This window comes from Manihot esculenta, chromosome 2, assembly GCF_001659605.2.
Source record: "Manihot esculenta cultivar AM560-2 chromosome 2, M.esculenta_v8, whole genome shotgun sequence".
NCBI lineage: Eukaryota > Viridiplantae > Streptophyta > Magnoliopsida > Malpighiales > Euphorbiaceae > Manihot > Manihot esculenta.
Genome location: NC_035162.2, coordinates 10,032,201 through 10,174,786, shown reverse-complemented (window position 1 = coordinate 10,174,786; position 142,586 = coordinate 10,032,201). Strand labels below are relative to the sequence as shown.

General features: G+C 36.4%; 12 protein-coding genes, 2 long non-coding RNA genes and 1 other non-coding gene across 43 annotated transcripts; 10 read left to right on the top strand and 5 right to left on the bottom strand.

The window, feature by feature from the left end:
- Positions 1-2,487: 2,487 nt before the first annotated feature.
- On the bottom strand, positions 2,488-11,799 carry LOC110609747 (COP9 signalosome complex subunit 2). The gene is made up of 12 exons (XM_021749527.2): positions 11,608-11,799; positions 11,329-11,421; positions 10,546-10,624; positions 7,873-8,113; positions 5,654-5,728; positions 5,434-5,568; positions 4,441-4,628; positions 3,586-3,654; positions 3,423-3,513; positions 3,200-3,334; positions 2,967-3,079; positions 2,488-2,817 (listed from the first exon to the last, which is right to left on the bottom strand). The coding sequence occupies exons 1-12, from the start codon at positions 11,615-11,617 to the stop codon at positions 2,727-2,729; spliced, it is 1,320 nt and encodes a 439-aa protein (XP_021605219.1). The 5' UTR covers positions 11,618-11,799; the 3' UTR covers positions 2,488-2,726.
- Positions 11,800-12,298: 499 nt separating this feature from the next.
- LOC110609742 (probable serine/threonine-protein kinase PBL18) lies at positions 12,299-16,041 on the bottom strand. Its single transcript, XM_021749523.2, has 6 exons — positions 15,830-16,041; positions 15,130-15,458; positions 14,900-15,035; positions 13,814-13,950; positions 13,584-13,707; positions 12,299-13,024 (listed from the first exon to the last, which is right to left on the bottom strand). Exons 1-6 carry the CDS (start codon positions 15,891-15,893, stop codon positions 12,615-12,617), a joined length of 1,200 nt encoding a protein of 399 aa, XP_021605215.1. The 5' UTR covers positions 15,894-16,041; the 3' UTR covers positions 12,299-12,614.
- Positions 16,042-30,569: 14,528 nt separating this feature from the next.
- On the top strand, positions 30,570-36,599 carry LOC110604229 (proteasome subunit alpha type-3). Its single transcript, XM_021742377.2, has 10 exons — positions 30,570-30,783; positions 30,998-31,037; positions 31,158-31,241; positions 32,554-32,627; positions 32,864-32,950; positions 33,043-33,127; positions 33,290-33,336; positions 33,690-33,755; positions 35,926-36,016; positions 36,279-36,599. The coding sequence occupies exons 1-10, from the start codon at positions 30,680-30,682 to the stop codon at positions 36,348-36,350; spliced, it is 750 nt and encodes a 249-aa protein (XP_021598069.1). The 5' UTR covers positions 30,570-30,679; the 3' UTR covers positions 36,351-36,599.
- A 3,781-nt stretch (positions 36,600-40,380) lies between these two features.
- Positions 40,381-41,215, top strand: LOC110606731 (metallothionein-like protein type 2). The gene is made up of 3 exons (XM_021745692.2): positions 40,381-40,540; positions 40,638-40,712; positions 40,802-41,215. Exons 1-3 carry the CDS (start codon positions 40,476-40,478, stop codon positions 40,896-40,898), a joined length of 237 nt encoding a protein of 78 aa, XP_021601384.1. The 5' UTR covers positions 40,381-40,475; the 3' UTR covers positions 40,899-41,215.
- Positions 41,216-41,389: 174 nt separating this feature from the next.
- On the top strand, positions 41,390-45,073 carry LOC110608736. Its single transcript, XR_002486936.2, has 2 exons — positions 41,390-43,780; positions 43,860-45,073. It is a non-coding gene; the product is annotated as an uncharacterized LOC110608736 (long non-coding RNA).
- A 4,528-nt stretch (positions 45,074-49,601) lies between these two features.
- On the top strand, positions 49,602-52,804 carry LOC122723122 (mitochondrial import inner membrane translocase subunit TIM9-like). 3 transcript variants are annotated; one of them, XM_043954169.1, is made up of 2 exons: positions 49,602-51,127; positions 52,285-52,804. In XM_043954169.1, exons 1-2 carry the CDS (start codon positions 51,033-51,035, stop codon positions 52,478-52,480), a joined length of 291 nt encoding a protein of 96 aa, XP_043810104.1. In that variant the 5' UTR covers positions 49,602-51,032; the 3' UTR covers positions 52,481-52,804. The 3 variants fall into 3 exon arrangements, 1 of the variants encoding a protein (XP_043810104.1); XR_006350022.1 differs by having other exon boundaries at positions 50,990-51,127; positions 51,980-52,357; XR_006350023.1 differs by lacking the exon at positions 49,602-51,127 and adding an exon at positions 51,257-51,648 and having other exon boundaries at positions 51,980-52,357.
- A 596-nt stretch (positions 52,805-53,400) lies between these two features.
- LOC110609701 (CAX-interacting protein 4) lies at positions 53,401-56,292 on the bottom strand. 2 transcript variants are annotated; one of them, XM_043954168.1, is made up of 4 exons: positions 56,181-56,273; positions 56,036-56,091; positions 53,736-54,734; positions 53,401-53,434 (listed from the first exon to the last, which is right to left on the bottom strand). In XM_043954168.1, exons 3-4 carry the CDS (start codon positions 54,711-54,713, stop codon positions 53,420-53,422), a joined length of 993 nt encoding a protein of 330 aa, XP_043810103.1. In that variant the 5' UTR covers positions 54,714-54,734; positions 56,036-56,091; positions 56,181-56,273; the 3' UTR covers positions 53,401-53,419. The 2 variants fall into 2 exon arrangements, with proteins under 2 accessions (XP_043810103.1, XP_021605166.1); XM_021749474.2 differs by having other exon boundaries at positions 56,036-56,292.
- A 27,716-nt stretch (positions 56,293-84,008) lies between these two features.
- LOC110609278 (pentatricopeptide repeat-containing protein At4g11690) lies at positions 84,009-90,329 on the top strand. Of its 11 annotated transcripts, none has more exons than XM_043954407.1 (6): positions 84,009-85,924; positions 86,802-86,910; positions 87,045-87,124; positions 88,452-88,523; positions 88,724-89,579; positions 89,682-90,329. In XM_043954407.1, exon 1 carries the CDS (start codon positions 84,171-84,173, stop codon positions 85,878-85,880), a length of 1,710 nt encoding a protein of 569 aa, XP_043810342.1. In that variant the 5' UTR covers positions 84,009-84,170; the 3' UTR covers positions 85,881-85,924; positions 86,802-86,910; positions 87,045-87,124; positions 88,452-88,523; positions 88,724-89,579; positions 89,682-90,329. The 11 variants fall into 11 exon arrangements, with proteins under 11 accessions (XP_043810342.1, XP_043810343.1, XP_043810339.1 ...); XM_043954408.1 differs by having other exon boundaries at positions 86,796-86,910; XM_043954404.1 differs by having other exon boundaries at positions 84,009-86,910; positions 88,458-88,523; positions 89,430-89,579.
- An 855-nt stretch (positions 90,330-91,184) lies between these two features.
- On the top strand, positions 91,185-95,052 carry LOC110609277 (triosephosphate isomerase, cytosolic). Its single transcript, XM_021748742.2, has 9 exons — positions 91,185-91,344; positions 91,717-91,792; positions 92,500-92,623; positions 93,088-93,172; positions 93,297-93,429; positions 93,725-93,819; positions 94,231-94,309; positions 94,427-94,509; positions 94,596-95,052. The coding sequence occupies exons 1-9, from the start codon at positions 91,306-91,308 to the stop codon at positions 94,641-94,643; spliced, it is 762 nt and encodes a 253-aa protein (XP_021604434.1). The 5' UTR covers positions 91,185-91,305; the 3' UTR covers positions 94,644-95,052.
- Positions 95,053-105,075: 10,023 nt separating this feature from the next.
- On the top strand, positions 105,076-108,589 carry LOC110609078 (probable serine/threonine-protein kinase PBL9). Its single transcript, XM_021748406.2, has 7 exons — positions 105,076-105,385; positions 105,664-105,757; positions 106,435-106,757; positions 107,038-107,173; positions 107,269-107,411; positions 107,524-107,647; positions 107,817-108,589. Exons 2-7 carry the CDS (start codon positions 105,706-105,708, stop codon positions 108,251-108,253), a joined length of 1,215 nt encoding a protein of 404 aa, XP_021604098.1. The 5' UTR covers positions 105,076-105,385; positions 105,664-105,705; the 3' UTR covers positions 108,254-108,589.
- A 1,735-nt stretch (positions 108,590-110,324) lies between these two features.
- On the bottom strand, positions 110,325-113,334 carry LOC110605648 (serine/threonine-protein kinase PCRK1). Of its 2 annotated transcripts, XM_043954167.1 has the most exons (5): positions 112,659-113,334; positions 112,085-112,345; positions 111,712-111,834; positions 110,810-111,210; positions 110,325-110,773 (listed from the first exon to the last, which is right to left on the bottom strand). In XM_043954167.1, exons 1-5 carry the CDS (start codon positions 113,088-113,090, stop codon positions 110,620-110,622), a joined length of 1,371 nt encoding a protein of 456 aa, XP_043810102.1. In that variant the 5' UTR covers positions 113,091-113,334; the 3' UTR covers positions 110,325-110,619. The 2 variants fall into 2 exon arrangements, with proteins under 2 accessions (XP_043810102.1, XP_021599979.1); XM_021744287.2 differs by having other exon boundaries at positions 110,325-111,210; positions 112,659-113,333.
- Positions 113,335-118,718: 5,384 nt separating this feature from the next.
- Positions 118,719-118,791, top strand: TRNAK-UUU. Its single transcript has one exon. It is a non-coding gene; the product is annotated as a tRNA-Lys (tRNA).
- A 1,304-nt stretch (positions 118,792-120,095) lies between these two features.
- Positions 120,096-127,449, top strand: LOC110609902 (factor of DNA methylation 4). 6 transcript variants are annotated; one of them, XM_021749738.2, is made up of 8 exons: positions 120,096-120,301; positions 120,982-122,198; positions 122,342-122,523; positions 123,012-123,080; positions 123,188-123,472; positions 123,672-123,878; positions 124,477-124,708; positions 124,840-124,908. In XM_021749738.2, the coding sequence occupies exons 2-7, from the start codon at positions 121,016-121,018 to the stop codon at positions 124,705-124,707; spliced, it is 2,157 nt and encodes a 718-aa protein (XP_021605430.1). In that variant the 5' UTR covers positions 120,096-120,301; positions 120,982-121,015; the 3' UTR covers position 124,708; positions 124,840-124,908. The 6 variants fall into 6 exon arrangements, with proteins under 6 accessions (XP_021605430.1, XP_021605431.1, XP_021605427.1 ...); XM_021749739.2 differs by lacking the exon at positions 124,840-124,908 and adding an exon at positions 124,776-124,799; XM_021749735.2 differs by lacking the exon at positions 124,840-124,908 and adding an exon at positions 127,148-127,449 and having other exon boundaries at positions 120,097-120,301.
- Positions 127,450-127,619: 170 nt separating this feature from the next.
- Positions 127,620-133,515, bottom strand: LOC110609905. Of its 10 annotated transcripts, XR_002487107.2 has the most exons (7): positions 133,107-133,508; positions 132,627-132,762; positions 131,160-131,257; positions 130,374-130,712; positions 129,591-129,967; positions 127,947-128,009; positions 127,620-127,729 (listed from the first exon to the last, which is right to left on the bottom strand). It is a non-coding gene; the product is annotated as an uncharacterized LOC110609905 (long non-coding RNA). The 10 variants fall into 10 exon arrangements; XR_002487114.2 differs by lacking the exon at positions 127,947-128,009 and having other exon boundaries at positions 133,107-133,507; XR_002487109.2 differs by lacking the exons at positions 127,620-127,729; positions 127,947-128,009 and adding an exon at positions 132,347-132,523 and having other exon boundaries at positions 129,373-129,967; positions 133,107-133,514.
- Positions 133,516-134,456: 941 nt separating this feature from the next.
- LOC110609904 (cytochrome P450 710A1) lies at positions 134,457-136,608 on the top strand. Its single transcript, XM_021749742.2, has one exon. It carries the CDS (start codon positions 134,883-134,885, stop codon positions 136,401-136,403), a length of 1,521 nt encoding a protein of 506 aa, XP_021605434.1. The 5' UTR covers positions 134,457-134,882; the 3' UTR covers positions 136,404-136,608.
- Positions 136,609-142,586: the final 5,978 nt, after the last annotated feature.

Genomic DNA, 142,586 nt, shown 5'->3' with positions numbered 1-142,586 from the left:
CTTTAGGGATCAAATTTGAACTCTCCCCTTGACAAATGAATAGAATCTATAATTATTGGAGAATTTTACTATTAGATTTTTATTAGTAAGATGATTTTTTTTATTCCACGTGTATTTGATTAAATGTACATTGGAATTTAAAAATTTTGCTCCGGAATAAAGTGATTCCAAAGTTTAAATAAATAAAATGTGTATAAAATCATTATTGATTGGATAAGTCTTGGAAAATCGCATATTTGGTTATCTGATTTTGAATTTTTTAAAAATATTTTATCTATTAATTTTAACTCAAATAACAATTAATTTGTTATTAAATTAATGATGTAAAAATAATAATAACTATTTTTTATATTATAAAATTAAATTCAAATTGTAATATCTCACTTCTGATCTTTCATAGATTGTTAACAAAATAAAACAGAGTACTCTTTTAATTCATTAATTTTTTTTAAAAATTCAGTAGTTATAACATAGTAATGTTGAGTTTCTAAAAATTATATTTGACGCTAGTGAATGCTTTATTTTTTCTTAATTTTTTAAATTTTTATGGTTTATCCTTTACTAATTTTTTTAGAATCATTTGAAATTTTATAAAATTTTTAGAGTATCTCTAAAAAACTCATTAAGCTACTGGATTTTAATGAGAAAATTGATCTAAGTATTTTAAAAAATTTTAAGAATTTATTAATAATTTTATAAAAATATTTCAAATTTTCATACCGTCATTATTAGAAATCGATACTAACTGATATATTTTAAAATATATATATTAACAGATATACATGCTTTAAATAAAAATAAAAAAATAAAAATACATTGCCATTAGGTATCTTTCTCTTTCATCAAGTTATAATTTTTTTTTCTCCATAGTCAAGTTAGAATTTTTTTTTTTTCCCCTTCCATAATTTTACATGTTCTAACTTCTAAGCATATTATTTATTTTAATTATATAATTTAGTTAAATTTACTTTTCATGATTGATTTGGAAAAATCATATTTGAGTTAAAATGAAATAACAAGCTTTTTATTATATATTTAATTCAAAAATTCATACTATTAAGTATTAAACATTTATTCCCTTTTGAATTAAAAAATAATCTCATTTAATTTTTAACAAATAAATTTTACTAAATAAATTTTAAATTGTTTATTATTTAAGATGGGGATAATAAAATGAAAGGAAATAATTTATTTATAAGCCTAAATTAAATTTGTGGATCATGATTGAGTAAGAAGTGGACAAATGCAATAATTAGGGTTAGTTGAAAGTAGATAAGACTAATTGGCCTAATTACTTACATTAATTATTATGTGACAAACTTTTTTGCTTTTCCACACACATTAATTAATTTAAGTGAAAATGATTTTTTGTTAGGTTTATTAATAATAACATGACAGCATGGTTTCGTTTGGTTTAATTAACTAACTACTTTATGATTTATTTATGTTAATTATTTATAATTTGTAATAAATCTTATTTTCTTAGTTGAGTGCAATACTTGAATTTTCTTATTTCTTTTGGTCAAGGTTTCTTGGCATATTCCTTTTATAGAATAGAATATATATTATTGTCCAACCTTTTTCTCAATAATTATAGAAAATATTCAAAAATAATTGCTTAATTTATTATTTTTATTTTATTTACTAGTTACTACATCAAGATTCGAGAGATGAGTTTTAAATTAAGATTGGATTTTTACAATAACTTATACTACAATTAGATTGAAAGAGAGAGAAAAAAAAAAACTAAACTAAATTAAAATAGCCAAATTGTTAAAGATTCAATTATGTAGGAACACCGAGAAATTTGACCCCCCACAGAAATCTTCTGTTTGTAATTAATGATATGATGTGGAGCCTCCGTCTTTCGCACAAATGTTATAGATGTTTCGAGAGAAGCCCATAAAAATGGGTCATCGGGGAGAAGCTGTCTACCAAAGGACAATTCTATCAACGCTAATCATACAAAAGGTAGAAAAAAGCCGACAATATTTTTCTCAAATCAACAAACTTCACTCTCAATATGAAATCCAACTTAGTTTCCAGTTCTGTCCTAGTGTTGCTTTGTCTGATTCCCATGATACAGTACACGGATGTAAATGAGTATGATATTTGTGAAAATTATTTTAAATTATTTAAATTTATCAAAAACTCCATTATTATTATTATTTGAATTCAATCTCATTTCATATTAATAATTTATAAAAAAAAAAGTATATTTTTATTAATAATTTTCACTTTAAAAATATTCATATTTCTCAAAAATATTTAAATTTTATTTTTTAAATAAAAAACATAGAAAATTTATAAATATTATTACAGAACATATTTTATATTAAATTAGTTAGTTTTATAAATTGATTTAAAAAATAAAAATTCTATATATAAAACTCAAACACGTCTTAAAATGCGTATCAGGCTAGCAGCAAGGGGAAAGCAATAGCTCAAACCAACAAACAAAAATGTAAATAAAATGCACGAAAGCTGTCAGAATCCACGTCTGGTATTTTCTCAGTATCAAAACTATGAGTATTCTATTATACACTCTACCCTCATTTTCATCAAAATGCATCAGCTATAAAAGCACACAATTTTAATGCTTCAGGAAGTAGCTTCTATGACCCTGTGGTCTCACAAGAGCGAGAAAAGTTCCGTTGTCAATACCACCAAAATAAAAAGTTAAGTACCTTCTCCAGATGGTAGTCACACTACCTATTGACACGATCTCAGTGAACACGGTTGCTGACAGCTTGATAAAGTGATCTAAGTTGTGTGTTCCATTTCTCGATGGCAGTATACTTCTTCATTCCTTTTGACCTGCAAAACGTTTACAAAGACGACAATGTTGATGATGACGAGCATGATAACTACTGCTGCAACAATGGTAAGAAACTATGCACATGAACATTCCAATCAGATCCCAACTAATCTGAGAACTGGAAAAGGTAAGTGAATTAACAAGTTACCTGTCTCCACGCTCTAATAGTCGGTTCACTTGATCAATATGTCCATCAATACGGTTATCCAATATTAGTGAAACCAACAGCTGCTCAACATCTTTTTCTGGCACATTTAGCTCCTGAAAGTCAATCAAGTCACAAAATTTCAGTCTAGGTACTAAGATTCTTGTAAATTACATGAAAATACAATAGCATTGAAAGAACTGGTTAAATGGTGAGAAAGAAACCATGGTCTTCACCTTGGATATGAAAGGAATCCGAATTCTTGTATAAGGTTTAATAAGCTTCAGCAGCACTTGAGTTCTAACATTCTTCAACAGATCTTCAATATAGTTCCGAATGAATGGATCATCCATTATTGTCCTTCTGTTACTCTAAAGGAAGTCCAATACCAACTTAAACCAAAGCAAGGCAACAACCAACAAATTCTAACATAATTCCATCAAAACATTTTAAGCATACCTTCAGGATTTTCTCAAACTCCAATATTTCATTTCGTTGATATGCTGCTATGAGGTTTGTCATTGCCAAAATCTCAGGGTCATTTTTATATCTGAACAGTAATCATCATAAGAAAGGTGCAAATAATAAAAAGAAAATCACGTATCTCAGTAACAGTACTTACGGTTTTGCCTCTTGACCATCAAATGGATTCACCTCAGATTCCATCAGCATATTAGCCAGAACCAGGTATCTGTCAGCCATGATGGTTAACACTGTTAGGTGATCCTAAGACACTATATTGGAAGTTCTCACCAAATAGAAATCATGTTGGAATTGTGCAAGGAATGCAGTGCAAAAGAAGCATACACCATCTTGAATAGCAAGAAACTCTGTAATACCTTCTTTGTGAAGGTATGTATACAAGATAATGTACAAGGCATTACAATTAAATTTCTTCAATCTAAACTCCAATCGCTTCATAGTTTTGTCAAAGGTTATGGATTAACACAAAAAAAATTCAATAAGGTATGTCTGAGGTAGAATTCTGCCAAGTTGTAACTGTGGTCCTTATTCTCAACAATAGTCTTTACATATATTTCATATACAACCCCAAAAAGCAGCCCTGTGGAGGAAGATGTGGGGCAGAAGGCTTATGTAAGTGCACATATAGCTGTATTTCAATAATGAGAGAGAAAGAGACTTCTATTCCTCATAATTTGAGTAAAGTTATTCAATAACCCTGAACAAACTATGAATAATAGGTTGGTTTCCTTCCCCACCAATAAAGTGTGTTCATAAACATCTATGAAGCAGAGAAATAATTCTCTCCACATCTCTCAAACACTTACTTATATATTATTCTGTTGAAACAATCAGTCATGTTAAATTTTTCAATTTTAAATTTGTATTTTACTTTTCTAATTTGTGTAGTACTTGACATTTATCTCTTGCATGCTTCATGCAGCATATCAAAGCCTTGCTTGTGACTCTGAAAATTATAAAAATAAAAGAAGATAAGAAGAGATGGCAAACATACTTTAGGCACTGTATACGTCTTTGGTTCCCAGCTTCATCATAATTCTTAAAAGCTTCAAAAAAATCTGTTGCTGCTTCAGCCCATTGACGTTCTGCCATATGCATCTTCCCACCACATTCTCGAATTATCCCCATTATTCTTGGATGTGGAATTGCTGACTTGATTGCAAGTGCTTTTTGGTATAATTGCTGGTAAGACAACACAGGGAAACATCATTATACATAAATATAGAAAGATGAGAAGAAATGAAAGCCTCCAAACAAATCAATACGACAATACTGGAGCATCCCTCGACTAGAGAAACAGAACTATCACAGAAACAAAAAGAAAATGCATTACGATGTCAACTCCACTTATTATTTTTCATTAAAAATGATCAATGCATTTCAGCAGCGAGTGCTGCTGGAAATCATACAGAACATCAAAATCCAGACACTAAGTAATCAATCCAGGAATAAAGCATGTATGTTAAAGGTCACTGATATCATGTTCTTGTGAAGGATAGCATCTATCCAGCTTCCTATTCTTGGACATACCAGGTTTAACAATTTTTCCAACTAGGCAGTAGGCAGCACGGATTAATCAAATAGCTACCAAATCGTCTGCAAATATAAAATTCTGCCCAAACTGTGTAATAATATGTATTGAAAATTTCTATCCACGTAACTTTTCTAGTTTTCCATAATTCCTCACCCCATTGATGTTTCATTAGGAGGATTATTTGTTAGTTTGATAGAAAAGCATGAGCTTCAGGCTCATTATCCAGTTTCCAGCTGAAAATATAATAAGCTTGTTATTTAAACAGGATATCGTTTCAAAGAGCTAGACTGAAGCATTTGGTGAATAGCTTGACACCCTTAAACGTAGTTCAACCCCAAGGATTTTCTTTTTGTTGGTCCTTTGCTCGAAATAAATTTTACTAAGATGAGGAAAGGTCAACCACAAGTCTCAATATACAATTGGAGCACCAAATGAACAAAGGAAAAACTCTACCTTAAGCTTTTTGTTGTTCTTGGTTTCAGTGTACATTTGAATCTCAATTGCGTATACCTCCAGAAGTTGACTGCCTTTCTTTTGGTCATCTGTACCATCTTCTCGTTGACAAGACTTGTGGAGTTCTTTCAGAATCTGATCATGTAAACAATTAAATCTCATAAATAAATAGCAATACAGGTATAAGAAATAGCAAGCTCAAGTAATTTTGACAAGGTACCTTGCTCATCCGCCCGTATTCACCCATATCAAACCATATCTTGCAGAGCTTAAGATTTGTTTTGAACCAAAGTCTCTGTACATGAGAAACTATATAAACATCTGGACGTAAATGGCACTATAAAATATTTATTAAATATTGTTGAGATACTTTTTGTAAATAGCCTAAATTTATAGTGATTGTGTACATAATTAAGAATATGATTGTGTGATATGATTGGAATATGATTAGACTATAATTAGGGAATTAATTTATTATTATAATTAGTACATAAACCCCAATTGGTTTAAAGGAAATAATCGTCCCAAAATCTCTTTCCTTTTTTCATCACTGTTTCATGGTATCAAAGCCAAGCATCTTGGCCTTGGCCTAGCTGTGAGTGGCAAATCTGCCACCTTCATTTGGAGGTTTTCTAGAAGTTGGTTAATCTCACCACCCAAGCCACCAGTCTCGCCGGTTTCCGATCAGCACCTCCTTGAAGCGCCGTCACCAGAAACACCGCCATGCACCTTCACGCTCCACCACTCTATTTTTGTGTTCGATACACACACCAGCGCGTGACCCTTATTCTGGCAACCTTCTCACTCCGGCATTCCTTCCCCAGACTCGCCTGACGCTGGCAGCAGCCCACTAAGTCCAATCAGCACCTCCTTGAAGCGCTGGTGCACGCACCTTCATGCTCCGCCACTCTATTTCTGTGTCCGATACACGCGACAGCACGTGACCCTTATTCTGGCAACCTTCTCACTCCGGCGTTCCTTCCCCCAGACTCACCTGACGCTGGCACCAACCCACTAAGCCCGGTCACCTGCCCAGCCCTCCTTCACCCATCCTTCATGAACAGTAACTTCGAGACTACTGTTTACATCCTGAAGCAAATTCCTTTCCTCTTTAACATGTCTGAGAAGTAGATAACCCTAAATACAGTTCACATAACCCAAGTCTGAACAAGCTACAAAATCTGGTTCCTAATATCTCTTCCTTGCCTTCTTTAGAATGTGAGTCTTGTCAATTTGGAAAGTAAACTCGAGCTTCTTTTCCTAAGCGGGTAGAGCCACTTCTATATTTGACATTATTCATTCAAATATTTAGGGTCCAAGTCGGGTTAATACAACTTGGAGAAATTAAAGTATTTATTGGGAATTGAAGTGGCACAATCTAAAACAGGTATTGCAATTTCTCAATAAAAATATGTTTTGGATATATTGAAAGAAACAAGTATGTTAGACGGTAGACATATAGACACTCCCATGAATCAAAATGTCAAACTTGTTTCTGAACAGAGAGAGCCACTTAAAGATCTTGCTAGATACAAAAGAAGTTGGGAAGCTCAATTATCTCACTATCACGCGACCAGATATTTCCTTTACTATAAGTGTGGTTAGTTAATTTCTTCAAACTCCCTTAGAGTAGTCACTGGGATGCAGTCATTCGCATTCTTAGATGTATCAAAGAAGTTCCAGGACAAGGTCTATTCTATAAGAACAAGGGTCACTAACAAATTGTTGGCTATTCTAATGCAAATTGGGTAGGTTCTCTTTCAAATAGACGATCTACTTCAGGATATTGTATTACGATTGGAGGAAACCTTATATCCTGAAAAAGTTAAAAACAGGGTGTGGTTGCAAGATGAAGTCCAAAAGCAGAATATCGAGCTATGGCTCTGGTAACATGCGAACTTATTTAGTTTAAACAACTCTTTCAGAAATTGAAATATGGCGATACTGACTAAATGAAGCTGATATGTGATAATCAAGTTACTCTTCATATTGCATTAAATCCAGTCTTTCACGAGATAACGAAGCATATAGAGATGGATTGCCATTTTATTAAACAAAATATTGAGTCGAGATGCATTTCTACTAGTTTTGTCAACTCAAATAACCAACTAGCGGATGTTTTTACAAAATCTCTTTGGAGTTTACGAATCGAATATATTTGTAACAAGATTAGAGCATATGATATGTACGCTCCGGCTTGAGGGGAAGTGCTGAGATACTTTCTGTAAATAGCCTAGATTTGTAGTGATTATTTGTATAATTAGGGATATGATTGTGCGATATGATTGAGATATGATTAGGTTATAATTAGGAAATTAATTTATTCTTGTAAGTAGTATATATACCCCAATTGGTTTAAGGGAAATAATCAAATATCTTTATCTCAAAATCTCTTTCTCTCTCTCTTTCTTTCTTTCATCACTGTTTCAAATATCTTACCTCATTCTTTGCTTCTTCCAGGGCTCTCAAGGTGGTTTGATAAAATTCTTGCAGGAGGCCAAAATTCTGACTAGCTGATCCAGAAACGAAGTCCATGATGTTGTTTATACATTTCTCACTGTAGTTGCGGGTGACTGCTGATCTAATGTATGTAAGCATTTCTCTATAAGAAACCATCATTTCTTTGTACTTCCCCAAACGGTAATAAAGCTTAACAGTTTGTTTCAGTGCTTTGAATCCCCTGGTGAGAAGAACAATAATCTGATTATAACAAATGGCTTGAAACAAATAAGAAGTTGTATGCCAATAGGTTATAAACATGCAACGGTAAAGCAAGAATATCCTATAAGAATGCATAGACAATGACAACGTGAGTGGTGAAATGAAATACACATTACCTGCAACAATGACATTACCCCAATTACATCAGATGTTTCATGCAGCAAATAGCACAGTGAAATATAACCACAAACAAAATACACAATTGCCTGTTCCTTGATCCTTTTGATGCTCTCACTTTCAAGATAACCACTATTCACTCAATCAAAAGTCAATTTTCAAAAGCAGCAAATTACTAAACAAGAATAATAAATTATCATTATGGATGCTCTAACTTCCCAAATGTGAGAATTGCCACCAAGACAACAGCCCACTTCACAAGAGCATCATCAACTTATTATTTCAACAAAAAGTTCAATTTTTTCTTGGACTAAACATATTTGTAATTTTGAGATTTGCTAAAAACTGGAAAAAAGAAGGTTTCCAAATTTGATGGGTTTAAGTATCTTGCAAGTGTCTACTACATGATTTTATTTAATAAGTCTCTGCAAAGTAACAAAAGCTTATAAGCATTAGGAATTTGAGTGCCTTTCTACATATATACAGCTACATAGCGAACAGCAAGGAACAGTTTTTAAAGATTATCAGCCATGCCTTCCCTGGTTATATGAAGCAACATGTGATAACGATTCAAACCTTGTATGCTGGGGGAAAATCTTAGCACGAAAGCTAGAATATATTATGTTCCTTTTAATTCAACAAGTAATTTCATTTAATCTCAATTTGTGTGATTCTCTTAAATCCTAGTTGTATAATTTTAGCCTAATGTCAATGCCAGAAGTTACCACCCTTTGGTAATTTTTGGACGCATGACTTTGATGATTTGGAAAAGGATGAGATAGATACACTTTTTCCTGTTCTTTACTCTTAAAAAGAATACTGTAAATATCAAACATTCACTCACTATGATCTCACTTTTAGTAGGGCGCCTGGGTAAGCATTATGCTTGGGTGAGTCTTTTGAAGATCGCATAGCTTAAGAGTTGCTGGGAACAAAGCTTGGAGCCTCATGCGCAGCGCTTGAGGTGAGCCTTTAACAATATGACTCCGATGTACCATTCATAGTTTGACATGGACATAGTATAGACCTTATATCAATATCTTTTATGGTTAAATGTATCAAGTTATCAGTACTTCCATTGAAGCTAACCATTCGCCAGGAAGAGAATGGAAGGGACTAAGGTTAGTGGTTATCCTAATGAATCCGTCTCCATAGGGAGGCAATGTCAATGCAATAAAAGGATATATATATATATATATATATATATATACATGTAGAAAGCTTCCTGACTCAACAACTTTTGTCCTTGAGCTTTTGACTGTTGAAAAAAAAAAAACAGTATGTCCTAACTGAATAAAATTCATTATTAAACATTAATGGGCAAGGACCAGTATATCAGTAAAAAAAGTCTATTTATTTGCTTTCACCAGCTCAGTGTTCTCTTGTTTCTTTTCTTACAGCTTATAGTGCTTTTAATGTATATTTGGTGTAACACAATCCCCAATACACACCTCCTTCCTGGTTGAACTTGGCTCTATGGTCTAAACATGACTTGGAAGAGAAAACTTGCACTTCTTTGAAAAAAAAAATACCTAAACACGAATCCAGTGACTTAGAGATGGATAAGTACAAAAACTAAGATAAATAGTTAAAGTAACACCACTATAAGAGTGGAACACAAAGTGGAAGAGCCCAAGTAAAAAGTAAAGGGACAAAGAAAAAGAGTAGCAATTTGTTTAGCCTACACAGAACCCAGAAATCAGCATGCAAGGAGGCAAAGTAACAAGTTTTTGACAATAACAAATATATTGATTTACACCTCACTTGCAAGACAAACTAGGCACAAAACAACCAACACAAAGGGTTAATGAGCACAAAGAAGAGGCATAAAAATGAAATCAGCAACCAGAAGATACGCAAAGCTGCTCAGCAGAGACAAAGCAATAATCTTCTATAATAAAATATATATGGAATTACCTCCCAAAGAGAATAAAGGCACAAAAACAAGTAAATACAGGTCAAGCATGCAGTTAGAAAAAGGAATCAGATATTTTGATGATAAATGAGTTTCCAGTCAGGGTATCTGACATTCTGACTGCCTTATTAATCATCATGCCACTATGAAGACTTCTCTAAGGCTACTGCAGATAGGAATTTAAAAAGAAATCACAGAAGATAATGGGATATAAGGAGGTTAGAGAAGTGAAATTTCCACTTTGACTTGTGACTCTTCTAAAAAATTTATTTCAACTTGACATATCAAAACTGGATAATAAATTGCATGAGAGGGGGAGGGGGGGGATAAAATTGAATACCAAGTTCTGTGGCACTCACCATTCTGCCTTCTCTGGCTCCATGCTAACAACTTCAGCAAAACCTGCAAGCGCTCCTTCTGGGTCTGTTTCAACCATACCTTTTTTACAATGAAAAGGGAGGGAAAAAAATGATAGATTAGTAAAACACATAAAGTACAAAGCTGATACAAACATTACAGCTTTGCCTGCATAGAGAGAGCATCATATAACAATTGATTTTTCCACAAGTTTTAAGGAAATTTGTGCTATCTAATGGCTGTTTCACTGAGAACTGTTAATCATAGGATGCAAGTACTGGAACACATATTAGAAAGTTAATGATTACATGGAAGCACTCAAACAAGGATAATACAATTACATATAAAAATAATGAATTCTAACAAATACATAATGAATTCTAACAAATCTTTAACAAAGTGGAATATATGAATCTCCATGCGTAGCAAATATTTCTAATACCTAAAATCAATTAAAAAAAATTCATGGCCTCAAAAAGAAAATGTAATAGGATCACATAAAAAGAATTTCACTCTCTGATACCTAATTCTTTAATAACCTTTATAAGAAACCAAAATGCACATGCAAAAGATTGCCACTGACATAAAGGAAAAGCCCATGAAATTCCCAGCACACTTCTAAGCAATACTACTTATCTCCTTATCAAAAATTTGCAACACCAACTTAACTCTAAAAAAAATCATATTAATTTAGATGCACAGCACAAGTCTCAGGAACTTGTCCAATATCATAAATATCCCTTACTCAATTTGCTTAGAAAAACAGAAAAATGATTAGAAAAAACCTTTGGAGTTGTAATATTGGTTTTCAATGTCGACGTCCTGTTCCTCAGGCTCCTCGTCCGAGTACTCGAACCCATAATCCTCCATATCCGCATCTGCGCATAGCCATTATTGCTATTGTTAGTATTATCACTATCAACACAATCGCAATTTAACATCTAAAAGATTTTAAAAGGAAAAAATAAATTGTGATTCCCTTTTAGCTACTCACTGATCACTGAAGTGATGAATTACAATGATTAGAAGTATTAAACTAGAGAAACAAAGAAAAAAAAAAGCACCTGAACCCATGATTGGAAGCAGAAATCGAGAGTTGAAATTGAATGAAACGCTAAATAACAACAATAGCCGATGATCGTCGAATGCTCCTCCGATTCAAATTCCTTAAGGGACTAGAGCACTCCTCCGTCTATATAATTAACTGCTTTCGATGGTTTGACGGAAACCCTATGCTATCAATGTTATCTTAGCACTCCAGCCTCGTTTTAACTATAAAAATAATAGTGACTGTTAATTATAATTAATATTAAATTAAAATAAATATTTTCTTGTGTTCTTTTGTTTTGTTTTTTTCCTTTCTTTTTCTTTACCACTTGTGGAGGTTTCCTTCGTTCAACAAAATTGTCTGCTTCTCTTCTTCTAATACAGAAACAAATTATAATAATTGATTCCTTCATTGTACGATTCTAACGTATTTCTTTGAAAAAAAATTATCATTTTTCCATTCACACAAATCCAAAAATCAAAACGTTCATGCAATAAATATCCAATACAAGAAGGTCTTGAATCACATCAGCCCCCAAAGCTGAAAAGAAGAGGTAAAATCTATAAATTTTTTATTGAAAATATTAAATTCTGATTCCACTTTTTTATTATATAGAATAGTAATTTTTTAAAAAATATAAAAAGTTTAAAATTTTAAAGCAAATTGTCCTATAAGATTAGAATAGATTAATCCCTATGAAAAAAAAATAAAACAAAATTGTGTAACTTCTACTTTTATTCCAAAAACGGTGAGTACTGAGCCTAAAATAACCATCCAATTATTTTGTTTGACAACATAATCCTCCTAGTCCCTAACAAGCAAAACTTGTAAAAAGAGCCCCCCACAAGATTCATATACATGCCATTTCCAAAATAACATTCTCCCACAACTGGGAGACTATATACAAACATTGATTTTTTTGCTGCAAAATTTGGTTTTTGCATGGTCTGCAAAGCTGAGAAGCTTTACATGTACTAGCTTCAAGAGCACTATGGTTCCCCAGAACACAAGGGAAAATGCAGGTCATGTCAAGTTTGTAATTGCTGTATTGGTCCTGCGAGGACTATTCAGTTGCTTGATCCTGTGATTATCCAGATTAGTTGGAGAGGGTGATGTTGGGACATCCTTTGATATGTTTTTTTCTAATGCCGTTAGGACCTCGGTCATTGATGGCCTATTTTTGGGATCTGTGTGCAGGCATTGTAATGCAAGTGCAGCTGCAGCTTGGGCTCCTTTCTTGGAGTACTGACCACCCAATCTAGTGTCCATGATTCTTAAAACTCGCCTGGGGTCACTCAGGAAAGGTTTCGCCCAATCGACCAGAGTTTCTTCGACGAAGTTAGCCCTCTCATCGTCCATTGCTCTTCTTCCTGATAGTAATTCTAGCAAGACAACACCAAAGCTATACACATCGCTCTTTGGAGTCAAGTGACCTGCTTGATTTAGACCAGCAAAAGGAAAGAAAAGGATGTTAAAGATCTCTTCTTTTTGCTTACGTTCAACTTACACTAAGATGCAAATTGCGGACGAAGACAAACTACGTAATTTAAAATCCCAAAACCAAATGAGCACCAGAATTTAACTTCACACAATTCTTTTTTACATGTCATAAGCATTTAAGCATACTGAGGTTATGATCATCATTCTTGCAAGTTGTTCCCCAATCCATCTTGCATCAATTATTTCGTTTGTTTTATCAAAGGAAGGGGAAAGAAATATAACTGCATATGAGTTTCTGGCACACATTAGAGCAAATGCAGACAATTTCCTTCATTTTGAGCTTCTTACAAATAGTGTTATAAATTTTCATATGATAGGCTTCCCAACCCCAAACATACACAAAAGTTTAAAACATAGTAATTGATAGCTAGAAAACAAAACTGCAATTTTTAATATTTGAAACATGTTTATTTCAAATTGTATCTTGCAAAATTGATTAGTTGTAATCTGTAAGTAGACTTGAAAAACTCGCGTAACATGAAGTTAACTAACCTGTGGCTACATATTCTGGCGCAGCATAACCCCTAGTTCCCACCACTCTCGTTGAAACATGAGTATTATCTCCAGTAGGTCCATCTCTTGCAAGGCCAAAATCTGAAAGCTTCGCATTAAAATCCTGAAACAGAATTTCTCAAGTTCATCAGCCATGCATATACAAGCGTAGCAGAATTGTCAGTCTATGTTTCTCAATGAAATTAAAAAACTTTTAGACTTCAACGTACTGAATCAAGTAGAATATTGGACGCCTTCAAATCACGGTAGATAACATTGGCATTTAACCCATGTAAGAAGGACAATCCCCTTGCTACATCAATGGCAATGCGCATCCGTGTAGCCCACGGAAGAGGTAGATCCCTTTCTACAAAGAAGAAAGGATGTCAATTTACTAGCAACTCCGGTGAAAGCACATTCAAAGTGTAGTCGGCCTCGGCCCCAAAAAGAGAGAGAGAGAGTAGAAATGAAAATGATAACAATCCTTAAAAATGCTTGAATCCATTGTTGAAGCAGTCATTCTCAAGGCCAAAAAGGTGAAAGATAAAAATAGAGAGGTTCTTGGAAAATCATTTCAAAAGCTGTTACTGCATGCATCAAAACAAATTTATTGAAAACAACATTCTGTTAATGGTCTTTATGTTTACTGCAGACTTGCTTTGTAACCATTTCTTAACTGATTTTCGTTGAGCTCCCAATTTCCAGTCTTGTTGGGCAAAAAAAAATCACATTTTAGCTTACCAGAAGAGCAACCATCTATCAAAACCATTAATAATACTATCCCTAATCAAAGTCACCAACATCAGGCTGCATCAGTCTCATTGGTTTAATTCCAACTCCTCAATGAAGCAACTTAATTTATTCAAAAAGTGCAACTCACTAAATATAGGCACAGCCTCATCAAGAAAAGGACCAATTTCTCTTGGTTCTCTCTTATGAACAATTCTCATAAGAAGAGTGGAGAAAATACACATTCAAGAGCAGAGTGAATCTTCAATAACCTCCATCAAGAAATTCAAATTTTGTCCATTTGATCCTAGGGAATCATTGAAAATCACAAGTTCCTCACATACAAGATTCCACCTGGAAGGTTCACCCTGTTCATTTGGAGTTGTAATATTGGTCCACAATGTGCCTAATTCTAGCCCTGTTTGTATCTTATTGACAATTGCATTAACAAATACATGTAAGACATAAGAACACTGCCTTTGCCTATACAAGTAATAACAGAGCAAGATCATGGGAAACAACATTCTACTTGAACATTTAAGAAGAAAATTGGAAAAATTTAGTCCCACGAAGGCAAATTTACTTACTTCTGAATAAATGACACTCCAAGCTTCCCTTGGGCATAAACTCATAAACTAGAAGTCTATTCTCAGATTCTGCACAATATCCAATAAGCTTCACTAGATTTCCATGACGAAGCTGTCCCAGATAGTTCACTTCTGCCTGCAAAGTAGCAAGGAAGAGAACAAAAATAAGTTGAAATAGTCTTGCAAGGCCAAAGGGGCAAAAATGATATAATAGTCCTAAATGAACATACAAGCCACTCCTTATGGCCCTGAAAGCTTTCTGCCTTGAGCCTCTTTACTGCCACAACAATCCCAGTTCCTGGTTTAGTAGGAGCTAAGGTATTCTCATCAAGCCATCCTTTGAAAACGCACCCAAAGCCACCCTCTCCAAGAAATGTTTCTGAACGAAAGTTCTTGGTGGCGTTCTTTAGTTCACTAAAGCTAAATGACTTGAGATTGCTGGGAACAGATGTATCAACCTTGCTTGTTATCAAAGAGTTGTTGAAGCTTCCCCATGATGCTTGCAGGTAAGAAGAGGTAGAATCCTGCTTCAACTCATTATTATGAGACTTTTTTCTTCCTGTAAGGACAATAAAAAGGCATGAGCGATCAATCACTCAGACCCAAAAGAATTTTTCATTCGGGAAAACCAAAAACAGATTTTTTTTTTTTTTAACTTGTTTCATGGGTTGGAAAAAGCAGCGAGAATTAGCATAATTCATGAGCAGGAGACAATATTAAAGCAAAAATACGAGAATTTTATGTTAAACAAGAACTACCCTCCTGAGGAAATTCATGTATGAGGGAGAATTTGAGGTCAAGAACCCGAGAAAGATTCAAACAACAAAAGTAATAATATAGCAGCCGACAACATCATCTCCCGTTGCTTTATTTATAAAGAAAAAGGGCACAGAGTCGTAATAAAAAAAAAGAAAAAGCAAGCAGACCAACCAGAAGAAAAATTAGTAGAAGAAGCATGAGCGCACTTGGCTGGTTTTCTGCAGCAGTTTCCCATGATTGAATAATCTCAAAAAACTTCTTCTCCCATAGAACAAAAAGAGGAGGGAGGAGAAGAAGAATAGTAAAAAAACAAACTTTGAAAGGCAATGAGGCGAAATAGCAGTGAAAATAAAATAAAAAGAGGAAACGTAAAATGGGTAAAAGCTTACATTTGATTTTATTTCATAATTGACAGGAACAAGAAGGAAGGAAGAGCAGAAGAAGGAGAAGGGGATAAGCAGGCAATCTGGTCAATGAAGGAAACCTCCATTAGCGTATCAAATTCAATGCAGCGGCCAGAGAGAAAGGACCCACGAGGCCACGTATTCATATTTGACTCTACACACACCACGCCACTGCAGAAATCATTCGAAAAGGAAAACTTTGAGATACGGTGAATTTAACATAAATACATGCATAAATTAGATGCTTATGTTTAATTTTATATAAAATCATTGATTAGTAAATAATGATATAAAAAACTACAAAAATATCAAATTGTCTCGCTTGTGCACATGATTCATTCAACCAGCAACATAGTTTTTTTTTTTTCTTCTTCTTTTTTCTGAGATGAATTCAAGTGAAAGAACAGGAGATATTAAGTAGGAATGGAACCCAGAACAGAGATAAACTGAGTCAATGAATTGACAATAGAATTTGGATCAGTCTTCACTTTGAAGTTTGAAGGCAAGGGCGTTTCTATTCTTGCACCTACGGGCATAGCTGCTAAAAATATAGTTGTTCACATGGTTGGGTTATAAATTTAATCTCATGGTTGGGCTCAATAATTGATGGCTATAAGATTTAATCACCTAGTTGGTCCATACGGTTGAGTCAAATACATGATTTAGCCATATAGTTTTACCAGATGGTTAGTTAATCTAAATAATTAGTTAGGGCTACATGGTTTACATGACTCGATTATTATAATATTAATTTAAGTACATGGTTCATACATATGACTTAGTAAATGTAATGACCCGGAAACCGGTACCCCTCAGTAACGGTCCGAACCATCACTGGCACTAGGACCCAGATCGGCTTAAGGCCGCCGGGACCCGTAGTCAGCCAACTATACTCTCTGTGTACCTGATAAATCCCATACATGATACAAAACGACTCAACAATCCTGTAAAACTCTGTAGGCTTAACTGCTGCTACTCAGATATGTCAATCTGAAATGGCCCTCAGGGCCTATACCAGGGACTACTATCTGCTGTGGGTCATGGGAATGAAACCCTTTTAATCTGTAACACATTCCACTGGTATCTCATCGAAGCCATACATTAAGCCTAACTCACACATTTCTCATCAAGAAACGTAAAACAGGATTCATGTACAGGGGATTAAGCATACATCACACAACAGTAAAAACACTAGGGAAAGCACAGTATATGCCAATACATATCTATAGAGTACATCACACCTATTCTTTGAATTACAGCATGTCCACTATGCTATTACAACATACATTCATGCATAACTTTCCTCTGTACTCTTGCTGACTTTGATTTCCCATAGCTATCTCAGGACCTGCAAAACTGGGGGTAAGGGAGTGGGATGAGCTCTAGAGCCCAGTGAGGAGGAACAATAAAAACAGTTCATTAATTACATGCTCTCATGAAATGCATCACCTCACAAACATATCATCTCAAGGATGAATGTGTCACCATTAGCCCTTTCCTGTATACATATAGTAATATGTCCAACTTGCCAGGGGCGATTAGGCCTCACCTGGACTTCTCTTACCTGACTCCATCACAAGACCAACTGTGCAGGGGCGATTAGGCCTCACCTGGACTTCTCTATCTGAGTCAGGTCAAACTGTCTAACTCTTAGTACCAGGAGCGACCTGGACTACCCAGGGGCGACCTGGTATGGCTATCTCATGCCATAACTCTGTATCTGTGCTCTATCAAGGGCTAAGGATCATCCAACAGTCATCCACACAAATATCAGCTTATGCAATGCAGCATATTCGTGGAATCTAATGCAATACAACCTAATACATAACATGGCATTTTATGATGCATGGACCATGCTAGATTCGTGTCATTTCTCAAAATAAAATATTCAGTTTAGTTCCACTCACCTCTGCTCTTCTGGCAGATACTGTATTGACTCTGAGATCTCTAACTCTGATGACCTCCTCGAACTCTCGGGTCCAATCCTACACAAATGGACTCGAATGAGGTGTCACACATACTTTGAATAACTCTTAAACAAATCCCCATAATCCCTTCTGACCCTCTAAAAACAATCACACAAAGCATGCAAAAGAAGGCTAGACAGAACACATTCGGCTGCAGGTTCGGCGGCCGAATGTCCTGAACAGAGCCGAAACTCAAGTACCTTCGGCGGCCGAATATCCTCTTTCGGCGGCCGAACCCTTTCGGGGGCTACTTTCGGAGGCCGAATCCCCTAAACAGAGCCGAATCCCCTAAACAGAGCCGAACCTCAAGGCACTCAGGGGTAAGCTGTGGCAGTCTAAGCCACCATGCAAGGGGTTCGGCGGCCGAATCCTTCTTCGGCTGCCGAACCTGAGTTCTTTAAGAACTCAGCGTCTTCCGCAACCTAGCTCCTTCATCTTTTCCTCCTCTCTAACCATGCATAACTCCAAACCTCAACTTACATATACTCAAGTATATGCTCCAAGGGGTCCAAAACTACCTATCAACCCCAACAACACACATAACACATAATCATGCATAAACCATTAAAACATCACAACTAAACCTATAACCATAACTCTACCCTTAACCTCTTAAAAAGCTATTAGAAATCATTAAAACAAGTATAAAGACTTCCCTTACCTCCTGAAATCAGAAGCTGGACAACCTGAACACCAAGCTATGCACCAACACCTCTTTTCCTTCACCAACACACCAAAACTCTCTTCTTTTGTTTCAAACCGTTCTAAACACTTTACCACCCTCAAACCTGTGCATGAGTGATGAAAAGCTTATAGATGAGTCATGGGAGACGTGGCATAACCTCTGGGAAGATTTGGAGGTAACATCTGTCCCAAATCAATGACTAAGGAGTGCCCACACATTGGCTGGCCAACTCAGCTTCGGCTGCCGAAACTGCATGCAAAACCATGCAACGTTCGGGGGCCGAACATAACCTTCGGGGGCCGAACATTGGGCACTTTCGGCGGCCGAACTTAACCTTCGGGGGCCGAACATGACAGAAACTCCTTTGGCCAATTCTCCACAAAACTCAACTCGTTTTCTACCCTAAACCTTTAAACTACTTGAAAATATTTTAGAAAACCTTCACTCTACCCGTCGAGAACTCTCTGACATCCCTGAATTTCACCGGATGGTAGAAATTCCGATGCCGGATTTAGCCGGGTATTACATTCTTCCCCCTTAGAAACATTCGTCCTCGAATGTTCAAAACAAACACAGATGCAAAGAAGCAATTAAGGAAAGCCTACTACTTTCCTCTGCGAAGAGACACAGATGTTACTGGAGTTCAAACTCCCGAGTTATCTACATTTCCTGACTCTGCTGATTCTTAACTGCTGAATCTGTGTCTATACTCTACACTGATTGCTTCTCACTATTTCCAGTACCCAACTGACTTTTCTCTTTCTTTAGTCACACTATACGAGTTACACTCTCTTTACTCAACCCGGTCAGAAGAGCCATACCTCTAAGGAAAACCTAGATGCCTTGCCTATAGCTTCAATGCTCTACTGATTTTACAACAAAAACGTCTTATGACACCTCATAATCATACGGACATGCCCCGAAACTGAACTTATATGTATGCCGTGTTCTCTTAGAATCTACACCAGGTAGTAGATAATGGGCATGCTTCTCTGTTTTTCTGAACTATTCTACACTTTTGCTGAGCACTCTGATCCTTGCCCGCCTTTTTTCTTCTTTACTATACTGGCTTTTGTGTTTGTTTTTTTTTTTTTTTTTTTTTTTTGGACTCTCTCTAACGCATAGATCTATCGTGGAGAATCAGCAGCTCCTACTCGCTGTCTCCACAAACTATTAATCCTTCGTGGGACCACCTGTCCTTGGTAGTGATTTTGTGTAACTGCTCACAGTCGTTACAAAATCCCACGGTGTCATCCTTCGTTTCTCACACTGACACTGGAACATTCCAGGGTGAGGTACTAGGTCGGATAACCGTTCTCTACCAAGCTTCTCTATACTATGCTGACTATGCTCTCTTTACAGGTGCCATGCTGTAGGGTAGAAGGAAAGAAGGAAAGAAATGGTTCCGCGTCCAGACACCACTCCTATTCCAAACTCTGACTCCCTGACAGATGGAAAACCTGACAGCTCATCTGGGATAACCATTTAGAACTCACTAGCACTGGGTGTTGAGGCTGATTCCCTGATCTGACTCCTACACTTGCTCACAAGAGCTAGACCCCTCTGATACCCTTTCCTGTGTACCGTTGAGCCTACTGGGCTGACATCAAACCTCTAGGCACCTATACTCTGTCCCTTTCAAGGACTATCTCTGATCCATCTTAGCCTTTGAACTCTCGTACCTTGTCTCTACAGATACAGACACATATAGTACTATGAGTAAGTAGCCAATCCGCCCTAGAATGACATCAACTGGTCAACTCTAGAACCATAAGGTCAGCTGGATAGTCTCTACTCACTCCAACCGCTAAACTGCTCTGACTAACAGACTCTGCCTCAGATGGATCATACTCGGGTCCACTAACCCAGAGAAAACAAAGCCTAGAAGGCATCCAACCCACGCGATTAACAGCTCACTAAGTCACAAGAAAGTAGAAACACGCGGGGTCAAAACAAACAACATACACATCCGAACATCCACAAGTGAACATACCTGACGTCACTGTGGTCGATGTGATAGTTGCCTACGGAGTTAGAGTGAAGATCCGACCTATAGGTAATGGACCTTCTCTCGGGATTGTACTATTGAAAAAGCTAACCCTTTCCTCTGCCTCAATTTATCACCGAATCCCAGAATAAACTGAAAGCTCCTCCTGACCTTACCCTTAGTCTTACTTTTTTCTTTCTCTATTTCATTCTAGTTTGCGTATTCTTTTTCTTTCTTTTGTTTTGTTACTCTGATCTATGACACTTACTTTTCTCTTACTCTTAGTCTTTTCTTACTCTGTTCTTTGACTTATTTCTTATCTTTGAGGGCTGCACTCGGAGATGAGAGATCACTCTCCCTAGACCTGGATAAAAAGCATCTCATAGCACCACTCTCACATATCTTTCCTGGTTCACTATCTCACTATTACTCATTTGGCTTTTCCTATCTCTCGCACTCTGGTAGTGCACTCTTTACCATTCGTCGTTCTCACTCTCTTCGTTTAGCGGGTGGTACACCTGATGACTTGTCTGGGTCCTATCGACAACTTTTCTCTGGCTGTGGGTACTACAACTGTTCCCCTTCTAATCGGACTAATTACGCTGTTCTCTGACACAAGCAAGAAACCTTTGATAACCTCTCCTAAATAGCGTAAGAGCCTCTAGGGCTGATAGCAAACTTCTAGGCATCTCTACTTTGTCCCCTCACACATTACCTGTGATCCATCCATCCTGGTCTCAAAGTCTGACTACTCTGCCTCTGCTATAGGCAGTACGATGAGTAGCTAGCCCATCCACCCCTAGAATGACATCAACCAGTCACTCTAGAACCACAAGGTCAGCTGGAAGGCACCTACTCAAAACTCGCACTCAACTCTATTGGCAGACTAATTCTACCACTGACGGATCACACTTGAGTCTATTGACCCAAAGAGGACAGTCTAATCCCAGAAGTTATCACACCCATACTCTCGACGGCTCTCACAGCCCTAAGGAAAGCGAAACATCAGAGTCTCTACTAGCAAACACATCAAAACATATGGAAGTGAAACATACCTGTCACTGCCATGTCCGATGTGTCAGCCTCCTGCTGCGTCAAAGCGAAGATCCGTGCTGGCACTGATGAACCTTCACCTGGGGAACCTATGGAAGAAGGAGTAATCCCGCTCCTTCTGCCTCTGTCCTGCGCCATGGCTAGAGCTTCTGGCTGAGCCACTCTGTCTGAGACTGTCTGCTGGGACTGTGGTAGCAAAGTGGCGGTGGAACACTCACGTGCTATGTGCCCCTCTTGTCCACACCTAAAACATGCTGTTGTCCCTACCAGACAGACTCCCTTGTGCGGCCTACCGCACCCCGGACATTTTGCGGTCTTCAAACCAGAACTCGAACGCTCACTTATCTGCTTCCAGAACTTATTCTTCTTTGATCTCCTGAGGCCTCTACCTCCTTTCTTACTCTTGGTATCAGCCTCATGCAGAGAGGAGAGAGTAACATCACTTGTCCCTGCGCGTTGGGTACTAGCTTCCCTTTTCTGTACCATATCTATGATATCATGGAAACTCTCCCTGGACCTATCTAAAACCCCTCCTACAAACTCATGAGCAAACTGCTCCCAGGATAAGCTTTCTACCCTCGAATCCACATACTGGTTGAACCATTCCCTTGCTTTTTCACATTTCAATGTGACCCCTGCCATTTGAATGGCTCTATTCTCACTGACTCCCAACTCCTCAGTTATCATCTTAACCATTCTAAGATACTTAACAGGGTCATCTCCAGTCTCAAATTGGGGAACATCTAACCTCAAATAATCTGTCAGCTGCACCATACTTTCTCCAGGTGAACTCAACTTAGGTGTTTGGATAACTGGGGCTACTGGTTCTACTGGTGGTGGAGGAGGTGCAACTTGCCCTGGGTTAGGGGTTACTGACCTTGGGTAACAAAAGAAGGGTGGAAACATGGTATACTGTGGATATGATGGTGGATATGGCGGATAAAAGGGAGGATAGGGCATAAAGGTGGGATATGGGTGATATCTAGGCAACTCTGATGTACCTCTCATCGGGTACTCTGTCCCCCACTGGTAGGGTGGATACTGAGGTGGAACAAACCTCGAGGCCTGAGTGCCTCCTTGGGACTCACCCATATCTCCTCCTAATCCGCTCATACCAAAGTCGCCCTCTCTACTCTGGTCATCCTTCTCTCTTTCTCTCATAAGCCCTGACATACCACTCTGGACAACTCCCCTTCTACTCTCCTCACCAGACCTTCTAGGGTCCCTTGATGTACCTTCTCTACTTAAACTATCGGATATTGCCCTTTGTAGAATAGGGAGCTGGACATCCATGTCCTCATTCTCCGGCGGAGCTCCAATCAATCTCGCAGATCGACGAGTTCCTCTCATCCTGCCTCTGTAAAGCACAACAGCACACAAAAATATCATCAAATGATCCATGTGAAAACACATGAATCCTCAGCACATATCAAACATAGTCATAGCACATGTAGCTCATCATGGCATTTCACATCATCATGCAAAACAGGACTCCACATCCTATCCTAGTGGACATGCGTTTACCTATTGTGCTTTCCCTCCTATACAAGACTACACCTCTTTCCGATGTGGGAATCTAATCCTTGAGCATCTTCGCTCAACACACCGTAAAACTCTAACCTCTTAACCTCTTTCCGATGTGAGATAGCTGACTCAGCACATCGTACTCTAGAGGCCCTATGCTCTGATACCAATCTGTAATGACCCGGAAACCGGTACCCCTCAGTAACGGTCCGAACCATCACTGGCACTAGGACCCAGATCGGCTTAAGGCCGCCGGGACCCGTAGTCAGCCAACTATACTCTCTGTGTACCTGATAAATCCCATACATGATACAAAACGACTCAACAATCCTGTAAAACTCTGTAGGCTTAACTGCTGCTACTCAGATATGTCAATCTGAAATGGCCCTCAGGGCCTATACCAGGGACTACTATCTGCTGTGGGTCATGGGAATGAAACCCTTTTAATCTGTAACACATTCCACTGGTATCTCATCGAAGCCATACATTAAGCCTAACTCACACATTTCTCATCAAGAAACGTAAAACAGGATTCATGTACAGGGGATTAAGCATACATCACACAACAGTAAAAACACTAGGGAAAGCACAGTATATGCCAATACATATCTATAGAGTACATCACACCTATTCTTTGAATTACAGCATGTCCACTATGCTATTACAACATACATTCATGCATAACTTTCCTCTGTACTCTTGCTGACTTTGATTTCCCATAGCTATCTCAGGACCTGCAAAACTGGGGGTAAGGGAGTGGGATGAGCTCTAGAGCCCAGTGAGGAGGAACAATAAAAACAGTTCATTAATTACATGCTCTCATGAAATGCATCACCTCACAAACATATCATCTCAAGGATGAATGTGTCACCATTAGCCCTTTCCTGTATACATATAGTAATATGTCCAACTTGCCAGGGGCGATTAGGCCTCACCTGGACTTCTCTTACCTGACTCCATCACAAGACCAACTGTGCCAGGGGCGATTAGGCCTCACCTGGACTTCTCTATCTGAGTCAGGTCAAACTGTCTAACTCTTAGTACCAGGAGCGACCTGGACTACCCAGGGGCGACCTGGTATGGCTATCTCATGCCATAACTCTGTATCTGTGCTCTATCAAGGGCTAAGGATCATCCAACAGTCATCCACACAAATATCAGCTTATGCAATGCAGCATATTCGTGGAATCTAATGCAATACAACCTAATACATAACATGGCATTTTATGATGCATGGACCATGCTAGATTCGTGTCATTTCTCAAAATAAAATATTCAGTTTAGTTCCACTCACCTCTGCTCTTCTGGCAGATACTGTATTGACTCTGAGATCTCTAACTCTGATGACCTCCTCGAACTCTCGGGTCCAATCCTACACAAATGGACTCGAATGAGGTGTCACACATACTTTGAATAACTCTTAAACAAATCCCCATAATCCCTTCTGACCCTCTAAAAACAATCACACAAAGCATGCAAAAGAAGGCTAGACAGAACACATTCGGCTGCAGGTTCGGCGGCCGAATGTCCTGAACAGAGCCGAAACTCAAGTACCTTCGGCGGCCGAATATCCTCTTTCGGCGGCCGAACCCTTTCGGGGGCTACTTTCGGAGGCCGAATCCCCTAAACAGAGCCGAATCCCCTAAACAGAGCCGAATCCCCTAAACAGAGCCGAACCTCAAGGCACTCAGGGGTAAGCTGTGGCAGTCTAAGCCACCATGCAAGGGGTTCGGCGGCCGAATCCTTCTTCGGCTGCCGAACCTGAGTTCTTTAAGAACTCAGCGTCTTCCGCAACCTAGCTCCTTCATCTTTTCCTCCTCTCTAACCATGCATAACTCCAAACCTCAACTTACATATACTCAAGTATATGCTCCAAGGGGTCCAAAACTACCTATCAACCCCAACAACACACATAACACATAATCATGCATAAACCATTAAAACATCACAACTAAACCTATAACCATAACTCTACCCTTAACCTCTTAAAAAGCTATTAGAAATCATTAAAACAAGTATAAAGACTTCCCTTACCTCCTGAAATCAGAAGCTGGACAACCTGAACACCAAGCTATGCACCAACACCTCTTTTCCTTCACCAACACACCAAAACTCTCTTCTTTTGTTTCAAACCGTTCTAAACACTTTACCACCCTCAAACCTGTGCATGAGTGATGAAAAGCTTATAGATGAGTCATGGGAGACGTGGCATAACCTCTGGGAAGATTTGGAGGTAACATCTGTCCCAAATCAATGACTAAGGAGTGCCCACACATTGGCTGGCCAACTCAGCTTCGGCTGCCGAAACTGCATGCAAAACCATGCAACGTTCGGGGGCCGAACATAACCTTCGGGGGCCGAACATTGGGCACTTTCGGCGGCCGAACTTAACCTTCGGGGGCCGAACATGACAGAAACTCCTTTGGCCAATTCTCCACAAAACTCAACTCGTTTTCTACCCTAAACCTTTAAACTACTTGAAAATATTTTAGAAAACCTTCACTCTACCCGTCGAGAACTCTCTGACATCCCTGAATTTCACCGGATGGTAGAAATTCCGATGCCGGATTTAGCCGGGTATTACAGTAAATGTGAGATTTATCCGGTAAAACGAAAAAATACATAATAATTTATAATTTTTTAGTAATCATATCATGGCAAAATATATCTTTGTTTATAATTAATTCTGTACATTAATCTCCTCAACCAATTTAATATTCTAAGTTGAAAATATCATTTACTTAATTAGTGAAAGAGATTATTAAATTAACTTATTTGATATTTCTTTTTTATTTTATATATTTTGATGATTATCAGACTTTTTACGCTCTTAGATAATACTGGACTCATTAAAAAAATAAAACCTCAAAATCTATCGAAACCCATTAGAGCAGACCAATTCAGTTTATGAATTTCAATCCGTGATTAAGGTAGGCTGAACTGACCCACGCGCGGGTTCACTAGATGATAGCCTAACTTGATAATGTGATGATAATTTAATCATCTTGTAGACTTATCAGCATGCGCGCTAATAGAATTAAATAACTGTTTAATAGACATACGTACGGAGCTGAATAATATAAATAGATAAGAAGAATAGTGATTATGCGTAACTATAAAATAAAATAAAATTAAATACAGGGAAAAGACGTGTGCTCTCAACTAAATTCATTCTAAACTCTATTTTTTAAATTTCAGAATATTATATTTATACCAAGAAGATTATATTAAATAGTGATGTTTAATTTTATATAAAATTAAATTTGTAATTTAACAATTAATAAATCTATTTTCATATAATAAAACACCATTTTTTAATATATCAAGGTGTAAGTTGTTTTATTGTTTTTTTTTTTTAAAGAAGTGTAACTTATTTTATAAACTTAATCAATTAAAAAAAATTATAATTGGCAATCAGTCTGTACGTGGACATAGATAGCGAGAGTGCTTCGTCAGCAGCCGTTGAAAGTTCAAAGCTAAGAAAAGTATACGGTCATGGCTGCAGCTCAGCTTGAAATATAATAGCCATGTTTTTGTTGGTAATTTAATGTGCATGACGTTCAAATTATACCAGAAAATTTATGTTTAAAAAAATTCCACATTTTTATTATTATATTTTTTTGACCGGATTATTGTTATATTTATTTACAAATGATTCGAAAATGAATATTACTATTAATGGTGAAATTTGATAATTGAATTGATATTATTAAATATTAATTCACGAAATAAAATTTAATTAGTAATTATAATACATTATTATATTATATTAAAAAAATTAATTGAGTTAATTATACATTTAAAACTTTTATATATAGTATTATAATTTTAATATTTTACTATATAATTAATTATAAAATATATATTCTAATTTTTACAATAAAATATAAATATTTAAATATTTTTTTTATAATACACTTAGATTTAATTTGACAATAAATATATTTTTATATTATACTTGTTCAATTCTTAATTTTCGATTTTCATTTTAAAAAAGAAAAAAATATCTTTTATAATATAATTTTATATTATATTATATTTAAAAAGTAATGTAAATAATATAAAAACGTATTAACACACGTCACATAAACTAGTATAGTAAAAACAACAACGAATGTTTCACTTGCAAATAATTTGTAACTTTGAGAAAAAGGAATGAAGTATCATTCTAATTGTTTATTCAGCTTATATTTTAAAATTGGATATAGTCAATTAAAAACATGAAGATTATATAAAATATATGATATGAAATAAAATTTATATTATAAAAATAAAGATTATATAAAATATTGATATAAATAAAATTTATAATAAAATATATAATATAATACTCATAAATTTAATTTAATGGTAAATTTATTTGAATAAATTTGAAAAATTTCAAATTTTAATATCAGATCTTAAAAAAAATAAAATATATATATATATTATTATAATACGAGTAAATATAACATGCATATAAAATATGCAAGACACATTAATAAAATTTAGTGTACGAAATAATTTAAGTATTTTTCATTTTTAATTAATTATATAATTGATTAAAAAAATAGATTTTTATTATTTTAAAATTAAAATTATTTTGTAAAATTAAAAAACAACTATTTAGTTTTCACAACTTTAATTGGAAGAGACTAAATATTTAATGGTATGAAAATATATTAACTTGTTAATAAAATTTGCAACTATGGGGGCGACTAAATATTTAACGGCTTAAAAAATTCTCAGAAATGTATTATTGAAATTAAATGTATTAATTAATTAATTTCAATAAATCATGGAGCTCTAAATAATAAGATTCCATCCACTCTTTGTCGTTAATAACTGTGATTACGATAGAGGCAAAGTCAACTATGTGCAAGGGCATGGTGGTTGAAAATTTTCAAATTATTTGTGGATAATTAAATTAATGTTTTTAGAAAGAAAAAATACCACCTTTATATTTAAAAAATTAATAGTTTATATTTTAAATTATTAAATTAAAATATTTTTCTAATTAATAAAATCAAAATTTTTAATTATTTTATTTGATTATCTTTACTATTTATACTATTTAATTCATATAATTTTAGTTACATATATATAATACTATTAATTCCTTCTCTTTTTAGTATTTATATATTTTTAAATTATTTACTCATTATTTAATTTAATTTAATACATTATTTTTATTATTATGTAATTCTATTTTTTATGTGATCAAAGTTATTTGTTAAATTATTCAAAATTGGAGAAAATAAATTTTAAATTTGTAAAACAAAATATTTTATGAACTATGTTGAATTATTTAATGAATTTTATGAACTATTTAAATTTAAAAAAAAATCTAGAAAATGTAAGTTGTAATAGGTAATAGATTAGGTAATTTAAATTTAAAAAACAATAAATAGCAAATAGTGTATTAAATTATTATATTATTTTAATAATATATTTATGTTGTTGTATGCTATAATCACAGTGGTATTATCTTTTTTTTAAAACAAATATTACTAACCTTTTAGTTAGTGAAAAATAATTTAAATAAATTATTATAAAACTATATATAATATTATTTTATTTTAAAATAAAAATTTTATAAGTTAAAAGAATAAAATGAATTATTCTATTTAAAAAAATTATAGAAAAAAAAATTAATTAAATTATTATAAAATATTTAATTTCAGACAAAAAGTCAAAAGTTTACTCTATGATATCATTGAAAATGAACCATCCAATGATTGATTACTTATATTAAAAAATATATTTATAATATTGACAATTAAGTTATTATAAATATATTTAAATTAATAAAAATAGATGAAAAGAATTGTAACTTAATGTAATAATTTATTAACTTTTTCGGAAAACATTATCTTCTCAATGTATTTATTTTACATATGTTTACTTTCTTTTATCATTAATTTAAATTAAAATATTAAATTTCTAAATCTGTTACTAATTACAATTAGTAAAAAAATTAAAAACAAAAATCAATTTGTTACTGTATTTCAAAACTGATTGAGGTATTTTTTGTTTATCATTCTTAAAACTGAATGAAGTTTACGTTTTATTAAAATAAAAAAAATTAAATAAAGTATAATTCCTGAACTAAGCTTGACATCTGAAATCGGATTCAGCTTAACTAAAAATGAAACTGTGAAATTTTTGTTCGTTTGAAAAATAAATATATCTAAACTAACGTTCCTCAGCAAATAGCCTTTCAAATTTGACCCGCAGATCTGCTTTGTTTTCTTGTGAATTCCTTATTGTCAATGAAGGTAGTCTATCTTGACTGCATCAAATATAATATTGAATATCGATTAGCTTAATTCATCTAACATTTTAAAATTTAGCGTTTGGATTTCAATTAAATTATTATATTTTAATAATTATTCATGTTGTATATTTTCGTCATTGTTGACTTTGCAATCTTAAGTCCCTTTTGAAATGAGTAACAGCGTTGATAATTAGGTTTTATGGTTGAAAATTAAACATTTCTAGATGGACTCAATACTGTATTTTTATTTATATAAAAGATTGATTAATAAAAAATATTTTCACCATAAATAAATTTTTAGAAAAATAATTTTTTTTTTCAAAAGTAAAAATTTTTTCTTGCACTTTGAATATCTTAATAACCTTGTTACATATAAATTTATTTCATTTATTTTTTAAATTATAACCAAATAATATAAAATAAATTTTGTTAACGTGATTATGAGCTTGATCTTCTTTATAAGTTTTTTAATTATAGTTTTTGAATAAAAAATAAATATTGATACTGAAAAAAATAAATTTTAATTACGATTAAAATATGTATTTATTAACGCTCATAAATTTAATTTGATAATAAATATATCTGAATAAATCTTTAAATATGTTAAATGGACCAACCACAAAAAAAAATACTGCTTTGGAAAAAATTTTATATTTAAAAAATATCTTTTGAAATATATAATTTTATTTTTAATTATAATTTAAAATAATCTATATTTTTAAAATGTGAAAATTTATTTTTCCAGACCCAAAGCTCCATAATATATGTAGATATACAACAAATGAAGCTTGGTCCAATAAAATACTCGAGTTGAAATGAAATATAAATCTCTTTTAATTTAATCCAAAATTGTAACGTTTTACATTTAATTTTCATCGTAAAAAATACTAACAAATTATTTTTTCTAATGCAATTAACATAATAAATTAAAAAGAGAAGAAGGAAAGGAAGACGGACTTCTCATCATATGGGCCATGGCCCATGGTTTAAGCCCAGCTCATAATCCACATTGGCTTTACGCCTCCGTCTTCCTTCTTGTCTGTCTTGAGATCGAAGAAAACTCGCCGAGCTCTATTTCTACTACTGTTATTAGGAAGCTAAAGAACCTAACAAAAATCACACAGAGGCAAAGCGAAGGCTAGAAGATGAGCAGCATTGGAACAGGTTACGATCTCTCAGTCACCACTTTCTCTCCCGATGGCCGCGTTTTCCAGATCGAATACGCTGCCAAAGCCGTCGATAACAGCGGGTCCTTCTTTTACTCTCTTTGATGTTTTCTTTATGGTTGTTTCCTGAGAAATTGTGTACTTATCATTAATGTCTCTCCTGTTTTAACTGTTGTGGTTAGTTTTGAAGTGGACTCTTATGTGATCCGTGGCAAATGATGAGCAGCATTAGGGTTTTTAGTTTTTTTTTTTTGTGATTTTTGATGTTTTGAATTGCTTTTGCTTTTGCTATTGCAGTACTGTTATTGGAATCAAGTGCAAGGACGGAGTTGTTATGGTGAATTACCTTTCTTTCTTTGATTTCCCTCTTTTTCCTTCAGTTCACAGTTTAGTGTTCTTTTGGAACATTTGCATGGATTTTTAAATTTGTATTTGTATTTCTTCTTTTGGAATTTAGGCTGTAGAGAAGCTCATTGCATCTAAGATGATGTTGCCGGGTTCCAATAGGAGAATTCACTCTGTTCATCGTCATTCTGGCATGGTACTTACTAACTGTATCTATGCTGTTGGTAGATACTTTTGATTATCTTTGGCAGTATAGGTCGATACTTTGGCGTGTTTACTCTTTCACGATGTATCATATGTGATTTGGCCCTCATTTAATCCTCCAACATATAGAGACATGATTTCAATGTACATCTTGCCTTGTTTTGTGCACACCTGATGATTTGATGAATTTGTGTGGAATGGGTCATCACCTGTGTAGTTGTGGCTAATGCTGATAGGAATTGTGGGATAACGATGGATTGAAATGCTGATCATGGACTGAAAGACATTCTGTTTCTTTTAAAACTACATGGTAAACTTAAACTTGGTATATGTGTTAAGTTGTCAGTTGGCTTGGGATTTGGAAGCAAAAATTCCATGTTAGCTTTCTAACCTAGCAAATATTTTTATATAATTAATGGATATCTTGCATCATCTTTTGATTTTGTTTATTTATATGCCTTTGCAAGTCAAATTTATTGAAGAATGTAATAATTGCTTCAGTGCTAGCTCTTCAGTGATGATTGTTGTGTAAATACTACTTGATGGTTTACTCTGTACTCATTTCGATCTCTGACCATTTGCATTACTTGCTTTGAAAGTTGAATACTGTTCTCAATGTTCATAAAACAATTATGCACTAACAAAATAGTAACTTTTCAGCAATGCTTATTCAGTTGTAGGAATAATAGAAAATCATCTCTTCTTTTAATGATCTCACAAGAATATTTTCTCTGGCTTACACATGCAAGTATAAATGACATATGTATGTATTTTTAATAGTTTTCTCTCAAAATGTGTAAACCACACAACTTGTGTTCTCCCATCCAATTCAGCATAAGGATAAAAGGGTGGAAGTAACTGCATTTTATTAACTTCTAAGCTTAACTGGGAAGTTATGTTTCAGGAAGAGCTAAGGTGCTGTACGTAGTATACAAGAAGAGCTTACCTCATTCTCTTGTAGTTAATTAATTTCTTACATGAGTGTAGAATACTGGAACACAAGTTTTTCCCATGCTCTATGGGATATCTATTCTTGAACTTCTACATGCATATATGGTGTCGTTTTTTCCTTTTCAATTGATGGAATTTGGAAATTATCCTTTTGTCGAGGTGTTTGAGTTTTCTTATGTTTTTCTTTTTGTCGGCCTGCTGGTTAGTTGATCTGTATTTATATTTTCCCACAGGGTTTGGTCTTAAAGTCCAATGATTGGAGCTGTTCTGTTGTAGTACTACTGCTGGTGCATGTTTAAACTTCTAACACTCTTTGTGTCTATCTATCTATATTCTCTATATTCAAATATCAGGCTGTTGCTGGTTTAGCAGCTGATGGGAGACAAATTGTTGCACGAGCAAAGTCTGAGGCAACCAATTATGAAAGGTTTGCTGTTTACTTTAAACCATGCCTTGTTTCTCATGCTAAAGCATACTTGAATATGGAAAACTTTGTTCTGGTTACTCTTCTAGCAATTTACATGGTTATGGGAGGCTGAAACCCTAACTTCTCTGTTCAGTTTGATGGTTATCTGAGCTTGACTATATTTTCATTTTCAGTTTTTCCTTGTGCCTCAAAGGGTTGCTAACATTGGTTTTTTTAAAAATTTTTTTTATTGTTAGTGTTTATGGTGAACCTATTCCTGTGAAGGAACTTGCTGAACGCGTTGCTAGTTATGTGCATTTGTGCACTCTCTACTGGTGGCTTAGGTAAGGGAAGCAGTGATCCATGTTTTTTGCATTTCTGGCACACAGCTGTGGCCCTTTTAGTAAAAGTTACATAAATGTTGTTAATGATACAGGCCATTTGGTTGTGGAGTAATTCTTGGTGGTTATGACAGAGATGGACCCCAATTGTACATGATTGAGCCATCTGGCATATCATATGTGAGTTGAATTGCCTTTATTATAGCTATATCTCACTTGCTTTTTCCCATACCATTTTCTATTGGTTTGTTGATAATTGCCTTGAATTGGTAACTATTTGACGGTTGTATTGTTTGGAGTTGCTTACAATGTATCCTTGTGCTTCTTTAAAAAATGATACAGAAATATTTTGGTGCTGCTATTGGGAAGGGAAAACAAGCAGCTAAAACGTAAGTTATCAATTTTTCACATAATGATGAATTAATTAGCATATAATCATGACTTTCATTATGTGAAAACAATTATTTGTGCTTATAGCCTTCAGACATCTTTTCCTCTAATTTTTTTTCCATCAAATTTCATGAGATAGTGGTGTGACTATGGTTATCAAAGCAAATATATTTGGATGAAATATCTCCTCCAACTTTTTAGTTCAGTACTTGGCCACCTGTTTTCATTTTGGAGTTTAGTGTAGCAAGCAACCTGTTTGTTCAGTCATTATATTAACATTACATATTCTCTTGCTAGCATTTTGCATATGTTTCCTTTTCATTTTTAATGAGTTTATGAATTGCATGGACAGAGAAATTGAAAAGTTGAAGCTTTCTGAAATGACTTGCCGAGAAGGTGTTATTGAAGTAGCTAAAATGTAAGTGTTGCCTCCTCCACCCTGAATAGAAGTTCTCGCTTTTTGAATTATATTGCATTCAGTGAACGTTTCTTTGTTCATTTGTTAATTGTATTCTATTCTTTCTTCCCCTTCCCTTCTATCTCCATCTAATTCCTTTTGATGCCTAGGGTTAGGGGTGTGCATCGGTCGGTTCGGTTCGGTACCGAATCGAATCGGCCAAAACCGATTTAACCGAATTATTTCAAATTGAAAACCGAACCGAACCAAATAAAATAGAAAACCGAATCGAACCGAACCGAACTAGTTCGGTTCGGTTCGGTTCGAAATCGATTTTTGTCTGTATCTCCTTACACTGTCCAACAGATGACGATTCAGGTTTTGCACTAAATTACAGTTCTATTGCACATTACCGTTTTGCTCACCACAATCTTGCAACGACCCATAAATTTCTTATAATAAAGGAGCTCCCACATTCAGAAATATAGTAATAAGAAAACAACAACAGCTTTGAATATGTGGGTTTAACAGTTTTGATATATAACCAAAAGGAACTTACAAAATAATTCTAGAAAAATAAATCATAATTGAAAAAAAAACTTCTGGGTAACAAATTCACCTAGAAAAATACACAGCTTTGAATATGTGGGTTTAACAGCCATATCACTAAAGAAACTCAATTTTAAAATTTTTTATGGGAACTTCTAATCCATTGTTTTCGATTACTAAACAAAGCACAATCCAAAAACGGGTATTTATAGTGAAAGCATAAGGAGTAGTTTTGAAAATAGAAAGGAATTACCTTGGAAGGATCTACCTTCTGAAAATTCTTGACGACGGAGACAACACGATCTGCGACATCGGATTTGTAAGGAAGGAGCCCCTCACGAGAGAGACGCGAGCGATGGCCGTGAGAGAGAGATGCGAAGGATGGAGAGAAGAGACTCTGGCTTTGGCGAGTGGGTGGCAGGGTGGGTGGCCGGTGAGTGGGTGCTGTGGGACTGACGATCGGGTGGGTGGGTGGCCGTGGCTGCGGGACTGAAGCGGCGAAGGATGGAGAGAAGAGACTCTGGCTTTGGCGAGTGGGTGGGTGGCCGCGGCCGGTAGCTGGTGGGTGGCTGTGGGACTGGCGACTGGGGTGGGTGGCCCTGGCTGCGGGAGACGCGAAGGATGGAGAGAAGAGATTTGGTCTGTGAAAGAGATGAAGGTCGGTGGCTGTATACGGGATGGAAACTGGGAAGTGTGCCGAAGTGATATAGCCCTATAATAAAACGGAGCGTTTAACGTTAAATTCGGTCGGTTCGGTTCGACCGAACTATTTTGTCTCCAAAACCGAACCGAACCGACCAACCCGAAATTTTTAAAAATTAAAACCGAACCGAACCGATTTTATTTTAAAACCGAACCAAACTATTAAATTAAATCGGTTCGGTCGGTTATTTCGGTTCAAACCGAACAGTGCTCACCCCTGCCTAGGGTAACTTTCTAATAAAATAAATCAGTCTGGTATATAAAGGAAATGCCAAAAAAAGTGATCTGAATGTAATTTTAAATGCTAAATCATTTAAAAGAATCGTTGAAAGATATTGAGAGGACAGCTTTACTTGAAGCCTTTTGATCCTTGTTTATTTGCTAACCCTTTGGAGGCATTGTATGGTCCTACTACTGTTTTCAAGTTGAGAATATTCTTTTGTTTTTTTTTTTTTTTTTTTTTTTGTTTAAAAAATCTATTTTTGATGGTACACAAAATTACAAATGCTTGTGCCTTGTTTAAATTGAGGAGGAATAAAAATAGAAGTTACGATCTTGTAAAACAAGCAAAAAAAAGAAGGCTTGGCCCAAGCTGAAGACCTTAGGCTTCTCTATTTCTAATCCTTTTACCTCTCCTTAAGTTGGTATGTTAGTTAGTGATGTCATCAGAGGAGGATCCATTCTATAAACAGACTATTTTGAAAGTTCTGTTTAAAATGGTTAACTTTATATTTCAAATGGACCTCCTGCCTTATGATTGCAAGCTCAAAATATTTATCACTGAAATATTTGCATTAGATAAGAGTAAGAATCCGAATAGTTATATAAATAGAAAGAAAGAGGAATGAACTTTAAGAGGGGAGAAGTCTTTATACATGCTTTTGCATGTGCACTTCATAGCTAGTGCTCATGTGATGTTTTTCCCTTCTCCTTTGAGCAGCATTTACAAGGTGCATGATGAAGCAAAGGACAAGGCCTTTGAATTGGAAATGAGTTGGGTTTGTGATGAATCAAATAGACAGCATCAGAAGGTAATTTCTAGTCCTATTCTAAATTGGTGTTCGTGTCTGTGGTAGAGTAGAAGCATTAAAATGGAGAATTCTTTATTTGAGTAAAATTTTCAGTAATAAGAACAACCCCCCGCTCCCCAATTCTCCAAAATAAAGAAACGGTGCAGTTGCTTGGGCAGTTGAAAGCAATTTCTGGCGAGCAATGGAATTTGCAGAATGATTTACATTTTACAGTAATTATGTATTTGTCATGCAATTCTTATCATTACTGTGGGACTTTCAGGTTCCCGATGAACTCTTAGAGGAAGCCAAGTCTGCTGCTAGGACTGCTCTTGAAGAAATGGATGCTGATTAAAGTTAAAAGTAACCTGTTTCCCTGGATTTCCCTTGTCATTATCCGAGTCCGTTGGGTTCGTATTTGGAGAACTCCATGTACAAGTAATGTCTGCAATCCTTTTTTCCCCTTGTTCTTGTATGGTTAACATGTGCTTAATTGGAGCAGGACTATTTTAATATCTCTAGGCAAAATCAATGAAATTATTTTTGATACTAATATTTTTGCTTTATAAATTCAGGGAACATATTTATTACCCCTTTATTATCATCTCTTCCCTTTTATATTACAGTATACCAAATTTCGTCCATCTTAAATTAAAACTAGACATGTACACCCTTTTTATCTTTGTTTCATTACAAAAAATACCGAGTAAATCATGATAAAGCGTTAACAATTGATTTCAGGCTTCAGAAGGAGGGATAAACTTCTGAATCTATCATTATCATGAAATCGAAATGCGTTGCAAGCTAATCCTTTAAAGTCCTTTAAAAATATTTCAAATGAGAAATTTTATAATACAATCGTTAAGGGTTGTTGTGGGTTGTATTTTTTGTTTTTAATCGGAAGGTATGTATATATTGATCAATAAAAAGTATATGGCCCATGGCAGAAAGGGCCTTTAAGTTTAAAAGAAGAAATACAATATAAAGCCTTAGAACCAAGAGGCGCAACCTGAAGGAGAAAGATCCGATGAAAGAAACCTTGCAGTGCCACTCTTCCTCTGAACTGCTCCGGCCACCAGCATCCACCGGTAAAGGCCAACAATCTTCTGTATCAGTAGCCATTTTTTGTCTTAGTTGACATTATAAAGCTCCAAGAATATGGAAAAAAAAAAAACACTGCCAACAATAAGCAATCCGAAGATTTAGACCAAAGCGTAAAAATAAAGCCACTAATATCAACGTAAAGATAAATAGATGATGCTGATGAATCATCCCATACAAGATTTACAGAGTACCATCATCAAGGTCAAGGGTCCAACCAACACTGAACATTGCCAACTAAGGTGAAGGGTACGTTTTTTAGCATTTCAATTACGTGTTTCGAGTTATGCTCTACGACCGACCGGTGCGCCATTCTTCATCAGACTTAAAAGCAAGATGAAGAATAAGATTCCTCAGACTTAAAAAGCAAAATGAAGAATAAGATCTGACAACCACTAACCTACATACAACATTCATAATAAGGAAAGAAAAAGAAAAAGAACACAATAACAACAAAAACCAAAACAAACAAAAATCAAAACAAAAAAAATCTCAAAAATACTATTTGGAGGTGGAGAAAAACTCACTCTTTGGATTGAATGGAAACAACATTTCCCTTGCCCGGATGGGACAAGGGAAAATCAATTGATGGCAGGTAAAGAGATGATCTCTCAGTAAATAGGAGTTTTTGGAAAGAAAATTCTCTCTCTAGATATAATTAGAGAGAGAGTATGAATATAATAAATTACAATTATATTATAGTTATTAATCATTGTGGATTATATGCAAGTCTTATATATAACGAGAAGAGTTCCTTTTTGAGAGGTGCAGAAAAAGCTCTATCGAATAGGAAAGAGGATTAATTTCTTGAAAAGAAAATTATTGTGGATTCACTTAAAGGACTTCATAGATATTCATATGGCTGGAAGTAAAGATGAAAGACCTAACTCTATTGTGGCAGCTTTCTTGACCTATCATGCACTTTTTGTGCGGTATGTGGTCCATAGTGGGATGGGCATCCCAAGTGAATTGCATGCAACAAATGCAATGGAATCATCAATAGTGGGTTTGATAATTAGTGCTTTATCTAAACGGAGCTTTTACCAAGATATGAAGTATCATATCTTCTACCTTCAGACTTCAATACCTCAATTTCTTGAACTTTATATATGTAGAATACATAATTTACTCCTTTATTCTGTTAATTTTTATTATATTTTATTAATTTATTTAATTTTTATACTGTAAAATAATTTAATTTTCATAATTGATTTATCTACAAGCGTGATGTTTATATGGTATCATGTTATAGCAATAAATTATTTTATAATTAAGAGTCTGTTGTTTTATTTTATAAATTAAATTATTTAGAATTTGTTATAAAATTAAATGAGCAAAATAATTATTTTTGTAAAAAGTAAGTTGTAAATTATGTATTCTATCTTAAAATAATGAAGAATTTCAACTCATATATGTAAAGATGAGTGGGAAGAAGCAAATGCTAGCTTATAAATATTATCAAGGCGAAAACATAGAACCCCTTTTGTGATAATCCCTGGTGAGCTTTGTAATGCAAATCTGCAATTAAAAAAAAAAAAAAAAATCTTCTGATAATGAAGAAAAGAAGAGTGGGCAAAATGTCGAAGTTTCAAGAGAATAATTCATAACAAAAGGGAACGCCGCAATCAGAGGACACAAGATGTTCAAGGCCCACCTAAGTGGACTTATGTACTCTCTGTCCATAAAAAGTTTAGACCCTACTCTCTCTCTCATTTTTTGTTTGTTTTCTTTTTTTAAAAAAAAACAAGAAAAAATAAAAATAGGAAATTAAAATGTGAGATTCATATCAAAATTTATCAAGTGATATATTTTTAACTATTAGGTTATAAGCTCTATTGATTTTTTTCTTTAACTTATAGATATTTTGAGAAAAAAAAAAAAAGAAAATCGAACTTTAATCACCAAAAAATTTTCAAACATGATTTGTCAATTGAGTGATATTTGGCTCTACTAATTTAGTTATAACTTTAAGCATGTTGCTTAGACATTAGGACCCATAGCATTCACAAGTCAACAAACAAATTGTAAAGAATAATAATAAAATTGATAAAGCTAATCAGGTAAATGAAAAAGAAAATTAGGATAAAGACAGGTATGTGATTGAAGAAAATGGAGAAGATCACATGCACCGTTCTTTTCACAATTAAAGTGAAGGAATCAGTGGGATTCCAAAACCAAAAGCCTCTTATCAGTTCTCCTCATATTTGCAAGTGGGTTCTGCCCTTTACCCCTATTGTCAAGCCTGCCCCTACCATTTAGTTTTCCTTTCCCAGTGAATGCTTCTACTTTTCTTTTCTTTCTTTTTTTAATATAATAGTTGTATTTTTATTTTTCAAAAGATAAACAATTAAATTTGAACTCTTCAACTTCACTCGTACGTATTTACTATCAAATATGCGGATGTAAACTTTATACTTTTATTTTATTATATTTGTAATTTTAGATTTCATAGTTGCATACGACTAACGATAAGCAGTATTCGGTTCAAATAAAAAAAATCAATTGAATTTAATAAATATCAAATTTTGATTTGATTTTTTATTTATTTCGATTTAATTTTTAATTTTAAAATTTTTTATTATTTTGATTCGATTTTAATGAGAAAAAATAAAAAAAATCGAATCGAACCGATTAGTGATGATAATATATTATTTTTAATAATATAAAGAAATTAAATGATATTAAAGTTAAAATATTTTAATTAAATTTTAAAATATGAAAAATAAAATATAAAAATTAAAAAAAATATTAAAAATTTAAATTGATTAAATTAAATCGAATCCGATTAATTTAATTTAATTTTTAATTAAAATTAATTTAATTTAATTTTTATAAATATTAAAATTTTAAATTTTAATTAATTTAATTTAATTTAATTTTAAATTGATTCGATTAAATAATTAATCCAACATATAACAAATAAACTCGAACATCAAGGAAAAGAAACTACCAGCAAAAAATTGAAAAGTCTTTCACTATGATTGAGGGCAGTTATGAATGTTACACAATTATTGTCTTATCTTTCATCATATATATTTCAAAAATTAATAAATTACCCTATAATTATTATGAGTTGGGAGGTATTTAGATTTAGATATTTTTAGTATCTTTATTATATTTTTTTATATAAATTATTAATTATGAATCATTATTTTGTTAATTTTCAATAAAAAAATATTATTTGTCATTATCTACATAGAGGAGATAAAACCTACCACAAACACCACTGCCCTCAAGATTCATCCACGTGTAGGGTGGATAAGAAAGATTTTTTGTTTCAACTACATTATAAATAGGGGTTTTGGTCAGTCGCTTATCCACCATCTAGGCGCTTAAAATTTTATTTCCTTTGTAAAATCTCCTCTAAATCCTGAAGAAAATGTCTTGCTGCGGAGGAAACTGTGGCTGTGGCTCTGGCTGCAAGTGCGGCAGCGGCTGCAACGGGTAATTCGTTTTCTCGGAAAGTATTTTCTTCCTTACCGAACATCTTTTTAGTGCATCTAACTAATTTTTTCTCTATCATTTTCTTGAATTCTTTCAGATGCGGTATGTACCCTGACATCTCGGAGACCACCAGAACTGAAACCCTCATTGCAGGAGTTGCACCAGCCAAGAAGTAAGCATCACAGATTCAAAAAATATAAATCAAAGTTATTAATTCTGTATAGAGGATGAAATTAATCGAGTATTGCTATGTTTTTGCAGGTTCAACGAGGGATCTGAGATGAATTTGGGTGCTGAGAGTGGACATGGCTGCAAGTGTGGATCAAACTGCAACTGTGATCCGTGTAACTGCAAGTGAGAAACCAGACTGAACATGGACATGGATCCATCAGAGCAATAGTACTTAATCTTGGTGTTCAATAAAACCCTAAAAAAAATAGAAAAACAAAGATGAAAAGGGAAAAAATGAAAAGAGAAAAAGAGAGAGTTGGTTAATAATATGTATAATATATCTATAATACTTGGCTTGCTGTAAATAAAACAGCCATGAAAAGTAATCCGCTGGGATTTCAGTTTCATGGCTTGTTTCATGTGTTGTGGCCTCTCTGCTTTGGTGGTTTGATCTTTTTAACTTTGTGACTTCAATTATTATGGTAATACATATCCTTTCACTTATCTTATAATTTTCATTCTATTTTATTAAAATTTTTTTATTTTATAATATTTAATCTGCTGACTTATTTTTTTTTAATAATAAAATTAATAATAAAATATGATATCATATGTATTATTATTTATTTAGTGCAATTTTAGGTAATACTCATAATATTTTAATATAAGGTCTTTTTTTAAATAATTTATATAGAAAAAAATTACTAATTTGTGATTACAGTGTTAGAAAATTTAATTCTTAATTATCTGTTGTCTGCACTCTGCAGCCTAAATTTTTATTATATTTTATGCAATTAATTTTAATTAAAACTCATATTCGAGACTTTACAGCCTCAGTGGTTTAATTAATGCCATATTTTATTTTATTTTATTTATCAATAGTCCTTTGAATAGCATAAAGATAGTTGTTTGTATAGTAATTTTAATGAAAGGGTAATATGGTGTTTTTATTTATATTTTTATGAAAATAATTAAACGAGATAAAACTATTTGAATGCTATTTTGATTACTGTGCCACTAATTCATTTGTCGTTGTCAAGATGATATAAATTAAGGCAATTTGGTGTCCAGTTTTCATCAACTAGCTCCTTTTCTTTTTCCTTATTTTAATCGCCAAAATATTGGTAAGCAATATAGGAATCATATTATCTTGCTTTTCTTGTTAAGGTGAAATATCATAAAATCAATAAGATAAAAGAAGTATTGACCATAAAATCAATGTTGAGCCTTCTCAACGGTGACGGGATTTATACGGGAAAACCAAAGTAAATTGCATTGTGCACAATTTTAAGGCTCTTCATACTTATTTTAAAATTAGTTAAAGTTTTTTTTATTATTTTAATTCACTCTCACAATATTTAAATAATAGTGGTTTAATCAGTTTTATTGAATAGAACTTTAATATTAATTAAAATTTATTTTAATTAAAAATTATAATTAATATAATATCTTTAAATAAGCTTAGACTGTAATCATAAATCGTGTTCATCTTACATATTACATCAAGATTTTATTTGATTGGGGTAAGTAAATTATTTTTTAAAAAATATAAAAAATCTCTTAATTCATATTTTAAGTTAATGACCCCTCTACGCATTAATCCAGACAATTACAGGAGGCCGTTCTAGTACTCAATGTTTTTTCGGTTAAAGAAAAAAAAAAGTAAAAACTGAAGTTAATTGCATTGAATTTTAGGGCCCTATTCGTATTAAAACAATAAAATTAACTCCTATATTTGAAAAAAAAAAAGAAAGGAAAATTAACTTGTGTACTGGATCTTTTATCTCCTTTTCCCATTTATATTAGGTGAATTGAAGGATGTTGTTATATAAATTAAAATTTACTTTTATTTTAAAATTAAAATTTTTGTAAGAATTTAATTAAATTCTTTTCATATAAAATTTTTATTTAAAATAAAAAAATTATAAAATCATGTGTAATTTTATAAAAATTTATTTAAATATTTTTTTATAAAATTATTCATATCAAATTAAAAAAATAAAAGAAAGTAAATTGCATCTTGCATAATTTTTAGGGTACTCTTCATATTAGAAAAGAAAATTTAGCTTGTGGACTAAAACCCTACATTGTTTTGGAGGCAATACAACATAAGGTATTATAAATCGTAGTTATTTTATTGTATTATTGTAATAGTAATTAGTTAAAAATAAAGAATATATATTTTTAGATTCACTCTAATAGTGTTTTGACAAATTTTATAAAGAAAGATTTAATATCAATTAAATTTCAGCTGATGCGACTAAAGGAGGTCGCTGAGATTATCTCCCCCACTCTACTGGTCGAGCCATCTCCCGTGCCCCAGCCTCTTCCCGTACTGTGGCATCGAGCTCCAAGGGTTCTCGTTCGGGAGTTTCTAGAGCCTCTACTCGTAGGAGGTTTCACTCCTCCTCCCGATCTCCCACGGCTCCTAAGTCAAAGCCAGCCTCAGTATCGGCCTCCCAGGAGCTCATTGCCATTGAAGAATCTGCTGAGGAGGTCCCGAAGGGAAAGGATGAGGTCTTTCCCGCTACTAGGGGCGCTCCTCGAGAAAGCGACGAGGTTCCCTCGGTTGTTGGGGGTGCTTCTGAGGGTGGAGCCGAGGTTGTACCAGCCGGTGGGGGTATCTCTGTGGTCAAGGCAAAGGCCAAAGCCATCTCAGCTACTCCCCGCTCGAAGAAGATCTCAGCCAGCAGCGGCGTCGTGGTCAAGGAGGCTTGAGCTTCTTCCTCGGAGGTTCCTGCTGAGGTTCCAGCCCCAAAGAAGGCTCGCGTGTCCGAGCGGCCTACCCCAGTTCTCCCTCCCACCGAGAAGGCAAAAACACCTGTGGAGCTGTTGTCTTTTGCCCTGGACAATGAGGTTTTGAACGCGGATGAGATCACTCCTCAGCCCCCCGCGAGTCGTGTTGTCGAGCTATTAAGGGAGAGGATGTTTGGCGGGGTCACTGAGACTTCAGACCCACGCTTGCTTGCCCTTACCGGCCTCTTAGCCTGTTCTACTCGAGAGCAGGTGGCTTTTTGCTTCCGGACTCGAGAGGAGCTTGGGGATACAGTCAGTGAGATGCTTCTAATGGTAAGCTATTCTTTCTTTTTTGGTTTATTTCTTGCCTTTGTTGTTTTCTGATTTTGTCATTGTCTCTTCTTTTCACCAGGTGACGGGTGTCTTCATGGAGATCGACGTCCGCGACTGGTCGCTCCAAAGCACCGTGGATCGCCAGGTCGAGGAGGCCCGTCGCGAGGAAAATCTCATGGCTACGGGTGATGCCCGGGGCTAGCTCGCCGCGACTCAGGGTTGCTTGAAGGACCTCGAGGATGAGTTGGTTTGGACCCGGGATGCTGTTAGGAGGGCCGACGAGAGGGCAGCTGTGGCAGAGTCCCGTTGTGATGAAGTTTCAGCTTAGCTGTCCTCTCCGGAGGAGGCCCGGCTAGAGAGGGATGAAGCCGTGGCCTAAAAGAACGAGGCTTGGCGTGAATGCGAGGTAGTCAGAGCAGATCGTGACAACGCCCAGGCCCATTTCGAGACGGTAAAATCCTAGAGGGAAGAGGCCCTAGCCCGGGTTGTTGTTCTCGAGCAGGAGCTCACCAAACGCACCGAAGATCTAAAAGTCCTGACTCTGACTGCAGAGGGATTAAAACTTCAAAACCAACAACTCTGTTAAGAGGTTAAGGTCTTAGAGGGGAGGTGTTTTGCCCTGCTCGAGGATGCCAAGCTGACTGAAGACAAAGTCCAGTTGGCCTGTGAGGAGCGCCTTCAGGAATACAAAGGATCTACTGAACTAGCAGCCGAGATCGATCAAGCCTGCCAGAGATGTCTGCGAGAGTATAAGGATTCTTCAGAGTTACAAACTGAAATCAGGCAAGACTGTGAAGATCATCTCCAACATTACAAGGACTCTCCTGAGCTGAAAGCTAAGATTGAAGAGGCCTGTGAGGCACGGCTTGTGGAGTTCAAAGCTTCTGACACCATGAAAAATGAGCTTTGGCACAGAGCTTTCCGCATGTTTGCCTCCGGGTTTAACTAGGGTCTGAAGGAGGCTAGGGATGCCCCCTCCACCCCATTAGCTCGGCTCCGAGCCCCTAAAGTAGATTTCGATGGGGAGGAAATGCGCTATGGGGAGGATGATAATCCCTTGCCTAAGAATACCTCTTCATTGCCAGTTGGATCTCGAGAAGGGGGGGATGGGCCTCAAGGATCTCTAGTGGAGAGCGATGATGACAAGCTGCCTGTAGGGGATGACAGACTTCTCAGGAGTGACAGTGTGCTTAGTGTAGGTGATAATGTAGTTACTGATGTTGAGCCCCTTAGCATCATTTTGCCAGATGTAACTAATAATGAATAAATAAAGACTATAGTTTCTTTCTTATACTTATGTTGTCTTTCTTATACTTAAATTATTCTCTGTTTATGTTGCTTTGTGGTCTTGCCGAGCTGCCTATATCTTTTTTAAAGCTAGAGCTCTTTTCTTCTGTTGAGCCTGTGAAATCTTCTTAACTTAATATGCCCAAGAAGGTTTTTAACAAATTGATGTTCTCAACAATTCCTCAACTTGCTTAACTCGGTGTAACAAATTAAATTGCTTTCCCTATGATTTTGCTAATCAAGTTAACCTGGACTGAGGATTCAACACTAGGTGGAATTTCTTACTCTATGGGTGTTTCTTATTTGGGTGGGGTCAGTCTATCTTTTGGCTTGCAGAGTCTTTGATGCGCTCAATGATATTCAACCTTTAGAGAAATAATTTTGTTAAAATGAATGTCATACCTTAGGTAGCTTTATTCTGTCCTTGCTGCAAGCTCGGAGGCGTTTTACCTCTCTTTCCATGCCCCTTGCTGGCAATCATTCAAGCCTAAATCATATACTCAGCCGTTGCCTTTCTTTCTTGGCTGATTTGTACTAGGTTTTTTCTCCATGGGGGCTGATGCGAGTCAGAAGCTCGTCTTTTTGACTTTATTTACCTTTTTTAGGTGTTCTGTGTTTGTAGGCTTCTTTTCGTAGGGCCTGTACTTACATGGCTCACTTAGCTTTGCCATGCTTGGTTCGCGTGCCGTTTCTTGTTTACGCATTATTTTATTAGCTGACTTTCCTTTTCTTCTAGCTCGGCTCCTTTTTGCATTTGGTTTTCTCCGAGCTCAGTTTTATGCGGTTCCTTTTCTCCTTCTGGCGATTTGGGCTCTGTAATACCCGGCTAGACTCCGGTATCGAAATTCCTACCGTCCGGTGGAATCTCAGATGTCGAAAGCCTCTAGTAGGGTAAAACCATGTTTTTATGAAATGTTTTAATGTGTTTTATGTTTTAAGCATGAAAGAAAATGAGTTTTTGCATGAAAATAGCATTGGAGGGAAGTCCAGGTTCGGCCGCCGAACCCCAAGTTCGGCCGCCGAACATGGCATGCATGCGGAGGCACATTCGGCCCCCGAACGTGGTCTGTCCAGCCACTATAAAAGGGTTCCTTAGCCGAAAACGGGCGAGCTTTTTCCCCATTTTCGGCCAAGGTGTGCTCTTCGCTGTCCCTCACCCATCTTTGATGTTTTTCCTCTAAATCTTTCAAGATTTTCATTTGTTTTAACTTTGTTTTGAAGATTGAAGCTTTTGAGCAAAGTTTTGGAGCTTGGAGGTTCAAGAACCCAATCTCTCCCAACTTCGAGTTTAGGTCGTCTCCCTCTCGATCTTCAAGAGGTAAGAGCCGATCTTAAACTCATTGCATGTTTTAAGTAAGTTTTAAGTAGATCTATGGGATAGAATGCATGTTTAGGTTATGGTTATGTTTTTGGAGTTTATGGGTATAAATGTATGTTCATGAACAATGTGAGTTTCTTGATATGTTGTAGATGGGGTTTATGTTGGCTTGAGGCCCCTAGGAACATGTATGCTTGTGTTTGTGTGTTGTAGAATAGGTTTGATGCATGTTTGATAAGTTTGGAGGCGAAATGTGCAAAGGGAGCCAAGTTTCTGCCCTTTGGCAGAAACCAGGTTCGGCAGCCGAAGGATTTTCGGCCGCCGAACATGGCTGGGGAGGCAGCCTTTCGGCTGCCGAAGCTTGCCCCCGAAAGGGAGACTTTCGTCTCTGTCTGGCAGTTTCGGCCGCCGAAAGTGCTGCCGAACATGCATGAGTTTCGTCTCTGTCTGGGAGTTTCGGCCGCCGAAGGTGCCGCCGAACCTGCCTGACTTTCGGCTCTGGAAGGACTTTCTGCCGCCGAACCTGCCGCAGAAAGTGCCCTGTCCAGGCCTCCTTTGCATGATTTTGTATGGTTGTTTCATGATGTTTTAGGGGGTTTTTGGGGAGTAGTTTATAGTTATGTTCAGGTGTGTTTGGTCCCTCATTTGAGTCCACCTGTGTAGGTTCGGACCCGAGGAACCGAGGACCCCAGCAGTGAGTTCAGCTGCTTCGGTGTTGTCAGAGTCAGCCAGAGGTGAGTGGAACTAAACTTAATCTTTTAAATTAAATGTTTTACCATGTTTCATGCATCATGATTATGCAATAGGATGATTGCATTAGTTTCCACGAATATGCCGCATTGCATCGATTGTTGTTGATGTGGGTGAATATTGGATGACCCAATTAGTCCATGACAGGAAGACCAGTACCCCATTCTACGACCTGGCACAATGTAAGGAAAGACCAGGACCCCATTCTACGGCCTGGCACGGTTATGGGACTCGAAGACCAGGAGCCCAGAGGAGGCCCTAGGGCAATGGTAAGTAATGTATGTTATGACAGGAAGACCAGGACCCCATGCTACGGCCTGGCACAATGTTAGCTTGGACTAATTGGTGACAAGTTCACCCAACCCTTATGTGAATTGTATGTGTTATGATGCATTTCATGGAGCATAGTGTTAATATGTTTTTCTATAGTCCTACTCACTGGGCTTTTAGCTCACCCCTCTCCCTTTACCCCCAGGCTTGCAGGTACAGGATAGAAGAGGAGGTCGGTTAGAGTAAAGATTGTTTATGTAATAGATAGAATGTGGACATGACAAATCATAGAACGATGTAATGTAAAAGTACAGTATAGTTATGTAATGAGATGATGTTTATGGATGTTAGAGATGTGCTTGACCATAGATTGTTGTATCCCTTTCTATACATGATCTTAGAGATTTTTATGATGTTTATGTAAACCAACTCAGCATATGTTATGTCACCCAATTGGGGGCATTGATGAGATCCCACTAAGGGATCAATGTTATGATTATGTTATGTATGATGTATATGCGCAGGTTGAGTTTGGTTGATGTATATGGAAAGAAAAGTTTTAAATTTTTGTGTATGTTGTTGATCATGTATGGGATTATACAGGTTTTCAGGTTACATGTCAGGCTTGCTACGGGTCCCGGCGGCCTTAAACCGATCTGGATCCTAGCGCCGGTAGCGGTCCGATTTTCGGGTCGTTACAGGCTCTTTGACCTTGCTGTCGCTTCATCATTTCAGCCAGTTTTGTGGTGCCGGAGTCATTTTCTAAGTCCGGTCACCTACCTCACTGAGATCTTGAATAAGATTCAAGCTCTTTAGCCTTACTGTCGCTTCGTCATCTCAGCCGGTTCTTGAGGTGCTGAGTCATTTTTTAAGCTCGGTCACCTACCTCACTGAGGTCTGGAATAAGATTCAGGCTCTTTAGCCTTACTGTCGCTTTGTTATCTCAGTCGGCTCTTGAGGTACCGAGTCATTTTTTGAGCTCGGTCACCTACCTCACTAAGGTTTTGCACAAGATTCAGGCCCTTTGGCCTTACTATCGCTTCATCATCTCAGCCGGTTCTTGAGGTGCCGAGTCATTTTCTGAGCTCGATCATCTATCTCACTAAGGTCTTGAACAAGATTCAGGCTCTTTGGCCTTACTGTCGCTTCGTCATCTCAGCTGGTTCTTGAGGTGCCGAGTCATTTTCTGAGCTCGGTCACCTACCTCACTGAGGTCTTGCACAAGATTCAGGCTCTTTGGCCTTACTGTCATTTCGTCATCTCAGCCGGTTCTTGAGGTGCCGAGTCATTTTCTGAGCTCGGTTACCTACCTCACTGAGGTCTTGCACAAGATTTAGACTCTTTGGCCTTACTGTCGCTTTGTCATCTCAGTCAGTTCTTGAGGTGCAGAGTCATTTTCTGAGCTCGGTCACCTACCTCACTGAGGTATTGAACAAGATTCAGGCTCTTTGGCCTTACTGTCGCTTCGTCATCTCAGCCGGTTCTTGAGGTGCTGAGTCATTTACTGAGCTCGGTCACCTACCTCACTGAGGTCTTGAACAAAATTCAGGCTCTTTGACCTTACTGTCACTTCGTCATCTCAGCCGGTTCTTGAAGTGCCAAGTCATTTTCTGAGCTCGGTCACCTACCTCACTGAGGTCTTGAACAAGATTCAGGCTCTTTGGCCTTACCGTCGCTTCGTCATCTCAACCGGTTCTTGAGGTGCCGAGTCATTTTCTGAGCTCGGTCACCTACCTCACTGAGGTTTTGCACAAGATTCAGGCTCTTTGGCCTTACTATCGCTTCGTCATCTCAGCCGGTTCTTGAGGTACCGAGTCATTTTCTGAGCTCGTTCACCTACCTCACTGAGGTCTTGAACAAGATTCAGGCTCTTTGGCCTTACTGTCGCTTCGTCATCTCAGCCGGTTCTTGAGGTGCCGAGTCATTTTCTGAGCTTGGTCACCTACCTCACTGAGGTCTTGCATAAGATTCAGGCTCTTTGGCCTTACTGTCGCTTTGTCATCTGAGCCGGTTCTTGAGGTGGCGAGTCATTTTCTGAGCTCGGTCACCTACCTCACTGAGGTCTTGCACAAGATTTAGGCTCTTTTTAAATGCTTGTTCTATTTTCTTTTAAAGGAAAATGATGCGAATGGCAACAAAATGACATTGTTTGACTTGTTTTGCATAGTCAATTTTATTCATATTGCTTCAGAATACAATTGTTCATGTTACATTATCTATATTTCAAGGAAAGTACCTCTTCAGGTGTTGAATGTTCCATGCGTGCGGCTCTAGATTTCCTCGCATATCTTCTATTCGATATACACCTGGCTTCACTACTTTAATTATTCTGAAAAGACCTTCCCAGGTAGGTGCCAGCTTTCCTATTGCAGCTCTCTTTCCCGTGGCCTCCAGCTTTCTCAGTGTCAGATTTCCTACATTCAGGCTCCTTTCCTTGACTTTTTAATTATAATAACGAGTTGCTTTTTGTTGATATGCCACGGTTCTTACTTGCGCTTCATCTCTGATCTCTTCTAGGGCGTCTAGATTGCTCCTCAATCTTGTTATTGTTAGTGTCTTCGTTGTTGAACTGGATCCGGTGAGTGGGGACTTGCAATTCAATAGGAACCACAGTTTCAATTCCAAATGCTAGTGCAAAGGGTGTTTTGGGGTGTGTTTCTTGCCGAACCTGGTGAGGGAACGGGCGACATTGGTGGTTGGCTATTTTGGATCTCAGTAGGTGTAGTGAGAGTGGAACTCCGGTAACGGAAGGATCTCCTTCGTTCCCACAGATAGCGCCAATTGATATTCTGAAATCCAGAGAATAGGGTTTCTAGTACGTGTGTGTAAGCCTTTTCGTGAGGAAGGTGCCTTCCTCCCTTTATCCTTTTTTCTTTATCTCTTAGTGGTACCTAATGGCCTCACAGTTACAGTGTCATCTGTCTCTGTCATACAGGCTCGTATGTATGAAAGCGTGAGAAGTCCGCCCAATGTCAGGCGGCCATTTAATTTCTCCCAGCATGCGCCTCACAGTTACAATGTCGTTTGTCTCTGTCATACAGGCTCGTATGTACGAAAGCGTGAGACGTTTACCAGATGTCAGGCGGCTATTTAATTTCTTCCAGCGAGCGCCTCACAATTACAGTGTCGTTTGTCTCTGTCATACATGCTCGTATGTACGAAAGCGTGAGACGTCTGCCTGATGTCAGACGGCCATTTAATTTCTCCCAGCGTGCGTATAGATAGGGCTGCGAGGAGACTGAACCTGTTGTCTTTTCTCTTATCATTTTTCAAGGCCGAGCTCGTAAGGAGCAGATTAGGATTTATGAGTGATTCAATTCATTTGGTAAGATTGGGTCAGAGCCGGAGAAACCAGTTCGGCCCATCAGGGAGACTTCGTGTACCTCGAATACTGCTCTCGCAAGTCTGGCCCTACGCTGGGATAATGATACTCAGCGGTCCCCAATGTATAATATATAAACTAACTTTTCTTTCTATTTTTTTTTTCCCTCTCGGAAGACTAAAGCTAAAGATAAATTTTAGGGTCCTCTCCGTGTTAAAAGAGGAATACTAGATTGTATCACAAAATCTAAAACAAAACCCTAGTTTGTGTTTTTTTTTTTTTTGAAAAAAAATCTTTGAGAAGTGATGGACAAGAACATGCTACAAGGTCTTGATGGTCTACCTGAAGAAGACCAGAGGCGAATGGCAGCTGTAATCGATCAACTCCAAGTACGAGACAGGTTTGTAAATCTTTCCTTTATCTCATTTAATTTTTTCACTTCTTTATCCTGAACAGATCGACTAACTGGTTTGTTTCCAAATTGATCTTTTTTTTTTGGTAGTGGTGGTGGTGGTGGGGGGGGGGGGGGGGGTGGTGTTTAGGGGCTTAGAAATTAGCTCTTTGTAGTTACTGTGTTATATGAAAGTGGCGTAGAATTTGTGATTCCAAGTATGAAGCTTTGTATTTTCTTTTGCTATTCAGTTTAAAAGGAAGGAAGCAAACAAGATTAGTGTTTGTCTGATGGGTTCGTTTCCTCGAGGTGTAAATTTGTTTTATTCCCCCCTCTCGTTTACGGCTTCACACACCAATTTTAAATATTGATGTTGCAAGTTTGGTTTGTGACTTCGTTGGTGTGGAGCTAAAACAATGTTCCCCTTAAAACCGGTGCAGCCAATCATGTGCATATGTTGCATTCGGACGTTTTGGGAAGAATACCCCTTTTCCAAAGTTAGGGATTATGTTCATGTGTGAGCACTTGTGGTATGTGTACTTTGCTGTGTCCTTGCCATTTCACTGGACACTTTATTATCTGACATTTTGCTGCATATTTCAATTTTTAGCTTGTCCAAATCTTAGTATCCACAACTCAAAAAAATGCTGATGATACTAAATTTTAGGTTGTTTCAGAATTCAGATCTATCTTTTTTATGTGATATGTGCATTACCATGAGCCTTAGAGCATATTCAATATCTTAAGAGGCTACATGAGTGTGATTGTCACTGAGATGTTAAGTTCTTGTAGGAGCTCAATGCTTCCCCCCTTCCCTCCTTGCTGTTGTCTTACAAAGATCGGTGCTTTTGTTTTTTCCAGTGTTGGTCGTTTTGTGAAGCTCTAAGAGTGGCCAATGGATCTTCGTTTTCTTGCTTGTTTATATGGCTCCACATCCAGTTCTTGTATGCTGCAGGTCAATTATGGAATTGGCAATTGTGTTCCTAACTTCCTATGAAGTAATCTTACCGTGTAGTATGGAAACATGTGGAGTACAAAGTGGTCCTCTCTTGATTTCCTCTTATCTGTACAACTCCTAGGATTTCTAAGAAAACCTTTATTCCAAACATAGCCTATTTATGGAATTGAATGCCCGAATATTAATCATGCCTAATGTGTATCTGCAGTATGAGGATGTACAATTCAGTTGTGGAGAGATGCTTCAATGACTGTGTAGATAACTTTACACGGAAATCACTACAAAAGCAGGAGGAAACCTGTGTCATGAGATGTGCTGAGAAATTCTTGAAGCATTCAATGCGAGTTGGTCTAAGATTTGCAGAGCTTAACAATCTTGCTGCTACACCAGACCAAAGCAGCTAAACAACCATGGATTGCTCAAACAGCATTTCATTAAGGTAGAATCTGCTTTGGATAAAAAGGGCATGTTCTTCCCTTTGTTGGCAATTTTCAACTATTCTTCTCAACGGGGTTTAATCACTTAGAAATACATCTTTTATTAGTTAATTTCAAGCATAAGAGAAGCCCTGTTGAATAAGACATTGAATATTTTATTTGAGATTCAATTTTTCAGCTATGTTTCCCAACAGGGTGTCATCACTTGGAATTGCACCTTTATTAGTTATTTCAAGCATAATAGAAGCCCTGTTGAATGAGATATTTAATATTGTTGAGATTCAATGTTGCAAGATTTGCCATGGGCGCTTTGCTCCACTTCGTTTAGGAAAACGATGTAGGAAATTGGAACAAACGTGTCATAATTGAATTTTTGCTTTGGCCTCGGTGAAGTAACAAAGACTACAGAAATTAGACGGAATGAAATCCTTTTTTTTCTTTTGTGGCAGCCCGTTTTGTTCCAAGCTCTGTTATGGAATTAGTACCTGTGCTGTACTGGAAACTGCCTTTTTTCAATTCAAACTAAAGAGTCAATATAGTACAAATTTTTTTTGGCAAGAATATGGTACAAATTAACTATACAAACACCATCGTTCATTTAAAACTTGTATTAGAGAAAGCTCAAGCTCCTTTCTGTCTTTTTCTCTAGGTAGGGAAAACCGAAAAGATAAATAATCTGTATAATTGAAAATTGAAGTGGTGCTTCGGACAGACCATGTTCCAAAGCAACTACTTTTTATAGGCTCTTTATACAACTCGAACAAAAATGTTTGAATATCTTACTTTTTATTTTTTAGAGAGAAATTATGATAGGGACAAATTTTCAGACGTTCATGCACAAGAATGGAACCGAGTACTTCAATTACACCACTAATTCGCTCTGTTTCTTGTAACTCAGTCTACATATTAACCCATCGATCCCTGCAAAAACAAAAAACTTGGGCCGTAAGCTATCAAGCACCAATTCATTTCAAAAGCAGTAATCAGTCGCATCATTTTTACAAGACAACCTTTTAAAATTGGGAAAACAAGGGTTAATTCATGATTTACAAGTACATATGAAACGCAGCAGTGGTGATCTTAGGGCATGAAATGCAATACAACCAATACATCGCACAAAAACTTATAATTAACTATACAGAACACGTAGCAATTAAGACTAACTACAGTTTATTCACAGGTAAGTTAGGTAAGAAATCCACCAAAGAACTAAATTGTTTACCTTCACTAGCAGGGGGTGGCCCATCCTCCTCATGGTGGCGCTTTTCACTCTCTTATCATGTCGCTTTGTAACCCTTCCAACTCGTGAGTCATCAGAGCCACTCACATCAGAATCAGATGCTGATGCTGACTTCCTGCTCTTTCGCCTTTGCCTTCTGGCAGAGTCATCAGATGCATCTGATTGAGAATCGTCAGTATAGCTGTGACTTATCCTCCTCCTCCTCCTCCTCCTCCTCTTCTCCTTCCTATTCTTTCTCTTATAATGCTGCCTCTCTTCCTCGTCCTCAGAGGACTCATCCCTCTTCCTTCTCCTCCTCTTTTTCATTTTACCTTCATCCTCATTCTCTGAATCGTTAGTGCCCCTCTTCTTACTACTCCTTTTCCTTGACCTTCCCCTTTTCTTCCTCTCCCCAGAATCGGAATCTGACCCTTCATCAGAATTCTCTTTCTTAGATGACCTCTTCTTACTACTGCTCCTCTTACCATACCTTTCAGCAATAATCCTCTCGATCTCTGAATCTGCCTCAGAATCTGAAGTGTCACTGTCCTCTTCCTCACTCTCCTTGCTCACAGCTGCAAATTTTCCATTACCCATCATATTTTCCAATCCAGACAAAGCTGCTACTTGGACTGCTTCTGGGTCTTTCTCCTTGTCATCCTTAACACTAAAAAAGTTTCTACATTGATAAGCCAGATGACCAACACGACCACACCTCTTGCAAGCACCACGAGCTTCATCAGCACTGGAACCCGTGATTCGGGCAAGAGCTAAGAGGCCCTGGAAGCTGGCGTATGAATTCTCTGACTCAGGTTCCGCATTTGAAGGCTTTTGCTGGGAAGAATTTTTAGTATCATCCTTGTTGGGTGCATATGGGTCATACCCAATTGCACTCTGCCATATACCATGAGTCTGGAGAGCAGCACTGCTATGTACCCTATTATTTGCAGGCATGCGAACCCTTCCTGCTGTGGCCGGCATCTTAAAATATGGGGAATCAAACTGTAACCAAAATACCGACGAGGGATTTCAATCAAAATTGCTATAAATTAAAGTCAACAGCATATTAAACTTTCAAGTTGACCAATTGAAATGGAACATGAAAGAATCGACTATGACAAGAAAACAGTAAGTTTCCAATTCGTAGATGCACTAGTTGGCAAATACGTAAAAAACTTCGAATCAATCACTTAACAACCATATTGGATAAGATCAAATTGAAGTACTATTTTTCACCTTGCAGCTATTTACATTAAAATAAATAAGCACTATTTTTCACCTTGCAGCTATTTACATTAAATAAATAAATGAATAATTATTCAATGAAAATTCATTTAAATATTTCATTTCCTTTTAAAAGAAGTATATAAATCTGATATATTAGTTGGGATAGAAGTATTTGAAATAACTCTAGGTTTGTTGAATTTGAATAAAACAATTCCTTTTATTGAGTATCCCAATTAATGCAGTCGCAAATGCTCAATTGTCATATCCACTGTTGAATAAAAAATTACACCTATGCCTTGGCTATGTATTATGTATTTCGGTTTAACCCTGCACCACTATACCAACAGGCGGCATAAAGAAAGAAGCACTACGCCTATGAATCAACAATGCAAAAACTTTGTTAACATTCAACAAAGCCAGCATATAACAGGAAATGCAAGACGTTGATCAAAGGTTGATTTTTCTAGACAAGAAAGGATTAAACAAATTGATCAAGCAAAAGAGAGTTTAGTGGACAGTTTTGCATAGAAAGGCCACTTTATATATAGATTAATAGACACTTAAAAGCAAGACTTAAATCAAGATACCGGTCATGGAAAGATGAGAAAAGATTGCAGAGCATTAGCTCTGTTGGATTGACCATTGCTACGAAGATAATAGCATTCAGGTGCATAATAAGAAGGATTTACGCAGCTAAATTTGGGACCGGTCACGGAAACATACATAATGCAGATGTACGAGTCGGTAAATACCAAACCACAAATTAAAGCAAAATCAAAAGAATCCAGAGTAGAAGAAACTCGCTTAACAGAAAGCTTAGTGTAATTATATAGGAATTATAATGATTATATGATATCTTTCCAATAATATTTTCTTAATATAAAATTAATAAGAAAATAATCAAAAAATGCCAGAAAAATGAAAATGAAAATGAAAATGAAAAGAGCGGATTCTCACCCAAAATGAAACCACCAGATGACTAGAAAATCAAATTTTTCATAGGAAACAAACAGGAAACCAAATATTAAAAGAAAACGTCAATGAAAAGGAAAAATCAGAAGAAGAAACAAGCTTACCTACAGAGATTCGAAGCCCCCAATAGAGATTTTGAGCTAATAGAGATCGGATGTAGCTGATAGAAGACAAAATATCAAAATAAAAAAAAAAAAAAACTACCCGAAGATATATCTATGAAACGAACTGTGTTTGAGGAAATCTTATATCTGTGAAAAGACCGCCAGAGGTTTTTAGGAAAAGAAAAAAGCAAAAAACAAAATTGCTCCGCCCATTTCGAAAGATTGTGCTGAATCCCGTTGGGAGGCTAAGGCAAAAGCGTCAATTTGCAAACGAAAACGAGGGATGACCGCAAACTGACGTCGTTTTCTGTATAACCATTAACCAATAGGAGATGTAGATTAAAGAAATAAAAAATTAAAAAAGTGCGATATTGGTTTTCAATACTTTTGGTAATTGTACGTGTTTATTTTAAGAGTTAATAGGTGAAAAAATCTCTATTTTTTATTTTATTTTAATTATATTTTATATTTTTTAATTAAAATTTAATTTTTTAAAATTATTTTAATTATAATTTTATTGTAAGCATCATTAAAAAAAATTAATAAAATTATCACATTACTTATTATATAATCCTCATATTACCATATCATACTAATAAAATTTAAAATTAATCATAAAAAAATTTTTATATACTTTATTTTATTACAATTTTAATTTATACTTTTAATTTTTATCAATTAAATTTTATTTTTTAATATTTGACAAAATATATTCCACCTTATTAGTATAATTAGAAATTTATAAAATTATAAAATTATTTATTATTATTATTAAATATATTTAAAAATTATTATTTATATTATTGTTTAATTTTTTAAATTTCTATCAATAATTTTATAATAATAATTTATTATAATCTTATCTGAACTAAAATCATTATCAATACATTTTTCTTGAAGTTATCTAATATATTTACTATTTAGTGTTTTAAAATTTTCATTAAGAAAATAATATTATTAAATATATTAGTCATGAAATATTAAAAAATAATTTAAAATAATATTTAATATAATATAATTTAAAAATATTAAATTTAATTTTAAAATATTTTTTTAAAATTATTTTTTTATCTCTTAAATATAATATTAATTCATCACTCTTTTTTAAATTATATTTAGAGTGAATTTTAAAAAAACTAATAATATATAAATTAAATATTTAATTATTTAATTTGATTGAGTGGCTAAAAAACTATATAATTAATATAAAATTATAAATTCAGTTTTTATTCTTTTAAAAAAATTATTAATAAAATAAATAATTGTTATAAGAATTCTATACTTTTAATTTTGTTATGATTTTATCCAAAATTTTTAAATTATTATTAATTTTACTCTAAAATTTAGAGCTAAAATTTATTAATATGACAAGTGACGTGATAATTTTATTAATTTTTAATGGTACAAATTTTAATTGTATGGGGACTTGGACTTGGACTTTGCTAGATCGGAGGGACCCTGGATTATTGCTGACCACTACTTGACTATTCGTCAATGGTGCCCGGAGTTTGACCCTTTTCAGGATGTGTTAGAACGTTTAACTGTATGGATTCGTTTCCCTTGCTTACCTATTGAATATTATGATGAGGAACTTTTGTTATGCATTGCCCGTAAAATAGGTGAGCCTGTTAAAGTTGACTCTAATACTAGCCTTGTGACTCGAGGACATTTTGCCAGAGTTTGTGTGGAATTGGATTTAACTAAGCCCCTTCTATCTAAATTCAAGCTACACCGTAGAGTTCGCCGAATTAAATATGAGGGTTTGCATATGGTGTGCTTTGAGTGTGGTAAGTATGGGCATATGAAGGAAACTTGTCCTAGTATTAAACCAATGCAGGTTAATCAGCAAGGTGCTGTTGTTGGTCATGAGCTGAACCGTGAGACTTACAAAATGCCTGAGAGTTTGCTTGTCAATCCCGCTACTACTGAGGATTTTGGGGATTGGATGTTGGTTCGGAGGGATCGACGTAGGGATAATCGTCAAAGTATCAGGCCTGGGCCTAAGAGAGTTGACAGAGATGAGGTTCGAAGGGTAGTTGCAGATGGGTCTACGGGAAATCGTTTTGACTCTTTACTTAATTTAGAGGATGAGGTCATACCAGAGGAGCAGAATAATGGTAGTTTGGGCACTCAGGAGATTCACATGGCTGTCCATGATGAGCGTCCTAGCAACCGGGCAAATAATGTAGTATCTAGGGGAGGTGGAATCCAGAGAGGGAGTCGTGGTGGTAGAGGGCTGTTTCGTGGAGGACGAGGAGGTCAGGCTGTGGCTAATAATGCTAATGTCGAGATAATTCCATCCTCTGCTACGACTTCTAGGGAAGTACAACCTAATACTAGAATTGGATTATCAAGGAAAGCAGCGGCAGAGGTTGAGCATACTGTAGTTGTTGGTAATGGGAAGGAGAGGGTAGAATCTTGGGTTGTTTCTTCTGAAGATCAGGTGGGGTTGAGTGTCTTGAATCATGTGCCTCCAAATCCACCAGGTTTTCGTAACCCATCTTTCCCTCATCCGTCTAGCCCGAATATTGTCCCTGGACAAAAGACAGTCAATGGGAGTGAGGATGATGTCACGTTGATTATGGCCGGGACAATTTTGAATGAGTTGAATAAGGCGACTTCTGCTAGTTTGGTTGCTCCTTTGGAGCACCAACAGCGTATGTGATACCCTTGTGAGATTAATCTGATGATGCTCTTTTTAATATTTATTTTAATGATAATTATAACCTGGAATTGTCATGGTGCATCATCATCTACTTTTCGCAATGCTTTTCAGGAATACAAGAGGCTATATCATCCTAACATCTTTTGTTTAGTGGAACCTCGTATTTCTGGAGAAGCGGCTGATGAAGTTTGTGGTTTGTTGGGGTATGAAAATTGGATCCGTATTGAGGCAGTCAGATTTAGTGGTGGTATTTGGTTGCTTTGGTCAGAAGATGGTTTTCGAATTGAATTAGTTGTTACTGATCCTCAATTCATTACGGTAGCAATTAATTTTTCTACTGGAGAGAAATGGTTGTTTAGTGTAGTTTATGCAAGCCCTGATATTTATTTAAGGAGGAAGCTTTGGCAATCTCTTTCTGGAGAAAATAGTCTATCCATTTCTAAATGGATTGTCGCGGGTGATTTTAATTCTGTAGTGGACTCATCTGAACAAAGTGGATATTCTTCTTCTAATCCTCCAGGAGCTCAGGATTTTTCAGACTGGATTTTCAAGCACTCTCTTATTGATCTGGGGTTTGTTGGGAGTGGTTTTACATGGCAGAGAAGTGGCGAAAATGTCCCCTATCAAGCTGCTCGGTTAGATCGATGTTTTGTATCTACTGATTGGAGACTGGATTATGTTGATGCTATTGTTGAACATCCACCTAAATTGCATTCAGATCATGTCCCAATTGTGATTAAATGTCAAGGGGTTCTAGCTTTTGGAGTTCGTCCTTTTCGGTTTTTAACAGCTTGGACACCACATGCTCAGTTTGATCAAGTAGTTGCATGCTCTTGGGATCCAAATCGTTCCCTAATTCATAATCTGAGCACATTAAAAATTCAGCTTGGAGAGTGGAATAGGACTCAGTTCGGTAATATCTTTAATAACAAGAGAAGGCTTTTACGCAGGTTAGGTGGTGTTCAGAGAGATCTTGCTGAAAGCCGGACAAGGAGCCTTGTAAAGCTTGAATTTAAATTGAAACGCAAATTGGAAGAGATTCTACGCCAAGAGGAGATGTACTGGTTTCAGAAATCAAAAGAGGAATGGATAGCGAACGGCGAACGAAATACTCATTTCTATCATCTAGCAGCTACTATCAAACGGAAAAAATTCTGTATTTCTGCTTTAAAGAATGATTTGGGGGAGGTTGTTACTGATCCGTCGGTTCTTAAAGGTATGGCCATCAATTTTTTCCGCAATTTGTATACTTCTGATTTGGGTGAGCTTTTGGATATTCCTTTCCAATATGCCCATCCTGTGCTCTCCACGACACAAATTACAGAACTTGATAGACCATTTTCTCTAGAGGAGGTTAAGCTAGAATTGGACCAGATGGCGAGTGGTAAAGCGGCTGGCGACGATGGTTTTACTGTTGAATTTTGTAAGAAGGCTTGGCCAATAGTTGGGACTCAGGTGATAGATTTTGTTCTTTTTTTATTACGAGGCAATGAGCTCCCAAGCATGATTAATGAGACGGTTTTGGTATTGATACCGAAGGTGGCTACCCCTGAATTTATTACTCAATTTCGGCCAATTAGCCTCTGTAATGTGCTTTATAAGCTTATTACGAAGGTCTTGGTGAACAAGTTACAACAAGTCCTTACTTCATTAATTGGACCAGAGCAGAATAGTTTTGTTCCGGGTCGGCAAATTACGGATAATGGAGTCATTTACCAAGAGGCTCTTCACACTATGGGGAAAATGAACGGTGGCAATGGATTTGTGGCTTTGAAAATTGATTTAGAAAAAGCCTATGATAGGCTGGAATGGAGCTTTATTGATTGGAGCTTGGAGAAAGCTAATTTTTCCAGTTTATGGAGAACGAATGTGTAACGACCCGAAAATCGGACCGCTACCGGCGCTAGGATCCAGATCGGCATAAGGCCACCGGGACCCGTAGCAAGCCTACTATGCATCCTGAACAGCTGGTATAATCCCATACATGATCAAACATTAGCATAAACTTTAAAACATAAGGCTGTAAACTTTTTCTTTAACCCGTTTGACCTGTGTATACACTATGACTGAACTCATAGAACCCCTAGGGTCAGCATACCCTATGTCAAACTCGGTCCATCACACGGGACAACATAATATAAAACTCATGTACAAAGGGATTAACCAACTCGGGCCAAGCACAATACTATAACTCTGAACATATAACATAAAGTCATAATACAATATAACTCTTATACATCCTTACATAACTTTACATTACATCATGTCCACTACTATTCTATTACATATACATGACCATGGACGTAACCTGCTGATCTCCTGACTATCTCTGACCCTGCAAACCTGGGGTTAGGGGAGAGGGGTGAGCTAAAAAGCCCAGTGAGCAGAAACCATAAAAGAAAACAGTTCATTTTAACGTATGCTATCATGGAATGCGTCACATCACAAATATATCACCTCAAGGATGAATCTGTCACCAATAGCCCTCTACATATCAATCTCATACCATAACAAGTCAACAACACTCTATGCCAGGGGCGATACGGCCACGCCTGGACTTCACATACTCTATGCCAGGGGCGATACGGCCACACCTGGACTTCTCATACTATATGCCAGGGGCGATACGGCCACGCCTGGGCTTCTCATCTCATATCATATCATACATGCCATATCATATCAATTCATATCATGTCATAACATACTGAGGGCTAGAGGATCATCCAGTATCCATCCACATCATTATCATCGTATTATGCAATGCATCATATTCGTGAATTCTAATGCAAACAACCTATTGCATAACATGGTATTCATGATGCATGAACATGCTTGAACATGCTGAAAACATTTGATTTAAAACATAAGGGTTAGTTCCACTCACCTCTGGCTAGCTCTGGACTAACTCTGAAGCAGCTAACAGTGCTAAACACCTCGGTTCCTCGGGTCCGATCCTACACAGATGGACTCCAGTGAGGTGCCAAACATACTCTAAACAACTCATAAACAACTCCCCAAAAACCCCCTAAAGCATCACTTAAACATGCATTGAAAACACCCATGAAAGGGCTAGACAGGGCACTTTCGGCGGCACCTTCGGCGGCCGAAAGTCCCAAACAGAGACGAAAGTCAGGCAGGTTCGGCGGCACCTTCGGCGGCCGAACTCTCTCTCCAGAGACGAAAGTCAGGCACTTTCGGCGGCCGAACATTACCTTCGGCGGCCGAAAGTCTGCTTTCAAGCCAAAACTCAACTTTCGGGGGCAAGGTTAGGCGGCCAATCCCTGCATCCTCAGGCAGGTTCGGCGGCCGAAACCACCTTCGGCGGCCGAACCTGAGTTCATCCAGAACTCAGCCTTTGTGCATTTCAAGCCTCCCAAACCTTCCAAAACAAACCAAACCTCACATACTCTCTCCCAATCATGCATACTCTCTCCCATATGCTCAAGGGGCTTGAAAACTAACTTAAGCCCCAACACAAACATCACATGAACATACATTATCATACATTGGGCATAAAACCCACATAAACCCTAACATATATTTCTACCCATGCTCAACCATCAAAACCTCTTAAAACTCACTTAAAACTTCATGAAACGTAAAAGAAGGCATAGATCCACACTTACCTCTTGAAGATCGAGGGTTGGTGCGACCCAAAGCTTGAGATGTGGAGAACCCAAACTCTTAAAGTCTCCAAGCTCTCCAAACCTTGATCCAAGCTTTAAAACTCTTCAAAACAACCATATAGCTTATAAAACGTGAAGGATTTGAAGAAAAAGCAAGAAAACGACTAGAGGAGGACATGAACACACCTGAGCTCGAGAATGGGGAGAAATCTCGCCCATTTTCGGTGTGAGGGGCTTTTATAGGTGGCCAGCCAAACCTCCTTCGGCGGCCTAACGTGCATGCAAAACACCCCCATGTTCGGCGGCCGAACTTGAGGTTCGGCGGCCGAACCTGGTTTGTTCAAACATAGCTTTCGGAGGCCAAAAGCGCTCCCAAAACCAACTCATGTTCGGCGGCCGAACTTCACTTTCGGCGGCCGAACCTGGTAAAAACCTCCTTGGTCTTTTCCTTTTCAAAACTCAAATCTTTTTCATTTAAAACCATGAAATCAGTAAAAATCATTTTAGAAATCACATTTTACCCCTCTAGAAGACTCTGGCATCATCAAAATTCCATATTCCAACGGAGATTCCGCCGGAAGGTAGGGATTCCGATGCTGGAATCTAGCCGGGTATTACATTCTTCCCCCCTTTAAGAACATTCGTCCTCGAATGTTCAAACAGACAAACATGCATCAAGCATAGCATCTAACATACATAAGCAAGCAAAACCTAAAAACCTCTCTTCTAAAAGAGAGACACGGTCATTGCTAGAGTATAAACTCTCGGTCTCCCTGGTGCACTTTTCATCTGAAGGTGATTCTAAGGGGCTTTCACCATCGGGATTTCCTTGTTTCCACACTTTCTGACTTGTGTGTCTGTGGTCCGTACTAGCTGCTCAACATAGGTGAGATCCTCTACGGTCTCCACCTCTGGTTCCTTTAAGAACCTCACTCGGACCCGACACGAACTCATATATCGTGGAAACATGGAAAAACGAATGGATCTCTTCCATTGAAGTGGGTAAACCTAACTCGTGGGATGCATTCCCAAATCCTTTGCAGGATTTCGAAGAGTCCAATGTATCTGAGAGCTAATTTACCTTTCCGCCCATAGCGAATCACCCTCTCTTTAGGAGACACCTCCAGCAAACCTCGACTTCCTCGAGAACCTCAACACGCTTCCGCCGCGCGCTCTGACAAAACTCTTCTTCTCTTCCGAAACTCTACATGCCTCTTGCGGACGACTTCATACTCTCCTGCTGACTCACAGCAGTTCTGATTCTTCTCATCTTCTGACTATGCAGCTCTTACTCCTTTTCTCTGCCTCTGATTCTCCTCTCTTGACTCAAAATGTATTGCAAGCTCTTTCGATCTGTAAGGATCTGTCCTCATACCTTATACAGGTATCGCCTCCACATCTTGAGTGCAAGTATTACCATTGCCATCTCTGGATCGTGTGTAAGATGATTCAACTCATGCTTCTTCAGCTACCTAGAAGCATAAGCAATCATTCTACCACTTTACATAACACACAACCTAGTCCCACACGGGACGCATCACAGGACACTGTGAAATCTCCATCACTGGCGGACAGAGCCACCACTGGTGCTGACATCAACATTTCCTTTGGCTTTTCAAAGCCCTCTTCACTCTGAGTAGACCACACACCCTCTGGTTCTTCTTGATCCATCTGGCCATAGGAGCGGCAACTCTAGAGAAGTTCTAGATGAACCTCCATTAGGTAACCTGCCCAACCCAAAAAGCTCTCGATCTTAGTCACTACAAGGGGCCTGGGCTAGTTAGCTACAACTTCAACTTTCTCAGGTCTACTTCACTTTTCTTTTCTCCGACACACATGACCCAAGAAGGATATGCTCCTCGACCAGAACTCACATTGGAGAACTAGGCATCCAAGCCATGTTCTCTCAGGATCTGCAATCCTGATTTCAGATGATGGGCATACTCTTCTGTATTTCTGGAACTCGCCGAGATACCGTCAATGAAGACAATAACGGAGTGATCCAGAAACCGATTAAAACTCTGCTTATGAGATCCATGAATGATGTAGGGGCGTTCATTAACCCGAACGACATTCCTAGGAACTCGTAGTGCCCATATCTGGTTCTAAACACTGTTCTCAGTACATCTTCTTCCTTGATCTTAACTGATGGTACCTAGACTTCAGATCTATCTTGGAAAGGCAACCAGCTCCTGCTAGCTGGCTTAAAATAGATCGTCGATCCTAGGTAACAAATACTTGTTCTGGGTAGTGACTTTGTTCAACGACTTGTAGTCGACACAAAGTCCTAGGGATCCATCCTTCATCCTCATAATACTACTGGAACACCCCAAGGTGAAGTGCTCAGTCAGATGGGAATCCTTAACTACCAACTCTTACAACTGATCCTTATAACTCTTTTAACTCTGTTGATACCATCCTGTGGGGAGGGTTGGTCCGATTCCATGCATTACTTCTATTTTGAACTCTATCTCCCTGACAGGTGGTAGTCCTGGGAACTCATCTGGGGAAACATCTAAACTTTCTAACAATGGGCACTGAGGCGGGCTCCCTGACCTGACTGCTATACTCTCTCTGAAGAGCTAGAACCCCTGACAACTTTTCCTGAACAACCTACGAGCCTATAGGGTTGATACTGAACCTCTAGGTATCCCTATTCTGTCCCCTCTAAGGACTACCTCTGATCCATCCTGACCTCTGAACCTGACTACCTTGTCTCTGCAGACTAGGCAGTACCACTAGTAGAAGAACCAATCCAACCCTAGAATGACGTCAAACAGTCAAATCTAGAACCGCTAGGTCAGCTGGAAGGCATCTACTCACAACACATACTCTGACTATACCGGCAGACTGACTCTGCCGCAGATGGATCACACTTGGGTGCACTGACCCCAAGGGATTACTCTAACCCATAAGCTATCAACCCAACCTCACAAGGGCTCACAAGCAAACAAAGAAAAGAGAAACATCAGGGTTCATGAAGCAGACACACCAGAACATACCAGAGTGAGATTACCTGATCCCATCGGGTTCGATGTGTTAGCCTCCTGCTGAGTCATGGCGAAGATCCGCGCTGGAACTGATGGACCTTCCCCATGGGAACCTGCTGAAGAAGGGGCTGTCCCCCTGTCTCCGCCTCTACCACTGCCCTGAAACATGGCTGGAGCTGATGGCTGTGCCATACTGCCTGGAGTTGTCTGATGGGACGGTGTCATAAAAGCTGCCTTAGGACACTCCCGAGCTATGTGTCCCTCCTGGCCGCATCTGTAACATGCTGTAGTCCCAAACCGACAGACTCCCTTGTGCGGCCTACCGCACCTTGCACACTCTGCAACCTCTGTGCCTGAGCTCGAGCCACCTCCTAATCCCAGACCAGACTTTATCCGATTCCAGAACTTGTTCTTCTTTGATCTTCTGAGACCTCTGTCTCCCTTCTTACTTTTTGTGATAGCCTCACTTAGAGGGGAGAGATTAACATCACTTGTCCTCGGGAGTTTGGAACCCGAAGACTGTGCCATGTACTGTTTAACTGTCCCTTGGACAATGGCACTAGCCTCCATTCTCCGCGCCATATCCACTATAGCATGGAAGCTCTCCCTTTCTGCTGATTGAACCAACGAGGAATACCTGGAGTGAAGCTTCATAACATATCTCCTAGACTTCTTCAGGTCTGTGTCAAGACCTTGTCCTGCAAACGGCAACAGCTCCAGGAACCTGTCTGTAAACTCCTCTACGCTCATCTCTTCTGTCTGCCTTAGCTGCTCAAACTCAATCATCTTCAGTTCTCTGGAACTATCTGGAAAAGCCCATCCTGCAAACTCATTGGCAAACTGCTCCCAGGATAAGCTCTCCAACCTTGGGCCCACATAGTTTTTGAACCATTCCCTTGCCTTCTTGCATTTCAATGTGAACCCTGCCATCTGAATGGCTCTACTGTCACTTGCTCCTAGCTCATCTGTTATCATCTTTACCGTTCTGAGGTACTCAAAAGGGTCATCGCCTGCTTCGAACTTGGGGGCATCCAACTTGAGATAATCTGTCATCTTTACTTTACCCCCAACTGATGAACCAGGTTTGAGTATCCGGACATCAGGGACTATTGGTTCTGCTGGTGGAGGAGGAGGTGCAGCATCCCCTGGGTTAGGGTTTGCTGGACCTGGGAAAAAGGGTGAGGATGGAAACATGGGGTACTGTGGGTAAAAGGGAGGATAGGGCATAAAGGTGGGATATGGATTATGGCTAAAGAAATCCGATGTACCTCCCATCGGATACCCTGGCCCTTGCGGGTAGGGTGGACACTGTGGTGGAACATAGCCCGAGGCCTGAGTGCCTCCTTGGGACTCTCCCATATCCTCTACTGACATACTCATGCCCAAACTACTATCTCTTCTCTGGTTATCTTCCTCTGTTTCCATCACATCCGCTGACATAACTTCATGAACTGATCTCCTCCGACCTGCATCAAAAGACCTTCTAAGGTCCCTTGATGTACTCTCCCTGATCGTCCTACAAGATCTTGCCCTCTGCAGAGCAGGGGAATGGGCATCCATGCCCTCATTCTCTGGTGGAGCTCCAGTCAATCTAGCGGATCGACGAGTTCCTCTCATCTTGACTTCTGAAAGCATAACATAGCACATAAACATTAGCATCTTATGGTTCATGTGGAAGCACATGAACCTGCATCACATACATATCATAGCATTAATGCACATGCTCATCATCATGGCATTTCACATCATCATACAAGACAGGACTCCACATCCTATCCTAGTGGACATGATCTCTCCTATTGTGCTTGCCCTTCTATAACATCTATGAGCCCGACACTCTAGGTCCGACCATGTGAACCTAGGGCTCTGATACCATTCTGTAACGACCCGAAAATCGGACCGCTACCGGCGCTAGGATCCAGATCGGCATAAGGCCGCCGGGACCCGTAGCAAGCCTACTATGCATCCTGAACAGCTGGTATAATCCCATACATGATCAAACATTAGCATAAACTTTAAAACATAAGGCTGTAAACTTTTTCTTTAACCCGTTTGACCTGTGTATACACTATGACTGAACTCATAGAACCCCTAGGGTCAGCATACCCTATGTTAAACTCGGTCCATCACACGGGACAACATAATATAAAACTCATGTACAAAGGGATTAACCAACTCGGGCCAAGCACAATACTATAACTCTGAACATATAACATAAAGTCATAATACAATATAACTCTTATACATCCTTACATAACTTTACATTACATCATGTCCACTACTATTCTATTACATATACATGACCATGGACGTAACCTGCTGATCTCCTGACTATCTCTGACCCTGCAAACCTGGGGTTAGGGGAGAGGGGTGAGCTAAAAAGCCCAGTGAGCAGAAACCATAAAAGAAAACAGTTCATTTTAACGTATGCTATCATGGAATGCGTCACATCACAAATATATCACCTCAAGGATGAATCTGTCACCAATAGCCCTCTACATATCAATCTCATACCATAACAAGTCAACAACACTCTATGCCAGGGGCGATACGGCCACGCCTGGACTTCACATACTCTATGCCAGGGGCGATACGGCCACACCTGGACTTCTCATACTATATGCCAGGGGCGATACGGCCACGCCTGGGCTTCTCATCTCATATCATATCATACATGCCATATCATATCAATTCACATCATGTCATAACATACTGAGGGCTAGAGGATCATCCAGTATCCATCCACATCATTATCATCGTATTATGCAATGCATCATATTCGTGAATTCTAATGCAAACAACCTATTGCATAACATGGTATTCATGATGCATGAACATGCTTGAACATGCTGAAAACATTTGATTTAAAACATAAGGGTTAGTTCCACTCACCTCTGGCTAGCTCTGGACTAACTCTGAAGCAGCTAACAGTGCTAAACACCTCGGTTCCTCGGGTCCGATCCTACACAGATGGACTCCAGTGAGGTGCCAAACATACTCTAAACAACTCATAAACAACTCCCCAAAAACCCCCTAAAGCATCACTTAAACATGCATTGAAAACACCCATGAAAGGGCTAGACAGGGCACTTTCGGCGGCACCTTCGGCGGCCGAAAGTCCCAAACAGAGACGAAAGTCAGGCAGGTTCGGCGGCACCTTCGGCGGCCGAACTCTCTCTCCAGAGACGAAAGTCAGGCACTTTCGGCGGCCGAACATTACCTTCGGCGGCCGAAAGTCTGCTTTCAAGCCAAAACTCAACTTTCGGGGGCAAGGTTAGGCGGCCAATCCCTGCATCCTCAGGCAGGTTCGGCGGCCGAAACCACCTTCGGCGGCCGAACCTGAGTTCATCCAGAACTCAGCCTTTATGCATTTCAAGCCTCCCAAACCTTCCAAAACAAACCAAACCTCACATACTCTCTCCCAATCATGCATACTCTCTCCCATATGCTCAAGGGGCTTGAAAACTAACTTAAGCCCCAACACAAACATCACATGAACATACATTATCATACATTGGGCATAAAACCCACATAAACCCTAACATATATTTCTACCCATGCTCAACCATCAAAACCTCTTAAAACTCACTTAAAACTTCATGAAACGTAAAAGAAGGCATAGATCCACACTTACCTCTTGAAGATCGAGGGTTGGTGCGACCCAAAGCTTGAGATGTGGAGAACCCAAACTCTTAAAGTCTCCAAGCTCTCCAAACCTTGATCCAAGCTTTAAAACTCTTCAAAACAACCATATAGCTTATAAAACGTGAAGGATTTGAAGAAAAAGCAAGAAAACGACTAGAGGAGGACATGAACACACCTGAGCTCGAGAATGGGGAGAAATCTCGCCCATTTTCGGTGTGAGGGGCTTTTATAGGTGGCCAGCCAAACCTCCTTCGGCGGCCTAACGTGCATGCAAAACACCCCCATGTTCGGCGGCCGAACTTGAGGTTCGGCGGCCGAACCTGGTTTGTTCAAACATAGCTTTCGGAGGCCAAAAGCGCTCCCAAAACCAACTCATGTTCGGCGGCCGAACTTCACTTTCGGCGGCCGAACCTGGTAAAAACCTCCTTGGTCTTTTCCTTTTCAAAACTCAAATCTTTTTCATTTAAAACCATGAAATCAGTTTACCCCTCTAGAAGACTCTGGCATCATCAAAATTCCATATTCCAACGGAGATTCCACCGGAAGGTAGGGATTCCGATGCCGGAATCTAGCCGGGTATTACAGAATGTGAGACATTGTGTTCATTCTGCTACTATGTCAGTTCTTTGGAACAATGAGAAGTTGGAGTCTTTTTTGCCCACTCGTGGGGTTCGGCAAGGCGACCTTTTATCATCCTATCTTTTTGTGCTTTGTGTGGAACAACTTTCCAATATTATTAAACATTCGGTGGAACAAGGGGAGTGGCATCCACTTCCTATTTCCAACAATGGTCCGTTGATTTCACATCTCATGTTCGCCGATGATATGGTATTGTTTGCTGAAGCTACGGAAGAACAGCTGGATGTTATTATTAATTGTTTAACTGTCTTTTGTAATGCTTCTGGACAAAAGGTGAATTTTTTAAAGTCAAGCCTTTTTGTTTCTCCGAATGTGAGTACATCTACAGCCTCTCGTTTATCCTCTAAATCAGGAATTCCTTTGGTCTCTGACCTTGGGTGTTATTTGGGTGTACCATCTCTTCATGGTAGAGTATCTCAGGTACAATTTCGTGGATTGGTTGATGATATGCGAAGCCGGCTTGCTGGTTGGAAGGCGGGTGCACTTTCTAGAGCAGGGAGAATAACGCTGGTCCAATCAGTCTTGAACTCCATTCCTATTTATACTATGCAATCTATTAAATTGCCGGTGTCTATTTGTAAGGAAATGGAGCTGTAACGCCCCGGAAATCCGGACCGCTACCGGCGCTAGGATCCGGGTCGACTTAAGGCCGCCGGGACCCGTAGCAAGCCTAACATAACCTGTAAACATGTTTAATCCCCTACATGATCAACCATAAACATAAAAAGATAAAACTTTTCTCCATACATACTGTCATCAACTAACTCAACCTGTGCATACTCTGTACATATACATAACATAGTCCCTCTGTGGGATCTCATCAAGCCTCAAAGGCAAAACAATCGGTGTTGAGTTAGTTTACATAAACATCATAACATAAGATCATGTATATACAAAGGGATTAACAATATATTATGGTCAAGCACAACTCTATCCTCAATAACCTCATTACATAACATACTGAATATTTTTTTACATTTCATCATTATACATTTGTCATGTCCACAAACTAACTATTACATACATATGACTTTTTCTCTTCTTGCCTTCTCTATCTATCCCGTACCTGCAAACCTGGGGGGTAGGGGAGAGGGGTGAGCTAGATGCCCAGTGAGTAGAACTGTGAAAAGAATATTTAAAACATGCCATCATGAAATGCGTCACTGCACAAACAAATCACACCACGGATGGACTGATTCAAAAATCCCTCAACTCCATGCCCGGCCCTATTATGGGCACCACAGGACTTCGTATTGCCCGGCCCTATTATGGGCACCACAGGTCTTCGTACTCGGAGTTATTGCCCGGCCCTATTATGGGCACCACAGGTCTTCGTATTGCCCGGCCCTATTATGGGCACCACAGGACTTCGTATATAGAAGGCTAATGAATCATCCTAATGTCCATCCACTATCATCTATCACAACAATACAATGCGGCATAGTCGTGAATTCTAATGCAAACATCCTATAATATGATCATGATGCATGAAGCATGATAAAAGCATTTCATTTCTTAATTTAAAAGGTTAAGTTTAGTTCCACTCACCTCTGGCAGACTCTGACAAACTCTGTAGCAGCTGGCTCACTGCTGGGGTCCTTGGTTCCTCGGGTCCGAACCTACACAGGTGGACTCCAATGAGGGACCAAACATACTTAAACATAACTCTAATATATGCCCCAAAAACCCCCTAAAACATCCTGAAAATATCACATAGAGATATGCATGAAGTGGCTGAACAGGGCACTTTCGGCGGCCGAAAGTCCTGGACAGAGACGAAACTCAGGTAGGTTCGGCGGCACCTTCGGCGGCCGAAAGTCCCAGACAGAGACGAAAGTCTCTTTTCGGGGGCACCTTCGGCAGCCGAATGCTGCCTCCACCAGAGGGGTTCGGCGGCCGAAACTTCCTTCGGCTGCCGAACCTGGTTTCTGCCAAACGGGCAGAAACTTGGTTCACATGAACCTCCTGCCTCCCAAACCCACAAATCAAGCATATACTCCAACCAAATCATGCATACAAGTTCCTAGGGGCCTCAAACATGCATATACCCCCTCTACAACACTTCAATCATACTCAAACATGCCACATTGCTCAAGAATCACATAAAACCTAACATTTGCTTAAAAACTCATACAACCCTATACATGCCATTCTACCCCATAAAATCACTTAAAACTTACTTAAAACACATGAGGAGCTTAAGATCGGCTCTTACCTCTTGAAGATCGAGGGTTGAGGAGATCTAAACTCGGAGATGGGAGAAGTTCCAACTTTTGGTCTCCAAGCTTCAAAACTCGTTCTAAGCTCAAAGATCTTCAAAACCAAAGTTATAAACTTGTAAAAATCATGGAAAAAGGAAGGAAAAACTCAAGATTGAGCAAAGATGGCGGAAATGCTCACCTTGGCCGAAATGGGGAGAAAAAGCTCGCCCATTTTCGGCTAAGGGACCCTTTTATAGTGGCTGGCCAGGCCACGTTCGGGGGCCGAATGTGCCTCCGCATCCATGCAAATGTTCGGCGGCCGAACATGAGGTTCGGCGGCCGAACATGAGGTTCGGCGGCCGAACCTGCACTTTCCTCACTCAGGCTTTCGGGGGCCTAACGTGCCTCCAAAGCGCATGCATGTTCGGCGGCCGAACTTGACTTTCGGCGGCCGAACCTGGGTTTTCCTCCAAAGCTATTTTCATGCAAAAACTCATTTTATAAAACATGTCTTTACCCTTCTAGAAGTTCCCGACATCCGAAATTCCACCGGCCGGTAGGAATTTCGATACCGGAGTCTAGCCGGGTATTACATTCTCCCCCCCTTAAGAACATTCGTCCCCGAATGTTCCTCAACTAGTACACATAGCATGGCATAAAACATAACACATGAACACATCAACACATAGGGATCTAACCTTAAAAGAGATGAGGGTACTGCTAGAGCATAGACTCCCGTGTCTCCCAAGTGCATTCCTCTAAATTGTGGTGGTTCCACAGGACTTTCACCATCGGGATTTCCTTGTTTCTTAGCTTTCTGATCTGGGTGTCTATGATCCGCACTGGCTGTTCAACATAGGTGAGATCCTCTTGGACCTCCACATCAGGCTCACTAAGAACCTTGCTCGGATCTGACACAAACTTCCTCAACATTGAAACATGGAAAACCGGATGGATTCTTTCCATCGAAGCAGGTAAATCCAGCTTGTACGACACATTCCCAATCTTTTGCAAGATTTCAAAGGGTCCGATGTATCGTGGGGCTAGTTTACCTTTCTTCCCGAAGCGAACCACTCCCTTCATTGGAGACACCTTGAGCAATACCAGATCCCCCTCCTGAAACTCTACCTGTTTCCTGCGGATGTCTGCATAACTCTTTTGTCTGCTGGAAGCAGTCTTGATTCTTTCTCTGATTATGGGTACCACCCTGCTGGTGATCTCTACTAACTCAGGCCCTGCCAAGGCCTTTTCTCCAACTTCCTCCCAGCAAACAGGTGACCTGCACTTCCTTCCATATAAAGCTTCATATGGAGCCATCCCGATGCTAGCATGATGGCTGTTGTTGTAGGCAAACTCCACCAAAGGTAGATGCTGCCTCCAAGAACCGCCAAAGTCCAGCACACACATTCTGAGCATATCTTCGATGGTCTGGATGGTCCTTTCTGACTGTCCATCAGTCTGGGGGTGGAAGGCAGTACTGAAGTCCAACCTAGTACCCATGGCATTCTGCAGACTCCGCCAAAATCTGGAGGTGAACTGGGGCCCTCTATCTGATACTATAGAAACAGGAACCCCATGCAGTCTGACTATCTCGTCAACATACACCTGCGCCAACTTGTCCACAGAGTAGCCACTCCTGACAGGGATGAAGTGAGCAGATTTGGTGAGTCTGTCCACAACCACCCATATGGAGTCCAACCTGTTGGACGCTGCCGGTAACCCCACTACGAAGTCCATAGCTATATTCTCCCATTTCCACTCTGGGATAGGTAGCAGGTTAAGCATTCCAGCCGGCTTCTGATGTTCCAGCTTCACCCTCTGACATACTTCGCAGGCGGACACAAACTGTGCCACTTCTTTCTTCATTGCTGGCCACCAATAAACCTTCTTCAAATCTTGATACATGTTGGTGGCTCCGGGGTGAATGTTGTATCTTGCATTATGAGCCTCTCTCATAATGTCTCCTTTTAGCCCAATGTCATCTGGTACACATAGTCTGCTCCCATAGCGGAGGATCCCCTTACTGTCGAATCTGAACTCACCATTATTGCCTGACTGAACAGTCCTGGCAATTTTCACTAACTCCGGGTCCTCATACTGTTTCTGAGCCACCTGCTCCAGAAACACGGGTGCTACTCTCATCTGGGCCACCAAGGCACCTGTACCAGACAACTCCATCTGTAAACCTTTCTCAATAAGCTTGTAGAACTCCTTCACCACTGGTCTCCTTTCTGCCGCGATGTGGGATAGACTACCGAGTGATTTCCGGCTTAAGGCGTCTGCCACAACATTCGCCTTACTCGGATGGTACTGAATCTTGCAATCGTAGTCACTCAGCAACTCTACCCATCTCCTCTGCCTCAGATTCAGATCCCTCTGACTCAAGATGTACTGCAGGCTCTTATGATCTGTAAAGATCTCACATTTTACCCCATAGAGGTAGTGCCTCCACATCTTGAGTGCAAAGATTACTGCTGCCATCTCAAGGTCATGTGTGGGGTAATTCAACTCATGCTTCTTCAGCTGCCTAGAAGCATAAGCGATCACCCTCTCATTCTGCATCAGTACACAACCCAGTCCCACACGGGACGCATCACAAAAGACTGTAAAGTCCTCATCACTAGATGGCAGAGCTAACACTGGTGCTGAAGTCAACCTCTTCTTAAGCTCTTCGAAACTCTCCTCGCACTGGTCGGTCCACAGAAACTTCTGATTCTTCCTGGTTAGTCTGGTAAGAGGAGCTGCTATTTTCGAGAAGTTCTGAACGAACCTCCTGTAGTAACCTGCCAAACCCAAGAAACTTCTAATCTCTGTCACTGAAGTGGGTCTAGGCCAGTTAGCTACAGTTTCTGTCTTCTTGGGATCTACCTCAATACCATTCTCTGACACTACATGCCCCAAGAACGAAATGCTCCTCAGCCAGAACTCACATTTAGAGAACTTGGCATACAAGCCATGTTCCCTCAAAGTCTGCAAGACCAACCGCAGATGATGGGCATGCTCCTCTGCATTCCTGGAATACACTAAGATATCATCTATGAAGACAATAACAAAGTGATCCAGGTACTGGCTAAACACTCTGTTCATGAGATCCATGAATGCTGCAGGGGCGTTAGTTAACCCGAACGGCATCACAAGGAACTCAAAATGCCCATATCTGGTCCTGAAAGCCGTCTTTGGCACATCCTCATCCCTTATCCTTAGCTGATGGTACCCCGATCTTAGATCTATTTTGGAGAAACAACCCGCTCCGGCTAGCTGGTCGAATAGATCATCGATCCTAGGCAATGGGTACCTATTCTTGGTAGTGACTTTGTTCAACTGCCTGTAGTCGATACAAAGTCTAAGGGATCCATCCTTCTTTCTCACGAACAAGACTGGAGCACCCCAAGGCGAGGTACTCTGTCGGATGAAACCCTTTTCTACCAGCTCTTGCAATTGCTCTTTCAACTCCTTCAACTCTGCTGGGGCCATCCTGTAGGGAGGGTTAGAGATCGGTCTAGTGCCAGGCATCAACTCTATCTCGAACTCTATCTCCCTAGCAGGTGGTAAACCTGGAAGCTCATCAGGAAAGACATCCTGAAACTCTCTGACAACTGGCACCGAGGCCGGCTCCCTGACCTGACTGTCTAGCTCTCTCACATGAGCTAAGTACCCCTGACATCCCTTCCTAAGCAACCTACGAGCCTGAAGAGCTGATATCAGACCTCTAGGTGTGCCCCTCTTGTCTCCTCTGAAGACTACCTCTGACCCGTTCTGATCTCTGAACCTGACTACCTTGTCCCTGCAGTCCAAGGTAGCACCATGGGTAGATAGCCAATCCATCCCTAGAATGACGTCAAAGTCTGTCAAATCTAGAACCACAAGGTCGGCGGAGAGGCATCTTCCCTCAATAAAAACTGGACTGTACTGGCAGACTGACACTGCCACTGACGGGTCACACTTGGGTCCACTGACCCATAGGGGACACTCTAACCCAGAGACTATCAGACCTAACCTCTCAACGGCTCTCGGAGCAATAAATGAATGAGATGCACCCGGGTCCATTAATGCATACACATCAGAACACCCAATGACGAGATTACCTGACACCACGGTGTTGGATGTGTTAGCCTCCTGCTGTGTCATGGTGAAGATCCTGGCTGGAGCTGATGGACCTTCACCTCGGGAACCAGAAGAAGAGGCTGCCCCTCTCCCTCTACCTCTGCCACTGCCCTGAGTTGTGGCTGGAACTGCTGGCTGTGCCACACTACCAGAAGCTGTCTGCTGGGGCTGGCCCATAAAAGGCGCTCTAGGACAATCCCGAGCTATGTGTCCCTCCTGTCCACATCTGAAACATGCATTAGTCCCAACTCGACACACTCCCCTGTGCGGTCTTCCACATCTCTGGCATTCTGTACCATCTGAGCCTGAGCTCGAGCCACCGCCAAATCCCAGACCGGATTTCAACTTGTTCCAAAACTTATTCTTCTTCGGCTTCTTGGTGGTGTTATCCCACCTCTTCTTACCTGAGCTCTGAGAAGAGAACCCTGGTCCTCCTCTGCTTGGGGTCTTAACCCCTGAAGACTGGGTCACTGACTGCTTCACTGACCCCTCAACTATAGCACTTGCCTCCATTCTTCGAGCCATATCCACCACAGTGTGGAAACTTTCTCTCTCAGCTGACTGAACCAACGAGGAGTACCTGGAATGCAGCTTCATAACATATTTCTTGGCTTTCTTCGTATCTGAATCTAGAGCTTGCCCTGAAAAAGGCAATAGCTCCAAGAATTTATCCGTGAACTCCTCTACACTCATGTGCTCTGACTGCCTCAGTTGCTCAAACTCAATCATTTTCAGTTCTCTAGAACTGTCTGGAAAAGCCCATCCAGCGAACTCATTCGCAAATTCTTCCCATGTCATACCGTCTAGTCTCGGGTCCACATAACACTTGAACCATTCCCGTGCCTTCTTGCACTTTAAAGTGAACCCTGCCATCTGAATGGCCCTGCTGTCACTTGCCCCTAGCTCATCAGTTATTGTTTTCACCACTCTCAGATACTCAAAGGGTTCATCCCCTGACTTGTATTTGGGAGCATCTAGCTTGAGGTAATCTGTCATCTTTACCTTGCTCCCATCGACTGAGCTAGGTCTAGGAGGTTGAGTAACTGGGGCTGCTGGTTCTGTAGGTGGTGGAGGTGGAGGTGCAGCATTCCCCGAGGTGGGGTTTGCCGGGTTTGGATAGAAGGGTGAGGGTGGATAAGCTGGGTACTGTGGGTAAGGTGGGTAGAAAGGTGGATAAGGCATGTAGGTAGGGTAGGGGTTAAAGCTGGAGTAATCCGATGTACCTCCCATCGGATATCCTGAACCCTGGGGAAAGGGTGGATAATGGGGTGGAAAACCATACCCCGAGGCCTGAACGCCTCCCTGTGACTCCCCTGTCCCTCCTTCCTGCATGCTCACATCCAGGTTCCCATCCCTCCTCTGATCCTCTTCCATAACCTCCCTCACATCTGAAGAACTTCCTCCTCTATCTGTCCCCCTTCTGCTGGCATCAAAAGACCTTCTAGGGTCCCTTGACACCCTTTCTCTGTTGGCTCTACAAGACATTGCCCTAGGCAATGTAGGAGGACGGGCGCTCGTGCCCTCATCCTCAGGTGGCACTCCAGTCAATCGCGCAGATCGACGAGTTCCTCTCATCCTATTCTCTGAAAAACAGTTCATAACAAGCAAACATTAGCATCATATGGTTCATGTGGACACACATGAACCCTCATCACATACATCATATAGCATAGCATATCATTAATGCACATGTACAAAATCATGGCATTTCACATCATCATGCAAGACAGGACTCAACATCCTATCCTAGTGGACATGACCTTCCTATTGTGCTTGACCTTTTATAACATCTATGAGCCCGACACTCTAGGTCCGACCATATGAACCTAGGGCTCTGATACCATTCTGTAATGCCCCGGAAATCCGGACCGCTACCGGCGCTAGGATCCGGGTCGACTTAAGGCCGCCGGGACCCGTAGCAAGCCTAACTTAACCTGTAAACATGTTTAATCCCCTACATGATCAACCATAAACATAAAAAGATAAAACTTTTCTCCATACATACTGTCATCAACTAACTCAACCTGTGCATACTCTGTACATATACATAACATAGTCCCTCTGTGGGATCTCATCAAGCCTCAAAGGCAAAACAATCGGTGTTGAGTTAGTTTACATAAACATCATAACATAAGATCATGTATATACAAAGGGATTAACAATATATTATGGTCAAGCACAACTCTATCCTCAATAACCTCATTACATAACATACTGAATATTTTTTTACATTTCATCATTATACATTTGTCATGTCCACAAACTAACTATTACATACATATGACTTTTTCTCTTCTTGCCTTCTCTATCTATCCCGTACCTGCAAACCTGGGGGGTAGGGGAGAGGGGTGAGCTAGATGCCCAGTGAGTAGAACTGTGAAAAGAATATTTAAAACATGCCATCATGAAATGCGTCACTGCACAAACAAATCACACCACGGATGGACTGATTCAAAAATCCCTCAACTCCATGCCCGGCCCTATTATGGGCACCACAGGACTTCGTATTGCCCGGCCCTATTATGGGCACCACAGGTCTTCGTATTGCCCGGCCCTATTATGGGCACCACAGGACTTCGTATATAGAAGGCTAATGAATCATCCTAATGTCCATCCACTATCATCTATCACAACAATACAATGCGGCATAGTCGTGAATTCTAATGCAAACATCCTATAATATGATCATGATGCATGAAGCATGATAAAAGCATTTCATTTCTTAATTTAAAAGGTTAAGTTTAGTTCCACTCACCTCTGGCAGACTCTGACAAACTCTGTAGCAGCTGGCTCACTGCTGGGGTCCTTGGTTCCTCGGGTCCGAACCTACACAGGTGGACTCCAATGAGGGACCAAACATACTTAAACATAACTCTAATATATGCCCCAAAAACCCCCTAAAACATCCTGAAAATATCACATAGAGATATGCATGAAGTGGCTGAACAGGGCACTTTCGGCGGCACCTTCGGCGGCCGAAAGTCCTGGACAGAGACGAAACTCAGGTAGGTTCGGCGGCACCTTCGGCGGCCGAAAGTCCCAGACAGAGACGAAAGTCTCTTTTCGGGGGCACCTTCGGCAGCCGAATGCTGCCTCCACCAGAGGGGTTCGGCGGCCGAAACTTCCTTCGGCTGCCGAACCTGGTTTCTGCCAAACGGGCAGAAACTTGGTTCACATGAACCTCCTGCCTCCCAAACCCACAAATCAAGCATATACTCCAACCAAATCATGCATACAAGTTCCTAGGGGCCTCAAACATGCATATACCCCCTCTACAACACTTCAATCATACTCAAACATGCCACATTGCTCAAGAATCACATAAAACCTAACATTTGCTTAAAAACTCATACAACCCTATACATGCCATTCTACCCCATAAAATCACTTAAAACTTACTTAAAACACATGAGGAGCTTAAGATCGGCTCTTACCTCTTGAAGATCGAGGGTTGAGGAGATCTAAACTCGGAGATGGGAGAAGTTCCAACTTTTGGTCTCCAAGCTTCAAAACTCGTTCTAAGCTCAAAGATCTTCAAAACCAAAGTTATAAACTTGTAAAAATCATGGAAAAAGGAAGGAAAAACTCAAGATTGAGCAAAGATGGCGGAAATGCTCACCTTGGCCGAAATGGGGAGAAAAAGCTCGCCCATTTTCGGCTAAGGGACCCTTTTATAGTGGCTGGCCAGGCCACGTTCGGGGGCCGAATGTGCCTCCACATCCATGCAAATGTTCGGCGGCCGAACATGAGGTTCGGCGGCCGAACCTGCACTTTCCTCACTCAGGCTTTCGGGGGCCTAACGTGCCTCCAAAGCGCATGCATGTTCGGCAGCCGAACTTGACTTTCGGCGGCCGAACCTGGGTTTTCCTCCAAAGCTATTTTCATGCAAAAACTCATTTTATAAAACATGTCTTTACCCTTCTAGAAGTTCCCGACATTCGAAATTCCACCGGACGGTAGGAATTCCGATACCGGAGTCTAGCCGGGTATTACAGGAGCGGCTTTGCCGTAATTTTATTTGGCATGGTAACAGTGGGGATTCTGCTGTTCCTCTGATTAATTGGCAAACTTTGCTATATCCAAAGCAAAATGGTGGGTTGGGTATTCGGAATTTTGGATTAATGAATCAAGCTATGATGGGTAAATTATGTTGGCGGGCATTTATGAACCCATCTGACTTATGGATCTCATGTCTTCTTTGGAAATATAATAATGATAGAATTTCTTGGAATCTTCGAGTACCTCCTGGTGCCTCTATGAATTGGAAGGCTTTATGCTGGGGCCTCCAATTAGTTTCTAGCGGTGTTTCTATTGACGTTCGTAGTGGTACTGATGTTAAGTTTTGGCAAGATGATTGGCTTTCGGTTGGACCTCTTTTCCGATTGGTTTCTGCTCCTATTGATCCTTTGGAATTAGAGGTGGTTGTGAGATATTATTGGATCCCTGGATATGGATGGGATTGGAATAAGTTGTCTTTATGGCTACCTGATTTCGTTTTAGCATTTTTACTCCCCATTTGCCTACATAATGATGTTAACTCAAGGGATGGAATAATATGGAGACATTCCATTAGTGGATAGTATTCAGTTAAAACGGGGTACTCTCTTCTGGTGGAGAAATGTGGTTTACCAGTTGCCTTACCATTATGGAAGCTTATTTGGAAAGCACCTGGCACGCAGAGGATGCGGGTTTTTCTATGGAAAGTTGCCCATGAGAAAATTATGGTCAATGTTCAGCGGTTTCGGAGAGGATGGATTAATTCAGACTTGTGTATGAGCTGTGGTACTCAGTCTGAGTCGGTGCTACATGTTTTAAGAGATTGCATCTTTATTAAGAGTTGCTGGCTTAATTTATTACCTGCTAGTGAAGTCCAAACCTTTTTTGGCTTCGTTGATATCCGGGAATGGTTGTCTTGGTGTCTTAAAAGCTCTTTTTGTATTGGTGAGCTTCCCTGGCCTGTAGTTTTTATGGTTACAGTTTGGTGGGCATAGAAATTTCGCAATGAACGGTCCTTCAATCTTGGAGTCCAAAGATCAGTTCCTCGCCCACTAATCTTGGCAAGGCTAAGGAAATATATCAAGCATGGAATGATTATTTTTCTTCTTCTATTCAACGTCAATGTCGAGTGATTAGAGTGGCTTGGACACCAGTAGCTATGGGGTGGATTACAATCAACACAGATGGCAGTGTGCATCAAAATTCAGGAGCTGCAACCTGTGCGGGTTCTTTTCGAGACAGTTTTGGTAAATGGCTACTTGGTTTTCGTTGTGTGTTGGGAGTTTGTGGTGTGGTTGAGGCAGAATTATGGGCCATATATCATGCTTTGAATGTGGCTTGGAGTAGGGGATGGCGGAAAATTGTTATTCAAACTGATTCTCAAATTGTTGTTCAGCTTTTTCAAGGTTAAGGCAGTGGTGTTTATAGACTGCAGTCTTTCGTTATTAATTGCAGAGCTCTTATCCGGCGGGAATGGGAGGTTAAGGTCGTGCAAATATATAGGGAAGCTAATATGGTAGCTGATTATCTTGCGAATAGTGCGCATGGTGGAGTTTTTGGTATGAGTCTTATTGATTTGCCTTCATCTAATATTAAGCTCCTCTTGGATGCTGACTGTATGAATATTTTTCATGATCGTATAATAAATTAAATGGTTCTATCCCTCCTTTTAAAAAAAAAAAAAAGTGTAATTACAATAAAATAAAAAATATAATTTTTTTTTAGTCATTTAACTCTTATTTTAAATGATTGCAGACGTAAAAATAGCAAAATTGTAATCGCCAATCGTTGTCTAATGTCTATATTTTTAAAGGTTTGAAGTTTTTTTTTTTTTTAAGAAATTAATATTTACATTATATGGCTATTATTAGCAGAAAAAGTCTATCAATTGATATTATTATCAATTTGATGATAATAAAATTTTTAAATAGGGGTTAACTATTTATAACAGTGTTTATCTGATAGATAATTTATTATAAAAAAATATTTAAAATGCTAGAATAAATATTATGTATAATCAAAATTGAAATCCTAATATTTTATGTATGATAATCGAAAAACTACAAAAACTATTATATGTAATAATCGAATGAGTTTCACATATAATATATTAGTTATGGACCAAATATAACCCTAATTCAAGTTCACATGGAGCTCAGCTTAATTTCATACAGAATATTTACTCAATTGCCATTTTATTATCTTAAGCTTAACGATGTCGTTTATTACATGTACATGGCTAGTTTAGCTAGCACTTCGAAGAGAGTACCAACTTCACAAGCAATAATGAATAATCACCTATTTTTCTAAGGTTATTATTTTTATTGTTTGATATGATTTATTTTAAAAAAAGAGAATTTATTTTTTTTAAATTATATACAATTTAAATATTTAATAAAATAAAAAATTTTCAAATTAAAAAGGTTAAAATTTTCATTTTAAATAAAAACATTATTAAAAAATTAATTCAATTGAATTTTTATAAAAAAAATTTAATTTTAAACGGAAGTTATAAGAATTTTTCAGAATTTTACAGTCAACCATTAGCAGTAATCCAACTATAAAAGAAATTCTAATAATATCAACTTAACAATGAACCCACTTTTATTTGTACTATCATCTATTTTAGTCATCTTTTCACGACGACAGTTATATTACATTACAAGTTTAGGAAAAGGAAAAGGAAAAGTCCAACTCGAAATAATAATTAATATAATAATTAAATTTTAATATAATTAATAAGTTTATCTCTCTATTCTTTAAATTAAATACTTAAAATTTTTAATTTATACTTAAATTAAAAATTTTTTTATTAACAAAATCTGTTAAATCAATAAAAAAATCATAATCGATAATAAAAGTGGCATTTTTATTCTTAAAATACCCTCTCCCTCAACCTCTATCACAACTTACTTGTGTTTGCATTATTCTTGCATTTACATTATTTGAACTCAATTATTGATTTGTATTTCCAGATCATAGAGTTATTTTCTTTTATTAATTAATTAATTAATTATTCATTTTGTTGTATTAAAGCTTGCTCAATAAATCTAATTGGTGCTTTTCTCTTTTCCACAATACGAGAAAGCTTTTTTGTTGTATTTTTCGGTAGTTGATAAAGTATACTCAGCCGAAGTCCTTCATCGACAATCACAATGGCTCCATTAACAAATTTACAAGCATCAATAGTATGGTAAAGAGCAACAACAATAATGTCCCATTTCTCCCCTAGTTTGCATAGAGGCCTGTATTTTTTTTTCTTTGCTATTAATCTTCTTGGTCATAAGTTTACTCATGCTTGGAGTATCACCAATGGGGCTTGGAGCAATCTCATTCATCCTATCATAGTCGCTGACCCACTCCAATACCAGATAATGACCTTAACATCATTGGGTAAGGAGTATGAATCTTACACTGAATTCGTGAATGATGTGATTGAACGAATATAAAAATATTTTCTTTTCATCAATAGGATGAGATAATAATTTAAGAGTATGACAATATTAGAATTTATGGATTAAAAAAGATGCAAACTTATCTATGTGAATGATATAGGTTTAGAATTATTCAGTTTTTGAGACTGCACTAGTATTTCCTAGCATCAATACTGATAGCCAAGGAATGTATTATACAGAATTGGATGAGAGAAACTCATCCTTCTGGACGTGGCTGAGAGAGATGATGAGGAGTATAAATATATATGAATTATAAATGCACAAATTGTAAGCTCAATAGCTATTGAACGTAAACTTCGTGGTCCAATTTATTGATTTTTTCGATAGATATTAAAAGATGTATATATTTTATTTGATAAAATATTTGAGGGAGATATTAAATAATGCATGTATTTTATTATATGAGAATTAAGTTTTTAAAAATTTTTTCAAGTTAATTAAGAATGTTGTAGTTATTTTTTATTTTATTAACATTAATTTTAATATAAAGACTTTTAATTTGGATAATTGTAAAATTATTTGATTTAAAAACTGGAGATGTATATTCGTTGATTATGATAAAATGTAAAAATTAAGGTATAATTTCCCGTTGCCTCTAACAGCCAACTTTACTTTTACATGCTTTTCAAACAACTCAATGCCCTGTGATTAACAAAACCAAAATTTTATTACAGAGAGCTAGGTTCCCAATTGTTACTAAATATGCTTACTGACAATTTAACGAAAGTTATATTGCGTAACATCTTATATATGTCTCGTCTCACGTGCCGGGTATAAACCGGTGACCACCACAGGCCAGCTCCACCTCTGCACAATGCAGCAGCAAGCTAACCACCAAGCTCTCCTTCTAATTCCAAAAATGGTGAAAAAGCCGCCTCTCAAAGCTCTCTCGCTCTTCAATTCCTCAATTGAGCAAGGCGTTCACCCAACCCACCAGTCCATTGCTTTTATTCTTCACCACCTTCTTAGCTCCAACATGCTGTCCCACGCCCAATCTTTCCTTCTTCAGTTGATCTCTAATAGGATTTCCTCTCCTTTCTTCACTGTTTCATCTCTTCTCCACCATCTAACACAACCCATCTCTCATCCAAGCCCAATAACGGGTGCCCTCCTCTATGAATCGATCATCAATGCTTATGTTCTATCTCGCTCAACAGAGCGAGCTCTGTTCTATTTCAATCAAATGGTTGATAAAGGCCTTGTCCCTAGACCAAATACTTTCAATAATCTTTTGGATTATCTTGTTAAATCTAGCTGTTTTGAGAAGTCGTGGTTATTTTTTCATGAATCAAAGGGAAAGATTAAGTTGGATGTGTATAGTTATGGGATAATGATCAAGGGTTGTTGTGAGGCTGGTGATTTAAATAAAGGTTTTGAGCTATTGGTTCAATCAGAGGAGATGGGAATTTCCCCTAATGTTGTCATATATACTACCTTAATCGATGGCTGTTGTAAGAATAAAGACGTGCAAAGAGCAAAACTGTTGTTTTATAAAATGGGAGAGCTGGGTTTGGCTGCTAATCAGTATACCTACACAGTTTTGATCAATGGGTTCTTTAAGAAGGGACTTAAAAAAGATGGGTTTGAGTTATACGAGAAGATGCAGCTTGATGGGGTGCTTCCTAATTTATATACATATAATTGCGTGATCAATGAGTATTGCAATGAAGGAAAGATAAATAAAGCTTATGAACTGTTTGATGAAATGTGTAAGAGAGGGGTGACCTCTAATGCTGTTACCTACAATACCTTGATTGGTGGGTTGTGTAGAGAGAAGAGGGTGTGGGAGGCTGAGAATTTGGTGGGTCAAATGAAGGGAGCTGGCATCAACCCGAATTTAGTTACATATAACACACTAATACATGGGTTTTGTAGTATAGGAAAGTTGGATAAAGCTTTGTGTTTGTTTGACAGATTGAAGTCAAATGGTCTATCTCCATCTTTGGTAACTTATAATGTTCTGATTGGAGGATATTCTAACGCTGGAAACTGGGTGCGTGTCACTGATATTGTGAGGGAGATGGAAGAGAGAGGCATTTCTCCTTCTAAAGTTACATATACCATTTTAATTAATGCCCATGTTCGGTTAGAGGACATGGATAAAGCATTTCATTTTTATTCCTCTATGCAAAAGGTTGGTCTGGTTCCTGACGTCCATACCTATGGTGTGCTATTACATGGTTTGTGCATGAAAGGTAAAATGAATGAAGCATCGAAACTTTTTAGATCAATAGCTGAAATAAAGTTGGAACCTAGTGACGTGATGTACAATACGATGATTAATGGTTACTGCAAAGAAGGCAGCTCCTTTAGGGCCTTGAGATTACTCGAAGAAATGGAGGGTAAGGGATTAGTTCCAAATGTGGCTAGCTGTAGTTCTACTATTGGAGTTCTGTGCAAAGATGGTAAGTGGCAAGAGGCTGAGGTCCTACTAAACAAGATGATGGAATTGGGATTAAAGCCACCAATTTACATCTATAACATAATCTCCGAAGCTAAATATGGTTTGGAGTTGAGGACTTGAATTGAAACACTTGTGTTGGATGTAGAAGAAACAACTGGAAATGGGTAGGAAGAAAATCATCCATCTTATGACTTATGTTGATTGCCTAAAACTGTCACTACTATTGTATATTCTAAGAGATCCACAGGAAGATTTATGTATTGCTTTCAATTCTTGCACTTATTTGATAACTGCTTTGATCCATATGTAATTGAAGATATTCAGGTTGCTTGGTTTATATCCACAAGGGGCTACCTGTTAAGATATCTTTGGCTTTGGAACATGGACTTTCTGAGATTTTTTTCACCATCTTACCAATTAAAGAGTAGGTCGGGATTTTGAATAGAATAATGTCTTTCAGATATGTTCATTAGGAAGAGGGACTGATTGTTAAGGTGTTGATGGAAAATCTCTTTGTTATCAAGTAATGACTACCCAGATTACAAGTTTGTAGTTTGTCTTTTCTCGAATTGCTGCTTTATATTTCATTCTGGATCACATTGTTTGATATGACAACAAATTGTAGTAGGCTTTCACTCTTCCACTTGAAAACAAGAGCTTCTAATTTGAACAATGTAGCTAAGATTATTATGTTATACATTGTTGTATATGCGTTTATTAGAAATGGAAAGGAACAATATTTCATGTTGTAGGAGGACAATCCCTTTCTTATGCGAACCATGTCATTGAGGTTTAGAAGAAACCAATTTTTTATATCCTTTGTCGTTAGTGCCTGTGCTGAGACGCAAAATATATAATGCTAGTTTGGTTTTGGCGTAGGTTGCAATATAACGGTTTAATTTGGTTTAGAATCTGAGAAAAATAAGCCTGAGGAACTCGAATAAAAACTAAATTTGATCATATAGGTGAAGATTGCAACAAAAATATTATGTATAATTAAAATGTGATAAATACATCTATATGTTGTTTTCTAAGTTGCAGGTTGGTTTATCAAGATGAAGCGAGTGCCCTCATTTGACAATGGATAATTCACTTTAAGTCCAATTGGAACCAAAAGTCCTCATATATTAAAGTCCAAGACCTGACTAAGGTTATTCCTCCCGCCCCCACCCCCCCCCCCCCCCCTCCCTCCCTTCATTCTTCTCCTTTTCTGAATTGATATTCTTTGTTGCTCTCTCAAACTGAACCAAGTTGACTGGTTGTTGTCATTGCACATGATTGCAGGCTCAAACAATTCCTAGTTAAGGGGTGATCAGAAATTATCAAGGGACTATCCGTACTGCCTCAGATTTATGGAAATTGATGTAAGCTAAATATTAGAACTCCGAGATGGACAAAATTTATATTGATACATGCCGTCCCAAAATCTATCTTGTGCAACACAAAAGCAGATAGCTTTGATTTTATGATGCTTTACGATATAAAAGCTTTTCTTTAGCTGTATCTGGCCCAAGCCAAATTTTCATACAATCAGGAATACTTGTCTAATTCTTGGCTAGAAATGATGTTGGAATTTCATTGATGTGATGTCTATATTCTTTATGTGGCAGCTACTTGGTCTGTTGTCTCTTTCTTTTATAAGATTTCAAAAGAGTCGATTGCTTTTGTTATTAGTCTTTTTTTTTTTTTTTTAAATTTTTGTTTAATGTAATTGAACACGAGGAATGTTCTCCATATTTGTAATATCCGGCTAAACTCCGGTATCGGAATTTCAACTTTCCGATGGGATCTCTGTTAGAATGCGAGACTCAAAGCTGAAATCTTTAGAAGGGTAAAATAGAGTTTCTATAAAATGAATGTAAAACATTTTAAAAAATGTTTCAAAAAAAAAAAGAGTTTTAGATCTGCAGCCACCTGTAAGAGGGGCCCTGCCCAAAAAAAAGAGAACTTTATCTTCTTTTCAACCAGAGGTGAGTTTTTCTGTCCCTTTTCTTCACAAAACCTTTTTCTAAATTGTTTTGTCATGAGTTTTACCGTTGTTTTTAAAGAATCAAGTTGGATCTTAAAATTTTAGCCTTTGGGGACCTTTCGGAGTTGTCTTGTCCTCTTTTCCGAGTTCTTAGCTGCTATCACCGTTGTGTCTCCAAGAGGTAGGTTATAATCATTGCCTTTCTTTTGATTGCTGGAGTTTTTTCAAAAGAATTATAAGTGTTTTAATGATTTGTTGATGCATGCATGATTCTTTTAAAATGGTTTGAGGTTTAAGTTCTAGCTTTTAGATGATGGATGTTGTCCTATGAGGTCAATGCATGATGAAGTTGGGTTAATTTTAAGTGGTCTAGTGTGTTGAGTTGTTTTTGGTTGCTGTTGAGCTATTGCATGTGAATTTCATTGTGTTTTGATGGCTGTGAGTCAAGGCAGAATCGGGTTCTGCCTTGCTGGAGAACCCAGATTCGGTCGCTGAACCTGTTTATGGAGGCAGCCTTTTGGCTGCTTAACCTGCTTCCGAAGGTTTGACCTTCAGATCTGTGAGGAGACTTTAGGCCACTGAACCTACCGCCGAAAGTCCATGTCAAGCTTTTTTCAGCTTGTTTCTTATGTGTGTTCTCTTATATTTATAGGGGTTTATTGGGATAGTTTCTAGAGTTATAAAAATTATATTTGGTCCCTCATTTAAGTCCATCTATGTAGGATCAGACTTAAGCTACCGTAGAGGGTTGCAGTGAGATAACTGCTCTAGAGTTAGGCGTGCGTCAGCCAGAGGTGAGTAGAACTAAACTGAATTATTATTTCAAAGAAAACAAATGTTTTAAGTATGCTCATGCATCACGAATGACATATATATATATATATATATATATATAATTAGGGTGTTTTGCATTAGAATTCACGAATATGATGCATTGCATAATTTATTGTTGTTGTGGATGGATGTTGGATGATCCACTAACTCTCGAGTATAGTATGACAGATATGGAAAGACTAGGGCTTGCCTATTCTCCGCCCCTGCCACTATGTAAGGGAAAGATTAGGGTCTATGCTCCTAACACTATGGATATGTTATATTACATGTAAGAGGAAGTATTGAGAGCACCTATAGTGAGTCGGGCACTATTGGAATCTGTAGAGGATTACTGGTGACAGATCCATCTTGATATGAATTGTTTGTGTTGTGATGCATTCGTACAGTCATATATTTTCTTAAACTGCTTTTATTTACATTTCTGCCCACTAGTCTCTTGTACATTATCCCTTCCCCTTAACTCCAGGTTTGCAGTATCAGAGTTAGTTCGTGAGGCCGGCTGAGTTGTTGGTATAGTCCGTTGTAATAGTATAGCTGTGAACATGTATTAAATTGTGGATTACAATTGTGTTTTGCCCGAACTTTCTTTATAATCTCTGATTTATAATCTTTTTATGTAAAAGTTTTTAAGTATAAGTTATATTTGAACCAACCTTGAGACATGTAATGTTGACCATACATATGTTTTATGTTTTCAATTATGATGCATGCACAAATTGAATTTTGGTTAATGAGATGAAAATGTTTTTTTTTTGTTTGTGTGGTTTTATATGAGATTATATAAGGTGTAACAAAATATATAGTAGGTTTGTTACGGTCTCTAGCGATTTTAAGTTGATCTGAACTCTAGCATCGGTAGCAGTCAGATTGCTGGGGTCATTACAATCTTGTGGTGGAATACATTGAGCCTGTGTCAAGTCATCAATTGTTCCAAGAAAGAGGTGCAGTATTATCTGGAAACAGGAACCTTGAAGCGGAAATAAAGAGCAACAGAGAATTCTGAAGCGAACTTTAATGTAAGAACCAGAGTTTTATTTTTATGAGAGCACTAGGCCCTGCAGGCCCTCCACCATTAACATTGTTCTTTTTCTCAAGATTAACTTGAATTACTCGTGTAGACGCCGGAGAGTTCTGGGAGTAGTAACAAGAAGGCTATCAAGAGTAGAAAGCGTCCTGAAATGAAGTTTGATAATTTGAATGTGCCTGCTAGGATCAAATGTATTCTTAAAGGTGCAAATGAAGATGCTTAGACTCCCTTCATTGGAGGCGAAAAGGTGACTGAATATGATAAACAAAACTGGGAATTTGGGATGCTGCGTTTTCATCACCAACAGCAAGAAGCAATGGTGAAACAATGATTTGAAGCTTTTCAGAATGAGCTTCAGAATCCAGCCCCCTGAATCATCAAATGTAGCTCGCACAGGCCAAACGCGTAGGCATTATCTTCGTTCAATGAATATTACCTGGTGTCTTGCTTTTGACAGGATATGATATGATCTTTATACTGGACCATCCTGTTATATGGACGACGAGATATAGTCTTACAACCAATATTTCTTGAAATTGATTAATGGGGTTTAACACATTAATATTGCAGTTTGAGATGTTCAAGTTTGTATTCGATCAAAACCAACTGTATATAAATATACATATGTATAAATCTTTTCTGGAACCGGACCACTGGCTGGATAGGGTTAATATGGTTGAATGTATATTTGTTGGGGGACCGGATAAACTTGAAAGTTCATTTACCGATGTTTCTTGTTGTCTGTATCTGTTATTAATATGAGGAGAGTTTTTGATGGACTTTTAAAGGGAAATAACAAAAGAACTATAGATCCTTTTTCTAGTAACTGAAAATAATTTCATCATTCACTCTAATTTAATACTTGTGATTGCATGTATGATCTATTTGTAGTAGTAAAAAATGACAATCAATTATCAGATATTTTCAATTTAATAAAATGACATTCTAATTCAATTCATCTTAATGTGAACGTATGAGTTTGAAATGAATCTACTATCATTTCACAAGAAAATAAAATTATATATAAAAAAAAAAATTTCTGGATTTAAATCTAAGAATGATATTTTCCATTGAAAATATAATTGTTGGAGTTTGATCGTATTAACCAACAACATAATCCTTCAGGGTATGGTTTTTGAGATATATATGATATTATGTGTATAAAATTAGTCGGGTAAATGCATTATTAAAAAAATATATTGAACTTTAAATTATAATTCATATTTTCAGAAATTCATTAAAAAATTTAAACTATAATTCCTTTAAATATGTTTGTTATTTCTTTAATTTAATAGTTGCTACTTACAGAAAATATTAAAATATGTTTATAAAAATATAAATATTTGAATTTATTTTTTAAAATAAACGAAAGTGTTCTATTTTTTTTAAATTTAATTAATACATTATGTGAAAGTATACTTATAACCTATAGAGAAAATTAAAGTTTTTGAAGAAATAATATGAATGATTAGTCATTACACATTTCAAAAATCATCCAAAAGTGTATAATTTGATCGTCGAAATTTGGCATTAAAAAAAAAAAAAAAAAAAAAAACGGAGGATAATATCGGCATAACATAAAAGCAGAGCGTCCAGTCCCACGTCGATCATTGTGCGGAATCTCATTATAAAGTCCCTGTACTCTGTAGCCACTCCCAAATCTACGAGCTGTGGTTTTCATCTCTTCTCGTTTCTATCACCCAACCTAAGCAACTATGGCCAGAAAATTCTTCGTCGGCGGCAACTGGAAATGCGTATGCAACTGGAAATTTATTCTCTCTTTTTACTTTGTTTTGCTCGCTCTTCTTTATTGTTGCTTCAGTTGAGATTTCATATTGCCTTTTTTTTTCTTTTTTTATTTTGGAGAGTTTGTTCTATGGAATTCTACCGATTTTTTAAAATCTGATCACCATGCACTGAGTTGAACGATCTTATCCATTTTGCCTGTTTTGATTTCTGTGACTGTTAGTAGATCTGATGTGTTCAAATCCGATGCTTAAACATCTGATTTGCATGTCAAACTGATGCAACTCTAGCGGAAGTGTGTCAGTGTGATTTTGTGCTAATTGCATCATTTACTAATGTGTTGAGTTTATTTGTTTGAATTTTTCTGTGGGATGTTGCAGAATGGAACAACTGAGGAGGTGAAGAAGATTGTCACCATTTTGAACGAAGCTGAGGTCCCTTCTGAGGATGTTGTAGGCAAGTTTTCGTGGGCTCTTTATTTCCTTAATTTTGGAAGTGAAATTAGCATGGAAATCATAAAATGTCAGGTCTTATACGCTTTTGCTTCCATTACTTTTTCCATTTCCACTTCTAAGAATAACCAAACAGGCCCTTTATCTCTAATGTTGACTTTCAATTACGGAAGGAATTTGGTTCTATCTCATATTCTGTTGAATGAAAACTTATTTGTAGAACAAAATTGTAATTTGGAGGCTCGTTTTGGATTTAGAAGCATTAGGAATTTTGATCACTCTCTTGAGGCTTCACTGCATAGAAAGAATAGAAATATATGCACCTTACTGTATGCAACTATGAGTTCATTTTTGTCATACTTGGTTGTCTGTCATTTCTAACTTCTGTGGCATTTGAAGAGTATTATTGAATATGTATAGGTTATGAAGTTCTAGAAGGAAAGAAAATTACAATTACATTCGTTTGCACTATACAACCATGTTGTATTTTTTACTTATGGTGATTCAATCCATATCATCTCTGCATTGGATGAAAGTTCCTTAAATTCTCTATGCATAGACCTGATTCAGTGGATGATAACGCAGTTCACCTTATTGTCCTCAAGTTTCTTTCCACAATTATACAATATCCATGCTTCTATAGCTCTTTCTCTCTGACTGTATGTGTGCAGTATTGTCTAATGATCAGTGAATCCTTTTGTGTTATTTCAGAGGTTGTTGTGAGCCCTCCCTTTGTATTTCTTCCAAAGGTAAAAGGTATACTGAGACCTGACTTCCAGGTTGCAGCACAAAACTGTTGGGTTCGCAAAGGTGGTGCTTTTACTGGAGAAGTTAGGTATGTTCACATCTGATAAATTTATGATCTCTGTTTTATTGCAGCATATTCTTTTTCATGAAATATTTTGTGGTTTTGCTGTTAAAATATAGTACTGTTTATAGTGAAAATCCCAAGTAACTATTATTTAGTTTTTTTCAGATAATTTATTTGTGACACTTGAGGAGGTAGCTTTATAGACCTCTTTAACATACATGATGTTATCGGAGATGATCTATTCTCATGTTAGGGAGGATGAACCTCTTTTTGTTTTGGATATATGGTGATATATTTTCTGAGATATGGTATCAAGTCATAAAACAATTGAATACCAAGATTTGATCCTTGTATACTTCCTTTTTCCAGCCCTTTTCTCCCCTTAAATTGTGTGCACACAAGTGCACATATTGTAAACTGCCTACTTATCGAACATTTTTCTCCTTAAGTGTATTGTTTTGTGAAGTTGGTGTATCTTTTATGCACAGTGCTGAGATGCTGGTGAATTTATGTGTACCGTGGGTCATTCTAGGCCATTCTGAACGAAGATCGCTTTTACATGAATCAAATGAGGTAAGTATGTCATTTTCCAGCAAGCATATTTTTACATTCTCAGCATTTTATTTATTTTCTTCTTACTTTTTTTTTTTTTTTTTGCATTATTTATGAGGTGTACTCCTTTTTCCTTTTATTGCAGTTTGTTGGGGATAAAGTTGCATATGCACTTTCTCAAGGTTTAAAAGTGATTGCTTGCATTGGTGAGACACTTGAGCAGAGAGAATCAGGATCCACAATGGATGTTGTTGCTGCACAAACAAAAGCAATAGCAGGTACTTCCATATAGTCGGAGATGCAAATTTCAATTCTTTGATTAAGTGGATTGCATCTAGAGAAGTTTCTTTACACCTAATTTATAACTGGGATCTTGCATTGGTTGAGAACTGTAGATTTTTTTTTTCTTTTAGCAAATATATTTTGTTTAATTTGTAAAGTTTCTCAATTTCTTCCCCTAAGTATCTTCCACTTGGATATATATTAGCACATTGTACACTTTTACCTGCTTGCTCTTCCATCTCTCTGCCTATTTTGACACTTCATAAATGATCCCTTGTTATTCTCTTGCAGACAAAGTAACCAACTGGGCTAATGTTGTTTTGGCTTATGAGCCAGTATGGGCCATCGGTACAGGGAAGGTTGCAACACCTGCTCAGGCTCAAGAGGTAAGCCTGAATTTACCAATTTATTTAGTCGATGTTTTGTTTATGAATTCATTACATTTACATTTATTTTCTACCTCAGTTCATGTATTTAGATCCTGTAGATTCTGTATGTATGAATGGATTCTTAAGGGTTTGTTTTTAAATTATAGAACTCTCTCCTCCATGTGAGAATGACACATCCAGACAGACTTTTTTGTCAATCATAAAGTAATTTGCTTGTCATGTACAAAACTCTTCATTTTTGACTAACATTATGCTAATTCATGATGCATGTGTCCCTAATGCACAGCTTATAGCCCTTTTCCATGTTAGTGTAATTAGACTATGCATAGGACACCAATTGATTTGATAGGAAATAAGTACTTACTGAGGCTGATTGCTTTTACTTCATCTGGTTGATTAATGAACTAGGTCCATTTGGAATTGAGGAAGTGGCTTCATGACAATGTCAGTGCTGATGTTGCAGCCTCAACAAGAATTATCTACGGAGGTAACTTTAACCTGTTTTTGCTTGTTTTTTAAACTCAAGGTTTGTAGGGTTAACAGTCTGTCAATTATCACATGATTCTGCTTAGAACTAACTTCTCCATACCTTGCCTTACTTTAGGTTCTGTAAATGGAGCAAACTGCAAAGAGTTGTCTGCAAAACCAGATGTTGATGGATTTTTGGTTGGTGGAGCTTCTCTTAAGGTGGGTCATTTTGCTTATGACTTTGTACTTGCTTTTTGGTTCTCAACTTCAATGGCTGATCTTTACCCATATTTGCTTTCTATCAGCCGGAATTCATTGACATAATCAAGTCCGCCACTGTCAAGAAGGAGTGATTGAGGTCCACTGAAATCTGTCGAGTTACTTGAATGCCCTTTTATCTAACTCGGTGCAACCATTGTTAGCTGTTTTTCTGTTTATTGGCCCTTGCTTGCCCAAGGAAAAGGAATAAGCCAGTCCTTTATTATCGGCCTTTATCCTAAACCAAGGATTTATGACCTATGTAGTTTTGAGGGTGTTTTGTTTTGTATGCAATTGTTTTATTTTTCCTTCATTTGAGTCCTCCTCTTACATGTATTGAGCAAGGTCCTCAGTCCTGTTGGCATTGAGGTTTTGGTGCTTGAAGTAGAATAAGGACAAAGATGTGTAGTTAATTGACATGGCAAATTATTTTGAATCCCTGGGGGCAGGCATGACAGGGTTTAGTTGTATCCTTCAATGTTGTAAAACAAGGTGATTGTGCTATGAGGGGATTTGGCTATCAATTGAGATAATGATGCTCATTATTGGTAATTGCTACGTTAGAATGGGCCATTTGGATTTTAAACCCTAATTCAGAGTTGCATTTAGGGGGTTGGGAGGAGAAATAGGATCATACAAAGAAATTAAATTTGACGTGCACGTGCTTGCCGCCCGATCCTTCTGTTTGAACCGTATTTTCGCGGAACCTTGTTATTATTATTTGATATGCCAAGCGAGGATAAGACCACATAATTTTCCTAGAATTTTTTTTATTGGCTTTTTAGCTCGCAAAATTTCTTTTACAGTTCGCACCAGCTCCCTACGCCCTGCAGCTTCTAGATTCCACGTTACTAAATAGAGACGGCATAAGAGCTTTATCCGTGGGGGAGCTCACGAGTGACTGAATAAAGTAATAAAAGGTATACTAGGGCTATCGAAGGTAGTATTCATCTACAATGTTCTTTTTCTTCTTCCCCTTTTGCTATTTTTAGCCCTCTTTTATATACATGTTGAAAAGTGAGGGGAAATATAATAAGGGTGGAAACGTAATGGACAGACCATGTGTACTGAAAGGGAAGTATATCTATTGAATGTGAATATTCACCTTAAAGCAATTTATATTTTGTCATTGCATGGATTTTTTGGAAATAAATGTTTTTTTTCCTCTCAAAAATGACAAACACCAGGAGAATTGACTTTGGATGCCATGTCCCTCCACACATTACAATATTCATTGATATATTGACCATGGAAACTAAATGAAAAAACAATTGTTTTCTCCAACTGTAAAGATTTATTGGGCCATAAATAGTGTTTTTTGTCAACCACAGATTAGGCAACCCACTACGGCGTATGCTTACCATACAACCACTCTCTTTCCCAAGTGGTTTTAGAACATGGGATTTAAATTAATAAAAACCACAGGCTTCTTTTGCTCTTGGGAAAATTTATCATATCAACTTAAATAACATATTACTTTTACTGGCATTATGTTTCTTCTACAAATTAAAATTTTCATAATAATACAAAATTTGCAGTGTTTTACATGAAACATTAGAGTAAACTTACGGCACATACATTTTATTTTATAATTCAATAAGATACTAATATGTCCGATTTTCTAATTGAATTTTGTTATGATGTGTGGTGCTTAGTATTAGATTTTTTTTTTACCATGCAAAACAATGCATTACAAGGCTAAAGATGACAATAACCACAAAAGTTGGGACAGCTCCAAAAAAATCTATGCAGAAACTAGTCCGAAGACAATAAATGTCGTAAAAAAAGTTTAGCAGCTAGATTTGTAAAATGATTAACTACATGAGGCACACGAGAGAACTAGATATGCAAAAAGTGAGAACAAAAATGAAGGATAGCCAATACGGTAGAACTAATGTTCCAAAGAAGAAACGGATGAGTAACACTAACCGCTGCATGAAGAGTGGAAGAATCTGTCTCACACTCAATAACCCGATAACCTGTGTCTAATTTCCATAAAACGCCCTCCAAAACAACCCGAGCTTCACCAACATTAACAAACGAACACCAAAACTTTTAATGAATCTAAAAAGAACAGTGCCCATACTGTTAGATGCAATAACAGCTATAGCAGCCAAAGAAAAATGATTGATCCAAGCTAAGTCACAATTAAGTTTAACAACAGAAGAGGGAGGATGCCAAGCCAAATACAGGGGCACTCCCAAAGAGGCGGCCGACGAAGAGGAATGATTAGAAAAAACGCCACTAAGCTGAAATTGATGAAGATCATAAGAAATCTAGAAAGAAATAACGTGAGGATCAAGCTGCACCCTATTAAAAACAAACTTATTCCTCGCTTTCCAAATATATCATAAAGTGACAATGACCACTGTGAGGAGATAAGGGTCAAAAGATTGGAAAAGCGAAGAGTTCAATAAGTTCGCCCACCACTGACGAAAGTAGGAAAACCAGCAGAAGAAGGCTTATAGCCAAATGGGTTGAGAAACTAAACTGTTCTGAAAAAATTATAAAAGAAAAATAAATGTTCAATGGTTTTAGATTGAGATTGACATAGTGGGCAAAGAGAGGAAAGAACTAAATGTCGATGGAACAAATTAGCAAAAACAGGTAAATCCCCATGAAAGCATCGCCAAAGAAAGATATACAACTTAGGGGTGACCTGAGCAGTCCAAATATTTTTCTACAAATGGCTAAACAAATACAAGGAGCAATCAAAATCAAGAGCATAGTTTATCAGGAGATGATAACCACCCCTAACTGTGTATTGTCCATTGGATGTGAAATGCCAAACCCACGAATCGACTATACCAATAGGAGCAACTAGAATGGCCAAGATAATAGGGACTAGAGGGGCATCAAAGAGTAGATGTACTAGTCGCGGATGCCAAGTTAAAGAACAATGATCAATTAAGTCAACTACCTTAGTGATGTTAGGAGGGCAGAAAATACGTTGTGGAGTAAAAAATTGGGATGCCAAAAGAATCCAAGGATCAGAAGAGAGAGAGTGGACAGTCCATCACCAATATTCAAGCAAGCACCAAGGCGAAAAACATCACGGCTTGCAAGCAAGCTTTGCCACATCCAAGAACTGCCTCGCTTAGGAGTCACATGCCAAAAGGATGAGCAAGAAAAGTAAATACCCTTGTAAAGACGGGCCCATAAACTATCCTGGTTATAAAGCAATCCCAGACACTGTTTTTCCAAACAGGCAAGATTAAATTTTTCAAAATCCCTAAAACCAAGTCCACCAAAAAACTTTGAAGTACAAGACCGTTGCTAACTAATCTAGTGCATCTTATGGCTATGGACATCATTCCCCCACTAAAAGTTAGGAAGCAGACTATTCAGTTGAGATGACACTTGTTTAGGAAATAAAAAAAATAGACATTAAGTAGGAAGGAATAGCAGATAACACAGATTGAATCATAGTAGCACAGCCAGCCTGAGAGAGCAATTTATGTTTCCAAAATTGAGTTTTCAAACGAACCCTACCCATAACAAATGAGACAACCTATTAACGAGATCGACCCAGGAGAACTGGAAGGCCTAAATATTGACAGGACGAAGAAATCTCTTGCATTCCAAACTGCCATAAAATATCACCTTTGAGATCAGGAGGCGTATGTTTACTAAAGAAAATATGGAACTTCTGATAGTTAATAGTTTGTCCTGTAGCTAAGGTATAAGACTGGAGAAGACCAAAAAGAGTACTTATTTCTTGTCAAGAAGTACAGGCAAATAATAGAGTATCATCAGCGAAAAGAACATCGAGGATCGGAGGAGCGTACTGCGCAACCTTAATACCCTTAATAAGCCTATGAACATGCATTGAAGATAATAAATAAGAGAGCAGTTGAGGAACAAACAGTAACAAGTAAGGAGATAATGGATCCCCCTGTCTAATACCTCGAGAAGGCTAAAAAGAAGCAGTAGAAACACCATTAAACAAAATTGAAAAACTAATTGTAGGCCTTATGCATGTCCAATTTGAGTGAGGACTTTACGGAGAAAAAGCCAATCCACTTGATCATAGGCCTTATGCATGTCCAATTTCAAAGCCAAGGAGTGAAGTTTGTTGGTCGAGGTTCGAAGATGGTGAAACATCTCATGTGCAATTAAAATATTATCTTGAATTGTCCGGGATGAAACAAAAACATCCTGATCAGGTGGGATTAAAGTAGAGATCCACGATTTCAGCCGATTCACCATTGTCTTAGAAATGACCTTGTAAGTAAAATTACAAAGGCTAATAGTTTGAAACTGATGAACACCAATCGGGATATGACACTTTAGGATGAGAAAAATATTAGTTATTTTCATCTCATGAAGTAAAAAACCAGTCTCATAAAAGCATCGAATTGCCAGACATAACGAAGGCCCAACCATGTCCCAATTATGCTGATAGAAAATACCAGAGAAGCTATCCGGGCAGGGGGCCTTATCACCTCCTAACTAAAGCACAGCTTACTGAATCTCCGCATCAGTGACGAGTCTTAGTAAGGCCTCATTAATAGCGGGCATAACCAATATAGGTACAACAGCAAGAACATGTTCACAATACAGCAAAGAACCAGTAGAAAAAAGTCAACAGAAGTAATTATGAATAAAAAGCCTAAGAACAAGATCCCGATCAAGCCAGCAACTGGACTCATCCTGCAGTTGAGCAATGTGGTTGTATTGACGACGGCGGAGTGTAGAAACATAAAAAAATTTAGTGTTGCGATCCCCTTCTTTGAGCCAATGAATTCGAAAATGTTGCCGCTAATGCCATTCCTCACTCTGCAGTAGAGATTGGAGTTGAGATAATAAAGACACTTTGATATGAGCATTGGAACTAGCAAAATGCTGATTATACAACACCCACAACTGGCATTGTAAATGATGTACCTGAGTAACCACATTTTGAAAAACATGATGATGCTAGGAACTTAAGCAAGTTTTACAAGATTGCAGGCGACGCATCAGCGAGAATATGGCTGAACCATGAAAAGTAGCGCTCCAGGCCTGCTGAATTACTTGAGAATATTGAGGATGTAATAACCACTTACTTTCAAAATAAAAGACAAAGGATCTCCGAGGTGGACCACCTAAAAGAGACAACAGCAGAGGCCGATGGTCAAAGGCAAGCAAATCCTCGTGGAGCAGTTGAGCTTGAGGGAAGCTCACGAGCCAATAAGGTGAAACCGATACACGATCCAAACGTTATTGAATAGCTCGTGTTCCAAATCTTTTATTAAACCAAGTATAAGAGGGATCTTTATAAGGAAGATTAAGTAAAGCACACGAACTTATAAAGGCCTCAAATCCTGCCACCTGTGATGAACGAACAGGGCAACCACCAATCTTATCCTTCTAACCACGGATAGCATTAAAATCACTGAAACAGCACCAAAGGAGAGAAGAAGAAGTGGACAAAGGCATCAAATCATTTCACAAAAAATCCCAAGAACTTGAGACCGCATAACCATAAACAAAAGTAAGATGCCATTGGATATTAGTAGGATCCATTTGTACAATGCAGTCAACAAAATGTTGAATAACCAAGGAAGGAGAGAGAGACAGACTCATTCCACCACAAAGATAAGCCTCTTGCCCTACTCACCTGTTCAACAAAAAAGGAAAAAAGAAAAACCACACTAATGCTGCAAACATTGCATGTATGTACAATATTGTTTAGTTTCCATAAAGAATACTATGGACGACTTGTATTTACATAAGAGCCCCTATAGAGCTATAATTGTCACAGATTTGCCAGGTCCCTGACAGTTCTAAACCAGCAATGTTATGGCACTGTAGGTGGCTCAAGGCTAGCCACCATAGCCGTAGAAGAACTAACCACACAAGTAGAGGTAATAATAGCATCAGAGAGCAAAGCTCTCGGAGGAGAACTTGGCATAGCCACAATGCTCTGAAGACAGTCGCTGCCAAAAGCAAGGATGAGGACGGAAAGACCCAGACTTAGTATCAAGGGTCCTAGCAGCCAAAGAAGACATAGGGATCCGTGAAAACATAGGTAAAGAGCTTGTAATATGCAACAGCTGCTCAATTTGAGAACTAGAAGGACCAGCTATAATAGTTTCAGGATGTAGCAAACTGCTAGCTAGGTGGACCAAACAATTAAAAGGGCAAGGATGAAGAAGAGCAAAGTCCAAAGCCTCTTGTACCATCATGATTGGATGTAAAGTTGCGGAAAAAGTCGGGCGATGATCCATAGGAGAAATAGAGCCAGTACGAGGGATAGGTGGGTCACAAAAATCAAGATCACCAAACTGTCGTTTCCGTCCAACCAAACCAACTGAAAGAGAGGAACATGTAATGGGTGCATAAATCTGCTCTCCACAGCCAATGGAAGGCGACGTGGCAGCACAAATTGGCACCGTAAGTCGAGGCCAAGACAAGGCAGAAACATCAAAAGAAGAGAACCTTTGGGGCACGGATTGAGAAAGTGGCAGTGGCATCGAATGAGAGGCTAAGCCTTGCAAATTCTGCCACGCCGAAAGCAAGGAGGCATTAGTGTCCAGAGGAGAAACAACAATAAGCGGTGGAAAAGAAAAACACTGCACATCATGTGGCTGCATGGAAGCTTGCATAGAGACACCAGACACCAGCCGCAGCCGGTCACATGAGCATGAGAAAATAGAGCCGTGGATCGAAAAAGCAGGGACAGGGTGGCCGTGCAATGGGAAAACAACGGGTACAATGGGAAAATAGTGGGTACATCGGAAACGACTTCATGGTCGGCAGAGTCACCAGGAAGAAGAAAGGGAACCAGAGCCGATGAAGGGCTCAATTACTCTGGAGGACTGACGAGGTAGCAGGAACTCGCTGAGTATCAGTTATGGATTGGCAGGAAGGCGTCGATCAAGCATGCAGAGAGCCACATACCAAATTTAAAACTAGAGAGCTCATCAACTGGAGATGCTGGGGCAAAAAAGCATACACGGAACATATGACAAAGCAGAAGAAAGGAAAATTTTTATACCGAACTGATACCCAGATCTTGCTTGAATCAGATTTAAAGTAAAAACCAGAAACTAACGGTTGAGAAACCTGGAAGCGAACCCAGATGCGAAAATAAAGCCTGCCCACGTTCAACTCATCTGATGAAGAAACAGAGAGTAAACCATCAAACAATGAAGCTATACGCTGAGCATTAGCATGCGTCCATATACGTGAGGGCAAACCATACAAATGAATGCAAAAGTCCGTGGTAGGAAACTCAATCACATGGATAGAGACATTAGGGGACCAACGCTGAAAGAGCAGAAGAGATTCTAAGGACCACCATTAAGAACAAAACAAACCTGCTCATCAGAAGAAAAGATCAAGATAAAAAGATTTGGTTGTTCTCGTTTTACTTGGAACTCATCAACAAACTGCCAAACCTTAAGTAGCCGAAACTTAATAAACCACGGGATATGCTTCTTGATGCTAGGAATCTTGAGCAGCAACTTATGAGAGGTAGTCTCATCACCAATCGTACTCAAGAACTGGATCATCATAACACAGAGAGTCCATCGTAGTAATAAGCTGATCCAACAGAGACGAAGGAGAAGCCATGCAGACAAAAATTGAAACAAAAACCAATAGGGCCAAAGACAACGACGAAAAGTAAACCATTGCAACTCAGAATTCTGCAACTCCCCTCTCGCTTGTCACGTCACTGTTCCATTGACAGCCATACCAAAGCTTTTTTAATAATATGCTCAATTATTTGGTAAAAAAATATAATTTATTGTGCTTAGTATTAGATTGTTGAGAATAAATGACAAGTAAGCATAAAATATACAATTAATATGTGTAGTATAGAAGAAATGAATGAAATTGTAATGTTAAAATAAAAAAGGTTCATCAAAAGAAATCAGTTTAGAAGGATCAAAATTTCCAATTATATTTAAAACATCCTTCTAACAATAATAAAACATTGACAAATCATCTCTTTCAAGGTTACTTTATTTTAACACATTTTGGTTATATTTTGTATATTTCACTATTTAATGTTTCTTATTCAAAAGATAACTTACTCTGAAGGAAAAAAAATATCACAAATCCTCTCCTCTCTCATTTAAAGTAAAGAAAAGAAAAGTGAAACATCATTCATTGTTATTTTAAGGATTTATTTAAAAAAAAAAAGGAAAAGTGAAATTTAAGTATGTGAATAAAATTTGGAGAAGTGGAGGGGTGGGCTAAACCAGAGCTAAGCCCATTTAGCAGAATACAACCAAAACCCAGAGCCCAAAAACTAGACCCGGCCGGATAGAATATTGTGAAGAAATCTCCAGAAGCTTTTTTTCTGATATTAAAGTTTAAAAAATTGTACGGATTGCGGAAAAGCCAAAGATGGTGGGCGTCAATCTCGTCGACAAAATGGCCACCCTTGGCACTTGTATAATCAATCTTTCATTTTCAAACTTTTACGTCTCTTAATTAAAAATGCCACCTATTTTCTTTTATGTTATCTAACAACCTTTTGCTTTCAATATACAGAACGTGAATTTCGTAATTAGGTTTTCGTCTTTTAAATTCACTGCGCTCCTTAATTCACAACACCTATTATTTTAATAATATTTATATTTTTAAATTTATGGTAATATTGTAATTAAATGTTTATTTCATCATCATAATATAAAAAATATGTAAATACTAAACATGAAGAGTAATCATATATTATTCACTTATTTTATTTAAAACAATTTCAGAACTTTTACTTAACATTAAATTAATTTTTATTTATTTATTTTATTAAATTTTATATTTAAACATGATAACTGAAAGAGATTAATTCTTTAATTTTTAAAATTATATAAAATTTAAATGAATTTTTATATATATATATATTCTAATCGAAACTCATAAACTACTTGTAGTAAAATATTTCAGAGATCAATCTTAAATTTTTTTTTTTCAGTATTAATAATTAAGAGTTGAGATCATGTGTCAACTATGTTACCGACGGGTGGGCCATTGCCCCATTGACACTGATGACCTGACCCGGCCTCTAGAACCGCTTCAACGAGCCGTTTTGAGCCGAGCCGAGCGGAGCTGAGGCTAGCACGTGTGGCTTTTTTTTTTTCGGTTACCACTTGGCTTTAGGGGTGAGCATTCGGTCGGTTCGGTTCAAAACCGAACCGAACCGAATAAACTGAAAACCGAAATTTGAGTGTTTATGAAAACCGAACCGAACCGATTTTGGTCAGAAACCGAATCGAACCGAACCGGTCTGATTCGGTTCGGTTCGGTTCGATTTGATCGGTTTCGATTTTTAATAATTTTTTATTTTTTACACTTTATTTTTAATATTTTTAAATTTAATTAAAATATTTTAATTTTAATATGATTTAATTTCTATATATTATTGAAAAAACATATTATTATTACTAATCGGTTCGGTTTTTTCGGTTTTTTCGGTTTTTTTCTGATCAAAACCGAACCGAACCGAAATAACTAAAATTTTTGAAATTAAAAATCGAACCGAACTAAAATATATAAAAAACCGAACTAAACTTTTAAATCAATTCGATTCGATCGATTTTTTCAGTTTGAACCGAATACTGATCACCCCTGCTTGGCTTTCCCGCAGTTGTAACCCAATCCCCATCTCCATCTCCAGGCTCCAGCTGGAAGCTTTTGGTACGTAGAGTTTTGCCTTGTACGCTACAAGTGAAGTAAAATTGAAATAAATGAGAACCAATAAATATATTACACGTAAATACAAATAAAACAAATTATTTATTGACGTAAATGGAAGTTGAAATTGCATGTAGGACAGGACAATTCCAGTGAAGGGAGGGAACTTGTCAATTTCAATTGTTTTTTAGTGTAAAGTGAATTTAAAGTGAGAGTGATGGGCCAAAAATCAATTTTGCATGATAGAGAATTGGGAGATTTAAGTTGTAGGGTTTGATGAATGCTCGTAATTTGAATCCTAAGCGATGGAAATTTCTGGGAAAATCATGTGATCTAAAAAGGTAATTTGTCTGTCATGGAGGTTGCTTAGAACCACATATTTCGATTAATGCCCACAATTTTTGGATAATGAATGATATGGATATAAAAAATTTCAAGTGGGAGGTCACCACTTGACACTTCACTTGTGTTTTTGTGTAGAAAGAGATATTTCAGGTGTAAATAATTTACAGGCAAATATATTAAATAAATAAAATTAAACATTAATAAATTTATTTTTATTTTTATTTTTATGAGATCTAGTATTAGAAAATTATGATCAGTTTAATTAATTAGATTATTATTATTTATGACAATATTTTGACAAATTTAGTTTAAAATAATAATAAGAACAAAAGAACAAGAAGATGGAAGACATTCGTCATTGTCAACAAGAAAGTCCAAGAGATAATCCAGAGAAATGATTTTTAATTAATAAAATCCAACAGTGAACGGCAGAAATTGAGGGCCTGAACTAGTCCAAGAAAAGGAAGCTGCTTTGAAGCCAAGCCACGCAAAGTAAAGGGGCAAGCAGATACAAACCAGTGCAGCGGTGATGATTCTTTTTTAAAAATCAAATCCAACGGTAGAGAGCAGTGGCTGCCGCTGCAGGGCTTATCTGTTCTGACTTGACTCTGAATTGTGTTTTTTAGGGAGAGACAGCCGAAGAGAGATATGGCAGGGCAGGGTATAAAACGTTGGGCTTAAAGACGGGACCAGCCCGCCATTTATGCAATTCTTTTCACCTTCCTCTAGCTCTATATTGATTGCGCTACTAGTCAAGCTAAAGCTAAGCTCAAACCTCGTCAATTTGCTCTCTCTCTCTGTCTCTCTTCCTTCTCTATCTCTGCTTCCTTGTATGTGATTTGTTACTGGACTAACAAAAGGAGAGGTGGGTTTTTGAATTCTTTATGTTCTCATTCATGGGTTGTGAGTTTTTCTGTCCTTTTTTTCAATAAATTGTTTGATTTTCCTTATTTTATTTGCAAGTAAAGATGTTGCTGTGTAAAGCAATCCATTTGGTGTTTCTGTTTTCTGGGTAAAAACCTTTTGCTGAAAAGAAATATTATCGGTTTCACACTTAGATCTGCTCTTTTGTTGTGCTTTTAAAGTTTTTCTTTTGTTTTCAAGTTATCTGGAGCTTAGCTCTCCATATTTTGTGGTCTGTAGGAAGAAAGCTTCAAAAGGGTGCTAGTTTCTTGATTTAATTTTATGGGAGGTTGCTTGAGCGCCCAAATTAAAGCTGAGAGCTCATGCAACACAGGTACTCTAATTTCTCTCTCTCTCTCTCTCTTTTTTTTTTTTTTTTTAAAAAAAAAAATCAAACACATGTAGTTTAATTTATTTGGTTTTATTTTGTAGTTCTGCCTGCTCAAATTTAAGTTGTTTTGCTTGAGTTTTTGTGGTTCCTTCTTATTTTTTCTCATCTCCTTCTTTCCCCTTTTGATAATGTTTCCTTATCTGTTTCATGCCTTTTTCCAATTGTGGTGTGCTTGATTGCGGGTAGTTGTTGCGTAGGTATAGTTTGTTGAGGAGTTTAAATCTATGAAATTGGATGACTTTGAAAGTTAGATGCTTCTCAATTGGAACCATGGTCATTGCTAAAAATCATCATCACAACCTAAATTAAAGTCAGTTTGTTGTCCTAAATATATCTGACAGCAAAAGGGGCGGATTTCACCTGGCTTTCATTTTCATTTCTTAGTTTCTTGGCAATCAAACAGGCGTTGCAATATTTTTAAATTTGTCGCCATGGGCAATCTTTGAATTGTTATTCTATATCGTTTATGTACATGAGAGTCTTTGTTCCTTCAAAATAGGATTGGAAAACCTTTTAAGTAATTGTATGTAGAAACATTCGTAAGGATTCTCTCGTATAGAAATAGAGATTAAAGTAATTAGAAAGATTATTAAAACCCCACTGCACATTGGCTTGTGCAGGGCTGAGCTCGAGGTATGTTAGCACAGATGGGAATGATCATAGCTCGAGTAGCGAAGTCTCATCAGTTTCAGTGCCACTAGCTCTTCGGACCGAAGGTCAGATCTTGCAGTCCTCTAATCTGAAGAGCTTCAGCTTTTCTGATCTCAAGACTGCTACGAGAAATTTTCGTCCTGATAGTGTCTTAGGAGAAGGTGGTTTTGGTTCGGTTTTTAAGGGATGGATTGATGAGCATTCATTTACTGCTGCCAAGCCTGGAACTGGACTGGTTATTGCTGTGAAAAGACTTAACCAAGAGGGTTTCCAAGGGCACAAGGAGTGGTTGGTGGGTTCATTTTCTCCTTAATTTTATAGACGTAGAATTGGTCTAGTATCATAGTTGATTTATTTTATTTTATTTTATATTGAAGAGCCTATTAAGTTTTAGCTAAGGAAGGAGAAGCAACATGCTCACACCTGTAAATATCCACAAATCTTTTTTTTTTTTTAGGATTGACCTTGTTTATCATTTGAATCTTTGTTAGGAACAGCCATTTATTAGTCTAGTTAGCATTCTGAATGCAGAGATTCACTTATGCATTTGCTTTTCTTTCCTTCATTCATAGGCTGAAGTAAATTATCTGGGACAATTTTATCATCCTCATCTTGTGAAGCTGATTGGCTACTGCTTAGAGGATGAACACAGGCTTTTGGTATATGAGTTCATGCCTCGAGGCAGCCTGGAAAATCATTTATTTAGGAGTGAGTTCTTTCTGCTTCACCTCTTATCGTTATGAGGCCAAAAGTCTTTGATCAGTATTTTGAACTTTACATAATATTCATTGCTGTTTTTCCAGGAGGGTCTTATTTCCAGCCTCTTTCTTGGAATCTCCGCTTGAAGGTTGCTCTTGGTGCTGCCAAGGGGCTTGCATTTCTTCATAGTGCTGAAAATAAAGTTATATATCGGGACTTCAAGACTTCTAACATTCTACTTGATTCGGTATTAGAGGCGTAAACATTCTTTTTTTTTTTTTGAAAAAATAAAAACTTTCCTCCAGAAATTTCAGTTTCTATTAGCTCTGCTGAAAATTTCTTTTGTGCTTCTATCATAGAACTACAATGCCAAGCTCTCTGATTTTGGGTTGGCCAAGGATGGGCCAACAGGTGATAAGAGTCATGTCTCGACCAGGGTTATGGGTACCTATGGATATGCAGCTCCGGAATATCTAGCCACGGGTATTACTCTATTGTGATTGGATGTATTACATAATCTGTTAGACCACTCAATGTGGTTCTTTCTAGGTGCTGTTTCTTTCGTTTGCTGGATTTTTCTGCACAGTTGTTCATGTGCTTACCTATTTTCATGTGCTAGTTCTGACAATCACTTCACTTCCTCACTGTCTAGGTCATTTGTCTGCCAAGAGTGATGTCTATAGCTTTGGAGTTGTTTTGTTGGAGATGTTATCTGGAAGGAGAGCGATCGATAAAAATCGGCCATCTGGAGAACACAATGTAGTGGAATGGGCTAAACCCTATCTGGCAAACAAACGAAAGATTTTTCGAGTCCTGGACAATCGTTTGGAAGGACAGTATTCAATGGATGTTGCCTACAAGGCAGCTACCCTTGCATCGCGTTGCATTTCTAGTGAACCCAAGTTCCGGCCGAACATGGATGAGGTTGTTTCTTCGTTGGAACAACTCCAAGGTTCCAAAGAAACGGAAAGCACCAACACACCTTCAAGCAATGCACGCAGACTTCGTAGACGAAGTGCAGATGATGCTATTGGTGGAAAGACAGCAACTGCTTATCCTCGACCGTCTGCTTCCCCTCTTTATGCTTAAAAATGGTACACCTTGACTATACCTGTTTTCATATGTCAATACAATGCAGGCGGGTTAGCGACTATATCTGGTGAATCAGGGCCATTCAAGTATACTTGTCAAATGACTGTACAGTTCATGGTTCAGCTAATGTATTGAAAATCAACCTTCTGCTGACAAAATCTGCTGATCAGCCTGTAACACGAGTTTTCACATTGTTGTATCTTCCAGATCTACCAAAATGTAACACTTCTATCAGGGATGCAATTGCTCTTGTATGACGATTGACGAGTTGGTTTTTTTTCTTCCACAGCCTAGCTGCTTGGATTTGATATATTTAATATTTATTTTATCACATTTTTTTTTGTTCTCAGCTGGATCTGTAATCATCCTTTAGATGTACAAGTGTGTTATATGATAGATTATTAGTTTCTTTCATCAAGGAGGAAAAGGAGAAGAGGCTCAAGTATTTAGCTACATTTACTGTCTCCACGTTCCATCTCATGTGTTTGTTTTGGTGGAAAAGCTGTGAACAGTGAACTTTTTGTTCCCTTCTCTAGCAGCAAAAAGGTGTTTAAAGAACAAAAGTTGCAGATGAGCCCGGCCGGGAAAGGTCGAGGATATGGGTAAAGTAGACGGATACTCGTGGGGTGCCATTGCTATGTTGATTTCCAGTTCGTCGAGACTCTCAACGACTTGATGATCTTTGAGCTCCGATATCTGATGATGGCACACACACCACTAAAATGCAACAGTAAACTTTACTACCATGGTCCCTTCTGGACCCAACACAAAAGTCCAACAATACAAAAAAGAGATTCAGAGATCGGGGGATAAATTTGTTGTGCCATTTTCCTTGCCCCTCAGCCAGAAAAGAAAAATCCTTTCCTAATGGCCAGATTACCCGATAAGATAGAGACTTCATAGCAAATGGGAAATCGATCGAGTCGGTTTAATTTCACATAATATGCAATTTGAAATTTTGAAAAAGACTTGGGCGGTTGGGTCTACCTTTTTAATCATCACAGCCCATAATTTAGACATGGGCCTATTTGATTTGGATTAAATTGCTTAAATCCGGACTTATCGTAACTTTATATTGAATTCAAATCAGATCAAATTGAATCAAATCAACTCAAACCCAAACTTGAGTTGAACCACAGAAACCCTTCAATCCAATCCCATATCTCCACTATTAAGGATTAAAGCTACCAATCCAGTTCGATTCCAGTCCGAAACTGAAACCCAATACGCCTTGAAAGGCTTATCTCACGGGCATAGTGTGCCATTCATTCCCCCTGGCGGCCTGGCTGATTCCCTTTTTCCTTGAGGCGCATTTTCAAGGAGATGATGAATTCGTTTGGGTTTATTTCAAGGTAAACGTTGCTACAATTGATATATTTTCAACAAGCATAATTTCCGGGTCTGGTATCAGCTTATTCATAAGAGTAATAACATCCAAGCGCTTCTAATAAGCAGTAAAGCAGAAGCAAAAGAGAGGAGGGGAACTGTTCATGATTGCTGTGTAGAGAAGAATTTTTTAGAGTAAAAACAAACAGGAGTGTATGCATGGACCTCAGTGGGTGCCAATGTGAGGAAAAGACCATGGCGCCAACTTGTTCAAAGTAGGGATGCACTACCTAAGCCAAGCCCGGTCAATGAGAAAATCCAATCTCCTTCAAATTTGATATACGTTTGTTTTTACTAGCAGAGCATGATCCCCAATAGGGTCAAGGATAGGAGCAAAATTATAGTAAAGCCTCTGTACCATCTAGAATTGCCTACATAAATATAGTCTAGTAATAGATGGTCAACCCTAAGAATAAGATAACTAACTAGTAATTTTTTTTTTCAAAAGTAACTAGTTCTGTATAATTGCCAATCTCTTCACTATATAATTTTTCCAAGGATAGGCAAGTGAATTTCCTAGTTCAGAGAAAAATATGTGGAAGCCTTCATACTCGTAAAAGTGATAAAAGCATGTATAAGCAATGCTCTAACCTGTAAGACCGTTGGGCAGGGCAGGATGGCCCCACTTTTGGAAACCAAAGTCGTGCACACACTCAACAATTCACTCCAGGCGCAAGAAAGACTCGGGAAAATCAGCATCTCGCTAAGCATCTTGGAAAAAATTACAAATTATAGTCGACTTGCAAATTTGTTTCTTACAAAGTGTATTCAAGACAAGTTCATGTCCCTGTAGCTTTAGGCCCAACAAACTATATGTACAGCTATCCTGCAAACAACATATAACTAATGCCCTTCAGCTTTATGCACATATCATGTAGTCCAGTATTCATCTCTTCAACAGTGAGGATGAATCAAGAATCATTTCTCTTCCATTCCTATGAGCAAGACAGGGTGTATGCGTTTCTATTATCAAACGTCTATTCTGAAGTTCTCACCAACCCAGGTGTCCAATTTCTCCAATCTAATTTCCCTATGGATCTGTTCCTCAAGTTGACTATTTCTCTTAAATCAAAAACCTTCTTCCGACATCCGTTCCCTTGTTTAATTGACTCATCAGTCTCCATGGAAGTTCCTTGTTTAATTGACTCATCAGTCTCCATGGAAGTTTCTTCCTTTACTTCTTCAGGTTCACAGGCAACTTCGTCTTGAGATGATGTGTCACTTATGATGTCTCCCAGCATCTCCACCACCTCGCTCATTTTAGGTCGGGATTTTGGCTGTTTTGTTAGACACTTGTTTGCGATGACTGCTAGTTTCTGGGCTGATTTGATGCAATGCTGTCCTTCAAGTCTTGGGTCTAAAATAAGGTGGAACTTCTTTGAATCTGATACATACGGTCTTACCCATTCTAAAAGCTTCTGCTCAGCCCGGGGAAGGTTTCTCTCTAGCGCTCGCCTTCCTGTAATAAGCTCATAGAGAACTACACCAAAGCTCCACACATCACTCTTTACAGTCAGCCTGCCAGTCTGAACATACTCTGGAGCAGCATAACCCACTGTGCCCACAACCTTCAGGAATACAATTAAATTATCAGAGGATAACAGAAAGATACCAGGATTTATATAAAGGAATGATATTAGAACACAACTTCCTCTTTTCTTAAAATTAGGTCTAACGATATAAATTAATGCGCCAATTAACAGATGAATAGATATTTCAAAATATTCTGAAACAAAAAGGTGGTGTGCAGTGAAACTGCTGTGCTTCTCCCAGTGTGCCCAAAACCTTTTTAACTGTTTAAAAAGGAAGGCTGAGAGATGAAGTGAAATTTAATACACAGACAAGTCCCTCTACGAGCTCAAAATTAAATTAATAACTTCATTTGAAATTATTCATTTTGCAATAAAAGAATTCAAATTAATTCTTAAAAAATCATCCGTGATTTTAATTTCTTACATAATAAGCTTTTGAAAAAGTTAAAATAATTGAATTATTGCATTCCAAATAAGAAAATTGATTAAAAAAAATCAATTGAATTGAATTCTTAAAAAATTAGGAAAATAACTTACTGAAGTTGAAACATGTCCAAGTCCTTCAGGAGGTCCCTGCCTAGCCAGACCAAAATCTGAAAGTTTTGCATTGAATTCCTCATCTAGCAGAACATTTGATGGTTTAAAATCCCGAAATATTAGCTGCATCAATGTAAGACAAATCCTAAGCAAACAACCAGTGGATAGAAACCCAATAAAATATAGACTGCAGCTAATGGAAACGCCTCAAATACTTTAAATAGATTTGAACAAAAACAGAAAATTTCTTCATGAGCATAATAATATAAAATGAATAGCTGTTCACAATTAATTAAATAGTTTCGAACATTACAAAGTGATGCACAATGTATACTTCCAACCTAATGTCGCAAAGCATACAAGGATAACATACCTGAAAATCCATTTCTTCATGGAGGTAAGCCAATCCACGAGCTGCATCTTGGGCAATTTTCAATCTTGTCATCCACGGGAGAGATGTAGGCACTCGAGCCAACAAATGGTCCTCTAAACTTTTGTTATGCATAAGCTCGTAGACCAAAAGCCGTTGCATCCCTCTTTCATCATCTTCAGCACAATAACCCACCAACTTGACAAGATTTGGGTGCTTTACTACACCCAAAAAATTCACTTCATTTATCCATTCCTTATGCCCCTGAACTAGAAATGCAAAACACAAAAAAAATTTCACATAAGCTTACCTTTAAAAAAGGAAACAAATAAAAAAAATTTTAATCTTCCAAGAAATCATCTAATCAAAATGCACGTCCTAATCACAATTTTTCTATAGTGAAATACACATAATTAGATTAATTACAATCATTAGAACTGAATAAATACGGCTATAACACACAATATACACACATCATTTGTGTCATTTTCAAATTAATTAAATTTCAAGCAATTACTGTCTCTTACAATTATCTGAAAATTTATGATCTAAAGCAAAAGATAAGGAAAATGCATGCCTGGAAACCATGACGATTCAACTGTTTTATAGCAACGTCCATTTTAGAATCAAAACCGTCGTTTTCATCATCCGGAACCCTAACAACACCTCTGTAAACACAGCCAAATCCTCCCTCGCCGATCAACAGAGCTCTGCTGAACCCTCGGGTAGCAGATTTAAGGTCCGCGAAAGTGAAAACTCTCAGATCATTAGCTCTCCGCTGAGACAAAAACTCATAGAAACCAAGCGAGTCAGACAAGTCCCTAGACGAGTTAGACTCAGAGTCAAACTCAGAACGTCTAGTGTCCACACTACTCGACGCCATACTCAAAGACCTTGCCCATGACACCCTGGACACGACCCTTGAAACGACATCGGTTCCAGCAGCACCACCGCCGACTCCCTCGTCGTCCTCTCTCCGTTCCCCGTTGGTGAAATGAAAACACTTCATTGTTTTTTTTTTTCGAAATTAGAAGAAAAGAATGGTCAAAGTTACAGGCGAGATAAGGAAAGGAAACAACAAAGATCGATTCTGGTTTTTGAAACTTAGATTAGCGAGAGAAGAAGAATAAGAATAAGAATAAGATGGGCCCATCTTTTGCAGAGAGGGTCAGACTTCAGAGTCAGACTCACAAGGGAGAGCGCAGATTGCTAAATTTGCAATGGCTGGGCTTTTACAGGGAAAATTAAAAATGGAAGGTCCCCACATCTCCTCCCTCTTCCTCTTTAAGTCTCCTTTTTTTTTTTTTTAATCATTTTAATAAATCCATATTAAATTTAAATCAGTAGAAAAACCTCCATCTTAAATAGCAAATTAATAACAATAATAATAATAATAATAATAATAATAATAATAATTAATGTAGTTATGTCACACAGACAAATTAATTTGTAAAGAATAAAAAAATTAACGTCACTATCATGATGATGTAACTAATTAATTTTTGTGAAATTTTCAACCCCAGATTTTGCTGACTTAATGCAAAACAGAAGACCAAGTCTACTTCCCAATGCTGTGGAATTCCCATTGGAAACCAAATTTGAAAATTTTATGGTTCAACTGTACTTAAAACGTGACGCTTCTCAAACTATCCCACTATATCGATTTAAATGAAAAATCACATGCAATAATTATTAATCAATTCTATTGAATTTATTGGAACTAAATTAAATTCATTAAATATTACAGATGTAATTTCAAACTTATTCTATTTATATTTCAAAAATAATAATTAATATAAATAAATAAATGAAAAATGTTCGATAATCAAACGAAAAAATAACTACAATTAGTATTTCTCAGTTTAAGAATGAATGATTGTATAGGAAAGAAATCCACAAGCAACAATTATAGATGTCTAGAATTCGAACTGTAAGAAATATAAGAAAGAAAGGAAAACATGATAATGTATACTCACGCACACACGAATTCATTTGTTTTATACTTAATTAACAAGGATGTCTTGCATATTACAATGTCTAGAGAAATAAATGCATGAACCAGCATAGTGGCCGGGATGTGATGTGCTTATCGTTATTATTGTTAATGAGGAGTATTGGCCACGTTTCAATTAATGTATTTGGATGCCTATTATTATTACCTACTGCAACATTTAAAAAATAAAATCTTACATATTTTATTAAATGATAATTAAATTTATAATATTTTAATTTGATTAAAGAAAGTGAAATGTATATATGAACGCGCTGGTAAACTGAAACTACCAAATTAGTTGTAAGATTGAGAACATGACAGACATTTAATGATTAGTTGTCCAAACTCCTCAGATTAAGGTTAAAATTATATATTTTAATGGGATGAATAATATGGAGGTTATTCTTTAAAAAAAAAGAAGAAAAAGATTGCCCATAGTTAGGCTTCAAAAGAGTCAAAATCCAGAGGAGGCTGCAGCCATCCTTGAAGTCTTCAATTCAATCCCTAATTGAGAATACTCAACGCTGTCACAGTACCTTGACCTGGAAAAAAAAGTAGTACATAAGAAAATAATTTTAATTTTATGCATATATATTTATTATCTTAAAAATTATTGCATATGACTAAATATTTCAATTTATTGTCACATTAGTTGACATTTATATACATTTTGTTTTGACATTCTGAGTTTTATATTTTCTGAAAAATTGTAAAACTTATAAAGGATTTCATGTCAAATTAATAAATTAACTCTTAAAGTTAAATTATTGAATGGATTAAAATTTTAGAGTAGGGCAATCTCCTCCTGTAGTTAAAGGGGAAAAAACGAAAAGGGATCAGAATGCGTATTTTCTCTCTGGGCCTCATAGTAGACAACAAAGTAATATGAACTCAATGGCTTAACCACTACCATATGCAGCCCATTCTCATCACCACAGCGATCAACCAACTTTTTTCAGTGTTTTTTTTTTAATATTTAATATATTTTATTATTATTTTTAAAGAATTAGCGTATTGATGAGTAATTAGTAAAGCAAACTATACTACATAATATATTTAATTATTCGTTAAAAACTTATGTATATAATTTTTTCAAAAAATAAGAAAGAAAAGAAAACCTTGTAATATATATTAGACTATTAGGGGCTATTAATTCCATTATAAAGTATTAAAAAAAATTCAATAAACGACAAGAAATGCGAAAAGAAAAGGTAAAACGACAACAGTAACAAACCAACAGAGGAACTATTACGCGAAGGAAATTAGAAGTACAAAGCTGGTTGACTGGTGGTGGGTCTAATCCAGTGTACAACATTGCAGCAGTCAGACACCGTCCTCTCGCACTTTTTTTCTATACTATATCACTCAACTTTTGATCCATCTACGTGTACTCTTCTCTATATCTCCATAGTGCCTAATATGTGTGTATATATATAAATATAGGGTATACATTGTTGCCTTCGTATTAGATCATAATTGATATTATATTTCATATTTAAAATATATAAAACATTTTTAATATTTTAATTTTATTAAATTTTGTAGTTTTTAACACTCGATTCCCTCCTCATTTCAAATAAAATTTAATAACAAAAATTTAGTTTGGAAAATAATTTGCATCAATGGGATTGTCCTCTTCTTTGTAATGATCCTCAGAATATTCAATCCGATCAAATTTTAATAAAATTAATTTAAATAATTATAATCAGGTTTGAAATAAATTTAAATTTAAAAGTTAATTTTTATTATAAATTCAAATCAGATTCGAGTTTTATATATAAAATATTCACTATCCAAGTCTATTTATATAAATAATTAATTTAATATAAAAAATATATTTTATAATAATATTTACAAATTTTTTATATTTTTATTTAAAAATTTAAATTTAAATATTTTTTAAAAAATATTAAATTTTTAAATAAAAATTATTAATAAAAAATATTATTTATATAAATTATTAATTAAAATATATAAAACTAAATGAATTTAAATTTTATTTAAATTCAAATATTGCTAATATAATTTTCACTTGTATTACCCGTTTACGTCCCTGCTTTCCGCGTACGAATTACCTGCCAATTAAGTTCTTGTGGCCTTAAATATACAACCAAGCTAGTCCAGTTAGATAAGATTTCCACTTTATTAGGGTAAATTTTACCACAAAACCATTGATTATGGTGACTCTTGTCTCGTCTAATTAAATTTCACCATAATATCTAACCGTTATACACATATATATAAAACTCAAAAAAATATGAAAGAACATGGAAAATCCAGCAATTGAAAGCCAGGATGAAGAAAACAAGGTACAAAGCTCGTGAGCAATTAAGTTGAAAGGTACATAGATGATGAATATGCAGCTGCACAGGAAGAAGAAGATGATGGATGGTATATGATTCTCTCTCACACTAGTGCAGGAACCTACGAGGCGTAGCTAGAGCATAGCCGCAATAATGATCTGAATCTGATGGATAAAAGAAAGGTACAAACACGGGATCTGTTTCTGATGTATGTAGAAGCTGATAACACCATCGCATAAATACTTTCAGCTTTTTCTTTCAAGTCTTTCTACGTCCTCTCCTCATACCTGACAAATTCTATTCAAACCCACTTCACTATTCACATGCCTTCAAATTTTCGATGCACGCTATTGCCCTATACATCTACCTATACCCAGCATCTAAAATCACACCATTTTATTACCAGTTAATCCAATTTCTTGCTAATTTAATTATGTTTGCATCTGATGGCTATATCATAGGCTCTCTATGTAGAGTAAAAAGCTGAGAAACAAAAAAAACAAATGCATGCATGCAATTGTAGATGTGTTGTCAATCAAACACGCCATGTCGAGAAGGAAATACCCTTTAGATTATTGTGATCACCCTCGATGGAAAACAGGTAATTAGTGAAAATCATCGGTTTGATAATCACCAAAAATCAGTGAAAAAGAATAAAGTTTGAAGAACAAGAACAAGAACACTGATAATAAGTCAACTAACTAGAATAAAAGCATCAAACTACTGTTACATTAAGCACCTAACATGCCCACTCTTTATCTCTCTCCAAATTACATCTACGTGTACACTTTTATATGATCTCCATGGGAATCGATATCTAACCTTGCAAGATATAACTCTTAAAGAAGATTAGCATATGGTCATCTCTTTGTTTCCTTGCTGTGTGTATGTGGAAGGATCAAACACTGGCTACTACCTAGCCATAGGGTCACGAACTTCAAAGAAAGAGCGATTCTTGACGACAATATCATACATGTGAATAGACCTGAAGTTGGAGAAATGTTTAGGGAGAGAGATTAGATGGGCAGAGTTGTCAGACTTGTGGAATTGGATGAGGTTTGGCTGATTGGAGTTATAGTAGCGAGTCCAGCCAAGTTCATTAAGTCTGTATTCGAGCTCAGTGTATGAGCGAATGACATGGTTGGTGGGGAGATAGACAAGGACCTTTGGTCGAGCCCCTGGTGCCGTGGCTGTGCCTGGAGAGGGTGGCTCTCTGTGCTCGAAAGACTCCCTTGTCGGATTGCTTACTAGGCGAGCCACGCCTTTCTTGTCAAATATCCACACACCGGACATGGCGAGCACCGTGACAGCGGGGGAGAGAGAGGAAGATAAGGGCTGGGGACTGACAGTGCAAGATGTATAGTTGATGAATTTATAGGAAGAAGTGTACAAGTTTACCTGTTGGGTCTGCCTCAAGAAATCTTAGAGGAGGAGGAAGGGATATCATCTAGTGGTACATCTTATTAAAATATATATATATTAATTAAATTTAAAATAATAAAATTATATTGAATATGCGTATATATAGCTCAATCGATCGAAATAGAAAGTTTCCTAATCATATGGGTATCTTAAAAAGAAAATTAATATCTTAGAATCTTACTACCATTTTTAAAGTCATTAGTTAGTTATTATTATTCTGTTTTGCAGTTGTATTTAATGATAGGGTTTAGTATTTAAATTAAATTAAAATATTAATTTTTATTATTTATTGTTTGATAATATTTTTTTATAATAGTATTTGATAATTAAATTAATAAATATTTAAAAAATTATTCTATCCAACATTTAATATGTGACAACCACTAGTTATATTTTCTTTTACAATTATATCATTTTATTTTTTATAAATTTATAAATTTAAACTTTCATTATTATACTGTGTTATCCGTCTATTACATTTGGAATAGTATTATTTTATTATATATGACGTATTAAAAAATTAATTAGTTTATTAAATTAAAAATATTTTATATTTTCTATAGTTGATTTATTAAAAAGATATTAATTTATTATTTATATTAATAGTTGATGAGCAATATTTATTCATATTTTTTATTATTATTTTATATTTAACAGTTTATTAAATATTTATTTTATACTAAACTTCTATTTAAAATTATTATATAAACAATTCTAATATTTAACTACTAGACAAATCATTAATAACTATTAAAACAGTTATTTAAACCATTAATATGTTAAACATAGTCCATATGTCTAATATATGGTTTCAAATACAATGTTTATTTATAAAATAAAAATATAATCAGACCTGTTGTAAATTTAAATGATAATTGTTTTACTTTAAAAAGTATATATATATACATGGAAATACGAAGCCGTCTTAGCTCAGCTGGTAGAGCGCATGGCTTTTAACCATGTGGTCGTGGGTTCGATTCCCACAGACGGCGTTTTTGTAATGGTTTTTCTTTCTCTTTTTGCTTGAATTGGTGGGCTGAAATCATAAATGTAGCCCACAGCCCACAGGCCTCCCCTTACTATAATAGGCCTGCTGAAAATTAATTATGTATCCTTGTATGGTTTAGTTTTGATTTCTTTTAATCTAAATATAAAACCAATTGAAGTGATGTTGCCAATCCAATTTCAATAATTTAATATTTATTTTTATAACTTTTTGACATTGGGACGACTTCTCTTTAATTAGTTTGGTTATAACAAAGAGTATTTGGCAGTGTTGATTTGTATCTGCATCTCTTATTTCACTTTAGAGTTTAGTCGAAAAGGAAGAAAAAAAAAACATTTCATGAAATTAACTTATTAAACTTGATTAAATGTTTCTTCCTATTGTTTGAAAGACTGTGTTTATGCACTTGTATTCTTTGATGATATACATAAATTATAGTGAAGTTTTGAATAAATTTTAAAATATAATTATTTTATATATAACGGCTTTAATATAAGTTAGATTAATAAAATTATAAAAGCAAATAGAATCATAATTCTCACCAGTTACACTATATATTAATTTAATTTTATATTATATTGTTATTGTGTTGCATCACCTTTATCATTTGCTTTTTCAGTGACGGTTGGTGCTCTCTGTTTTGAGCATGGGCTATTTTCTTTTAGGTTGCAAGCAATTGCCTTGATTTGTTATGTTATTTACTCTTGTAACTTTAACGTTGAATATAGTCAATAAAAGGTAAATTTCTATACTCTTTTTTTTTAAAAATTTCTTAACTTTCAAATTGCGTCGGTCTCAATCGATTGCATAATTTTTTTATTCTGATGTATTTAAACTTTGAATCCGTAGCAAGCTTTTATCTCAATTATATCATATTACCTTTTGGGGAAAAAGATAAGTAAAAAAAAAAAAAATTGTAAAAAAGAGAAGGAGAAAACCTAGGGTGAGTGAGCCTCCCTCCTCACTTAAATTTGCATTCAGTTGCTGGCTGCTGGGCAAATGATTTGTTTTTTGCTATTTCTTATATTCCCAAGGATCCGCGCATGCCAATACATGTTTGAGTTTCAGGTTGCTTTTAAAAAGAAGTGTTCAACTGATATTTTAATGTTAAAATTATTTATCTCAAAATGGTTTTTTGTTATTATTTTACTTTTAATTTACTTTATTTACACTTTTGAATGGTAATTATTAAGTTTTACTTTATGAAAAACAAAGTTACAATAAGACTTCCCCTTGAAAATCTTCCCTTATAAATAGATTTTAAATCACATTATTCAATAGCAATAATTAAATCCCGCACACCCCTTTCTCATGGAGTCTGCCGTTGGTACGTAACAGTATAAAAATACCCAAAGACGATTCATTCTTTTCGTCACGTATTGTCTTTGCTAGTAAAACTTCAGCTCACGACGTCGCTTTCATCTCTAACGATCGGAGTCTCCGTCTTCCATATTCAACAGTCTGACTAGGGTTTTGAAATCGGGCTTCCAGGAAAGGTATGAATTCATGTGTTTATGTTTTATGTGGTACTGGAGACGCATTTTACACTTGTGTTTGCTTGGTTGGGTAGAAAATGGGTTAAGGGAGGGAAAAGAGCTTAAAATTTTCTACTTCTTTTTTATTCTCTTATTGTTTGCGTGTTTAAACCTGCTTATGAGCTTATTTGCCTTCGACTTGGTGATGATCATACAGGCATTTGCTTATAGCGAAAAGGAATGGAATTCAAAGCTTGAACCTTTTTTCCCCTTTTTATAGGTTTAATATTGCTAGTGTATTTTTAATAACAATATCCGAGAATCTTGATTTCAGTTTTGGTACCACTTTCTTGTGTGTGGTTTGCTGGCAGAATAAAGGAAGAAGAGAGCTAACCTGTGCTTTTAGTGCTTATGGGCTTGAGATATGTTTGCAATTTGTCCCCAGTTAACCAAGCATTAGCTTTTATGCTGTCAAATTTTCAGTGTTTTAAGACCTTACAGTAACACAAACGCATGTATAGCTCTTTTGAAAAGGAGAGATTTGGTTACAATCAATTGATGGTGCAGTTTTATGGCGACTACCTTAATAGTATCGTCTCATTTTAATTACTCTAATTCTGAGTTTTCTGTTTATTCAATGGTAAAGTTTTAGATTCAAATGGGGCTAGAATTATCTGCTTGTGTTTATGTGACAATTTCAGGGACCAAAAGCACCCGACTCAGTCTCTGACTTTGATGTATTTCAGGTTTGCAATGCCTCCCACTTCAGAAAAAGAAAGAGGCTCGAATGACGTTAAGTTGGAAGACTACAAATATAAGTACTATAAAGAGTTGTCGAGGGGAAGCATCAAAGTTAAAATTTCCAGTTCAGCTTATAGATGCCCCTATTGTCACGGGAAGAAGGATTACCATTTTGAGGACCTTCTCCAACATGCTAATAGTCTTGGTAGAGTTTCTCAAAGGATAGATCTCGAAGAGAGAGCTCAGCACTTAGCTTTGGAGAAGTATATGAACAGGCATTTTAATGTGAAGGAGAGGTCGGTGTATGGCACCAAAACTGAGTCTTCCAGTGCACAAACACGTGATAGAGATCACTTTATCTTTTCTCCAACACATATGAGTGGGGATACTGATTGGAAAAAGAGTCCAATGAATGTCACCAAAACTGAGTCTTCCCCTGTACATAAACGTGATAGGGATCACTTGATATCTTCTCCCAAGTATATGAGTAGGCATATTGATGTGAGGAAGCATTCAGGGTATGCCACCAAAACTGAGTCTTCCCATGTGCATAAACATAATAGGGATTACTTGGTTGTTTCTCCACCTTTACATGAAAAGGGTAAGGATCAATTGCTTGTTTGGCCATGGATGGGAATTGTTGCTAATATCCAAACTCGGTTTCAAGATGGTCGTCGTGTCGGTGAAAGTGGTGCAAAACTTAGGGATGAACTAACAAGAAAGGGGTTTGAAACAATTAGGGTACATCCTTTATGGAATCACTTGGGGCATTCAGGATTTGCCATTGTAGATTTCAAGAAAGACTGGGATGGCTTCAGGAATGCACTTATGTTTGAAAAAGATTATGAAGTCAATAACTGTGGGAAGAAAGAATATTTTAAGCCTCCACTAAAAGGTCGAGGAGATAAGTTGTATGGTTGGATTGCACGTGAAGATGACTATAACTCCAGAAGTATTATTGGTGATCATTTGAGAAGGAATGGGGATTTGAAAAGTGTTTCTGGTAAAGAAATTGAGGACCGTAGGAAGGATTCAAAACTTTTGACCAAGTTAACGGATACCTTGCAAATGAACCGTGAGCGCCTCAAAGAAATGGAGGTCAAGTACAATGAGACCAGTGTATCTTTGAACAAACTAATGGAAGAAAAAGACGCCATTATCAGAGCTTATAATGAAGGTATGATCATATTTTCCATGTTCACTTTCAAGGCTGCAAATAAAGCTACTACAAGTGGAATTTGAATTATGTGTTCTTCAAGTAGCATGTTCAGCAGCAGCTTATTTTCATTGTTCTTTTTTTAATGATTTAATGTTCATTAGAAAAAAGAAAGATGCAGCAAAATGAGCGTGATCATTTTGAGAAGATTTACTTAGAGCACGAGAAAGCTATGCTGCGATTGGAGGATCAGAGAAAAGATCTGAAGGAGCGTGAGAAGCAATTGCAACAGCGTGAGTTTCAAAATGAAGATGAGAGGAGGAAGCTTCATCATGAGAAGAAAAAGGTGACATTTTCCCATCTTAAGTCAAATTCTAGCTCGCATCACTTATGCTGTCCTGCATAATAAATGAAGTTGATGTGTTTAACTTAAGATGAGTGAGTTAAATGTTTGGCTTGTTTTGGCATACAATACAACTAAGGATGGGAAATAGAAAGCTAAATTATGTATTTATGTTAACATTTCTGCAAGAGTACCGCATCTTGTTTTTCTGTTTGCTTCTTGGATATTTAAGTTGAGTTCGACCTTATGGTCTGAAACTGACGATACTCTTTGGATCTGGTTAGAGTACCAGAAACCATCACATGTTAACTTCCTATATTACTTTTGAGTTTTATATCCCATTTGATTTGCCAACAAAGGTACTCTATAGGTTATATGCTAATGAAATGGTATTTCACATTTGGAAGTAGTTGCAATCCATTTCAATGCCCTTGAAACTTAATCGTGGATATCTTTTAAAATGTGTCAATGCCCCCTTTTCCTTCTTTTAGAATGAGAGGGCAATCTTGGAGCAGAAAAAGGCAGATGAAAGCATGTTGAGGCTGGTAGAAGAACAAAAGGTGCATTCTTCATCCATCTTCTTGAACCATAATATGAAAAGAATGATCTAAAATGTACCCTTTGAATGAATATTATAATTCTGTTTATGATCAATCATCAATGGCAGATACAAAAAGAGAAACTCCATATGGAAATTATTGAGCTGCAAAAGAAGCTTGACACTAGGCAAGCATTGGAGTTGGAAATAGAGCGCCTGAAGGGTTCTTTACAAATAATGGACCACATGAGAGATGAGGACATGGAGGTCAAGAAAAAGATGGACACAGTGCGCCAAGAATTGATGGAAAAAGAAGAAGAATTAGATATATTAGAATCACTTAATCAAACTCTTATTGTTAAGGAGCGCATGAATAACGATGAAGTCCAAGGTGCTCGAAAGGAGTTAATAAGTGTAAGTACCTACATCTATAGTCCCTTTCACTGCAAGACTTCATTGAAATAAAACATGGAAGATAAGTAGAATGTTTAAATTGAAAAATCAATGGCTAAGTTGAATGGTGAAGTATTATCATTATATGTTTGTTATAGACTGAAAATCTTGCCAATGTGATAATGCTATAAGCTGGAATCTGATTTCCTTGCTTTTGTAGGCTTTGAGAGAAGATCCTCGTGCTTTGATACGTGTAAAGAAAATGGGAGAGCTTGATGGTTCACCTTTCCAGGCTGCAGCCAAGAGAAAATTTTCTGATGACGCAGATGGGAAAGCAGGAGAGCTGTGTTCACTGTGGGATCATTACCTTCGAGACCCTAGCTGGCATCCATTTAAGATCATCACTGATAAGGAGGGACATAGTGAGGTAGCTTATATAATCAAGCATTTTTCCCTGACTAAATGAAATGGCAGAGTCACCAACCAGGATATAAGAACAAAGATGAATTACTGTCCTGCTTAACTTCGTAAAATTTCTTTCATTCATCACTTTAAAATGTCAATAATTTCCCCTGCAAACTTGAAACTAGTCCATGTTTAGTTCTGCTTATTCTTTTCTTACCTGCTGAAGTTTGTTGTCAGTGGTATATCCTATAGCAAGCACAGCTTGACTATGTTTCAAATGTTATGCATGATAGTCGGAAATCGCTGGAAGTTCAAGTTGCAGTTTTCTTTATCATATAATTTCTAATCGATTTGTAGAGGACATGCTATTGTCTTTATCTTTGTGGAGGTATTCCAGTCTTTTTTGGACAATTTTTCTACAATTCTCTGACACCTTGCTTTGTACTCGTCTTTCTCTTTTTCCTCCAATTTTCAGGGAGCTATTTTCTATTACCCTCCTCCGAGGCTCTCCCTTTTTGTTATTTTACTAATATGGATTTTTTTTTTATAATCAATTGATCAACCAAACCTTTTGTTTCCTTTTGATTGTGAAATTATAGTTCTTCAATCTGGTTGTGCAGGAGATAATCAATGAAGATGATGAAAAACTGAAAGATCTGAAGAGCGAGTATGGTGATGAAGTTTATAATGCTGTGACCAAAGCCTTGAGAGAAATAAACGAGTATAATCCAAGTGGAAGGTACATAGTAAGGGAGATTTGGAATTTCAAGGAGAACAGAAGAGCAACGCTACAGGAGGGAGTGGCACATTTACTGAAACAGTGGAAGCCGCGTAAACGAAGGAAAACCTAAGGTAAGTACATGCTGTTTGATACATTAACCTTGTTTATTATAATTAATTTTTCATTTGTCATGTCTAGATATTGTGGATGAACTAATTACAATTGAACTTATTATAATTATTTTTTCATTTGTCATGTCTAGATATTGTGGATGAACTAATTACAAGTGAATAATATGGCATAGCGAGTGGAGGATTCTGATCTGACACAACTACCTTTTTATGCATGTTGTTGCTTGATCTATTCATGACTTAGCTTGGACGTGAATTTGTTATAGAGATTACCCACTTGTATGAGCTTAATATGCAGCATGCATGACATAGTAAATACTGTTTAATCCACCCAAGCACTTGCAAATACACACAAATGTATTGTAGTAGTGCTTACAGAAGGCATAATCTGGATTTTCCTCTCATTTTTCACATACATGCAAGTTCACACATTTTATATCAACATTAATGTAGTAGTGCTCTTATCATGCATTGTGAATCCGGTACTCATGCGCTTTGTTTGTCTTTGTAGCCTTAATGATTTGATTCTTGGATTGACTTCTGATCTAAATTCAATGGTTGACAAAACCTGGTCATGTTATCTTTCGACTACCTTGGTCTTGGGACTAATTGTTATAAAGGAAGATAAGATGAAAAACAGTTAAATTTTAGGGAATTATGTTATCACGTTTTCTGGATACATTTTTTTTTTTTTTGGTATTTTTTCTTTCTCTTTCTTCGAGATACAAAGTTTGGGCAGTGATTGACTAGTTGTCTCGATGTATGTGCTTATCCAAATAGCTAATATGCTAATACATTTCTAATGGCATTGTTAATTTTTTAACGATAGGTTCCAAACTTGTAATTACTATAGCACTCATGAGCAAAAGTTGAAAATTTTATCTATTTTCATGACACAGGCCGGATGAAGGCACGTTTCAACTTGACCAATGAAATTCACAGACAAAAATAACTCTAAATCACAAAAAGCTTCACCAACAATTGAGCAGCTAGGACATTCGATTTGAAATCTTGCCACCGAATTCACACTTCTTTTTAAACCCTTCCTTTCAAATTTCTAATCTTATGATTTTGTTTTTTTTATTTATTTCAATTTTAAGGTCCCTACGATTCCAATCGAGCATGTGAACTAAAATTATGCAAAATCTTAGATCAATCCGCTTTTCTTGATTTACATTTTAAAATTTTATCTTTCTTCTAAGTGATGATGAGCTCGTTACTTCTCTAATTCTGGTTTGTTTTGGCTCCTTTGGTGGGAAGCATAAGTGTTCTATTCTATTATGATATCTCTGTTTGTATACCTGCACCATTGAATCCTGACTTTGTAAAACCAGAATTCCAAATTCACGACTCTGAGTTCATATGTCATAACTTGATATTTTCCCCTACATCGCTTTCCAAACATCACTGTCACTAGCCCTCGTTTTGTAGTGCAAGGTATTCAACAAAGTATATAATCCCACCTAGAATGTGAGACCCATCATCTCTGCAAAGCATCGACCAAGGAGATCTCAGATCATTTGTTTTCTTATGATTACTTTGATTTTAAGACACTTTTTATAAAAGAAAATTTTATTTTTGTGAAAAATAAATAGCTTTATGCGCAACAAATTAAAAAGCCACAGATTGGGCCCATCAAACCCATATATATATATATCCATATTCAGTTTTTTTACCATTTCACCAGAGACGAACTGTTGAAGTTGAAGACTACAATTTCAAGGCAACCCCTGACCCAATTCCAACATAAAACTAACAAAGCAAGCAGTAACACAACACAATCATGTCACGTCAAAGGCACCGAGCATTCCAGCATTTGGATGTATGACATATGCAAGGAAGCCTAAATATTTCGGGAAAGAGAGAGAAGGGTAGAAGAAGAAGAGAGCGAAATGCGGGTGTAAGTAGTATTGACTGAGATCGCCGGTTTCGCTTTCTGTTTCTTTTCATTTTGATTTTTTTTTTAGATTGTTTATTTTTTATTGCCTTCAGCTAAGGACAACGATCCATCATCCTTAATTTTTCTTATCATGAATAGTGGTGCCAACTTATTTTAGGGTTTTTTTTTTTCATTTTCTTCCATCATTCTTGGTTTTTCTTATTATGAATGCAGCTTGTTTTGGATTTCTTTTTTATTTTCTTGATTTTGCAAGTCCATATTGTTTTCTAGGCGAGAGTTCACTGCTCTATAGGACCTGTTAAGAATTAATAGCTCGCTTTTGGCTGCCATAGAGACTTATCATTGCTATGATGCTAGTTTCCTAGAACCGGCTCACTTCGCCCGAGGGATCACGCCCTTGTTAGTTGATGTTTGATTGTAGGCTTTACTCGACGTGCCCTCATACATTCTAATTCTGTTATGGACTGCCTCAAATCTGTGTTCATCCTAAGATTCTAGTTTGGGCATGACTATTTTTGCATTTTTTTTGTCCCTGCCAGCTATACTTGATTGCTGCTCTGTTTTGATTGGTGCTGTTGCTATGGGTTTCGGTTGCTCAGTGACTGATGATCGATGTTCCTCTCTCCATGCGGTGCATTGGTTTTTATGGCTAAATTGAGTAGATTTTGAGCTAATTTTGAGTTGGTTTAGTTCGTATGTTGTGTTTTTGGTTTGGAAGGGTTGACTTTTTTTTTGGACGAGTTGATTTTCTGGTTTTTTTGGATTGTATGTAGATTTTAATTTCTTCTGTACTTTGAGCCTCTTTTGGCCTTGTTAAATGCAGCCTTGCATTATTAAAATACATATACATATATTTCCATTTGCTCATTTTATTTATCAAGTATATATCGCACAAAATTAGAAGGATGCAAAAGAAACTTTTATATCAATATAAATCGTATTCCTTTATAATTTCTGTCCTGCAATTTCTCCAGTTCAAATATTTCAGTTTGTCTATTACTTCCATCAGAATGCAACGAAACTATAAAATTGTGTATATTGGAATTGATAGTTTAAATATTTATTCCTCCATCAGATTTTTGTGTCAAGTAATAATTGATACTTTATATCTCAACCTGCAACTGCAAGCAAAAGTAGAAGGAATTTGTTAGTTTCATTATTTACCCCCTTCCATGAAAGCCTAAGGTGAACCTAATTCACGGATTATGGAGACAAATGAAATTCACAAACAGGTTCAACGAGTATTTATATATGTGTACAAATTTAAAACTCAGAATTCATCAAGGTATTTTTGAAGATGACATAGGTTATATAAATTTTGCTATTATGCAGACTTACCAAGATTGGACACACACATGTAGAAACGTTAATGGGCGGGGATCCCTTGTTCCCAACGAGCATCTACCCAAATATAACAGAGATGAGTATAACCTATTTGGTATAGTTATATAACATAATTTTATATTTCAATGGATAATGCATTACTATTTTGTTTAAATTTTGGAAAAAAAAATAAAAATCAAATGAAAATAGGGAAATATAAAACCATACAAGGAAAAAGCAACTCGGGGGATGGGAAATTTTTTCTCCCCGCTAGGGGGACAATGACAATGCGGTGGACTGGCCACTAACCCTGCCCAGTGGCCAAGTCCCTTTCATTAGGACTTGTCAATCAATAATTGTTTTAAATATTTGCATTTATTATTAGTGGCAGCAGTATTTTATTTATTATGCATCTATGTCTTGTTTGATTTGAAAATTTTTACCAAATTATTCGCTATAACAAAGCTAAACAGTAAAACAAGTTTTTCTAAGAGTCAGCAAGTAATTTTCTATTAGATTATTTATTTATTTATTTATTTATTCTGCTCTTATCTTGTGATTATTATTAAATAATAGAAAATAACTTTTTACATTGTTTTTTGAAAGAAGTTATTTTTTTCATTCTAATAATAATATATAACTTTTTAATTTCTTAATATTTAATATAAAATTTTTAAATACAATTAATATATATATATGTAAAAATTTAAAAAAAATATTAAATTTAAAATTAATAAGTACAAATAATTAAAAACACAACCATAATTTTAATATATATTATATTTATCTTTCAGTTGTATTTTACTCTTAACCGCTTATTTCTTTTTTTGTCTGGGACAATATCTTAACTGTTGATAATTATAATATTCACATAAATAAACTTTATTGGTTTTATTAAATATATATTAATATTTTTATTATTAATTACTTATTGATATGATTATAAAATATCCATATAAATCTAAATCTAAATCTAAATAAATATTATAATATTGAATCAGTAAATAAAGCCAAAACACAAAATTCAATAGACAAATGACAAGTAAAATAAAAAATAATTTATAAACTATAATAATGAAATTACAAGTTACAATCACAAGTAGATGAACATGAATGGATACCAAGTAAAATTAATATTAAAAAAATAATTATATTCTATTTTAATAAAAAAATGTCTATAAATATAAAAACATTACAAGCCTCTACCGTCAAATTTTAAAAGTTAAATTAAAAATATATTTAAAGATAATAAACAAAACTTTCACAGATATTTATAAGATATATCCTTAAACTTTAATTTTAAATATTTTCAATATTCTTATCTAAATTTATATATTTTTTATTTTACTAATAATTTTAGAAATAAATATTTCTGCACGGGCACTTAAGAGTATAGTTAGAATTTAAATTGACAATTCAAAATATCAATTAGATAACTACGGGTTGAAAGCTTAATATTGATAATAAAAATAAACAGAAATGTAATGACAAACCACTACTCATTGAAAAACAGGCAGTTTCAATATCAGTAAGTTTGAAAGTTCATACATGGGTTGTCTGATGATGTAGGCAAGCAACTCAACAAACTACGATCACTCTTTTAAGTGAGAAAGAATTTTATGCTCCTAGTAATCAATGAGACTTATTATACTGGCTGACCTTATCATAGGTGTATAGGAACTCTCAAACCATCACGTGCAAGCTGCACCGATATTCCTGCCCTAGAAACAGAAGGTGACAAAAGAATATCAGTTGCTTAATCTTCGATCAATATAAAAAGAAGAATGCAGACAAAATATAACACAAAACCATAATCCTGTTGAACTCTGCTGACACGACATTATCTCAATACTGCATTTTATTCAACAGCCAAATCAATATGTAATTGAAAATGCATGTCATTAAGACTATGGAATAAATTTTACGCCTTTCAGACCATTCTGCCAAGAAGTCATTGTCCTCGTAATGATCAAACTCATGATTCCTTCCAATTAGAAGAGCTAGCCTTGGACTAATCTCTTCATTGCTTCAAGGGCCTGCAGGCAGGCAGCATAAGTGGCTGTAAGAGCATTTAAAAAATTAAGAAAATCTCAAATAATGAATTGGAATGGGAAAGAGGGAAAAAAACTAAGCAGAAATGAACATTATGAGATCCATTCTGCAGTGAGGGTGCAAACAGAAGATAAATGATGTAAATTACTGAAACCATAAGAAAATATATAGCACAATGGCAACGCAAATTTGGCTAAACAGGTGTTACCAATATAGAAGAGGAGGAGAATGCAATCAAGGAGGTTTCTTAGAAGTATGAAGGGCCTATGCATTATTCACTTTGGTGGAAGATTACCATCCCTATAACTGCCCTAAAAATCAATTAAATCATCTTTAAGTTCTATTTAATCTCGAACCATTTCTACTGAAAACTATTTTAACCACCCTCACCATATTCTGTGCTTGCAGGAAAACGTGCAACATCAAATATATAAGCAATCCGGCTTTTTTGGCCAAAGAGAAATCCCAAGCAAATATAGTCCTCTACATGCATTACCTGCATGAGAAAGCATCTGTAAACAATGAGGATGCATACATTTTGTCTTTTTGCGCATGTGTATTTGAAGAGAGTTTCAATGTAACTGGCAAAGGGACAAACTGTAAGCCTGAGCAACAAATGAGCTCCGACAATCTTCTGCAATTATCTTCCAATCTAGCTGTGCTACCCCCCTTATTTCCTGACCTTCCCTTCATTTTTTCTTTATCAATTAGGGAATCTTCAAAGCAATGCTGTTTCCAAAAGGCAAAACATAGGCAAACATCAAAACAATGTTACAAGGCAGATTGCATCTGATACAGAATAAAGTAACAAATGTAAAAATTTAAGAATTCCCCTTGCTTAAGTTCAATTGTCAGCAAGTCTACATTAAGACATAACTGTGTTGTTGTGTAATTGATAAACCAGATGAGTTTAGCTACGTTTTAACAAATCATGAATAATGAAGGTCCCAGATTATACAGTAACAGATCCGCATTGACTCAAAGGTAGAAGCAGTTGCCCAAGGGACTGAGAACATTTCCCTGCAAAAATTTCCTAAGTATATAGTTGCATATTTCATGACAAAGCACCCATAGAAGACAGAAAAATCACGACAAATAATTATTTCCCATAACAAGTATGAGAATGTGAATGTATAAAGCTGTAACTATGTAGCTGAGAAGGAATACCAAACGTACCTATCCATGGCAAACTGGCTCAGGAAAACTGGGGGTTCTATCAATATCATTTTTCAGACTAACTGGTTCCACAGCACGTATGTCATCAATTCCAAGAACTGCATCAGCATGGATGGGTCAAAATAATGTTCAGTCATACAAAATTAGTCCTAGTACTTCTCCATGGTTCAAAATGTATTATAACGAACAAAGAAAATCAACCACCAAGATAGAACAAGGAAGGAGAAAGGACAAAACGAGAGAGAGAGAAAAAGAAGAAAGGAGGAGAATAAGAATACATATCAGAAGCTTTAGAGAGAGAGTGTGTGCAGAAAGGAATCCTTGTACTGTTATTTGTGAATATACTCGTTATAATCTCAAGCTCTATACAAGTAATGCATTCTCCTGCCTCTTTGTGTTATTCAATTATCTACAGCTGCAACTAATCTCCCCTTCAACTAACTATTCCAGCTCCACTAACACTTGCTGACTAATTCCATTACATGTTCAATCACACACCATCACAGCTCACTTAGTCAAGTCACCTTCTGCCATAGCCACAACATAGTAACTGCCAGTTGTTGAGTTATGGCTTATACTGTTAGAGGAAAAGTTATCGTCCATTAAACCATCCTAGTAAAGGGGTGGAGCTCATGGGCAGCATGCTAGATATTGCTAATCTTGGAAGTTTACTCTGTGATTATGTGAATCTTATTTGTGTAAGAAATCCTAGGTTACAAATATTAGGTCAATATAAATAAGGCTACAATACTCTCCTTTCAATAGTAAAATGCAGGCAGTTATTGGATGATGTAATTACATTTTCCAAACGGCAAAAAGTTCTTGTGTTTGCTTTTCTCTATCTATTTTTAATCTGCGTATCTGTGTACAGGAGGCCTTAAGGAAATAGCTGAATGTGACATTTAAAACAAAGGGGGAAACTACTGCTCCACCTGACGTGATTAATTATGCAGCCATGGCAAAACGCTAGTAGCACTCTAATTCAGAAAAGGAACCTATAATTTTTTGTCAGAGTCGTCAGTAGTGAATACTTACGTTCCTTCCTCATAAGGTTCTTTCCTCCCCATTCTACCATTCTTTTACGATATCATCACAGATTCTTAAATAATTAATTAAAAAAAGTTGAGAGATAGACAAAAGACTTAAATCAACTAAAAACACTTCATCAAAGAAAAAAAAAACTTAACGATGGTGATGCCGATGCTTCCTAGCCTGGTCCTGGTTGTATCTTGTTTCCCAATTTGAACTTTGTTCGCTCAGATAATAATAAAGAATTGAAAATAGATTTCCATTCATATCATTGGAAATAACACAATCAGAATCTCTTCGAAATCAATCCAAGCTCATATGCAAACTTGTCGTGGCTATTTTGTCCAACCAATGCGAGTCATGACAAAATACTTTCATACAGTTAGCAGAGAGTTTCGGTCGACAAATTAAACATAAAATGACAGAAACATTACTTACAGAATCCAGTCGAGGAATACGGTAGAAAGTAAACCACCTAAGCACTTGCTCCCTAAATGTCTTCCCGACATCAATTAGTATGCAATTGCGTTTCCCATCACTCTGGCAACAATCTATAAGCAGAGTTGTATTACACCTGTACAAATAATATAATTTTAAACAAAAATTGAAATCAAACCACGCGCGCACACAGATCAATTTTATTCCTCAATTTTCGCATCAACCAAAAAAAAAAAGCAGAATAAGAAATAAAAATCCAATGCCGAAGAAAAAAGTCATCATCAACTTTGGCGCTTTTTACAATGGGTACTTGTTTATTAATTAATTGGAGCTATAAAATTAAGCTAGGTTTTACAATTGAATCCCTATTAGTTTTCACTTAATAAGCCACATCAATATGATCATTAAAAATTTATGACTAATAGATAAATTTACAGCACGAGGAGAAAAGGCTAAGATCATTAAAATCGAGAAGATAACCTATAGTTGGGGTTTTGCTCAGGGAGGATCGAGAGGGCCATGGAGCAAACATGGATGGAAGATCAGACGGCTGGATCAGGCACAGTGGGAATGGCACGGAGTTGAAGCAGCCGGTGCCGAGAAAGATAAGAGCTGATCTGATGTAACACCATCGTTATTAGCAGGAATCAATGGAGATTCCATTTCAGTTGAGTCAATTTGAGAAACTGATAGACTGAGAGAGTCAAGCGCGTAAAGAGAACGTAGAGATCGAATACATAGGGTGGGAGGGAAGGATACGAAGTTGTTCTCTTTTGGCGGCTTTTTTCTTTTGCTTTTGCTTATGTGGCAGCAACTCAATGTGAATGAGTAGTGTTTTTCACATTTAAATCATGTGGCATTTTCTCCTCGTTGGCTGCTCTGCAGTATTCATCTTTCAAATTATACTGGTGGATTTAACTAGGCATTAATTTGTTGCTTAAACAAATTAATAGATACAAACAAGACCTAACTTTGGGGAGGAAGCAGACAATGGGGTAAATTTCTTTTATTTTAGTAATAAAATTATATTTTTTTAATTATCAAACAACTAATTATTAACTAGTTAGGTAAAAGAAAATGTTGCCTCCTGCGTCAACTTTTAAATGATATCAATAGCTAATACTTGAATATTAATAATGTTGATCAATTCTACCTAGCAACTAAAGAATATCCAGTTTGGAAGCAAGTGTCAGCAGCCGGGAAAGAAAAAACGTGTGTAGGGCACAGAATTTGGATGGGGTTTGTTGTAAGTTTGATAACCATGTGGTGTTAAATCCATATCCAGCTATTCGGTAATTGTTGTTAATATTAAAATGGATGTTCACTCATAATTTTAATTTAATTATAAATATATCTGAAGAAATTTAATACGTTTTAAATTTTATTTTTTAAATTTTTATTTTAAAAAATTAAAATAAATGTAAAATAGTAGTCAATGTAATTTTTTTACATTTTTTAAATTGTTGAAGACTTATTTAATTTTAATATGATTATTAATACTGCATAAATCTGTTTGCTCTTAATTCCTTACCGATGTTGAATTGAATTAAAAAACAAATTAATTTAACAGCTTATTTAAATTTTATTAATAAAATTTATTTTAAAAAAAACTGTGTCAATATTATTTCATTTTGGCTTTTGTAAGCAATGATTTCACTCTAATCCTCTGCTGATTCTTCTAATGCCTACTAGGGAATATATGCAATTTCTGACCAAAAAAAAAGTAATATATGCAATTAAATAATCCAAAATTTAGCAATCCAATCACTAATCAAATGCATTTTTTCCTTATATATTAAGACCCAAAACTCAATCAGAATACAATTAGTTCAATGCGGAGAGACACAAAAAGTGAAACAGCTTGGCAAGTCCAAAACGTTTTCTTCTTGTCCTGAACGATTTTGCTTATTCTCCACGTCACCTCCTCTCTTCCCCAGCTGTGCATGCCACCCTTCTTCCTTCCTCTCGCCGTCCTATAATTTATCTCTTCTTCTTCGTTCTTTACCTCTGAGCATCAGAGACACAAAAGGAAACAATTATCACTGTCTGGGCCAGTACCCTAGATCTCCATCTGTCCTTCAAGTTTCAACCATATCATAGCGTCAGGATTCGAATTTTGAACCTTTCCCATAAAACACACCTTATTCGTCTGTGTACTTCAACATTTCCTTTTTTTTTTTTTTTTCCTCAAAGTGTACCTGAACATTCAATCTTTTTCTTTCCAGAAAGGCACCACTCATAGCCCACAAATCAGAAATGCTTCGCCTCTTATCTTTCATTACCTCTCTATCCACAGCACTTCCATACATAGTTTATTTTATTCTTTTCCTTCTGTTTTTTGAGCAGATCTCTTACTTGATAAAGAAACGCCAAGCTCCTGGTCCGTCTCTTGTGCTTCCTTTTTTTGGCAACGCAATCTCCTTGGTTAGAGACCCCACCAAATTCTGGGAAGCTCAGTCTGCTCTCTCTTCTGGGTTTGGTTTCTCTGTTAACTATATCATCGGGAGGTTCATTGTCTTCGTTCGCGACACTGAGCTCTCCCATCTTATTTTCGCAAATGTGAGGCCCGATGCTTTCATGCTTGTTGGTCACCCTTTTGGTAAGAAGCTATTTGGAGAGCATAATATGATCTACATGTTCGGCCAGGATCACAAGGATCTTCGCCATCGGATTGCCCCCAATTTCACTCCAAGGGCACTTGCCACCTACTCTGAGCTCCAGCAGATCATCATGCTGAAGCATTTGAAGAAGTGGGAGACAATGGCTAAGGAGAAGCCTAATGAACCCATCTCCCTGCGTCTGCTGGTTCGAGACATGAACCTTGAGACTTCGCAGACTGTAATGGTTGGACCCTACTTGAGCCCTGAAGCTCGAGAGAGGTTCAAGTTCGATTATAACTTATTCAATGTTGGCACCATGAAGCTCCCTGTTGACCTCCCCGGATTCGCCTTTCGAAACGCTAGGCTTGCTGTTGACCGCCTCGCCCAGACTCTAGCCGGATGCACTAAACAGAGCAAAACGATAATGGCAAAAGACGAGGAGCCCAAATGCTTGGTGGATTTCTGGATGAAAGAAACTCTCAGGGAAATCTCAGATGCGAAAGCAGCCGGCAAACCTGCACCACCTCATACCAGCGATGCCGAGATTGGGGGCTATCTCTTCGATTTCCTCTTTGCTGCTCAGGATGCTTCCACATCTTCGCTTCTATGGGCAGTGGCTTTGCTGGATTCGCATCCTGAGATTTTATCTAGAGTTCGAGAAGAAGTTACCAGCATCTGGTCACCGCAGACCAATCGTCTAATCACTGCAGACCAGGTCAGGGAAATGAAGTATACACAGGCGGTGGCGCGTGAAGTTATAAGGTACAGAGCGCCAGCTACCTTAGTGCCACATGTCGCCGTGAAGGACTTTCCCTTGACGGAGTCATACACAATTCCGAAGGGGACAATAGTGTTCCCGTCGGTGTATGAGAGTTCGTTCCAAGGTTTCATAGAAGCAGACCGGTTCGACCCGGATCGTTTCTCGGAGGAACGGCAGGAAGATCAGCGGTTCAAGAGGAACTTCCTGGCATTTGGGGCCGGAGCCCATCAGTGTGTGGGTCAGAGGTATGCTTTGAATCATCTGGTGCTATTTATCGCCCTGTTTTCTACCTTAGTTGAGTTCAAGCGCCACGGAACGGACGGCTGCGATGATATTGTTTACAATCCAACAATCAGTCCAAAGGACGGATGCACAGTATTCCTTTCTAGTCGATGCACAGAATTTCCCAGCTTCTGAACAAAATATTTGTGGTCAAACAATGGTATTTTTCTTTAAAACAATAAAAGTTATTAATTTGTACCTTTTTATTATTGTGTGGGTTAGGATTCTTTTGATTAACGGTGTGGGGGAACATTGATTGGTGAGGGAGACCGGCTTTGGTGTAAGTGGGAATCGAAATAAATGTGTGCTCTGTATTGGGTAAATGAAATTAATTTGAAAATGTTGTCTTTTTGAGCAATTTCGCATATTAAAGAATGACGATTCTCATCGACAACCGATAGGATTGTCGCAAAAATACTTTTATTTGAATATAAATTTAAATTTGATTAATATTATTAATATTTAGATTTATTTTAAATTTAATTAAAAATTATTATTTAAATAAAACTCTAATTTATTTAATTTTATATATTTTAATTATTAAATTATATAAAAAAATATTTTTCATTAATTTATTTTAAAAAAATAATATTTCTAAAAAAATTTATTTTTAAATAAAAACATATAAAAGATTTTATAAATATTATTATAAAACATATATTTTCTTAAATTAATTATACATAGCCAATAAATAATATATAACACCAAGCTAAAACAATCACATATTTTAATTTTTAATTTAAACTCATCTTAAATTTGATTATAACTATTTAAATTTATTTTTTAAATAATTTAATCTAATCAAATACTTAAAAATATTTAATTTATTACTATTCTTTATCTATATTAAATTTATATAATTTTTTAATATAAAATTTTGTCTGTTGTAAACAAAATATTTTTTAGTATTTTAGATATTTAAAAAAATAGTAAATAAAAAAATTTTATTAAAGAAAAAACTATTTTTTAAAAAAAATATTATACTCTTTTGAAAAAAAATAATTTTTTTATTGTAAAATTTTTATTAATACCTCTGAATTTATGAATATATCTTATTTTTAAAATTAAATTAAATAATAAAAATAAATTAAAAAATATTTGTTATATAAATTATTTTTAAAAATAAATAGAATCTAAATATATAAAATTTTATAAGACAGCATTGTATATTTTTAGTATATGGGTGTAAGTAAGTATTTTCCGTTAATAACATGGATAAGATTGGATGTGCAAACTGCACAGACCGTAGGTGGTCGTTGGCTGCTGTCTCGAACTTTCGCCGTTTTTACGCCAACAGAAGTTGACATTTGACAAGATTTTGGTCCATGCTATTGACACATTAAAATTACAGATATGCCCTTTTAGTTGAAGTCAAACAAGACTTTTCATTCATTACGGTCGCATATCATGTCAGTCCAAAAGCACAATAACCCACCATTGTGGGACAAGGATTATAGATAAGGTGTCGTTTGATTGGAATAATTCAATTAAAAACTTTTAAATTTTGCGTCCTTTTTCTGACTAGTTATTATTTTGACTTTTTATGAAATCCAAGTTTTTATTTTCTCACTCGTATGGATGGTAAATTATTTCACATAATCTAGTTAAATTATTATGAAAAAATCTACCTTTTAAAAAATAAGCTATTTAAATTAAATAAATCTAAATTTTTTCTATTATATTTTTTACTGGCATTTTTTCATTATTAATTTATTATTTAAATTAATAAATTTTACTTATATGATAGATATTGAATAGTAATATGTCGAGAAACTAACAAATAAATTAACATTAAATTTTGAAAAAAAAATCTTATAATTTAAAATAGATTAAACATAGTATATACTCATGGTTGTGGAGGAAATAAGTAAAAAATATTTATACGTAATTTGAGTAAGGGCAATATTTAAAATAATTATTTTATATAATTAGACTTGAAAAATATTTTTTAAAAAATTATTTTATATATTTTTTGTATTTAAAACACTTTAAAAAAAATCAACATAACAATTTTTTTCGAAGAAAAAATTAAATTATTGTACACATTTTAAAATATTAATAAAATTTCTACATATAAATTTATTAATATATTTTATTTTTAAAATTAAAATTAAATAATAAAAAATAAATTATTTTATTAAAAAATATTTTTCGCATAAAATTTTATCCATAAGTAAATAGAGCTTAATTTTAATTAGAGTTTAAATTCCATAGCTTTTATTTCTAAGAAGATATTATTATTAATAAATTAAAACTCATTATTTGTATTGTTTTAAAAAATGTAATGATCAACACATATCCCTTTTGTATCACATTGATTTTAATTATCAATAGTCGCTGTAATTTATCAATTTATTTAAATTTAATTTTAAAAATAAAATTTATTAATAAATTTATATACAAAATTTTAAATATGTAAAGAAAAAATTATTTTTTTATTTGTTCTTTTAATTAATAAAATATTTTTCATAATTGGAATTTTTTAAATATTTAAACAATAAAAAATATAAAAATTATTTTCCTGCTGTGATCTAAATATAAAAAGTGCGAATTTTAAGACTAGATCTTGGACAAACAAACAAAATAATTTGTCTCTTTGTACCTTCTCAATCTCAAACTGAGAGAATTATGTGGATGGAATTAATTATTGAAAGAGAAAATTTAATTAACAAATTAAAAAACACAAAAAAAGTATAATTGTCAAATAGAAATCAATAAATTTATAAAAATTTAACTGAATCCATTTATTTTATTAATTATATTGCTTGAAATGACAAAAATATATTTTTTCTACGTTTTAAAAAATTCATTTAAAAAATACAATAATGTATGATCTGGTTTGCAATCAATTCCAGCTGGTGTTAGCATTCCCTTTTGATTAGCACCATGGATTAATATATTTGTTGCGGTGGCTGCTTGACGTGGAAACTGACTTGGCCGTTTTTCAAACTCAAATTGTACTAAAATATTTTTTTATTAAAAAATAAAAATAAACCTCTACTTTTATTAAGCATGATTACGTCGGTTCTTTTATTTTATTAAAAAAATAAATAAAAATATGTCCTTTCAATTTACATATTCCTTTTATTTTTTTAGCTATTTTATTAAAGTGTGGTTAACAAGTATCTCACTGGTTAAAAAGCTCTTAATTAATGAGTTTATGAATTTCGATTATTAGTTAATAATCTTTTTTTCTTTTTGGAACGCATAAATAGTTATCCTTCATAAATAACATACTTATATTTTTATAATAAGATTTATTTTTAAATTAAAGATATAATAAAGTTATTTTACCATATCACTTATAAAAAATATATATTTTTAATAATTAATATAATTTGATATTCAATAAAAATATATTACATGATGATAAATTTTATTGGTGCAAGTATGATATATCGTTAATTAGATAATTCAGATGTTTAGACGTAAATATTTAAAGTGAAACTTAAGACTTTTATGATTGTGTATTTGATTATGATAAAAATCCATTTGTGTATTGGCAAAATTTTTTAAAATTTTATTTTTTATTGTCGAATGTTATTATAAAATAATTCTCATAAATTTCAATTATCATGAGATTTTTTAGTCATTAATCTTTATAAATAAAATTATAAAAAAAAAATTAAATAACTTATTTTTCTTATAAAACATATAAAAGGAAAATAAAATATATATTTAAAATATGCATTCTACTATTCATCCAATACTGTTTACCGTATTTATATCACTCGATCACTTGAATATTCTTTTAACTTGAATATTAATAGTATGTTTTTGGAGTACGATAAAATTTTCATAAATTTATAAAGTTTTATAACGAATTTAATTAAAAAATTTAGCGGTAGAAAGAAATAGATTCTTTAATTCATTATTTAGTCTGAATTAGTGAAATATTGATATTTATAAAAATTATTTAAACAGGTTCTAAAATAAATTTTAGGAGTTCTATGAGAATTTAAAACTTGAATGCTTTGACAGCGGAAGGAATTCAGAATGAAATGATTTTGAATATCAATTCATTAACATTGACTATCTCATTTTTATTAGATTATTAAATTATTATAAGAAGAGTTTTGATCATCATCAATAATATCATTTAAATTTATATTATTTATATTTTTAATATATATATTTCTTAATGGTACATCATCTCTTAATAAGTAATTTTATTTTCTTAACGTGTTATATATATATACACAAAAGAAACTAGAAGAGCTTAATTTTTAATGAGTTTTTATAATTAAAACTAACAAGTAACTTTAAAATTAAAAAATAAAATATTAAGCAAACAATTTATTTATTTATTTATTTATTTATTCACTTTTAATTAAATATAGGTATCAACGCAGATACGGTGTAGCTTTAAAATTATTTAGTATTGTCAACGCATATATATTAAGAGTAACGTGAAGTTAGATAGCGTATAATTGCTATTAACTTTTACTTATTGCGAAGCATCATCGCTTTCAAATCTGCAAGCAACATGGACTACTGTTGACGTCTAATTCATATCGGCGACTTTCTCCTCTTTTCTTTTTTTTTTTTTTTTTATATAAAAAAAAAACTCACAATTTTTCTTAAGCTTATCGTAATTAAATCAATTATATTTTTACTTTTGTTAAACTTATCATAACGAAGTCCTCCTTTTGGATGAATAATAAATTAATTTTTTAAAAAAAAACATATATTTACAAATTTTTGGTACTTAATATAATAACATGCAGCATTTTTATAAAGAATTGTCGTTTATTTTTCATAATATTTCAAAAATTACCGAATGCCATATTAAAAGATTGTAAAAAAATTCTTAATACTGATAAAAATCAAACCAAAAATTAATTAAAAAATCATAATTAAGATCTGTTTGATTATATTCTTATCTAAATTAACTAATGCACAATTAATGATACTTATATTAATGTAAAGGATTAGAAGAAGTACTGAAATAATTATTTTCATGGATTTAATAGAAAATAATTCTCCTTAATATTTTACATTATTTTCCATACCTATATAAAGTCCTATTTGCAGACAAAAACTCTTTAATTGGATTATTATGTAAGAATGTATAAATAGAATGTATAAATTGTAACAATATATGCTTAATTATACCTTACTATTTTTAGAAATTAATTTAATGCAACAAATGGACACTTGCCCCACTGTCCCACCCACTTGTATCTGTATTATAATTATAATATTTTATTTAACGATAAATATCGCTTAAGATTTATTTACTTAAATTATTAAGAATAATTATCTAAAATATTTTTTATATAGTCTTTGTTTTTTTACATATTAATAAGTATTTGGAGACACTTTTTCCTTTTCTCTTAATCATGAACGACGCCTCTTCTCGAATTCTGTATTGTTAAAAAATAATTTGCAACCTTCTGACGTATTGAAATATTTATTCAATACTTAGATTGTTGAGATATGTTTCATTGACTATAAGGGTGTGTATTATTCATTATCAGGAGTGAAAAAAAAATAGAATTTTCATCGGTTGCAATCTTGACAGTAACTTATAAATTGTCATTCATTTTAAAAAATAAAGGAAAGATTTCTTTTTAAGGAAAAATGGATAAGAGACCAGTTTTAATTTAAATGAATAGAGAGAATTCAATAGATATTCCATCAATGAATCCAAATGATATTGCTGAAACTAAAATGATAATGTAGCCATAATGGAGTTATGTTTGATTGACAAATTATGCAAGATAGAAAAAGTGAGGTAGTGTGTTGGTCTGCGGAAAGAAACATTCATAAAAGGTTACAAGGCCATATGGGTATTGGTCTCACATATAATTCGAACGTTGGTCCTTAGAAACAAAGATTCATAAAAGGCTACAAGGCCATCCGGCTATGGATCCCACATAATAATGTATTTGATATCAGGTCGCAAGGTAAAAATATACCAGGTCGACTGACTGGGTGTTAGTCATATTTCACAAAAAGTTTCTAAGACATTTCATGTTAGGTCACAAGGCGAGTATATGCCAAACCAACTAACCGAGTATTAGTCCCACTCACAAGAAGATTTTAAAGCGTTTCATGCTAGGCTGCAAGGCGAGAATACGCCAGGCCGACTAAACGGGTGTTAATCCCACTTAGGGCTGTGCAATCGGTCGGTTCGGTTCCGAACCGAACCGAACCGAAAAAACCGAAAACCGATTTATTAAAATTTTCAAAACCGAAAAAACCGATTATAAAAGTATAACCGAACCGAACCAAACCGATAAAAATCGGTTCGGTTCGGTTCAAACCGAAATAACTAATCAATTTCATGAAAGCTGGATCGTCATGGAAGTTCGA

Bases quoted from the DNA above. Each gene is read 5' to 3' on its own strand.
- LOC110609747 (XM_021749527.2), bottom strand. The intron at 5,729-7,872 runs GTAAGATATTTG...TCTCATGTACAG, and splicing joins TGGAAGAAGCAAAGAATGAG to AGACTTTGGTTCAAAACAAA. The intron at 4,629-5,433 runs GTAGAGTTTTTC...TTGTCTTACCAG, and splicing joins AGAACAACAAAAAGCTTAAG to CAATTATACCAAAAAGCACT.
- LOC110609742 (XM_021749523.2), bottom strand. From the start codon at position 15,893: ATGGGAAACTGCTGCAGAAAACCAGCCAAGTGCGCTCATGCTTCTTCT. The intron at 13,708-13,813 runs GTACGTTGAAGT...ATTCTGTTTCAG, and splicing joins CCAATATTCTACTTGATTCA to GATTTTAATGCGAAGCTTTC. The intron at 13,025-13,583 runs GTTAGTTAACTT...TAAATCAAGCAG, and splicing joins GCCAGAATATGTAGCCACAG to GTCACTTGACTCCAAAGAGC.
- LOC110604229 (XM_021742377.2), top strand. From the start codon at position 30,680: ATGAGCAGCATTGGAACAGGTTACGATCTCTCAGTCACCACTTTCTCT. The intron at 32,951-33,042 runs GTAAGGGAAGCA...TTAATGATACAG, and splicing joins ACTCTCTACTGGTGGCTTAG to GCCATTTGGTTGTGGAGTAA. The intron at 33,128-33,289 runs GTGAGTTGAATT...AAAATGATACAG, and splicing joins AGCCATCTGGCATATCATAT to AAATATTTTGGTGCTGCTAT.
- LOC110606731 (XM_021745692.2), top strand. From the start codon at position 40,476: ATGTCTTGCTGCGGAGGAAACTGTGGCTGTGGCTCTGGCTGCAAGTGC. The intron at 40,541-40,637 runs GTAATTCGTTTT...GAATTCTTTCAG, and splicing joins TGCGGCAGCGGCTGCAACGG to ATGCGGTATGTACCCTGACA. The intron at 40,713-40,801 runs GTAAGCATCACA...ATGTTTTTGCAG, and splicing joins GGAGTTGCACCAGCCAAGAA to GTTCAACGAGGGATCTGAGA.
- LOC122723122 (XM_043954169.1), top strand. From the start codon at position 51,033: ATGGACAAGAACATGCTACAAGGTCTTGATGGTCTACCTGAAGAAGAC. The intron at 51,128-52,284 runs GTTTGTAAATCT...GTGTATCTGCAG, and splicing joins CAACTCCAAGTACGAGACAG to TATGAGGATGTACAATTCAG.
- LOC110609701 (XM_021749474.2), bottom strand. From the start codon at position 54,713: ATGCCGGCCACAGCAGGAAGGGTTCGCATGCCTGCAAATAATAGGGTA.
- LOC110609278 (XM_043954407.1), top strand. From the start codon at position 84,171: ATGCAGCAGCAAGCTAACCACCAAGCTCTCCTTCTAATTCCAAAAATG.
- LOC110609277 (XM_021748742.2), top strand. From the start codon at position 91,306: ATGGCCAGAAAATTCTTCGTCGGCGGCAACTGGAAATGC. The intron at 91,793-92,499 runs GCAAGTTTTCGT...GTGTTATTTCAG, and splicing joins CCCTTCTGAGGATGTTGTAG to AGGTTGTTGTGAGCCCTCCC. The intron at 94,310-94,426 runs GTAACTTTAACC...GCCTTACTTTAG, and splicing joins AACAAGAATTATCTACGGAG to GTTCTGTAAATGGAGCAAAC.
- LOC110609078 (XM_021748406.2), top strand. From the start codon at position 105,706: ATGGGAGGTTGCTTGAGCGCCCAAATTAAAGCTGAGAGCTCATGCAAC. The intron at 105,758-106,434 runs GTACTCTAATTT...TGGCTTGTGCAG, and splicing joins TGAGAGCTCATGCAACACAG to GGCTGAGCTCGAGGTATGTT. The intron at 107,412-107,523 runs GTATTAGAGGCG...CTTCTATCATAG, and splicing joins CTAACATTCTACTTGATTCG to AACTACAATGCCAAGCTCTC.
- LOC110605648 (XM_021744287.2), bottom strand. From the start codon at position 113,090: ATGAAGTGTTTTCATTTCACCAACGGGGAACGGAGAGAGGACGACGAG. The intron at 112,346-112,658 runs GCATGCATTTTC...TTTCTAGTTCAG, and splicing joins TGAATCGTCATGGTTTCCAG to GGGCATAAGGAATGGATAAA. The intron at 111,835-112,084 runs GTATGTTATCCT...ACATTGATGCAG, and splicing joins ATGAAGAAATGGATTTTCAG to CTAATATTTCGGGATTTTAA.
- LOC110609902 (XM_021749735.2), top strand. From the start codon at position 121,016: ATGTATTTCAGGTTTGCAATGCCTCCCACTTCAGAAAAAGAAAGAGGC. The intron at 122,524-123,011 runs GTGACATTTTCC...TCCTTCTTTTAG, and splicing joins TTCATCATGAGAAGAAAAAG to AATGAGAGGGCAATCTTGGA. The intron at 123,473-123,671 runs GTAAGTACCTAC...TTGCTTTTGTAG, and splicing joins CTCGAAAGGAGTTAATAAGT to GCTTTGAGAGAAGATCCTCG.
- LOC110609904 (XM_021749742.2), top strand. From the start codon at position 134,883: ATGCTTCGCCTCTTATCTTTCATTACCTCTCTATCCACAGCACTTCCA.